Raw genomic sequence first — 140,995 nt, forward strand, 5'->3', positions numbered from 1 at the left:
TATTTTGCGAACCTGCCGCCCTCACTGCTTCGCTCTCCTCCTGTCCCTCATTTTGGTCCTGGACCGACCCTGCTTCACTCTCCCCTACCGGACCCCAGCCGTCTTGATCCGCCATAGCGCGACTTGCAAAATTCGAGTTTCGTAAAACAAAACAAATTTCGGCCGCTCCAAATTTTGACCAAATTTTTTTTTTCCTCTATTCGTTTTTTTTTTTTTTCAAAATTTGGTCGGGCCTCGAATCTCACTCCCGACACCAATTGTTACAGATACGACTTTGATGGTATGGTGGGCCGAGCGGGATGGCCGCCGTATCCGTACAAGTTACCCCGATTGCACCCGGGGTTGACTAATCGCGCTATGCTAGACCAATGAAGGAAAAAGAAGACACCCGGCTGGGTTATAATGACACAATACGACACCAACGTTTCGATTCTCAAGTATATTCGTACGGAAAAAGGTTAGATTACAGGGGCTAGAGGTATATTACAGGAAGACGAAGACAGGCACTTAGACACACTCTTATATTAACCCCGGACAGACGACAGACACACGGGACAAAATGCTGACTCACACGGGGGTTGATGAAAAGGAAAGGCAGGTCGCGATGGCTCAAGGTGCACTCTTGGCTCAAGGCAGAATCGACTCGGTCCGGTCCAGAGATGCGGGGAGGTATCGTCGCGCTGGGGGTGGCGGTGGCTTCTCTCTCCAGTCTCCAAGCTGAGGCGCATCTGACTCAGCGCTCGCAGGTGGCTTTCCTTCTCCAGTCTCCAAGCTGAGGCGCATCTGACTCAGCGCTCGCAGGTGGCTTTCCTTCTCCAGTCTCCAAGCTGAGGCGCATCTGACGTCTGACGTCACATCCGGCGCGGGGCCGCGTATATCCGGCGGGGAGTGACACGCCCTCGGCTCGTTAGCTCCGCCTCGTGGAATCGGCACGTTGCTTCTCATTGGGTGCGTGCGGGGGGTTTACCAGGCTCCGCCCTTGATGAGGAGCTGACAAGGAGCCCCTTCGTGGTAACCCCGTGGAGCGCATGGTCTGGAGCTAATCGAGCCGGTGTGAGGACGCATCCTCCCCCGCTCCGCCGCCATCTCCTCTGTTGTTGTTGTAATTGTTGGGGAGGAAGATGGAAGGAGGTATGGGAAAGGTCCTAAACTCACTACTGATGCCATATAATCACATTCTGGTGCAACGAAGAGTCATAATTAATGGAGACGAGGCCTTAACTGACATAGAATAAGAATAACTAGGAAGATGTCCGAAAGTTGTCTACGTGTGGTGCGGTGGACCTGGGCACGACATTTAATGGGGGAATAAGGGGAAGGTCGGCTCTACTGATTGTTATTTACATGCAATGGGACTAGGGAATGGGGGATTGGGGAAAGTTGGGGAGTATTGGAGAAAATAGGGGAATATTTACAAGCGGATATGGAGGCCAAATTCCATATTCGCAACAATATATATATATATATATATATATATATATATGCATCCCCTTGTGCACACAACACGATTATCCCAAAAGGAAGGAAGGAAGGGCGTGGAAACAGAAGATGGACTGAGAACACAAACAGTTACAACAATTCAATGGCAAAAGGTGACTGGAACATAAAGCTGGCAGGGTGGCCTAGACTCTGGAGCTACGCACACTCACCTCTGAGCTGTCTCGCCTCGGTTTGAATCCCAACCCAGCTATAGACTGCCATCCTGGTGTTTGACAAGCAGGGCGATTCATTGATGTACTTGGATTGACGTTAAACTGGACGTTCCACCTGTCGGGCCGGCATTAGTTGGTGTACCTTAAAGATCCCGTGGTGTCTTTTTAGAAGAGTCGGTGAGTTATCGCCAGCACTCTGGAACAAATTAGAAACACCTAGTCTCATCTACAGGGGGGCACTGCATCAGAGGCACAGATGCAACCATGCGGACAGAATTCGGAATTTAATCCAAGTCCAATATGCATTCACCTGACTTCTGTACTGCTTGGAATGTAACATGTTACTATCAATGCCAGCAACTGTCTCCGATATAAAAGTGGTGGGGGAGGAGCAACAATGGCGGATCATTTTGACAAAAAAAAAAAATCAGGTTTGGATCAAGGTATCCTGTAAAACAATCTAGACAGGACGTAAAACCTCAAAAGGCCCTTATATAAAATGCAAGTGGTAACAAGTGTTTTTAACATAATTTGGGTATGCTGAATCCGAATCCGGTCGTTACCAAGCTGGCAAATGCTTTATAGTGGCTCAAAATCGCAATTCAAAATGGCCGCCAAATCCCACATATTTGATGTGTCAAATTTTGTTATTTCATGCTTTAGGTTAAAACTATGTTAGCAGAGTAGGTATTTGGTCTTTTGAAAACACTTTAGCATGGATAATTCAAACTAAGTTGATACCAAGCAAATACAAGCTGCTGGCACCCCGCCAGAGGACAAAATCCAAGATGGCCGCAGTAAAATTTGAAAAATGCATATATTTGGTTTCCCACTAACCACAGATATGTTATTGGTGTCTGAATGTAGTACTTAAGGTTTAGAGTTAAAACAACTCATTAATCACAATACTGACTATTTCTACAACAGCAAACATATTGGATGGTACCTGGAGTAGTGGTAGTTATACGGCCTCATTCATGTTATTGCTTTTCATAAGTTCTCTTTCAGATTATTGGAATCATTTTATGCTGGACGACAATCCGTGGACTTAGTTAAGGTGGTTAACATACTTAATCAGCGCAATGGCATTAGGTAAGATATACATGCTAACATATTGTTGTCTAAGCTACAGTTTAAATGTGTACACTCGGAGCGGCTTATTTAAGACTTAATTATAAGTATAGTATTATAACCTGTATATTTGAGAACATGCTTATTGGGTACGAGTGTTAACCATGGCTTATCTCTTTTCAGAAAAATGGACCCAGTGCTTAGTCTCGAGAGGCGATCTTCATCACCATCCCTGAGTCTCTGTAGCATTCGTCAGAAGGACGACAAGGATGTGCACCAGGCTGGGAAGCAGGGTTTGCTGACACTCCGAGATGCTGTAACCGCACGAAGTAAACTCAGAGATGATAGCAACAGAGATGTTATTGACAGACTCGAAGTTGTGCTTCAGTCAACAGATGCAGAGTCAGTTGTGTGGCATAGACATTGCTACGCACAATTTACTGACAAGGGAAAAATTCAGCGGTTGCACCAGCATCAGAAAACATCAGGATGTAGTATGGACACAGATGGAGAACTAGAACGGGCACTCGGTAGAGCGCATACCTTCGCCGCAGCTACTTTTGTTGCCAAAATAAAAGACTACAAGATCTGTGTAGCAAAGGACACATTGGACACAAATTGACCGCGCTATGGTAAAAAGACGATTTTGACCTTTTCATGACCTTGACCTTGACCTTTGACCCGATCGATTCCAAAATCTAATCAAATGGTTCCCGGATAATAACCTATCATCCCACCAAATTTCATGCGAATCGGTTGAATACTTTTTGAGTTATGCGAATAACATACACACACACACACAGACATACAAATAAATACACAGCGATCAAAACATAACCTTCCGCTTTTGCGAAGGTAACAAGCATCGAGCAGCAAAGAAACATGCATCTCTTCCAGATCAACACATATATTGCGAGGATCTGTCCTGGGTACTGACTGGGACAAATGCTTATTCTGTCAAACTGTGCATATAAAGCATAGACTTGTATCTGTAACACCACAGAAAATGAGTGCGCAGATAATCGAGGCGGCACAGTTTGATAAAGTGTTACGTATTCGAGTTGCATGTGTCAACGATCTGATTGCGTCAGAAGGCAAATACCACCTTCAATGCTATGTGAACCTTACGAGGTCCACACAAGCTATTCAAAGCATTAGGCACAGAACTGATCTAGCCATGGCGTGGCTATGTTCAGAGCTGCAAGTCTCAGCTCAGAAAGGACATGTATTGGAACTACATGATGTTTTCAATCGGTACTGCTGCCTGACCAAGGATGCAAACATTGAGATTCCACCATCGTTTCTCAGCCGCAGGGCTTCTTTCACAGAAAAGCTAAAACATCATTTGACGGAGATCTACGAGTTCATCCCTATGCTAGATAGGGCACTCTCGGGAAACAAAACGCTTCTCGTTCCCACAAAATATCGCCATATTCCCATTTCACAGATGGAAGATCAAGACAACGACGAACTATTCACGCCAGTCCATCAACCTGGAGATGACATTTTCCTTTCATTAGTCCACGTAGCCCTTAAGATTAGAGGAGACCTCGTGTCACAGCCAGGCCACAAAGGATTCAACGTCAGTGAAGATGATGCAGCTGCATGTATACCAGATTCCCTATATATGTTCCTTCGTCTTCTGTTTGAAGGCCAGTCAGCTCTTGATGGTGACACTGATGAAAATGACGACGAAGTACTTGAGGCAAAAGTTCGGTCAAACGTCCTAAACATTGCACTAGATATTGTATTTGCAGTCAGCCATGGGAAAAAGTGGACCCCAAAGCACATTGGACTTGGAAGTACATTGCACCAGGCAACGAGGTCCAAACATTTGGTGCAACTGTTTAATAGTGCAGGTCATGTCCTCAGCTACGATTCCATCCTACAAGTGGACAATGCTCTGGCAGAGCATACCATCCAGAACATGGATACTGAAAATGGTGCAGTCATTCCCCCTAATTTGACACCGGGAAAATTTGTACATTTTTCCGCAGATAACATTGACATCAATGATTCATCGATGGATGGAAAGAACACGTTCCATGCCACTCAGATGGCTGTGTGGCAACGAGGTCCTGCTCCAGACTTCAACTTCCATGATCTTGTACCATCGAAGCATAAATCACTTTCAGTGCCAGATGCCATGAATAACATAATAGAAGCCAATGTCAGGGAAACACAACGTACACCAGCGTTTACTGCAGAAATCCAGCCAGAATGGTACACCGAAGTTGAACATGAAAACGCATCAGCGCAACTGGCGCGAGCTACAAATATGTCTTTCTTCATGAAACGGCAAAATGAAAATCCACAGTTGGGATGGACGCAACACAATCAGTTTTACAGCACGACGGATCCAGAAATGACAACGATTGGCTACTTACCAATTATTCAAGCCCTGGCGCATGAGCTTGACACTCTTACTACGGTCATAAAACGCTGCATGCACATCAGCTCAAAGCTAGGTCAAAAGTATGTAGTACTCACGGTAGATCAAGCATTGTATTGCAAATTACTGGAGTTGAAATCTGCGATACCGGAGTTCAAGGAAGTTCTCATCCCTCGCCTTGGTGGTCTTCATATCTCCTTGAACTTTCTCAAAGCTATTGGCCAGCACATGCAGTCGTCGGGGTTAGCAGATATCTGGTCCGAGAGTGGAATTATGGGACCGTCCACCACAGAACACTGTATGGCAGGAAAGTCATATTCGAGAGGAATGCGAGCTCACAAACTAACATTGCAGGCACTTTGGCAAGTGCTTCGACCACAACTTACAAGCTACCTTGAGGAGCATGACGAGCAGCTGAAAAATGAACTGTACAATGCGTCAGATTCGATTGATGATCTTACCGCAATCATTGGATTTTGATTGGATTTTGTCCTCTGGCGGGGTGCCAGCAGCTTGTATTTGCTTGGTATCAACTTAGTTTGAATTATCCATGCTGAAAGTGTTTTCAAAAGACCAAATACCTACTCTGCTAACATCGTTTTAACCTAAAGCATGAAATAACAAAATTTGACACATCAAATATGTGGGATTTGGCGGCCATTTTGAATTGCGATTTTGAGCCACTATAAAGCATTTGCCAGCTTGGTAACAACCGGATTCGGATTCAGCATACCCAAATTATGTTAAAAACACTTGTTACCAACTTTTAACAAGAAAAGCCTCAAGGAGTTACAAATGCTGACTTTTCCTCCTGTCTAATCTTCATACAGTTAAATTGCTACAGTCTTCAAATTAACAATTTATCCTCAACGGCTGTTCATCAATATTTCAGGACATCTATTTAAAGCTGAAGCACAGCTGTCTTGACAAAGGCCATGACTAATTGTGTCGGCACAGAGGGACATGGGGGACTCTTTTGTATTAATTTGAGAATATGGGATGGGGGCTGGAGGGAGGAGGTCAATGTATCCTCGCATTGTGAAAAAACACAAGGACATCACCATTCTTCGAATTGCACATGGCTAAATAAACAAGAGGGAGAATTGCTTTGCAATACATGTCCCCTACCAGTCCCAACTAATGTCCTTGTTCCAAGCAAAATGGACATAACCGTGAAAAATTGGGGAAATGCCCTGAAACTCAAACGTGTTCTGTAACTTATCATAATAAAGCCATGTACCAAGTTTCAATTGAATATCTTAGAGGGTATGGGGAAAAAGAGCAGAAAACCACAAGTGGGACAGATGGACAGTAAACGTATAGTCCCCTCCGGGTAGGATAGGGGACTAATAACCAGTAGGCCATAGGGCATGCAGTATAAATGCGCTTAATTTTCAATTTTCGTGCAACAACGATGGGGGCAACTTAAAACTTTATTGGGTTTGTAGGAAACTAGGGCATGCCCGTACTATATATATGCCCGTACTATATATATATCTAAAATTATATCCCCCCCCTCTATTTACATGAAATGGTTTGGTCCATTCGCAACGCCAAAGCGAACGGCGAACGGCTTGCGAGTACGGTGACAATCCCCCCCCTCTATTTACATGAAATGGTTTGGTCCATTCGCAACGACCACAGAACCCCCCCCCTCTATTTACATGAAATGGTTTGGCCCATTCGCAACGCCAAAGCGAACGGCGAACGGCTAAATCGCCATAGCTCGGTAACTACTTGTCCGATTAATTTCAAACCTTGAAAAGGCACATCCTCGGGTCCCCAGCAATATACCTGGCAAGTTTCAAGTATATCGGACCGGTAGTTGTCGAGAAACAGCGGTCACAGACATACAAACAAACAAACAAACGTACAAACAAACATACACACAGAGATTAGTGGAATTATAGATAGATGTGTCACCGATTAGGAATATCCATGTCCCCACGCACAAGGGGTGCTCAGAAATTTATAACGAGCAGTTGATGAAAATGCATATTAACAATTGGTACATGAAGTGTATGATGGCTTCCTGGCTACGGTTTAATCTTAACAAAGTCAAGATTTCTTTATTTTGAATTAATCTTTTTTTCACCGTTTCTTCACTGAATACAATGAAAGCATTCATGTAGCCACTCTGAATGGGTGTCAACGGCTTACTCAGGAACCTTGTGTAGGCTCTGTGACAGTCACGATGCTACTGCAACTCACGGGCTACCAAATCTTCACCCTGTATCTGGTGTAGCAGTGCAGTGTCTTCCTTTTGCTTTGCAGCTTCCAGGAGCTGCCCACCACAAATAAGCTCACATTTGACTAACCCCTCAATATAACTTTTACCAGTTATACGATTACGTTTGTACTTGTTTGACTGGCAAATTATGCACTCCTCTGGAAACATGTGACGTTTTCTCCACTCTCGTTGGCTGCCCTTGCCATCTGAACGAAGCACACGCTTTTGGCTTGGCTGTCCTCCATGTAAGTCACTTGATTGGTTATACAGTACGTTCATGTCTGTTCTTGTATTTGCATTGATGAAATGATAGAAGATGCAAAGACAACCAAAGAGAATGCAATTAGATTGCTTATTTATTTAAAATGTAACATTACAATATTAGATAATAGATATTGTGTTGTAAAATTTTATCTCCAAACACCTCTTTTGTAGCCAGAATATAGTATAAATGCCTTTTATTAGACAGGCATTTAGAAAGTCAACATTTTCCATAACTTTCTGGAAAACTGGATGAAATTAGATGAACTGGACTTTATGTTGTGTAATATCTCCCAACAAATCTTTTCATTCTCTCCTTTGCTTACAATACAAGCCAGCATGCTATAGGAGGGGCGGACATAAGTAATTTTTGCGCATTTGTGAGAGAGGGACCAGCGATGCCGGTTAAAACAACAGTATTTCCATGTTTGTTTACGTAGGATTTCTTTGTAAGCAAGCGAATATTTCCTCACTTTTTTTTTCTGTGAAATTTATACTTACAATATCATAAAAGTATAATATATAGCCTCACTATAGAGGCTACAAAGATATATGAGGTGAATTTGAAGGAAACACACATGGAAGGCTGTTGTATGCACCTGCTTCGCTGATCCCCAGTTAACAGATTTGCAAAAGTTCCTGTAGTCTATGTCCGCCCCCTCCAATAATGGCTTTAAGTTTAATATCAAATCATTGACATTTATAATTCCCTGAATAACCATGATTCCAAAATTACAGTAAAATTGTACTACTACAACAAGTTTAACATGATACAAAGTCACTAACTTAGTCTTCCACCAAATAATCATCATCATTCACATGTCCAATCTAACGCTACATAAGTTAATTTTAAAGTCATTCTCAATGCATGGTGCATGAGTTTACACATACCTTGTCCTTGAGAAGTAGATTTCTTTGCAAATGACTTCTCTTTTCTTCTGATTTTCCTGATATCACAGAAGCGCTTATAGCAATTGTAGTGGTAGCCAATGTTACTCGACGGCGAGGGCTGAGCCGCAATGCATGTAGCAGTATCGTTAAAATGAATACCAAGCTTTGTCGCAATCTCGGTAACTATATCACTCTCTTTGCAGTCGTAATTCACCCATTTGCTAGCGAAATCGACAAATCGTTTCCACGATTCATTATTGAACACGATGAAGTTACTTTTTGTTGTAGAATATACGTGCATAACGCAAAATTTTGAAGAAAATGTACGATCCGCTGTAGAACTGCATTCCGTGGGCGCCGCCATCTTTGGTTCACAGTGCAATGGCACGGCGACCGTGATTGGATTATTCTGGGAAACTACGTCATAAATTTCACCGAGCGTCAAATACGGTGACGCTGATTGGCTTATTTCATCACGTCCATCGACTGGTCAGCAAAACTTAATGTGACATTATTTACCGAAATTATTCGATTTTTACGCTTTTATGAGCAATTTTGAGGATTGCGGACACACATTTTCTGAATGCTCATAATATTTTTGGAATTATTGATCAAGAATAAAGTTGCCCCCAGTAATGTTGCATGAAACAGATACGGATGTATTGTGGTCCACAGAGGTGTAGTGCAGCTGGAGCGCACCAGAGCAGCGCTTCGGCACGTCAATCCATTGGAGATGAAGCTTAGGGGCAACAGTAAAAAAAAAAAAAAACCTGTTAGTGTCTTGTCAGGGAAGTATAGTAGCATTTTTGTGGCGTCGCCCATAGGGAAATGCTGTCTGGAATAGTGTTTGTCTGTCTGGTGTATGTCTGTCTGTTTGCTCCTCACAAACGTCCACCAATCAGAGCTGAGGATCTGATCACATGACAGGTGACCGTGTTTAGTAACCATTGAACCACCTTTAGAGGCCATTTTCCCCGCAGAGTGGGGGTTGGCCTTTTTCAGGCACCTTGGTCCCCTTTTTGAAGCAATGTTTTATGGCCGGATGCCCTTCCTGCCGCCAACCCTGTTAGTCGCCTCTTGCGACACACAGGGAATTACCAGTGAACTGGTACTCAATTTGCCGACCTCAGAAGGATGAGAGGCTGAGTCAACCCCCCTGGCGTTAATTCAGCGATCGACCGGGATCCCAAGCCGGCACCCTAACCGCTAAGCCAACACCAGGCTTCATAATCAAATATCCACCATTACAGTTGTATTACATTACAGTTGTTGTATATTACAGTTGCATATTTTACTAAGGAAATATAATAACCTTCTGTGGAACATTGTGGGGTCCCAGCGGGTGTTGTAAGGTAGGCAGGAGGTTTCACAAATTCCTCAATACAATTATGATTTTGAAATGTGATCGACACGGACATTGCTTCAGAATCCTGAAGTCAACAGATGATAACGGTTCGCTGGTTTGATAATATCTCAATACAATTGCGATTTAACATTATATTTTGATATATTCGTAGCATAGTATCAATTTGTGATTTAAATGATGCTGTTTGGAATGAAAATATAGAGAACGTGCTGTCAATGCGTGACGTTTGACTGAAGGTGGCACAGGAATGTGAAATCTATTGGTTCATCGTTTGCCATTCGCCGTTTTTTTACCCAAGTCATTCACGAACCGGCTGTCCATGCCTGAAGGGAAAACAATTTAATACTTACATCATTTGCTAACTGATATCCCCACCCAGGTCATAAAATATGCTCTTCAACGAAAGTATCAAACAAACCCGGCTATGCAACTGTAGACTATCGGACTAGTTTTATCGTGTGTCAGCGTTTGTCTTTAAAAAAAAAAAAGGAAAAAAAAGGATGTACTGTATATTATATATATATATATATATATATATATATATATATATATATATATATATATATATATATATATATATATATATATACTTTTTTAAAAATGGAATAAAAAAACATATTATAAGTTTATTAAACTATAATTTTATATTATAGTTTACAAAAAAAATATTATAAGAAAAATATGTACAGATATACTGTGGTGTCCATAGATTCAGTAAACAGCAACAGGAACGATAATCAAGAGGCTTTCTTTATTCGGCATTCTCTCCCTTCTGCGCATGCGCACCCTTCCTCCATTCACCCCCCATCACGTGGTTCCCCGAACCAACAGACACAGCAACTGCCCCCCTCTTTAAATCTCACAACAAATAGGTAGTTAATCATTAAGATCACTGTACTCGTCTGTCATATAAACCAGAAAACACAATCACATCAAGCCGTTCATCATTTCATGAACCAACCTACAATTAACTCAGTTTCACAAATGTTAGATTGGAGGGGTCAAAAAAACAAATTTCTCATCCATCCAGTTGGTAGGCAAATATACAGACTCAGCATTGTTCAATTAGTCTTCGCGTTTTCTTCCTTTCTCGCACCGGAAATCTTCTGGACTCGCCAACCCGATGAGGTAGTTGACCAGATGATGGGGAAGGCACGGGTTCATCCACAACCGGTTCTGGGTTCCCAAATTGATGAACCCGTGGAGAAAAAAAATCGAGTCATCAAAATGCTGATCGGGAAGAGCAGCTCGTTCAACAGGTGGTGTAATTGGAATAGACATTTCCTGACACCCTCTCCCAACAAGACTAGTTGGAGACAAGGGTCCAGAAAGCGAGACTGGGAAATGGTTAGGGTCCTCCATTTCACCACCGCGTTGTAAACATGAAGGGGTGGTAACATTCCGGGGGCGTAGTTTTTGTTTTTTTTTAATACAGGATCGAGGCTCGCGAAAGAGCTAACATTTATCACACAAAAAAAAATCAAACATACACACAAAACATATAATAAGGGTAGCGGTAGACAAGATGGGGAGAAAAGGGGAAACACACAAACACAACATTTGAGAGCAGGGACATCAGGAGATCTGTGGGAGGGAGAGGGCTTGGTAGTGGGGGTCAAAATATGGTTGAACCCCAAAAACATTGATACAAAAGGTTTTTCAATGGATTCTGGTACCATTGGGCATGCTAAATAACATACTAAAAATCTAGTAACATCTGACTTCCGGAAAGGGGTCATTTTCAGGATGGCGTCCAAGATGGCAGCCGGGAGCTTAAAATGGCCATATCTAAATTATTATTCAACCTAGAAAGGTGTTTTTGGTGTCTAACCCTCGGTTTTAGGGCCCAAGGAATCCATTTGAATCAATAAAATTACCATCAGTTCATTATTTATTGACAAGTCCAAGATGGCATCCCAAGGTGACATCCTGATCCACTAAAATGGCTCTGTCGAATAGTAGTCAACCTAGAGAGATATTTTCAGTGTGTATACCTAGGTTTAAGGCACCCAGGAAATCATCAAAATTACTTAAATAAGCACAAAGTAATCAGGTAATCCAGTAAGCCAGGTTTACCAGCCCATTCGGCATTTGTTGTCTTATACAGTTAGTCGCTATTCATCGTTATCCTCCGACTCACCAGCTAATGAACCAAGTGTGTGTTTCAGATTGGAGATAAGAGTGTAATGTGTCTACACCACTGCCACCTGTGACTCCAGTCCACAGTATTCAGTGATCATTACAGACAAAGGTTTGTACAAAGCTTGAGAGGTTATGGCAAGGGACAGACTATTTTATATTGGGGAGGGGGGGGGGGGGGGACTGAAAAATCTGACAAACTATTTCTTTTCAGCTCAAAAGGAATAAGTATATTATTTGGTACATGTATGCATAAACAAAATCCATATTTTAAAGACATTTCCAAAAGAAATGTACACAACTTTTCCCAGCTATAGCCTGGGAGGGGGGGGGGGGGGGGGGGAGGGCTCTTGTAGACGATATGTACTACCATGTACTACTGCCTGTGGACCGTGCCAACTTGAAGAATGTGACAATCCACATAACAAGTTTCTTCCAGAGGAGTCGGAGGATGACGATGAATAGCGACGAACTGTATAAGACAACAAATGCCTAATGGGCTGGTAAACCTGGCTTACTGGATTACCTGATTACTTTGTGCTTATTTAAGTAATTTTGATGATTTCCTGGGTGCCTTAAACCGAGGTATACACACTGAAAATATCTCTCTAGGTTGACTACTATTCGACAGAGTAATTTTAGTGGATCAGGATGTCACCTTGGGATGCCATCTTGGACTTGTCAATAAATAATGAACTGATGGTAATTTTATTGATTCAATTGGATTCCTTGGGCCCTAAAACCTTGGGTTAGACACCAAAACCACCTTTCTAGATTGAATAATAATTGAGATATGGCCATTTTAAGCTCCCGGCGGCCATCTTGGACGCCATCTTGAAAATGACCCCTTTCCGGAAGTCAGATGTTAGTAGATTTTTAGTATGTTATTTCGCATGCCCAATGGTACCAGAATCCATTGAAAGACCTTTTGTATCAATTTTTTGGGGGTTAGGTGAGTTTTTTTCGTATACTGACCCTACTATGGGGGGAGGAGGCATGGGAAGGGGGGGGGGGGGGGAGGAGGAGGCGTGGGAAGGGGGGGGGGAGGAGGAGGCGTGGGAAAGGGGGAGGAGGGTGGGAGAAGTATAAAACACAAGGACACTGCAAGGACTTCCAGGAAGGAAGTTGGTATTTCAAAAAAGAGAATCTGGGGTGAAATTAGCGGGGGTAGAAAAGATCAAGGTTTTGGATGGGGGAAGATAAGAGATGGTGGGGAACAGCTGTTTTAAAGACCTGGAGGGAGGAGTGGGATTAAAGAGAGTGAGGGAGTTTGTTCCAGAGGTGGGAGAAAAGAGGAATGAAGGTGAGCAGAGAGTCTTGATTTTGGCAGTTTAACCATAAGAGGGTTGCAGGCAGATCTTGTGCGACCTGTAGGAATATTTGGGGGACAGAGCCCAGAGAGAGCTGGGAGAGCAAGGCCGGACAGGAGTCGGTAGAAGACAGAAAGACCACCAACCTGCCTGTGGTGAGTAAGTGAAAGGCCCTCGGAGTTAGCTTCATCGCGGGAGATTCCAATGATTCTGAAAGCTTTGGTTTCAACAGCGTGAAGACGAGCTAAGTGTGAGGCAGGAGCACCGGCCCAGAGGGGAGAACATTATTCCCTTGAGCTGCGGATGAAAGCCTTGTATGTGGTGAGGAGCTCAGGTGTGCCAAGGAAGGACTTCGCACGACGGAGGATGCCCAGTCGGCGACTGGCTTTGGAGGCCAGATTTAAAATGTGGGTTTCCCAGGAAAGATCATGGCAGATAGTGAGACCCAAAAGGTTGAGTGACAGAACTTCTTGGAGAGGATTATTCAGAAAGTGGCTGGGAGGGTTGTCCAGTCGGTCTTTTCAGAGAGACATAGTAAGAGTGTGAGATTTGTCAGGATTGAAAGACATGTTCCACTTGTTTGACCAGTCTGTGATTTTGTCCAGGTCTGCAGAGAGTGAGGAGGCTGCAGACTGCCGATCTGAGGGATGAGGAATGGAGCGGCAGAGAGTGGAGTCATCAGCAAAGAGATAGAGGGGATTTTCAAGAGAGTCAGAGACATCATTGATGAAGACCAGAAAAGGCACAGGGCCCAGAACACTGTCTTGGGGAACTCCAGCCTGAACAGGAAGGGGAGATGAGAGAAACCCCATTCAGGGCCACACGTTGACTATGACGAGAGAGGAAGTCCGCAAGCCATGAAGTCCGCATGCGTGGAGATTTCCATGGATACCATAGGAGAGTTTGGTGAGCAGAGCGGGGTGCCAGACTGTATCGAAGGCATGTGATATGTCAAGGGAGACAGCTCTAATTTCCTGTTTGGCATTGAGGACCTCCATCCATTGTTGAGACAGCAGAAGCAGTATGTCCAGAGTTGAGTGACCTGGTCTGAAACCAAATGGATGATCAGAGATCAAGCCATTTGAGAAGAGGAAAGATTTGATATCCGAAGCAATGATGGATTCCATGACTTTGCTGATAATTGGGAGAAGGCTGATTGGTCTGTAGTTGCAAGGATCTGTTTTTGCCCCTTTTTTGTGTTAAGCGGTGATGTTGGCTGATTTCCAAGCTGATGGCAGATGACCTTGAGCAAAAGAGAGGGTGAAAAGAACAGAGAGAGGGAGTGAAAGAGCGGCAGAGCAGGATTTTAGGACCCGTGGGCTGATGCCGTCAGGTCCAGTTGCAGAATCAGAGTCGAGGGTTGACAGAAACTTTTCCACCTTGTCAGGAGGAAAGGACGCAGAGTCCAGGAGCAGCTGGGTACGACTGGGTAAGGTGGGGACAGAGAGAGATGGGTTTGGGACACAAGATGTAGAGGCAAACACAGAGTTGAGGCATTCGGCTTTGTCAGGTGCGGTGTCAACTGTGTAGCCATTTGAGGTAAGGGAGGGGATGGAGGGGGAACAAACACCAGAAACGGATTTGACCAGACGCCACCAGGATTTGGAGGAAGGAGACAGGTTTGAGAGTTCATTCTTGAGTGTGCTTCCTGGCACTCCTGAGGGTCGACACACACTTGTTCCGAGCTTGGTGGAAGGAACTGAGATTGCCTTCAGTTGGATTAGCCTTCCAAGAGGCAAAGGCAAGTTGTTTCAGGGCAACTGCCTCACGACAAGATTCAGTGTACCATGGACGGGAGGAAGGGTAAGACAACTGAAGACGAGATGGGATAAATCTGTGCATGAGAGAGCAGTTTGCTTTGGAAGAATTCCCAGGAAGAATTGATGTCAGAGGCAGTGGAGATGGGAGACCAGTCCAGGTGATTGATGGCTGCTTGAAGACCGTCCCAGTCGGCCTGAGTGAAATGCCAGACTCGGCGACGCTGAGGAGGCTCTCTGAGAATGGCCAGAGAGATGTCCACTTTAACAAGCACATGATCAGAAGAACCGATTGGGGCAGAAGAAGAGCAGCAGACATTAGCAGGGAAGTTTGTCAGGCTGCCTGAAAGAAGCAGGGAAGTTTGCCATAACCAATATAAGAACTCGGACGACTGCGGCTCCGGGGACACTCCTGTGACATTTAATCTAAGACATGTAGACTCGGATGGTGCGTATATGTAGAAAACCTAGGCTTGCTTGCATTGATTGATATTACTGAACTTTCCTTACGATTCCGTGACCCTGATATATATATTGCATGATTGTATTTCTACAGGATGTTGCCAGAGATCGACTTGTCATTAAACCTACCCAAAGGACAATGTCATGGGACTGATTGATTTCCACTACAATTAATGACAATTCTTCTCGCTGTCCTTTCGAGAACAAGAGGCGAACGTGGACGACATGGCGGGACACCGTATGATTCAGGTGCCGCAATTTGCAGCCGACGCTCAGGCCGCGGATGCGAGCGCGGAACTGACACATTGGCTGAAAACTTTGGACAATCAATTCAAAGCCCAAGAAAAACGCAGTCTCTGATGAAACGAAATTAGAGGTGCTACAAACAAAGGTGCATCATAACGTTTACAGGGCGATCGAACAGTGCGAGACGTTTGATGCAGCCGTGACAGAGCTGAAACGAATCTACATCAAGAAACGAAGCGTGGTTTATTCTCGGCATCTGCTCGCGGTACGAAAGCAACAGCCCACGGAGACTCTGGACCAATTCGCGCAAGAACTCCGGCGTCTGATGACCGAGAGCGCACTGGCGGTTCGTACACATGAACAAGTTTGTGATGATCTTGTACGCGATTCTTTCATCGTGGGAATCAAATCAACAGTCGTGAGACAACGGCTTCTGGAAGAAGCAGACTTGACGCTCGCTGAAGCCCTTTGGCTGACTCACATCTATACCCAAGCGAGAGAACAATCCGATGCGTATGACCACTCATACGTCACTGCGGGAACATCTCGGCAAGCTCGACCGGAGAGAGCAACCGCCGCGGACGCGGATGCAGCCACGGCATCGCTGCCGAAATCGGAGACCCCAGCCGCTCCCGAGGAGGACCCTGATCCGGGCTTGACAGCTGCAGCAGCTGCCGGACCAAAGCCCGGACGTAACGCTACGTGCTATTTTTGCGGGAACTGACAACACCCCAGGACGGTATGCCCGGCTCGTGAAGCGGTATGTCATTTGTGCACGAAGACAGGGCATTTTGCAAAGGTTTGCCGAAAGGCGATGCGGGGCAAACTAACTCGCTCAACAATGAATGTGCTTATCGCCGGGCCAGCAGGCCGAGCAAGGAGCAGGGTGCCTCGCCCGACTTTGATGAGAAACGCACCTCCTCGTGGGCCCCTGGCTGTGCGCTCGACCTTGGTGAGGACCAACGCGCCGACTAAACAGGTGGGGCACACGCGACAGAACGTGGCGCGACCGTCCTTGGCCGGCATTCTTCCGCGCCCCTGCCAACTGTCCGATTCGGCCACCCGAACGGCTAATGTTGGCTTTGAAACTCCGCGCGGGACACGAGCGCCATCCGAAGGCTGCTCGTACGAACTACAAGCTCCTGCTAAAGCATGGAAACCTCGAGCTGGCTTCCAAACTCCGCATGTGACACGAGCGCCCTCCGGAGGCTGCTCGTACGAACTGCGAGCTACTGCGGCATGGAAAACTTTGGATGGAATTGGATCCACACGTGAAGCGCAACCATCCCGCATGGATGGCTCGATACCTACGGGACCACCTGGCCTGGCCCGGGCTATTATCCCACTTATGATCGAAGGGATTTTTGCAAGTGCTTTAGTTGACACTGGGTCTACTGATAGTTATGTTGATTATCGGTTGGTGCAAAAACATGGATGGCCGATCCTTGGGACCAGACGTCGGATCTTTATGGCCTCTCAAGGGCTTAGGCTCAGCACAAAAGGGGAATGTCGATTGAAGCTCGTGATAAAGGGACGAATGTTTCCGGACGTGCATCTCATGGTCTTACCAGCCTTAAGTGCAGACGTACTGCTAGGACATGATTTTCTTAAGCGACATGGACGGTTGGAAATGGAATTTGGTGGCACTGATACGCTTGCTGTGTGTGCTCTTGCAGGGATGGAAATTGAGCCGCTGTCGCTGTTCCCCAATATGACCACGGACTGCACACCTGTAGCGGTTAAATCGCGACGCTACTCACGAGCTGACGCGCAATTCATTGCGGAGGAAACGGCCCAGCTATTAAAGGAAGGTATCATAGAACCCAGCCGGTCGCCATGGCGGGCCCAAGTCCTGGTGGTACGAAGTGAAGCGCATCGCAAACGCATGGTAATCGACTATTCGCAGACGATTAATCGATTTACACAGCTGGACGCCTACCCCCTTCCGGGGATGGACTCCCTGGTTCATCAGGTGGCCCAGTACTCGGTCTATAGCACTCTCGATCTGCGTAGTGCGTATCATCAAATCCCCATCTCCGAGGCCGACCGTATCGGCGTTTGAATCGCGTTTGAATACCGCGTTTGAATCGGGTCAAAGGTTATACCAGTTCACTCGGCTACCTTTTGGGGTCACGAACAGGGTTCTCGTGTTTTCAGAGGGCTATGGACGACCTCATCGCTAAGGATAACTTGACCAACGTCTTTGTATATCTGGACAATCTTATGGTTTGCGGGCATGACCAGGAACATCATGATGCAAATCTGAGGCGCTTCCTCGAGGTCGTGCAGAGGTATCGCTTAACTATGAATGAGGCTAAATGTCGATACTCCGCACGCACGATAGATCTTCTGGGGTACACAGTGACCCACGGCTCGGTTGCTCCGGATAAGGAGCGTCTGCGACCCTTGCTCGACATGGCCAGGCCCTGCGATCGTGCGTCGCTGAAGCGTGCGCTCGGGCTGTTCGCCCATTACTCGAAGTGGGTGCAAAATTTATCCGCGAAACTTCACCCACTTGTGGACTGCGAAGCGTTCCCCATGAGCCTTGAGGCCAAGGCTGCTTTTCAGGGTCTTAAGTCCGACATCGCTGGGGCCGCTGTGGCGACGATTGATGATACCAAATCGTTCGTTTTGGAAAGTGATGCCTCGGATCATGCGATAGCAGCGACTCTCTCCCAGGGGGGGCGCCCGGTGGCTTTCTTTTCGCAAACTCTTACCTCCGCTGAACGGCGACATTCGCCTGTCGAAAAGGAAGCGTACGCGATTGTCGAGTCAATTAGGCGTTGGCGTCCCTATTTGCTCGGACGATGCTTCCAAATCATCACGGACCAACAGAGCGTTGCGTTTATGTACGACACTCCGCATGCCCAACACATTAAACAACAACAACAACATGCATTTTAAGGCCATTTTCCCTGCAAGAGCGGGGGTTAGCCTTGCGGTCCCCATGACAATCTTCTCCATTTTGCCCTATTTTCTGCATCTCTCCTTGTTAACCCCCTTGCCCGCATGTCTTCTTCCACCATCTTTAGCCAAGTCTTTCTCGGTCTTCCCCGTCCTCTACTTCCTTCTACATTCATTTCCATCACTCTTCTCAACCAGTCACTTTCATCCTTCCTCAACACATGACCAAACCATCTCAACCTGTTCCTCTTCACAGCATCAATCACAGGCTCTATTCCCATCATCTTTCGCAATTCATCATTTGTCTTCCTCTCTCTCAGCGACACTCCGCACATCCACTGAACCATTCGCATTTCCAACCTTTCCAGCCTACGTTGCTGCTCTACATTCATGACCCATGTCTCGCTCCCATAAATCATAACACTTCTCACACATGCAGCATACACCTTTCCCTTCAGCTTCAACGACACTCCTCTCCTCATCAGCACGCCACTCAGTTCCCGAAACTTCTTCCATGCACATCTCACTCTAGCAACCGTTGCCGAGTCTGATCCACCTTCTCCATTCAGCATGTCTCCGAGATAGCAAAATGTTTTCACACCTTCCAGATTCACGCCGTCTCCAAGATCCAACTCAACATTTCCTCCATCTGCAGCTCCCTCTGTGCACACCTTACATTTGAATGTAGCTGCCACACTGGTTAATGACCCTCTCAGACCACTACATTTTTGATGAACCCACTCAGCGCACATTGTACATTGAATGGAGTTCACTCCGACACCCTTCCTGCACACAGCACATGGCCACTTCCCAGTTCTTTCCACCTCACCACATGCTTTACCACTTGCCATCACCTTCGTTTTTCTGATATTCACCTTCAGACCTTTTGTCTCCATACTTTCCTTCCACTTGTTCATCTTTTCCTTCAGTCCATCCATACTTTCTGCAATCAACACCAGATCATCTGCATACAACAACTCCCACGGTAAACCCTCCTTTACGGTCTGAGCCAGCACCTCCATCACAGCTACAAATAGTAGTGGACTTAGTACCGACCCCTGATGCACTCCCACCTTCACCTCAAACTCACCACTGTTCACGTCCTTCGTCCTTACAGCTGTGCGCGCTCTTTTGTACATTGCCATCACAACTCTGATCAACCATTCCTCCACTTCTAACTTCCTCAATGCCCATGTCACTACTTCACGTGGAACCCTATCGAATGCTTTCTCCAGATCAACAAACCCAAGAAACAACTTCTTCCTCTTCTCCATGTACTTCTCCTGCAACTGCCTCACAATAAAGAGCGCGTCTGTCGTTCCTCTTCCTGGCATAAATCCAAACTGCATTTCGTCGTTCTTCACCTTCTTCCTTATCCTCCTCTCCAACACCCTTTCCAATACCTTCATTCCATGCTCCAATAACTTTATCGCTCGGTACGAGCCACACTCCAGAGGGTCACCTTTCCCCTTGTATAGAGGGACAAGGGGACTCAGTTCCCAATCCACTGGAATGCGGCCTTCTTTCACCACCAGATTACAGATCTCTGTCATTCTCTTCACACCCCAACTTCCTGCTGCCTTCAACATATCTCCCACAACTCCCGTCGGCCCTCCCGCTTTTCTACTCTTCATTGCTATTATCGCTTCCTCAACTTCCTTCTCAGTTATCTTCTCTGCCGGTCCTAAAACTGGGTTACTCTCTATGTTGCCATCCCATTCATTCTCTGTATTCAACAGCATTTCCATATATCTTCCTTTAATTCCATCTTTCCATGTTCCTTTAATTCCATCTGGGTCCACAACAATTTGTCCCACTTCATCCTTCAAGCAACTCGCCCCCATCACATCACACCTCTCTTTCGCTATCTGCTTTGCAATCCTGAATACCGCTCTCTGACCCTCTTCCGAATCCAAGCGTTCTCCGAACATTTTCCTACATGTCTCCTGCGCCTTTGCTACCTCTTTCTTTGCAGCCTTCTTGGCTGCCTTATAACTTTCATGCTCTGCTTTTTCTGCTCTCGTACCCTTCGCCTTTTGCCACTCCTTGAACTTCTTCCTCTTCTCGTCAATCCTCTTTCCAACTTCATCATCCCACCACCATGTTTCCGAGTGCCTCGGTGGTCCTTTTGTCCATCCACATACCTCACCAACGGCCCCCAACAGACTATCTTTCATTGACATCCAACCACTTTCAAGCTCAACCACATCATCCTCGACCCGACTCGGCCTCTCTTTTAATGCCTCCCTTACTGTCACCTCTTTCAACCTCCACACCTTCATTCTCGGTTGGTATTTCACCCGCCGAGCTCTCCTCGCACCTTTCACCCTTATGTCGCAGACAACCAAGTGGTGCTGTGAAACAGCCTCCTCCCCCGGGATCACCTTTGTGTCCCGAAGGTGCCCCCTATCTCGCCTACGCACCATCAGGTAGTCAACAGTTGTCGTCGACCCACCTGACGTGTATGTAACAAGCTTATTATCCCCTTTCTGGAACTGAGTATTACAAATCAACAAATCAGCTCCATCAGCAAACTCCAAAATCCTTTCACCTTCTCCATTTCTCACACTATATCCGTAACACCCATGAACTCCCTCAAAACCGTCCATACTCCTTCCCACATGTCCATTTAGGTCTCCTCCTACCACAACAACCTCCTCATCTTTCACGTTTTCCATCAGCTTCTCTATCGCACACCAGAACTTGTCCTTCTCTTCATCGCTCCGACCAACCTGCGGAGCATATCCCGAGATGATGTTCACCAAGAGCTTTCCAATCATCATTTTCACCATCATCAACCTATCACTCACTCTGGTCACACTCACCATACTGTCTACAAACTCCACAGAAAACAGGACACCAACATAATTCATGCCCTCCAGGCACCCTTGCCACACAAACTTGTATTTCTGTCCCTGCCTACCCTTCACCATTCTCACACCACTTCCCTTCCATCTCGTCTCTTGCACACAACATATGTCCACTCTTCTTCTGACCAATACTTCCACCACTTCTCCTGATCTCCCTGTCATTGTCCCTACATTCCACGTCCCAAACCTCAGAAACCGATCTCCACTTCGGGCTGTACCCTGCCCATATGTAGTTGTAATTGTCATGGTTCTCTTTTTGAAGCAATGTTTTTATGGCCGGATGCCCTTCCTGACGCCAACCCTCTTAGTCGCCTCTTACGACACGCAGGGATACGGTGTACCTATTCTCTCCAGGGCACACACACGGCCCAACGCATTAAGAATGAGAAAATCACTCGCTGGCGCATCAAACTCGCCGATTTCTGCTACACGATCAAATATCGCCCGGGGAGGGATAACCTGGTGGCCGACGCATTATCGCGGCCAGCAACGTGTGTGGGCCTCGTATCTTTGGAGGGTCTGCGCGCTTTGCACGACACTATGTGCCATCCGGGGGTGGCGCGTTTCGCTCATTTTGTGCGATGTCGTAATCTGCCATACTCGGTTGAGGACATTCGCCAGGTCTGTCGCGACTGTACTGTATGTGCTGAACTTAAGCCGCGTTTTTATAACCCTCCCATGGGGACGCTGGTCAGAGCTCCTAGGCCGTGGGAGCGATTGGCGATGGATTTCAAAGGGCCACTGCCGGTATCGAGTAACTCTCGTTACCTGCTCACTATCGTTGATGAGTACTCGCGATTCCCTTTCGCTTTCACGGATATGACGGATATGACGCTTTCACTTTGTGTGCGGATATGACGGCCGCCACGGTTATATGCTGTCTGCAGAACTTGTTTTCTATGTTCGGGAATCCGGCCTATGTGCATTCCGATCGAGGTGCGGTGTTCCTGTCCCAGGAAGTGAGGAGCTTCTTACTTCAGCATAATGTCGCTTCTAGCTATACCACCCCGTATACACCGCAGGCGAATGGGCAGGTCGAACGTTTCAACGGGATCATATGGAGGGCCGTCACGCTAAGCCTGCGGTCCCTCGGCCGGGCCCTAGATAAATGGGCTTGGTCGTTATCTGCGGCTCTGAACTCAATCAGGGCTTTACTGTGTACGGCCACCAACCAGACTCCTCACGAACGAATGTTTCACCACCCAAGGAGCTTGGGGAGTATCCGATCGTTACCTAGTTGGCTTGCTGAGCCGGGACCGGCCTACCTCAAACGCGCGGTTCGCACTAGCAAGTATGACCCACTAGTGGATAAGGTGCAGGTACTCCAGGCTAATCCCGAGCATGCTCGCGTGATGATGGCTGATGGACGCGAGTCCACGGTCTCCGTACGCCACCTGGCCCCTTGCGGGGCCATCGACCCTTGCGGGGATATCGACGAACCAATTTACGAGTCTATGGACTCTTCCGTGGCTCTACCTATGGAGCATCTGCTGGCCCTCCCGACGCAAAACGCACCCCTGCCTGTAGGTACAGTGGTGCCCCCACCGTCGCCTGCCTCAGGCAGCTACTCCGATGCGGGGGACTCCGGGCTTGGGGATGTAGTACCTGGTAGTTTCCGGACCCGTGCCGGCAGGGAAATTCACCGCCCCGATCGCTACGGATGGGCCGACTGACATGGACTGACACCGCTACACTACTAATGCTGCTGCGTGCTTGGTTCCTGCCTAGCGGGAGGGTAGTTCTAACGGCGGGGAGAATGTAATGAAAATGTACAAGTCGAACCCAGGTGTGATGCTCTCGCTTACCACTGAGAGGCGTCTATAAGAACTCGGACGACTGCGGCTCCGGGGACACTCCTGTGACATTTAATCTAAGACATGTAGACTCGGATGGTGCGTATACGAGGTGTGTTCAAAAAGTATGCGACCTTAATTTGTTGTGCGTAAACAAATGAAGCTAGGGAGGCGTTGATTGGTGCACGTATGTAGGCGATCCTAATGCGCACGCGTGAATTTTTTCCCACCTGCAGAAGCTGTCATTCGACGGCAGACCGCCGATGAGTGAGGAAGTGTAAGTGAGCGCCGTCGGATTTTCGTTTTTGACAAAATGACGGAAAAACCTGAACAACACTACTGCATCAAATTTTGTGTAACGCTTGGTGATTCCCAAGTGGAAACGATCCGCAAGATTCAACAGGCCTTCGGGGACGAAGCAATGAGCACCACACAGATAAAGGAGTGGTACAACCGCTTCAAAGATGGCCGCACATCAGTGGAGAGTGAAGCACGTTCGGGTAGGCCCTCAACATCCCGAAATGAGATCGTCATTGACCAATTGAGGACCCTGGTGATGCAGGATCGTCGAATCACGATCAGAGAACTTGCAGACGAGGTGGGCGTCAGCATTGGATCCGTTCATTCCATTATGAATGAGGATTTGGGCTTCAGGAGAATCTCAGCAAAGTTCGTACCAAAGCTGCTAACGATTGAGCAGAAGCAACTCCGTTTGGAGATCGCACAGGACATGCTGGAGACTGTGAACAGCGATCCCAGCTTCCTCAACACAGTGATCACTGGCGATGAGTCCTGGGTTTATGGGTACGACCCAGAAACCAAGTTGCAGTCATCACAATGGAAGCATCCAACATCCCCGAGGCCAAAAAAAGCAAGGCAGGTCCGCAGCAATGTCAAAGTCATGCTGACCGTCTTCTTCGACTCCAGTGGCGTGGTTCATCACGAGTACGCACCACACGGCACAACCATCACCAAGGAGTATTACCAAGAGGTTCTGCGTCGCCTTCGTGACGCTGTGCAACGCAAACGGCCGGACCTGTGGGCAGCAGGCAATTGGCAGCTCCATCACGATAACGCACCCGCCCATTCTTCACATTTGATACAGAGTTTCTTGGCCAAACACAACACACCTGTGCTTCGTCAGGCTCCCTACTCTCCCGACATGGCTCCGTGTGACTTCTGGCTTTTCTCCAAGCTGAAAATGCCCCTGAAAGGGACCAGATTTCAGTCCAGAGAAGACATCATGCGGAATGCGACGGACCAGCTGCGCGCCATCTCAAAAGAGGCGTTCCAGCGCTGCTTCCGACAGTGGCAGAACCGTTGGGAGAAGTGTGTGGCAGCCCAAGGGGACTACTTTGAAGGAGATTAGTGTAAGTTTTTTGTATCTGGATACGAGTATTTTTTATGAACAAAGGTCGGATACTTTTTGAACACACCTCGTATGTAGAAAACCTAGGCTTGCTTGCATTGATTGATATTACTGAACTTTCCTTACGATTCCGTGATCCTGATATATATATTGCATGATTGTATTTCTACAGGATATTGCCAGAGATCGAATTGTCATTAAACCTACCCAAAGGACAATGTCGTGGGACTGATTGATTTCCACTACGCTTCTCAGCCATTTCCTCAGCCACAGCCACAGCCAAAGCTTGTTCGAATGTTCTGTCCTCGGAAAGTAACTTTTTCCTGGTGGACTGGCTGTGTACACCTCCAACAAACTGGTCACGTAAAGCACGTGGGAGGTGGTTTTCGAAATTACAAGTGACGGCCAAACGTTTGAGCTTGTTTGCATAGTCCGTGACATTCTGGTTTTCACTCTGGTTTGTCTGGTGAAAACGATACGTTTCTGCCACTTCTAATACTCGCGGCTTGAAATGATTTCGTAGCATTTTTCACACAACTGCTCGTACGTTTTAGCAGAAGGTATTTCCGGGAGACACAAGTCTTTCAAAGTAGTGTAAGTACTCTTACCGATCAATGAGATCATAGTAGCCACCTTCTTCCTGTCGGCCGCTTGGATCACGGCAGCAATGGCGCCCACCTCGACTTGCCCGATGTCGTTCGCTATGAAATAGGCTTCCAAGCATTCTTTGTATGCTTCAAAATCGTCGCCCTCAAAAGTCTCCAATGAACCTACCACCGTCATTGTTCGCCAGGAACGTTTACCTCGTCGCCAGTTGTAGTGTCCGTAGATTCATTAAACAGCAACAGGAACAGGAACAGAAACAGGAACGATATAATCAAGAGGCTTTCTTAATTCGGCATTCTCTCCCTTCTGCGCATGCGCACCCTTCCTCCATTAACCCTCCATCACGTGGTTCCCCGTCCCCTGAACCAACAGACACAGCATATACATCACATGGACATCATCACGTCACCACATGGACAATGGAGGCTGTTCCCAACATATTTTCCAGTATCCCAATAATTTCCGGTATCCCTGACAGCGTACGTTAAAGCAAACTCATTTTTATCTCTGGTTTGTTATTCTAGTTGTCTTTATTGGTTTCTAATCTACAAAATATATAGAAAATGAAAATTGTTTGTGCTTTAATTTTGCCGAATGGACCAGCAATGCAATTCGTTTCTGGACAAACATGGCGGTTTGCTATTTTTTCTTCAGGACTTAAATACAAAGTTTTGTTGAAAAACGGTGGTTAAAGACTACATTGATGTGACCTTTTCTGCAGGGATTCTTAAGATTAAGTGGGTGTGAGTGTTATGATTTTGTTTATCATGGTAAAATGTGCATATTTCATTTATCACTCATTTCTGGGGAACTCGAATGGTTCGTCATGTTAAAACTTGATGTGTTGGTGGATTTCACCATTCACCGATGACGTCATCGTTATCACCCTTTCTACCCCATGGGGAGTTCATTACATATGCCAAGTTTTAAAAAATTTCGTTGAGCGGTTTCAGAGAAAATGATGTCCAAATGTTTCCCTGTAATCCAAGAATGTGATTTCAAATTTTGGGTCATGGCCAAAAACGTTTGGGAACCGCTGCTCTAGGGTCTCGGCCATCCTGCCAGTCTGTTTTGAGAGCTTCCAATCACATAAAAATTAATTATTTACAGTGCAGGAGATAAGTCGAAGGTCGTTTCCAAAGTGGGAGAAGTGGGGTTGATAGCAGAGAAAGCAAGGGCAGGAATAATTGGGAGAAGGAAGAAAATTGAGAGGAGACCGAGACGGTAGAGTGAAAAATATTGCTATTTTTGAATAGATTGTGCTCGTACATGGGCATTGCTTGAAATATGTAAATAACTGCATGTCAATGTTTCTTGTCTAAATATATATATATAATTTCATAATCGGATCCTACATGTCCAAACTCATCGTTTTATCGTCTTCACAAATAAACAACACCAAAACGATTTGGAAATGACAACGTGTATTTAATACAACAACATCACAGTGTCATACAGGAAATAGTTTCAACATCGAGGCAAACAGAACCTTCATCAATGAAATTGATGACCTAACTTCATAACTTGTTGAAGCAATAAAATGGTATGAGTCTGATGAACTGTGAGTATCACAAAGGTAGGATTGCTTAAGTTGCCAAAGCAAAATGTTAAAATGATCGAAAATAGAGTTGGGGGGCCTTTGAAATCAGGTCCTGGCCTGTTGACTTGTGGGTGTGTCGCCTCATCGCCAGGAAGTTCCGACAACGTGGTATCCAAGCAACTGTTAACAAAGGCGATGATGAATGTGTTTGTCTAATTAAAACTTGCTCAGAATAACATTGACACGCACACTGTGACATTTGCACACTCAAACAAGCCCTACGAAGGCTACATCACTAACATTCTGACAAGCACATGGGGCATGAATAAAAGGAGAGCACATTTTGCATCATGTGCACCAGCAGCAGAATGTTCCTGATAAACCTATGGAATGTGCTTATCCCAGCTGAATAAGGCCCTCATTGTATACTGGTAAGAACTAAAGAATATGAAAAATGATACAAATGGAGCGGAGTAAGGAAAAGGGCAGGGAGGCGGGGGGAAGTGGAAGGAGGGAAGGGGTAGAGAAGGGAAAGAGACACAAAGCGAGGGAATAATTATAGAAGGCAAAATTAAATGGAAAACGAGCAAATAGGGTGGAGAGGAGCGAGAGGGGGGGGGGGGGGGGGAGAGGGGACACACAGCTGTGGCCTGTCTGGGATCTCTGCAAAGCACTAGAGTCTCCATGTGTTCCAGTTTGGGAATCACGAACCCCGAGCCATGAGACGTTGCTTGTAAAGTCCGGCAAGAACCTTCGCGGCGCTACACACCATAAGACGACGAGAGAGACCGGTTAGAGACACGTGCCAATCTGTGCGTGTCGTGTGTGGCAGTGATCTCTCGAGAACTTCACCCACTGTTGTGGCCAAACCCGACCAGCGAAGTCCGTAGTTTGGTGGCGTCTCACCTTGGGCCTTCGTTCGGACCACAGGAAAACGAATAGGATTAGTGGAGCTAATCAATACCAAATGCAGAGCTATGGTTCATGGGACCAAAAGCACACGAGGTTGATAAGCACCTGTTGTACGAAGTGCAAAGGCAGGGGAGTGGCCTGTGTAAAAACCTCCAGCTGCAGCCCCAGCGATGGATCTTCCAGCACGAGGCACCCAATGTCAAACCACCTGCGCACACAGTAATTAACTGGTCAATTAATTGCCTGTTGATTTATATCAATGATCAAAGCCAAAAAAGAAACCGCAGCAAGCCAACAAGTCGTATTACGAGTTCCCCCACAATGGCAACTTCCCACTTCCGAGTAACCAGTAACGGAGGTTGAGAAGGCATGCTTTGCTCCCAAAATGCTTCCGCCATGGCGATTCAGGCATGACCGACTTGCTTACACATTCTATCGCATTCATGAGAATCCCGGATATCTCCCGAGCATTCCATTTGGTGAAGGAACTGTATGCCAATGAGACAAATGATTGCAGACTGCCAAGGAATGCTGGCTACAGACAACTTGAAATTCCAATTTTTTTTGGTACATGTTGTTTTTTGTACACCATACTTGTACTTGAACAATATGTATTCACATTGTACACAGGACGGCACGTCTGAAACATCTTGAAATCAATAATACTGTTATTATTATTACCTCCACCACCGAAGGTGGACAGAGAATATGTTTTCACCCTTGTTTATCTGTCTGTGTGTGAGGAAGAGACTTGGTGGACAGGTTGGGTGTGTGACGAGGACAAATCGATGCCATTTTGGTGAAGATCCGGGTCCAGATACTGGAATTTTAAAAGTGATTCTTCACCATTGTTAGATGGGGCCAAAAACGATTATATAGCATGATATTGCAAAACGCTAATGACACATTGGGACGAAACTTTGCGGACGAGTTGGGTAGGTGACAAGAACAAGCCAATTAGATTTAGATTACGGTCCGGATGCAGATCCGGCCTATCAGTGGGATATAAAACAAATTGTTCAGCCTTGCAGAGGTATAAAGCTAGGCAATCTACCGAGTGCTGTTCTAATTATTATTATTATTCTTATGAGTTCCCTTTCAAGGAACTCCAATGCAGAATGAGGCCATTAGCCCATCAAGCTTGCACATTAGTTGCCAACATGTGGTTGTTTGTTCACGCTCTATCCTTATTTAAATGCTGAACGTCAAAAGCAAGGAAGGTGCATGTACCATTTGTAGTCTTTGGTACGACTCATCCGGGGGTTGAACCACCGAGCTCCCAGACTCAGAGCGGACACCCTAATCATTTCACCACCGTGTTTGGTTTGAGGGTTGGCAGTTCCGACGGCAGTTCCACAAACATGGAACCCTCTTCAGAAATGCGCTGCAACAGTTTAGAGAGGAAGGTAACCACTGGGACTTGGAATGCCTACCTCTCAGGTGGTAGAGGTGGCATCTTACTGACCAAGAGGGGGCCACGCATTTCCAGGAGAGGCCAAGACCCCCACATAACCCACATAAGCTGTTTACCATAGGGGTTGGTTTGGACGCCTCCAGAAGAGTCTCTATATATTCCAATGAAACGTGTTGGGGGGTGTTAGCGTAGGAAAGGAGAAAATACCTGTCAGGCAAGAGTTCTGCAATGAAGCTCTCGATGGAGACGGCGACCTGCTTCTCGTGGATGACCCCTGACCTCCGCAGAGACGCAATCCGCTCTTGTGCGCCCTTTTGGGTGTTCCGGATTTTCAATCAGCATCGTGTAATTATGAAGATGTCGAGCATCAGAATCACATTCAAACTTAAGCATTTACACAAATACGACAATAAACTACCCAAACAAATCAGGCAATCAGCAAACACTTGAAACCAAGTCTGTTGTGCAACTTGAACGAATGTTCAGGGGATGATGGGGGATTATGAAATGGAGCATCCAATGAAATAATTAAACTTTGTAAACGCATTAAAGGTTGGTCAATGTTTCTAGAAATCATTTTCTCAATTACTTACCAATCATTTATTCCAAACTGGTGATAAATGGGAAAGTAAATTCTGTGTTATTTAAAAGTTTAGGCCTGTGTGTATGCATAATAATGCATCTGACTACTTCAAATTGTTCAAAGAAAGAGTGGCCCCAAAGGTGTGCTAAATGGGCATCAATCAAAACCTCATTTATAAATATAAACTTCCGTCGTCCCACTGAAAAAGTATGCAGAAAATAAAAATAAAACTACCTTGAGCCCTGCGGCGTAGCCGACAGGCTGCGGAGCGATGTTGGACTCTGCCAGTTCCCCGTTGACGGTAGCACATCCAAACACCTCTTGGAACGCGTCGCGCACAGCACATACCTTCACCTCCTTATTGGACGTCACGACGACGTCCACATCACCTCCGGAGCCTGCCAAGCGCAAAATAAAAACAACAAAAGATCATAAAAACATTTACTGCTTGCACCATATATGTTGGTCTGGAAAAACGTCATTTCTTGATTAATGCAGAGATCATGACTTGTATGAATGTTCCATGAACAATGGACAACAGAATATCAAAAGCACCAAAATAGTGAGTCGTGCATCTAAAAATTGATCCCTTCCATCGGTACTCCAATTAGGTTTCAAATTCCTGCCTATAACGACTGCAGAGTTTCAGATGGATAACAGCAGCACAGGTTGGCTGTTTTACCCTAATTGGCAAATTCATAAAATAATCCACTCTTGCGATCCAATATCAACCAATTTCAGAAAGGGGAAATAAAGTAGGAAAAAGCAGCCAAAAAGAAAATGGGATTGAAAAAAACAGAAGCACCCACTCCCTTCAGGGGCATTGGCAAATAGTCTCCCTACTCCCCTCCCTGCTCCCCCCCCCCACCCCCTCCCCCGACCACCCCAGAAAATTTGGTGGAGATCGGGTGATAATCACAAGTCGTCGGGTGGAGGTAGGCAGGGGAGAAAAGCAGGGGGGAGACTATTTGCCAATGTGTTCCAAGCAATGGATACATTATCACCTGTCTCATCCAACATTATTCTGTGTGAGGTGAATCATTGTAACCTGGGGGCTGTTTTGCCAATCTATGCAGTTATGCAAATTATGCAAACATGGAAATAATATATTAGGCCCGTGTTTCGGTTCCATTTGTGATTCGTACAAGTCTCTTATTTGACCAGGAATCGGAAATTCGGATCATAACGTTGCGCACTTTTTACCCAAGTACAGTAATGTCAAAAACTGAAAACTGTGAAACCTAATATTCGATACATCAATAGTGGAGAGCGCCATTCTTTTTGGTCATCTTTCCTGGCACAGCAACCTCAGGAAAGTTTGTCTAGTTTGTACGGTCTGGCACCCCGCCCTGCTCACCAAACTCTCCTCGCATGGTATCCATGGAAACCTCTACGCATGGTTTGCAGACTTCCTTTCTGGTCGCAGTCAACGTGTGGCCCTGAATGGAATTCTCTCCTCTCCCATTCCTGTTCAGGCTGGAGTTCCTCAAAGCAGTGTTCTGGGCCCTGTGCTTTTTCTGGTCTTCATCAATGATCTCTCTAACTCTCTGGAAAATCCTCTCTATCTCTTTACTGATGACTCCACTCTCTGCCGCTCCATATCCCAACCCTCAGATAGGCAGGCAGCAGCCTCTTCACTCTCTGCAGACCTGGACAAAATCACAGACTGGTCAAACAAGTGGAACATGTCTTTCAATCCTGACAAATCTCAAACTCTCACTTTGTCTCTCCGAAAAGACCGTCTGGACAACCCTTCCATCTACTTTCTCAACAATCCTCTCGAACAAATTCTGTCACTCAAGCTTTTGGGTCTCACTATCTGCCATGATCTTTCCTGGGAAAACTACATTTCCAAGCTGCCCTCCAAAGCCAGTCGCCGACTGGGCATCCTCCGTCGTGTGAAGTCCTTTCTGGACACTTCTGAGCTCAACACATACAAAGCTTTCATCCGAAGCTCAATGGAATACTGCTCTCCCCTCTGGGCTGGTGCTCTTGCCTCACACCTAGCTCGGCTTCACGCGGTTGAAACCAAAGCATTCAGAATCATTGGAATCTCCCGCGATGAAGCTGATTCTGAGGGCCTTTCTCTCTCTCACCGCAGGCAGGTTGGTGGTCTTTCTGTCTTCTACCGACTCCTCTCTGGCCTTGCTCCCCCAGCTCTGTCTGTGCTCTGTCCCCCAAATATTCCTGCAGGACGCAGAGGATCTGCCAGCAACCCTCTTATGGTTGAACTGCCAAAATCAAGACTCTCTGCTCACCTTCACTCATCTTTTCTCCCACCTCTGGAACAAACTCCCACCCTGTCTTCAATCCCTCTCCTCCCTTCAGGTCTTTAAAACAGCTGTTCACCACCATCTCTTATCCCCATAAAAAACATTGATCTTTTCTATCCCCGTTAAAACACCCCAAATCTGCCTCTTTAAATCCCCAACTTCTTTCCTGAAATTCCTAGAAGTGTTCATTTGCTTTAAACCGTGTACCCCTCCCTCCTCCCACATTTCTCCCCCTTCCACAGATCTACCGATGTCCCCGTTCTCTTCTTTTGTTGTGCTTGTGTGCTTCCCTCTCTCCCCCTCGTCTCCCGCTCCCTTCATTGCATGTTTTATGTGCCTGTGCATGTTTTCATGTTCAATGTGTTAGCTCTTACATGAGCTTCGATTCTGTATACAAAAAAAAAAAAAAAAAAGTTGATTTGGTAAAAGTACATAGATTGAGGAACCAGGCAGGAAGGGTACTTTATCAGCAATTTGTTTGGAAAAAATTTGCACACAGAGAATCTTGGAAAAAAAGGTATACGAGTGTAATGGCTGATGGCAATCATCCTATACCACCAATATGAACATTGGATGCGAATTGGGAAGGGATTACAGTCACTCAGATGTAGGATAAAATTGGTTAATTAATTAATTTGTACCTTACTCAAATGGAGTTTTCAATAATTCTTGTTGGTAGAAGTTTATGAGGGGCTAAAACTTCCTGTATATTCAGTTAGCAATCTCTTCCCTCTCTTTCCTTTTATACGCTCTCAATTATCAGTGTAGTTGTTGCCTTCGAATGATCCCATACCAAGTATGATGCACAATGCACATGCCAAAATGTAAAATGTGGAAGTAATTTGATTAGGTTAGCTTCTCGGGCTTTAGCACGGGTGGACAGGATTTTACTGCATGTAGATTTATTGGAACGTAATTGGGCTGTCAGGATGGCCTAGAAGTACGTACATGCGCCTGAGCTGTTTGACTCCCGATGCAGCTACAAACTGTCATCCCGGTGTTTCACAGGCAGGGCGATTCATCAATGTGTGTGCCGTCCTTCGGATGGATGTTAAACTGGGAGTCCTGTCTGCCAGCATTAGTTGGTGGACGATAAAGACGCCACGGTGTCCTTCGCGAAGAGTAGGCGAGCTATTGTCATCACCATGAACAAATAACAACATTCCTACCCTAACCAGCAGAGGGCATTACATCAGTGGCACAGCCAGGCCCAGCAATGGTGCTACCCCGCACCCTTGTGGGGCATTTTAAAGAAGAAGTGATATTATTATTTTGTGTTAAAATAACCATATCTATTTTTTGGTCTCTGATATGTAAAATTTTGATTACATTGTTTTGCATTTTATGTACAGTTTTCTATTTTTAAATTGTATGGAGAGCAATGTAACCAAGTAGAATTTTCATTATTGGATTAATAAATATTTGAATCGATCTGAATCTGTAACAAATAAATAGGGTGATGAACATTCCAAATGCAGGTGAGGATAAGCTTCAACTCGACCACCGCACACGTCCTCACGTATGTATGGCGCCATTCCGGGATCCAGCGTGGTAATCATGCTTTCCACGGAGTGCTTTGTCTTATCCAGGACAGACTTCACCAAAGGTTTCTCTGCAACGCCCTGCCCCATAAAACAAAACAACATATACACTCAAGACTAACCCCATCAGCAAAGATCTACAATGACAAGAGTAAAAGACATAAAATAAAAGAAATACTTCATTGGAAAAATTTACACGTATTAGTTATAAAAAACAAATGGAATGCTTCCTTACATTACCCAAAAGATCAAGGATAAATGAGAACAAGCAGAAAATGAATGAATGAATGAATGAATGAGTTTGGTATTCCCATTTGAGTGCTTGCATCTTAATGATGTGGTCCCAGATTTGGATCCTGAACAGTGTGTTGATTTTTCAACAGCCTGCCAATACTACGTTTGCCACAAGTTATTTACTTATTTATTAACACCACAGGGGTGGGGGTGGGGGGGACTGTGGTAATAGCAGTAAAAAAAAAGACATAGGGAAGGGACTGCTCGATCGTGGGCCAAATGTTGTAGATGGCTTGACAAAGTAGGATCGCTAATCAGTCAGCCAGTCTTGGCTTGGACACGATCCAGAATACTTGGACTGAGTGAGGAGCACCGCTCCAGATATGGGAGCAGTATTCCATCAGATGTCCAACTTGGGCCTTGTAGAGGGTGAGCAGCTGATGAGGGTTGAAGTCGTTTGTGAGCTTTGAGGAGGAAACCAAGCTTATTGGAGGCAGATTTGATGATATTGAGGATGTGAAGCCACAGGATGGCCTAGACTCTAGAGGTATGCACACTCACCTCTAAGGTTGCAAGCCTGGGTTTAATTCACAACCCAGCTATAAACTAGCAGCCCGGTGTTTCACAAGCAGGGTGATTCATCAATGTGTGTTCCATCCCTCAAATGGACATTAAGCGGGCATCCCGTCTGCTGGCATTCATTGGCGGATTAAAATTCCCACAGTGTCCTTCACGAAGCGTAGGCGAGTTAGCTAACTACAAAGCAAAGGCACAGGTGACCACAAGTTTGAATCCTGTGCACAGTATTGATTTGCATGAGCGCACGCACGCTTTTGCAGTCAGGACCAGACATTGATTTTGGCCTTGTTCATGTAATGTGTGTACAACCTCCTCCATGAGTGATAGGATGCTATAGGTTCCAGAACAAAACCAGAAAGGCACTCGGTAGAGTGCATACCTCCACCACACCCTGGAACAAAATAGAGTCGGCTTCAAATTTTGTCTTGTCACCTCAAAATGTTGGCATAAATCGTCCACAATTTTTTTAGATATCATGCTATATATCGTTTTTGGCACCATCTTCAATGGTTAAGAAACACTTCATAGATAAAAAAAATTCTTGAATCCGTATCTTCACCAAAATGGAATAAATTTGTCCTCGTCACACACCCAATAAAGAAAGGAAAAAAAAGAATCCACCCAATCTGTCCATCAAATGTCATCCGAATCTGTCCACAACCTTTTGAGATATCCTGAATACAAACAGAAAAACAAACAGACAGGGGTGAAAACATAACTTCTGTCTACTTCTGGTGGCTTTGGTAACAAGGAACAAAATATCATTAAATTTGAAGATTAGATGGCTCATGCTTAAATGCTAGATTGTACTTAGAGTCAAGATGAAAAGGATGCAATTACACTGTGGCATGCTATGATCTATGTGTGATCCCGGTGTGTACCCTGGTTAGAATAGGTACACCGTATCCCTGCGTGTCGTAAGAGGTGACAAAGAGGGATGGCGTCAGGAAGGGCATCTGGTCTTAAAAACATTGCCTCAAAAAGAGAACCACGACAATTACAACTACATATGGGCAGGGTACATACAGCCCGAAGTGGAGATCGGTTTCTGAGGTTTGGGACATGGAATGTAGGGACAATGACAGGGAGATCAGGAGAAGTGGTGGAACTGTTGGTCAGAAGAAGAGTGGACATATGTTGTGTGCAAGAGACGAGATGGAAGGGAAGTGGTGTGAGACTGGTGAAGGGTAGGCAGGGACAGAAATACAAGTGAGTGTGGCAATGGTGCCTGGAGGGTGTGAATGGTGTTGGTGTCCTGTTTTCTGAGGAGTTTGTAGACAGTGTGGTGAGTGTGACTAGAGTGAGTGATAGGTTGATGATGGTGAAAATGATGATGGGAAAGCTCTTGGTGAACGTCATCTCGGGATATGCTCCGCAGGTTGGTCGGAGCGATGAAGAGAAGGACAGGTTCTGGTGTGCGATAGAGAAGCTGATGGAAAACATGAAAGATGAGGAAGTTGTTGTGGTAGGAGGAGACCTAAATGGACATGTGGGAAGGAGTATGGACGGTTTTGAGGGAGTTCATGGGGGTTACGGATATGGTGTGAGAAATGGAGAAGGTGAAGGGATTTTGGAGTTTGTTGATGGAGCTGATTTGTTGATTTGTAATACTCAGTTCCAGAAAGGGGATAATAAGCTTGTTACATACACGTCAGGTGGGTCGACGACAACCGTTGACTACCTGATGGTGCGTAGGCGAGATAGGGGCCAACTCTGGGACACAAAGGTGATCCCGGGGGAGGAGGCTGTTTCACAGCACCACTTGGTTGTCTGCGACATAAGGGTGAAAGAAGTGAGGAGAGCTCGGCGGGTGAAGTACCAACCGAGAATTAAGGTGTGGAGGTTGAAAGAGGTGACAGTAAGGGAGGCATTAAAAGAGAGGCTGAGTAGGGAAGAGGATGATGTGGTTGAGCTTGAACGTGGTTGGACGTCAATGAAAGCTAGTCTGTTGGGAGCCGTTGGTGAGGTATGTGGATTGGCAAAAGGACCACCGAGGCACTCGGAAACATGGTGGTGGGATGATGAAGTTGGAAAGAGGATTGACGAGAAGAGGAAGAAGTTCAAGGAGTGGCAGAAGGCGAAGGGTATGGGAGCAGAAAGCTATAAGGCAGCCAAAAAGGCTGCAAAGAAAGAGGTAGCAAAGGCGCAGGAGGCATGGAGGAAAATGTTCGGAGAACGCTTGGATTCGGAAGAGGGTCAGAGAGCGGTATTCAGGATTGCAAAGCAGATAGCGAAAGAGAGATGTGATGTGATGGGGGTGAGTTGCTTGAAGGATGAAGTGGGACAAATATTTGAGGACCCAGATGTTTTTATTTTTATTTTTTTGTATACAAGATCGAGGCTCATGAAAGAGCTCACATTAATCACACAGAAAGACAAACCGACACATAAAACATATAACATGGGGAGTGGTAGACAAGATGGGGCGAGAGGGGGAGGAACAAAAACACAACATCTGAGAGCAGGGACATCGAGAGATCTGTGGGAGGGAGAGGGCTTTGGGGGTGGGGGGAGGCATGGGAAGGGGGGGTGGGAGAGGTATAAAACGTATGGACACTGCCGGGACTTCCAGGAAAGAAGTTGGAATTTCAAACAAGGTGGATCTGGGGTGAATTAGTGGGGGTAGAAAAGATCAAGGTTTTGGATGGGGAAAGATAAGAGATGGTGGTGAACAGCTGTTTTAAAGACCTGGAGGGAGGAGTGGGATTGAAGGGAGTGTGGGAGTTTGTTCCAGAGGCAGGAGAAAAGAGGAATGAAAGAGTGAAGGTGAGCAGAGAGCCGAGATTTCGGCAGTTTAACCATCAGAGGGTTGCTGGCAGATCTTGTGCGACCTGGAAGAATATTTGGGGGACAAAGCACAGAGAGAGCTGGGGTAGCAAGGCCGGAGAGGAGTCGGTATAAGACAGAAAGACCACCTACCTGTCTGGAGTGAGTGAGTGAAAGCTGGAAGGTGTGAATTAAAGGAAGATGGAAAAGATATATGGAAATGCTGTTGAATACAGAGAATGAATGGGATGGCAACATCGAGAGTAACCCAGTTTTAGGACCGGCAGAGAAGATAACTGAGAAGGAAGTTGAGGAAGCGATAAAAGCAATACAACAACAACAACAGGCATTTTAAAGGCCATTTTCCCTGCAAGAGTAGGGGTTAGCCTTGGGGTCCCCATGACAATCTTCTCCATTTTGCCCTATTTTCTGCATCTCCCCTTGTTAACCCCCTTGCCCACATTTCTTCTTCCACCATCTTTAGCCAAGTTTTTCTCGGTCTTCCCCGTCCTCTACTTCCTTCCACATTAATTTCCATCACTCTCCTCAACCAGTCACTTTCATCCTTCCTCAACTCATGACCAAACCATCTCAAACTGTTTCTCTTCACAGCATCCATCACAGGCTCTATTCCCATCATCTTTCGCAATTCATCATTTGGCTTCCTCTCTCTCAACGATACTCCACACATTCACCGAACCATTCGCATTTCCACCCTTTCCAGCCTTCTTTGCTGCTCTACGTTCATTACCCACGTCTCGCTCCCATAAATCATAACACTTCTCACACATGCAGCATACACCTTTCCCTTCAGCTTCAACGACACTCCCTTCCTCGTCAGCACGCCACTCAGTTCCCGAAACTTTTTCCATGCACATCTCACTCTAGCAACCGTTGCCGAGTCTGATCCACCTTCTCCATTCAGCATGTCTCCTAGGTACCAAAATGTTTTCACACCTTCCAGCTTCACGCCGTCTCCAAGATCCAACTCAACATTTCCTCCATCTGCAGCTCCCTCTGTGCACACCTTACACTTGAATGTAGCTGCCACACTGGTTAATGACCCTCTCAAACCACTACATTTTTGATGAACCCACTCAGCGCACATTGTACATTGAATTGAGTTCACTCCGACACCACATAGCACATGGCCACTTCCCAGTTCTTTCCACCTCACCACATGCTTTACCACTTGCCATCACCTTTGTTTTTACGATATTCACCTTCAGACCTTTCGTCTCCATACATTCCTTCCACTTGTTCATCTTCTCCTTCAGTCCATCCATACTTACTGCAATCAACACCAGATCATCTGCATAAAACAACTCCCACGGTAAACCCTCCTTTACGTTCCGAGCCAGCACCATCACAGCTACAAATAGTAGTGGACTTAGTACCGACCCCTGATGCACTCCCACCTTCACCTCAAACTCACCACGGTTCCCGTCCTTCGTCCTTACAGCTGTGCGCGCTCTTTTGTACATTGCCATCACGACTCTGATCAACCATTCCTCCACTCCTAACTTCCTCAATGCCCATGTCACTACTTCACGTGGAACCCCATCGAATGCTTTCTCCAGATCAACAAACCCAAGAAGCAACTTCTTCCTCTTCTCCATGTACTTCTCCTGCAACTGCCTCACAATAAAAAGTGCGTCTGTCATTCCTCTTCCTGGCATAAATCCAAACTGCATTTCATCAATCTTCACTTTCTTCCTTATCCTCCTCTCCAACACCCTTTCCAATACCTTCATTTCATGCTCCAATAACTTTATCGCTCGATACGAGCCACAGTCCAGGGGGTCACCTTTCCCCTTGTATAGAGGGACGAGGGTACTCAATTCCCAATCCACTGGAATGCGGCCTTCTTGCACCACCAGATTTCAGATCTCTGTCATTCTCTTCACACCCCAATTTCCCGCTGCCTTCAACATATCTCCCACAACTCCCGTCGGCCCTCCCGCTTTTCTACTCTTCATTGCTTTTATCGCTTCCTCAACTTCCTTCTCGGTTATCTTCTCTGCCGGTCCTAAAACTGGGTTACTCTCTATGTTGCCATCCCGTTCATTCTCTGCATTCAACAGTATTTCCATGTATCTCTTCCATCTTCCTTTAATTCCATCTGGGTCCACAACGATTTGTCCCACTTCATCCTTCAAGCAACTCACCCCCATCACATCAGACCTCTCTTTCGCTATCTGCTTTGCAATCCTGCATACCGCTCTCTGACCCTCTTCCAAATCCAAGCGTTCTCCGAACATTTTCCTACATGCCTCCTGCGCCTTTGCTACCTCTTTCTTTGCAGCCTTCTTGGCTGCCTTATAACTTTCATGCTCTTCCTTTTCTGCCCCCGTACCCTTCGCCTTCTGCCACTCCTTGAACTTCTTCCTCTTCTCGTCAATCTTCTTTCCAACTTCATCATCCCACCACCATGTTTCCGAGTGCCTCGGTGGTCCTTTTGTCCATCCACATACCTCACCAACGGCTCACAACAGACTATCTTTCATTGACATCCAACCACTTTCAAGCTCAACCACATCATCCTCTACCATACTCAGCCTCTCTTTTAATGCCTCCCTTACTGTCACCTATTTCAACCTCCACACCTTCATTCTCGGTTGATACTTCACCTGCCGAGCTCTCCTCGCACCTTTCACCCTTATGTCGCAGACAACCAAGTAGTGCTGTGAAACAGCCTCCTCCCCCGGGATCACCTTTGTGTCCCGGAGGTGCCCCCTATCTCACCTACGCACCATCAGGTAGTCAACGGTTGTCGTCGACCCACCTGACGTGTATGTAGCGATAAAAGCAATGAAGAGTAGAAAAGCGGGAGGGCCGACGGGAGTTGTGGGAGATATGTTGAAGGCAGCAGGAAATTGGGGTGTGAAGAGAATGACACACAACACAACAACATGCATTTTAAAGGCCATTTTCCCTGCTAGAGCGGGGGTTAGCCTAATGTGAAGAGAATGACAGAGATCTGTAATCTGGTGGTGAAAGAAGGACGCATTCCAGTGGATTGGGAACTGAGTACCCTCGTCCCTCTATACAAGGGGAAAGGTGAACCTCTGGACTGTGGCTCGTACCGAGCGATAAAGTTATTGGAGCATGGAATGAAGGTATTGGAAAGGGTGTTGGAGAGGAGAATAATGAAGAAGGTGAAGATCGACGAAATGCAGTTTGGATTTATGCCAGGAAGAGGAACGACAGACGCACTCTTTATTGTGAGGCAGTTGCAGGAGAAGTACATGGAGAAGAGGAAGAAGTTGTTTCTTGGGTTTGTTGATCTGGAGAAAGCATTCGATAGACAGGGTTCCACGCGAAGTATTGACATGGGCATTGAGGAAGTTATAAGTAGAGGAATGGTTGATCAGAGTCGTGATGGCAATGTACAAAAGAGCGCGCACAGCTGTAAGGAAGAAGGACGGGAACAGTGGTGAGTTTGAGGTGAAGGTGGGAGTGCATCACGGGTCGGTACTAAGTCCACTACTATTTGTAGCTGTGATGGAGGTGCTGGCTCAGAACGTAAAGGAGGGTTTACCGTGGGAGTTGTTGTATGCAGATGATCTGGTGTTGATTGCGGAAAGTATGGATGGACTGAAGGAAAAGATGAACAAGTGGAAGGAATGTATGGAGACAAAAGGTCTGAAGGTGAATATCGGAAAGACGAGGGTGATGGCAAGTGGTAAAGCATGTGGTGAGGTGGAAAGAACTGGGAAGTGGCCGTGTGCTGTGTGCAGGAAGGGTGTCGGAGTGAATTCCATTCAATGTACAATGTGCGCTGAGTGGGTTCATCAAAAATGTAGTGGTCTGAGAGGGTCATTAACCAGTGTGGCAGCTACATTCAAATGTTAGGTGTGCACAGAGGGAGCTGCAGATGGAGGAAATGTTGAGCTGGATCTTGGAGACGGCGTGAAGCTGGAAGGTGTGAAAACATTTTGCTACCTCGGAGACGAGCTGAATGGAGAAGGTGGATCAGACTCGGCAACGGTTGCTGGAGTGAGATGTGCATGGAAGAAGTTTCGGGAACTGAGTGGCGTACTGATGAGGAGGGGAGTGTCGTTGAAGCTGAAGGGAAAGGTGTATGCTGCATGTGTGAGAAGTGTTATGATTTATCGGAGCGACGCATGGGTCATGAATGTAGAGCAGCAATGAAGGCTGGAAAGGGTGGAAATGCGAATGGTTCGGTGGATGTGTGGAGTATCGTTGAGAGAGAGGAAGACAAATGATGAATTGCGAAAGATGATGGGAATAGAGCCTGTGATTGATGCTGTGAAGAGGAACAGGTTGAGATGGTTTGGTCATGTGTAGAGGAAGGATGAAAGTGACTGGTTGAGAAGAGTGATGGAAATTAATGTAGAAGGAAGTAGAGGACGGGGAAGACCGAGAAAGACTTGGCTAAAGATGGTGGAAGAAGAAATGTGGGCAAGGGGGTTAACAAGGAGAGATGTAGAAAATAGGGCAAAATGGAGAAGATTGTCATGGGGACCGCAACACTAACCCCTGCTCTAGCAGGGAAAATGGCCTTAAAATGCATGTTGTTGTGTGTGTTGTATGCTATGATCTATGTCATGAGAGCACATCAAATACAAGGCAATGTACAGGTAGGTAGTGGACAAAAAACGGAAACACCAACGTAAAGCCACTTAACAGGCTGTTGGGTTACAAGGTGCGGCCAGTACGGCCTGTATGTGCCGTGGCAGAGAATCCACAAGTGTCTGGAATTCTACAAGAAATTGGGTCGTGGGGGTCCACAAGAAAGTCAATCAACTCACACCTGTTTGATGGAGGTGGAAAATGCTGTCTCAGTCTCAGTCGTCGCTCCAGAATTTTTATCGAGGACTCTAAGCATGCTGGGATGTTATTTGCTTCATAAACACATGGGTCACACCTGTGTGGAATCCATTGCTTGGTATCCCTCACATACCCAGGATGGTGTTTCCATATTTTTTGTCCACGACGTAATAGAACTTGGTGAAAAAGCAGATCAGACGTCCATCTTGACTACACAACAATGCACCTTTGCATACTTGCCTTAAAGAAACCCCAAAGGCTGCTCTGTCCCATGCCAGTATGTGGCGAATGACTTCCGCAAAGGTCCTCAGGTTCCTCTGGAAAGGTGATTGCAGAACCAGGCAGCGAAGCATTTATAGAGGTCGGGCCAGAGACATGGCCTGGTGTAGCACAGTGCACCGTGCTGGTGGCGACAGGAACTGCACAGCACGAGCGGTGATAAAAATAAAGCTCATTGGTTACAACCACAGGAAATATTGTTTAAACTTTTTATATATTTGCATAATTTTCCCAAGGAGGTTGACTAGAAGGATATCCTTAAAGGTATGCACACTCACTCACACATGAGCTACCTAGCTTGGGTTGGAATCGCCAACCAGCTATAAACTGTCACCCAGGTGTTTCACATGCAAGCCAAGACATCAATGTTTGGGCCATCCGTCAAAGGGATGTTAAGACAGAGGATCTCTCTGCTAGCATTGGTCATAAGTGGACATTAAAGATGCCACAGTGTGTGTGTGTTTGCAAAGAGCTGGTGAGTTATCGCCAGCAGCCTGAACAAATTACTAATTTCTGCCCTGATTGACTGGTGGAAAAAAAACAATGGCAAACGACCCAGCACTACATTTGCCCAAAGACTGCTTCGGTAGCACTGACACTCTATCAAGAGTATGGGACATTTGATAGAATTAATTATATCAGCCTGATATTTATTATATTACAAGTATGGTGAGGGGTTGTGGAAGATGGGGATTGGGGTAAATTGTGAAAGTGGAATAATGAGAAGGTATCCGGCTTCGGTTCCGGTTCTTCTGGTTCCTCGGGCGAGTGAAGCGTACTTCGAGCTCTCCACGGCATCGAAGTTTAAGTGTTTTCCCATTCTTGTCTTTGTCAAATTTCCACTGGTTATTTTGCTGTGAACGTGTTATTGTGTGTTTCTGGTTGGTATTGGTTTGTAATTCGTACAAACTTGTGTGTAGTTAATCGTTTTCTGGGTCGTACCTCGTGCGCGGCCTGGTAACTTGGGGCTTCCCTCCCCCCGTCGGTGTTTTGTCGATTTGGGTTCTTTCCTTCACTGCATTGCTTGTTTCTTTTATTTTATTTTCTCCCACTCACCTCACCTCCCCAGACAAAGAATTCTATATTGATTCTTTCTCTCCTCCCGGACACGTTGCTTGTTCGCTCTCCTCCTCGTCTCGACTTGTGCCCCGCCCCCTGTATCTCGTTTTTCTTCCGCCTCTGCTCCTTCTTTCTCAAATCCACGTTCTCGCTTGGATACTTTTCCCAGATTGTTTTTCATGGTTTTCATGGTTCTGTTTGGATATTGTTGGAATATGTTTAAACCGCAGCCGTGATGCTGACGCCGCCCCTCCCCTCCCCCCACCCCAAATTTCCATGTTTTAAACGTTTCCCAGTGTGTACCCTGGTCAGAATAGGTACACCGTATCCCTGCGTGTCGTAAGAGACGACTAAGAGGGTTGGCGTCAGGAAGGGCATCCGGCCATAAAAAAAAACATTGCCTCAAAAAGAGAACCATGACAATGACAACTACATATGGGCAGGGTACAGCCCGAAGTGGAGATCGGTTTCTGAGGTTTGGGACATGGAATGTAGGGACAATGACAGGGAGATCAGGAGATGTGGTGGAAGTATTGGTCAGAAGAAGAGTGGACATATGTTGTGTGCAAGAGACGAGATGGAAGGGAAGTGGTGTGAGAATGGTGAAGGGTAGGCAGGGACAGAAATACAAGTCTGTGTGGCAAGGGTGCCCGGAGGGCGTGAATGGTGTTGGTGTCCTGTTTTCTGAGGAGTTTGAAGACAGTGTGGTGAGTGTGACTAGAGTGAGTGATAGGTTGATGATGGTGAAAATGATGATTGGAAAGCTCTTGTTGAACGTCATCTCGGGATATGCTCCGCAGGTTGGTCGGAGCGATGAAGAGAAGGACAAGTTCTGGTGTGCGATAGAGAAGCTGATGGAAAACATGAAAGATGAGTAAGTTGTTGTGGTGGGAGGAGACCTGAATGGACATGTGGGAAGGAGTATGGATGGTTTTGAGGGAGTTCATGGGGGTTACGGATATGGTGTGAGAAATGGAGAAGGTGAAAGGATTTTGGAGTTTGCTGATGGAGCTGATTTGTTGATTTGTAATACTCAGTTCCAGAAAGAGGATAATAAGCTTGTTACATACACGTCAGGTGCATCGACGACAACCGTTGACTACCTGATGGTGTGTAGGCGAGATAGGGGGCACCTCCGGGACACAAAGGTGATCCCGGGGGAAGAGGCTGTTTCACAGCACCACTTGGTTGTCTGCGACATAAGGGTGAAAGGTGCGAGGAGAGCGCGGCGGGTGAAGTAACAACCAAGAATGAAGGTGTGGAGGTTGAAAGAGGTGACAGTAAGGGAGGCATTAAAAGAGAGGCTGAGTAGGGTAGAGGATGATGTGGTTGAGCTTGAAAGTGGTTGGATGTCAATGAAAGCTAGTCTGTTGGGAGCCATTGGTGAGGTATGTGGATGGACAAAAGGACCACCGAGGCACTCGGAAACATGGTGGTGGGATGATGAAGTTGGAAAGAGGATTGACGAGAAGAGGAAGAAGTTCAAGGAGTGGCAGAAGGCGAAGGGTACGGGAGCAGAAACAGCAGAGCATGAAAGTTATAAGGCAGCCAGGAAGGCTGCAAAGAAAGAGGTAGCAAAGGCGCAGGAGGCATGTAGGAAAATGTTCAGAGAACGCTTGGATTTGGAAGAGGGTCAGAGAGCGGTATTCAGGATTGCAAAGCACATAGCGAAAGAGAGGTGTGATGTGATGGGGGTGAGTTGCTTGAAGGATGAAGTGGGACAAATCGTTGTCGACCCAGATGGAATTAAAGGAAGATGGAAAAGATATATGGAAATGCTGTTGAATACAGAGAATGAATGGGATGGCAACATAGAGAGTAACCCAGTTTTAGGACCGGCAGAGAAGATAACTGAGAAGGAAGTTGAGGAAGCGATAAAAGCAATAAAAAAAAATAAAAAACCACCTTTAGAGGCCATTTTTCCCCGCAAGCGGGGGTTGGCCTTTTTCGGGAACTGTGGTTGTTGTTGTTTTTCGGTCCCCTTTTTGAAGCAATGTTTTACGGCCGGATGCCCTTCCTGACGCCAACCCTTTTTGCCGCCTTTAACGACAAGCAGGGAATTACCAGTGAACTGGTACTCAATTTGCCGACCTCGGAAGGATGACAGGCTGAGTCAACCCCCCTGGCGTTAATTCAGCAATTGACCGGGATTCAAACCCAGGATCCTAGGATCCTAAGCCGGCACCCGAGCCGCTAGCCCAACACCAGGGTTCTTCGATGATAGCGATAAAAGCGATAAAAGCAATGAAGAGTGGAAAAGCGGGAGGGCCGACGGGAGTTGTGGGAGATATGTTGAAGGCAGCAGGAAGTTGGGGTGTGAAGAGAATGACAGAGATCTGTAATCTGGTGGTGAAAGAAGGCCGCATTCCAGTGGCTTGGGAACTGAGTACCCTCGTCCCTCTATACAAGGGGAAAGGTGACCCTCCGGAGTGTGGCTTGTACCGAGCGATATAGTTATTGGAGCATGGAATGAAGGTATTGGAAAGGGTGTTGGAGAGGAGGATAAGGAGGAAAGTGAAGATCGACGAAATGCAGTTTGGATTTATGCCAGGAAGAGGAACGACAGATGCGCTTTTCATTGTGAGGCAGTTGCAGGAGAAGTACATGGAGAAGAGGAAGAAGTTGTTTTTTGGGTTTGTTGATCTGGAGAAAGCATTCGATAGGGTTCCACGCAAAGTATTGACATGGGCATTGAGGAAGTTAGGAGTGGAGGAATGGTTGATCAGAGTAGTGATGGCAATGTACAAAAGAGCTGCACAGCTGCACGTGATGTCAGCACAGCTCGGCACAGCTGTAAGGATGAAGGACGGGAACAGTGGTGAGTTTGAGGTGAAGGTGGGAGTGCATCAGGGGTCGGTACTAAGTCCACTACTATACTGAAACGCAAAAGAAACTTACCACCTTTGAAACCTTTAAATATCAACAATAACACTGCGTGTAGTAAATGTGTGAACTTATTTGTGGACAATAGTGTCCTCACTGTCAGACAAAACGGTCACGGATGGTCACTTGAACCTTCAATGGTCACTTCATAGCACAGCTGTTGATCAGCCGTTTTGACTGTCAGTGATTAGCCAAGGGGTACGGGATGATTTTAATGAGCTGCACGTGATGTCTTGATATTGGCTTTAAAAAGGCCAGTGCAAAATGGGCATTTCAATCAACATGCCACGATTGTCAAGGGATCAACGGCAGCGTGCCCTGGGCATGCTGCAAGGCGGACTGAGCTACCGTGAGGTGGCACGTCGCCTTGGCTGTTCACACCAGAGGATATCGGCCTTGACTCATTGCTTGACTCATCGCTGAAACAGAACCTTGACTCATCGCTGAAAGCGACCTCGTTCCACTGCGCCAAGGTCCACCGCTGATGCTGCTGGCACCATCTCTGTCGGTTGCGGCGATGGGCAGCCGTCATCACGGGCCCTCTGTATGGTCTTCTGGCAGTCAGACCATAGTCATGCAGTCGTCTTCGTGCAGTATCATTGGAGATCCGTGGGTTTGCACGCCCCGGAGTTTCTGCCGCAGTGCGGGATGCTGGACGGAATCGATCCCGCAGGTGACTTCGGACCATCTGCCTGTCCTGCCTTGCAGTGGTGACTCTTGGCCTCCCTGATCGAGGTCTGTCATCTGCAGAGTTGGGGAGGGTGTCTCTGTCCACCAGGGCCGATATTGTCTGGTGTGAACAGCCAAGGCGACGTGCCACCTCACGGTAGCTCAGTCCGCCTTGCAGCATGCCCAGGGCACGCTGCCGTTGATCCCTTGACAATCGTGGCATGTTGATTGAAATGCCCATTTTGCACTGGCCTTTTTAAAGCCAATATCAAGACATCACGTGCAGCTCAATAAAATCATCCCGTACCCCTTGGCTAATCACTGACAGTCAAAATGGCTGTTCAACAGCTGTGCTGTGAAGTGACCATTGAAGGTTCAAGTGACCATCCGTGACCGTTTTGTCTGACAGTGAGGACACTATTGTCCACAAATAAGTTCACACATTTACTACACGCAGTGTTATTGTTGATATTTAAAGGTTTCAAAGGTGGTAAGTTTCTTTTGCGTTTCAGTATATTTGTAGCTGTGATGGAGGTGCTGGCTCAGAACGTAAAGGAGGGTTTACCGTGGGAGTTGTTGTATGCAGATGATCTGGTGTTGATTGCGGAAAGTATGGATGGACTGAAGGAAAAGATGAATAAGTGGAAGGAATGTATGGAGACAAAAGGTCTGAAGGTGAATATCGGAAAGACGAAGGTGATGGCAAGTGGTAAAGCATGTGGTGAGGTGGAAAGAACTGGGAAGTGGCCGTGTGCTGTGTGCAGGAAGGGTGTCGGAGTGAACTCCATTCAATGTACAATGTGCGCTGAGTGGGTTCATAAAAAATGTAGTGGTCTGAGAGGGTCATTTACCAGTGTGGCAGCTACATTCAAATGTAAGGTGTGCACAGAGGGAGCTGCAGATGGAGGAAATGTTGAGTTGGATCTTGGAGACGGCGTGAAGCTGGAAGGTGTGAAAACATTTTGCTACCTCGGAGACATGCTGAATGGAGAAGGTGGATCAGACTCGGCAACGGTTGCTCGAGTGAGATGTGCATGGAAGAAGTTTCGGGAACTGAGTGGCGTGCTGATGAGGAGGAGAGTGTCGCTGAAGCTGAAGGGAAAGGTGTATGCTGCATGTGTGAGAAGTGTTATGATTTATGGGAGCGAGACATGGGTAATGAACGTAGAGCAGCAACGAAGGCTGGAAAGGGTGGAAATGCGAATGGTTCGATGGATGTGCGGAGTATCGTTGAGAGAGAGGAAGACAAATGATGAATTGCGAAAGATGATGGGAATATTGCCTGTGATTGATGCTGTGAAGAGGAACAGGTTGAGATGGTTTGGTCATGTGTTGAGGAAGGATGAAAGTGACTGGTTGAGAAGAGTGATGGAAATTAATGTAGAAGGAAGTAGAGGACGGGGAAGACCGAGAAAGACTTGGCTAAAGATGGTGGAAGAAGAAATGCGGGCAAGGGGGTTAACAAGGAGAGATGCAGAAAATAGGGCAAAATGGAGAAGATTGTCATGGGGACCGCAAGGCTAACCCCCCGCTCTAGCAGGGAAAATGGCCTTAAAATGCATGTTGTTGTTGTTGTTGTTGAAGAATGAGAAGGGGAAGGAAGGGGAAGCATACCGGGAAGGTTAGGAGAGGAAAATTAGTAAAAAGTGAGGGAATGGGCATGTATTTGGCATATGGTTGGGTGGTTGGAGAGTGGGGAGGGATGATGTTCCAAGAGAATGGCCTTTGAATACACAATAAGGAAACAGCTCCATCATGCTCGCCAATAAAATGTTCTATTAAGGGATGGGGAACATACTGGCATTGGAAAAGGGTTGAAAAAGAGCCTGTGAGGATTTTATCATCACAGCAAAAGAATATAAAAAAGTTCTTCACTTAGTTCTGCTCTTGAAATGTATGACATCATTAAAAAAAATTTTTTATCATTGTCATCATCAAAATCCCACATGCTTTAGAAATATCAATTGTACCAGGTGCATTCAATCCAGTTCCAGGCCCCATGGTCGGGATGTAAGGTGTTTGGGGTGCGCGCCCTGCATGACCCCTCGTGATGTCATAGTTGGCAACGCCGTGGGTATAACCTCCAATTGGAGGCCGCACAGGAGATGCAGAAGCGACAGCTGCCGGGGGTGGAGTGCCTCGAATCAGCGGGCTGAAAGCAGTGGACTGCAGGGCTGGTGTAGCTACAGTTAGGGGAAAAGATAATTCGAGAGGATGCAGGTGGAGATGAAGGCCTAAAACACCAAAGGAATTTAAAACAAAAATAACATTTGATGCTTTAACGCATCTACCTCAACATTGCTCCTTCACCTTTAGTGGCCCTAACTGTGAGAAAATTTATTTTGATATATCTCGGAATTAGAGGAGAAAAACATAATTTAAGAATAAGAATAAAAGCTTTAATGCAGTAAAACAGAAAAAAAAATTCCCAAAAAAATTCCCCAAAACAATTCCTGGATCTGGAATAATATCCTGAGCTACACCAAAAACTAATCAATTCTTCCTTATCCCAAGGGCAATCATCCCACCAACGTTCATCCAAATGCGTTCAGAACTTTTCCAGATATCTTGTTCACGAACACAAGAACATACACACACACACACACACACACACACACACACACACACAAACACACACACACACACACACACACACACACACACACACACACACACACACACACACACACACACACACGATCGAATGCATTACTCCCTGGTGGGAGTAATAAAACATTAGAACATGGTAATCTTAGGAAGGGTGTAAACTTGCTAGGAAAATCTGCCCCATTGTGAGTGATTCAGAAACAACACTTCAAGTTTACACTCTTCCTTGCAATATAGTCAGCGTAGGAACTGTTCTGATGTGTTCAGAAGTGTGTGAGACACTTGCTCTTGCGCTTGTTGTGGAATTGTTTTCCCGTTGGAGGAACCAGCTGTAATCACCCATCATGTTTGGGTTGAACCGGCCTTGATACCTAGTTTCCATGACCTAAATGTCTTGGTGGAACCTTTCGCTATGCTCATCGCTTACCTCACCCAGATTAGGTGCGAAGAAATCAAGATGAGAATGCAAGAAGTGCATTTTAAGAGACATCCTACAGCCTACATCCGACACTGATAGGTATTTAGAATGTTGTCCACTAATTCAGCATACTGTTCAGCTCTATGGTTCTCAAGAAAGTTCTGCACAACCAACACAAATGCTTCCCATGCTGCAAACTCAAGTGGGTTCAGTTTATTTTTGAACTCGGGATCACACATCAGTTCTCGGATCTGGGGCCCAACGAAAATGCCTGCTTTGAGTTTAGCATCAGTTTTCTGTGCGCCAAACTTCTCTCTGAGATATTGGAAGCCATTACCGTCGTGATCCAATGCCTTTACAAAGTTTTTCATAAGGCCAAGTTTGATGGGAAGTGGTGGAAGGTAGATTTTTTTTCTGGGTCTACCATGGCGTATGATGCACATTGTACCTGCCAACTTTGTGTTCATGCCTTTCAGGCCGGTCTTTTACAACATAATGATTGCTGTCATCACGGCTGTTCCATAGGCACATGAAGCACATGTATTCTGTGTACCCCAGCTGCAGTCCTAGGAGAAGAGAAATCACTTTTAGATCACCGCAAATGTTCCACTTATGATCTGAGTAATTAACCACTTTTAGAAGGATTTACATGGACCCTTACGTCTCCTTCATGCCGACAGCACGAGCTACAGGAACAGAAGGTTTTTTGTTACCATTGTGCAACAAAACAGCTTTGAGGATCACTTTGCTGGAGTCTATGAAGAGTCTCCATTCATCAGACACATGTTTGTTTCCGAGTTCATGCATTAGGCCATTAACATCAGCAAAGAAACAAACATCATTTTCTATCTTAAAAAAGGCAGCTAAGTTTGTGTGGCGGTCAAGGACGTGGGATATTTTGGTTCCTTCCTCGAGGAGATTCCATTGCCGTAGTCTGGAGCCCAACACTTCAGCCTTCTCCTTTGACAATGACAGGTCTCTCACCAGATCGATTAATTCCTCTTGATTTAGCAAGTGTGGCTTCTTTTCGTCAGACTCGGGTTCGTACAGTTCATCAATATCACCCATAGCATCGTCAGAGTTGTCCTCGCTTTAATCTGCAGCAGCTTCTGGTGAAACTGGCACAGGAGAATCCAAGTCATGGGGGACCAGCTTCAGAGCAGACTTACAATCTGGATATACAATTTTTGACTTGTTTTTCGTTGAGAACCCAGCAATATTTGTCATACAAAAGTAGCGGTCAGTGATGATTTGTTGGCTCATGCCATATCATTGGCACAGCAAAAGGCATTCCCTTCCTTTTGCCACTCAACCACTGCGGAAGCCCTGAGTTACACACAGTGCAGCAAACATGAGGTGCCCAGCTCTTGTCTTGGTCTCCAACTTTACATTCAAAATAATATTTGTAAGCAGCTTTCTCCATCTTGGTAAGGTTCTTGCGCTGGCTACATGGAGTGTATTTCCCACAGATATAACAAAAGTTATCAGGGCGATTCACCCAGCCTCACCTATTCATGATGCCTGTAGTAACATATGCCTAACCTAAAAATATACAGAAAAATATATTAAGTTATAACCTGAAAATATATAGATTAGTAAGGGAAACATATGAAAATCTGTTAACTAAATTGTTACCAAAAAATTTCTTCACCAATATGTTTGTAAAGGTGTGTAATAACATGTGTTAAAATGTTGAAGGTCAACTCCCGTGGGAAACCCAGAAAAAAAGCTATTGAATTCGGGTACCGAAAAATTATTTTCGAGAATTTTTTTTTTTTTTAATCGGCCCTTAAGTAACTTATGAGGGGTCAAATAAGGGTTTTTCATGATTCTGAGTTGATTGTTAACATTTATATTTCACCACAGACACTCCTTTGTGGAAAAATAATTTCTAAATATATCTCATTTTCTACTTTGCAGGACATGGAGTCTAGCAATATGGATGAAGACGTTACTCCACCCGTGCTCAATTGCTTCATCTGTGCACGCTCGGATACACCAGCTGAAAGGCTCATACAGGCAACTCCAAAGGGATACTCAACTTTATTGAAACAAGCAGAAACTGTCGAAAATGTTACTGTTGTGGAACGTATGAAGGAGGCTCAAAAGGAAGGAAAACTGAGGTACCACCAGAAGTGTAAAAATGATCTGTACAACAACTTTGTTGCAACCACCAAGAAGTCAGCTCAAGCATCAAAGGCAGAGAAAGAGTCATCAAAGTTGAAGAGAAGACGCACTACTTGTGAGTTCAGTTCATCAACTGGCTGCAGTTCTAGAAGATCACAGTCAGTTGACCTCCTGTATAAGGATGTATGCATTCTTTGCAACCAACCAGCCCAGCTCTACAAAAATAATCCAGCACAAGCTAGAAAGAAATACAGAGTGCCAGATAATTTGACTGCAGATACACTGAAGGCAAGCTTGCTGAAGACAGCACGGAGTCGCGGGGATGACTGGGGCACTGAAGTCACTGGACGCCTGGAAGGGATCAACGACTTGGTAGCAGAAGAAACACTGTACCATTTGCGATGCAAACTTATGTTTGCGAGAGGTGACAGTTTGTCCAAGACTGATGAGGAAGGAAAAAGGAAGAGAGGACAGAGGAGTATTGATGAGGAGCGAGAGGCAGTTTTTATTGAATTCTGCGAATGGTTAGACTCAGAATTAGAGCATGGGGTAATGAACATGGACCAAGTCCATGAAAAGCTGCAGGAGTTTGATCAGTCACCAGAGAAGAGCCTTTCTTATTCAAAGCATTCCGTTTTAACTCCGTTTAACTCCGTTAATTAACTCCGTTTCCGGTGACATAGTCATAATTTCGGTCTTCGAGGCCGGCCGATAGGCAAAGTGTGACCAGAAGGGACGAGGTTCTCCTGACCACGTGGCCCTCGACTTGGTGGGGTTTGTCCGCACAATATGGGCGCTTCCAGGATGAACTTTAGCCGGGGAGCGTTTGGGCGCCCCGGTCTGATACTGCCGCCCACGCGCATAACAACTTGTGAGTGCACGTGGGTCCCGGCGGTCCCACTGGCCTAGCGCTACCATGTTTAGACAGCGAACTCCGTCCCCGGGCACCACGTCTGACTCTCTTATTCAGTGAGACATGGCGACGTGGGCACGGTAGGACACCCGCGGAGCCCCGGCGGACCGGGGACGCGCGAGCCTACGCGTCAGCGTGCTACGGTGGAATCAACGGCTTCAGCCACGGCCGGGCCGATACTCGGCCCGGTCGCCCCGGAAATGAACTGGTTCGACGCCCACGCTAGAGAGGTCGCGGGCGACTGAGATGTATTAACCAATTAATTAATTAATTTGAGACGTCCGATTCCTAGTGTTTGGAAGTTTGGAAGAGCTTGACCCTAGCCTTCCCCTTGCGAGGGCAAGGAGGAACTTAACGCTTGACACTTAAGCTTAGTTTGAAGTACACCCTGACCAGCGCTCACGGTGGGACGGCAAGGCAACCAGAAGGGACGAGGTTCTCCTGACCACGTGGCCCTCGATCTGGGAAGCGAGAGGCGTTCCGTTAGTGGACGCGCCCCTCGCGCCCGACTTTAGCTTTAGCTTTAGCTCTAGCTCTTTCACGAGCCTCGATTCAGTATACAAAAAACAAAAACAAAAAAAAAAAACATTGGCTAAAAATAAAACTTCTAGAGAAATACGAAGACACCTTGTATTTCACAACACAGGAAAGAAGGGCAGATGTACTCTGTCTCAAAGATGGCACCGACAATATTCTGCGAGGGCATCATGCTAATCTTGACCATGGAGATGAGAAGACTCAGATCATAAAGACGGCACTCAAGTTCATATCCAATGATATTGCCTTGATTGATTTAGGTCCAAAGTCATACCCCACCACACACAGTATGACTGACATCGATAGTCAGCTGACACTTGTTCCTGCAAGCCTTCAGATGTTCTTGAGACCGATTGTCAAGACAGACGAAAGAGTTGCTGTTTGGGGGCAGAATTTTATTAAGGCCTGTCGACCTCGGTCTGGAGTATTGCCACACCAAATGGGGCTTGCCATACAACTTGATCATAGATTTGGGTCAAAATGGATGCTCAACAAGTTCCACCGGCTGGGATACACTGAGTCTTACACGGAGACACAAAACTACAAATACTGCTTCCTTAATAGTAGGAGTGGAGATGATGTTCCAGATACTTCTGGCACTCTTGACACCATTGTGGAAGAAACCGATGAACAGATCAATGATGAGGTTGCGGTTGATGCTGCGCTTGAGGATCAATCAGTGATGACAGCCAAAGTGCCAGCCAGTGAAAGTGAATTGTCAAGTAATGATCAGGTGGTCTTTATGGAGGTTGGGGAAACAAACAATGCAGTCACTCAGTTTGTTGGAGACGATATAGATTTAAACATTGTCTCTATTCACGGAAACACTCCCTTTCACTCAATGGGTTGGATCGAAGTCACCTCTCCGGCACCACCTTTGCCAGATCCTCTCCGGCACCACCTTCTCCGACATCTTCCTTGACACAGAAGCCACCAAGGAAACAGTGATTCAGGCTGGTACTGCGATTTTCAAGTACATTTACCATGGACGAGATACTACATTGGGTGAAATTCGGTACAACATGTTCTCAAGGAAGGCAGCGGCAGGAGTGATCAAACCAGAGACTCTACCTCCAACAGAGGGTGCAGCTGCACAACATTCACTCCGTGCCTACCTGCAGACCCGGGACTGGATCCTTCTACAGAGCATGTCTCTGAACCCCAGTGACTATGGATGGACAATAGGTGTGCATGGGTATGAGCCAGTTCCAACACTGGACCCCACGGCTCCTGAGGAGCTATTGCAGTTCACGAGCTGTAATTGTCATGGAGATTGCAGCAACCGGCGATGCAGCTGCAAGAAGAATGGGGTCACGTGCATCTCGGCCTGTGGAGTCTGTAATGGCATTACATGCAGAAACTGCAGTCATGATGTTGTTGAGTCTGAAGAAGACATAGACAATGACTGTTGAAACTTCTGACATTGTGAATGAGAAATAACTCTTGAGTATTATATATGTATGTGAAATAAAAGCTACTTTGTGTGTAAATGTAAAAGTGAAAATATAAATGTTAACAATCAACTCAGAATCATGAAAAACCCTTATTTGACCCCTCATAAGTTACTTAAGGGCCGATTAAAAAAAAAAAAATTCTCGAAAATAATTTTTCGGTACCCGAATTCAACAGCTTTTTTTCTGGGTTTCCCACAGGAGTTGAACTTCAACATTTTAACACATGTTATTACACACCTTTACAAACATATTGGTGAAGAAATTTTTTGGTAACAATTTAGTTAACAGATTTGTGAAATATCTCATAAAATGCCCTTACTAGATACTATTAGCATGGTATGCATTCCAAACTTTATACATTCTTAAAATGTATACATTGCATTTAAACAGTTTAGTATCAAGTTATTAACTCTTCTCAGCACGGAAGCGGCATGCAAAATTATAATGCCGCGTGGAAAGTTTTACTTAAAAATTCATAGCTTGGTCAGTTTTCATCCATATTTAATAATTTAAAGTGCATTCTAAAGCTCGTTTTATGAGAAATAATATTCTACAACAGTTGTATTGCTATAATTGAAACAAAAAATACAAAAAATAATTTCTGAGCAGTTGATCACTCAAAATCACCCACCAGGGCAAGCTACTATAATTGGATCATATGTATAACTCAAAATCCTGACGTGCTGAGAATATTCTGACTTCAGATTCAGAATTAGCATACTTGATTTAGTCTACAACATATGTTTCTACCCCAGTAGCAAAATCTTTGTTGTCCAGTGTAATTGGTGGTTGAATTCAGTGACCAGATATGCAAATCCTTTTCAAATTTCAAGTCAATGGGATGAAAATTGAGGATTTTAGAAATTTGACAAAGTTGGTGACCTTTGGCCTATGTTGACCTATTAACCTTTTGACCCCAAAAACAATAGGCTTCTTGCTTATGACCAACTCTACCATTTGGTGAAGTTTTGTGAAGTTGAAAATTGTGACCTGTAGGTGACTGACATACAGACACAGACAGACAAACAGACAGAATAACGCACAAGACAAAGCAATATACTTTTAAAATCTCCGATTTTTGCAAGTAATAATGCACTGGGAAAACTCAATTACGCTTAAAGCAGGTTCAAAACCCCAAAGACATGTGTCTTGTACCAAGTCAAATAGACATGTTATGAAGACGATACAAAATGGCAATAATTTGAATTGGAAATATTTGTTTGCTTTGCTGACATGACAGATGGAGCATGGCTCAGCTTGCCAAATATTCACATCGTGCTACAAGACCTATAGCAATACAAACAATTTGAATAAAACGACTAGTTTAAGTATACAGGCCAATGAGAGTATTTTGTACAAGTTACAACACAGTGAGCATTGGAAAAGGGTATTTTACATTCATAGTCTACAGATGAGGTACTGCGGTACACTCCTAAACGTGACAGCACTTCATCGCGGTTGGTACACAATGGTACATGCTGCATCCTTGCTTCACATTCAGCATTTACAAAGGATATATCACGGACAAACTACTATAGGGTGCAACCAGCTACCTGTGAAGGCCGGAGCAGCTGCCCGGGCATAGTTGGTTATGGGTGGTCCAGGCAGAGAAGCATGCATCGGTGACATGGTCAGTGAAGATGCTATCGGAGGTGGGTCTTGTGTGATATTGGTGGGTAGAGGCCTGGGGCTAGCTGTAGAGAAATGCACAGCAGCAGCTGTTTTGCAAGGGCAGACACTACAATGCAAATACAAAGCATATGCATTTATTTTATACTAGTGCATTGTGGTTGCATCTCTGCAAGCAGATAGATAAATCACTTAAATGAACTGAAGAGCTCAAAGAACACTTTACCACACATAGTCTAGTGAAAAGGGACATGGGAAGGTTCTTTTAAGCTCTTGCTCTGCATTTCCAAGCACAATCTATATTTCTTACACACCACCATTTTGTCTGAATCTCGATATTCCTTAACACTAAGAGCGCGAGCAACACATTTGATTGGTCGAGATGGCGTAAAATGGCGTACATTTTGTCCAAGTACAGTCCTGCTAAACTGGAGGTTTTTGGAAGTAGAAACAAGATGATGTATGTGGTATAATGTTCTAGTATACAAGTCAACTGAAATAAAATAAAGGGCTGTAGGAAAAAAAAGAAGATTTTGAAATAAGTTTACCGCTGTTGACGCAGGATGGTTTACACCACCTTATTTAACACGTTACATTAATTATTTGTGCGTGCTGTTTGTGTCCTTTATGACGTCTTTACAATAATAATATAATAATAATGCATTTATTTTATATAGCGCTTTTCAGGAAGCCCAAAGACGCTTTGACAGAGTGCAAAACATAATGCATAGCAAAACATAAAAACAATTGCAAAAAAGAAGAATCAATAGGGAAATATTCAAAGCACAAAGGAGGGAGAAGGAGAGGAGATAGTCAGGGGTTAGATGCTGTGGGTTAAATGTTGAATGCAGTGTTGAACAGGTGGGTCTTGAGTGATGTTTTGAATGTGGTGAGTGAGGAGGAGTCTCTGATGGTATGAGGTAGCGAGTTCCAGAGGGTGGGAGCAGCGATGGAGAAGGCCCTGTCCCTACAGGTCGCATTCCTACAGGTCGCACAATATCTGCCAGCAACCCTCTTATGTTTAAACTGCCAAAAACAAAACTCTCTGCAAACATTCACTCCTTCATTCCTCTTTTCTCCCGCCTCTGGAACAAACTCCCACACTCTCTTCAATCCCACTCCTCCCGCCAGGTCTTTAAAACAGCTGTTCACCAGGAAGATTCCTGTTTGGAATGATTTTCAATTTTATTTGACTGCCAGACAGGCAGACAGACTAAAACAATGACATTACTCCTCTGTGTGCATGCGTAACCGGAACGACATTCCGTACAATTTGCCAAATTCAGAGTCAAAGTACTGCTAAACTGCAAATTTGTGTTCCGATTTGTTTGTGTTCCGATTCATGTTCTACAGTGTTTAAAATATAAAATTCAATTGAAATGAAGTTGTTCCCTGATCATAAACCGACGTCTGCAGACAGACAAAGGCACCCAATTGCCGAATCCTGCTTATCGCTTCACACGTGTGGGGTAATGAGTGAGCAGTATGAGCACTTTATTTATTCACAGTACAACCTTTGCCCCCTCTCCTGGCTGAGCAAACAAGACTCCATTAGCAGACTTTTGCCATTTTTCCATTGAATAAAATAAATAATTTTGGCGGCAATGTCAGAAGCATGTGAATTTAACATGCTATGCACACAAGTAAGAAAATATTGAGGTGGAGAGAGATTTCAAGAGTGTGGTTTCCCCCCTTTCACCCTGCTCACCAAGTCCTCATTAGATTCGGGAATATTTCGGTTACATAAGATTTCATTTTCAGTCGAACAAATGAAACAGAACAACAATAAGACATTAAAAAGCCATGTCATAATCCATGCCATATTATCGGTTGTTTACGCAAACGTGGAAATTTGCGTAAACACAGTAATTTCTCATGCCTGGTATCACAGCTATTCGATGATTATAATTCACCCCCAAATCTGGCCTGATTTTGACAAATATTTTTTACCACTTGCATTTTATTTGCTAGTAGTTTTCATTAGATTGCAGCAATCACATTTTTCTTTAAACTGTTCCGCTTACAGTAGGGACTGGCAACAATTACTACTTACTACAAACTACTACTATTACTACTACTACTACTACTACTACTACTACTACTACTACTACAGGCCTTATTATTCCCACATTTTTGTGGGATTGGCTTGTTTTTGTTGGCCCAAGTGTGCCGTCCACCAGGTGTTTTTGGCCAAAGTCTTCACAAAAAAACTAACCACGCCTGTATTTGACTGCAGTTGATTTGAGCAGGAAATTTTTATTAGTCCCCTACCGGTGTACACCGGAGGGGACTATAGGTTTGCACTCCGTCCGTCAGTCCATCACGCAAAGAACAGTTTTCCGGACTTTTTTTTCTAAACTCTTAATGCTAATGATTTCAAAGTTGGTACATGGTTTCCTCATGATAAGTTACAGATCAAGTTCAAACTTCACGACGTTTCGATTATTTTTGACAAAGTTATGGCACTTTGAACTTTGGTAATTTCCCCAACAGTTTTCCGGATGACAGACTGCCGGTAGGGGACATGTATTGCAGCGCAATACTCAGAATGTTTGTTTATTACCTTCGCAAAAGCGGAAGGTTATGTTTTGATCGCTGTGTATTTATTTGTATGTCTGTGTGTGTGTATGTTAATCGCATAACTCAAAAAGTATTCAACCGAATTGCATGAAATTTGGTGGGATGATTGGTTATTATACGGGACACATTTGATTAGATTTTGGGAAACAGATTTGCTCAAATTCTGACTATTTTTAACTCGATCGTATTTCACTCAAAGTTATGAGCGACTGAAGAAGAAGATGTCCATCCAGGACGTCATCACTATAACGCGATCTCCCGCGATCATTTCAACCTCAAAAAAAATTATAATTGCAGATTTGACAATAGATGAGGCATATTAACAAACGAATGAAACAGATTTGCTCAAATTCTGACTATTTTTAACTCGATCGTATTTCACTCAAAGTTATGCGCGACTGAAGAAGAAGATGTCCATCCAGGACGTCATCACTATAACGCGATCTCCCGCGATCATTTCAACCTCAAAAAAAATTATAATTGCAGATTTGACAATAGATGAGGCATATTAACAAACGAATGAAACAGATTTGCTCAAATTCTGACTATTTTTAACTCGATCGTATTTCACTCAAAGTTATGAGCGACTGAAGAAGAGGATGTCCATCCAAGACGTCATCACTATAACGCGATCTCCCGCAATCATTTCAACCTCAAATGAAATTCAAATTGCAGATTTGTCAATCGGGGAGGCATATTAACAGACGAATGAAACAGATTTGCTCAAATTCTGATTTTTAAAAATCGATCGCATTTCACATAAAGTTTCACATCGCATACACTCCCATGCCAAGTACAGAACAGTAGCTGCGGCGAAGGTATGCGCTCTACCGAGTGCCCGGATTCTAGTTCAGGATGTTGTCGATAACTTGCCTCTCGTCATCTGAACTGGATTTTCAGATGTCGTCTGGATGCCTGCCTGAAATTAATGAATGGACAGTAAACATCCCATGGTGCATATCAAACTAAGCATTCTGAGTATTGCGGTGCAATACATGTCCCCTACCGGCAGTCTGTCGTCTGGAAAACTGTTGGGGAAATTACCAAAGTTCAAAGTGCCATAACTTTGTCAAAAATGATCGAAACGTCGTGAAGTTCGAACTTGATCTGTAACTTATCATGAGGAAACCATGTGCCAAGTTTGAAATCATTAGCATTAAGAGTTTAGGAAAAAAGTCCGGAAAACTGTTCTTTGTGTGACGGACTGACAGACGGAGGGACGGAGTGCAAACCTATAGTTCCCTCCGGTGTACACCGGGAGGGGACTAATAAAGGAGACCACCGTGCACTCGTGTTCTGGCCAAATTCCAGTTACCTGCCTTAGTTTCACTTTTAACGAGAGGGGCTGCTGGCTGCGATGCCTGTCGAAACATCACGTTTCTTACTGCTTTCAAGACATACCAATGATAGTTAATACAGTAGTTATACACAAGGTACAGGTGGATAGGTGGACAGGAAATAAAATTAAAACTAGAAAATAGAATTTGCCGTGAATGCATCAATGGATATGCCTCTGCCCGTGTTAGATGTCAACCCACTGTTACGTTTGATATTGATTAAAGGTAACATGAGAGAGAGTGCAAGAGAGAAAATAGATAAATAGAATAGAGAAAAAAAATCAGATGCTTCTAACTCAATTTATGATCAGCAAAATGATTTTCAAAGGGCACACAACCTTTGACCTGTTGAACCCAAACTTTAATCAGTTAATCTTTGTATCCCAAGACATACTTGTGGAAAGTTTGGTTGAAATCCCTTCTGTGGTTCACAAGTTATTGTGGTAACAAAGACTTTCAATTAAAGGTCACATGGCATGACCTTTGACCTTTTGAGCCCAAAATCGAATCAGTACATCTTCATAGGACAGTACATACTTGTACCAAGTTTGGTCAAAATCCCTTCAGCGGTTCACAAGTTATTGCAGTAACGAAAATTCACTACGACGCACAGCTGGACGGACAATCCAAAAACCTAATACCTCCAGCGCCTACAGCTGCAGAAGCATAAAATTGACAAGAGGAAAATCAAAATTAGTTTGACTGGTCGATTGTGTGTGATCCCCTTTTTATTTTTGAAAAGGAAATTTCATTTTTATTATTTATTTTTGTATGCAAAATCTTAAGCTCATGGAAGGCCGAGGGGATAGAGGGCAAAAAAGGCAACATACGGACAGTGGGGCAGGTGGGCAAAAAAGCAAAGCAATTAGGAGATAAGAGGGAAAGGGTGGGTTAGGATGCGTTAATGGGGATATATTGCAGGTAGCAATGGGGAAGTGATATGAGATGGTGGTGTGCTGCCAAATCGAGGTTCTAGAGGGAACAGTAGAATTGAGCAGCCTCAGCAAGGGATTTGACAAAAACATGAGAATAGAGGAACAAAACAGTGGAGGTGTACAGTCGACCATGGATCTTGGAAGTTTAACCAATGGTAGGTTACTGGAAGACCGCATGCTTCGGTCGGTGGGCTGAGAGAACAGAGGAAGCAAAACCAGAGGAAAGGACATTTAAAAAAAAAAAAAAACAGAGGCCACAAACCTGGCTGCGATGCGATGCAATGCAATGTGAGGACAGCATGCCTTGTGTTTCTGCCTCATCGCAAAAGATGCTAATAATATTGAGAGCTTCAGATTTTACAGAATCCAGGATAGATGTGATACTGGGGCCCAGGAACATAGGGGAGGGTGGTATTCCAATGAGTTCCAGGCAAAGGCCATGTGGGTTGTGAGTAGTTCTGATTTTTAAAGGAAAGACTAAACAATACAAGAGGTTTCCCAGTCTGTAGTTGGATTTGGAGGCCAACTTTGTGATATGGTCATCCTATGACAAGTAATAGTTGATGCTATGGCCGAGAGATTCAAAAGACTGAACCTCTTCCAGTTCCTCACCATTAAATTGGGTAGGTTTGTTTGGCGATCCTCGGAGCTTCCGGAGCTGAAAGAAACCTTCCTTTTATCAGACCAGTATCTAATCAATATCAGATCAGCAGATAAGGACATGGCTGCTGCTACTAGTCAGTGGGATGGGGATATTGTACGACACAATGTGGGGTCATCTGCGGCAGACAGGAAGCCTGTTTAACGTACATCCAAGGGACGGCACACACATTGATGAATCAACCTGCCTGTGGAACACTGGGTTGACAGGTTATAGCTGGGTCCGGATTCAAACCTAGGCTAGACAGCTTAGAGGCGAGTGTGCATACCTCTAGGCCATCCTGCCAACTCAAAAGGTCATTTAATGCATATTATGATCAAGATCCCAAAATGCTGTCTCTGGGCACTCCAGCCTCCACCGGGAGTGTGAGCACCTGATGAGATTCCATTGATAGCAACACTTTCACTGCGTCAGTGGAAGAAGTCAGAAATCTAGGAACAAAGACAGCTTTGTATGCCACAGGCAGAGAGAGCTTGGCAAACAGGGCAGGATGCCAGACTGTGTCAATGCCCAAGGTATGTCCAGCGAGATGTACCTGAACTCATTTGATATTTAGAGCCTCCAACCATTGCTGAGAGAGAAGTAGCAGCAAGTCCAGAGGTGAGTAATGAGGACAGAATCCAAACTGATGGACAGAGATCAGGCTGCTTGAAAAGAAGATAGAGTTGACGTGAGCAGTAATGATGGATTGCATAATTTTGCATATAATTTGAAGCCAGCTTACCCATCTATAGTTGAGAAAATCTGTTTTTGCACCAGTCAGTGACGTTTTTGGACTTGCAGGTAGATAGGGTGCATCCAAAAGAGGTCAGGCTGAAGAGCGCACACAAAGAAGCCTTTTCTAAAGAGGGAAATAAATTAATTTATTGGAAAATATATACATATAACTTTAATGCTACTTGATATAAATGTGTTTTTTTTATGTGTATCAAAGTATTCCTCTCTCATACCTGTCACACATAGTAATCCGTGTGTCGGAAGAGAGGCTATTGCAATCGGACTGTATCAGTCCGCTCGTCTGCACGCAGATCTCTTTTTATTATAAGTCGATCATATTCTCAGATCTACGGTAATGTAGATTCTCGGTCAAGGCTATACATTACTGTACTGTACTGCCTTATTACGTCTTCACCCTGTTTGTCTATCTATCTGTCTGTCTGTGTGAAGGGTATCTCAAAAAGTTACAGACAGATTCAGACGAAACTTGGTGGAGAGGTTGTGTGTGAGGCAAGGACGAATTGATTGGAATTTGGTGAAGATCCGGATCCATATAATATAATTCCTTAAGTTATTTTTCACCACTGAGATATAAAGCCAAAAACTATTTATAACACGATACCTCAAAATGTTGTAGACGGATTCGGACGAAACATGCTGGATGAGTTGGGTAGATAACAAGAAAAAATCCATTAGATTTTTGTTAAGCTCTGGATGCAGATTCAACCTATCAGTGGAATACAAAATGTAATCTGTTCAGCCTAGTGCAGGTATGCACTCTACCGAATGCCATGTGATAACGATAACAAAAAGTTCTGGTTCGTAGAAGATGTTTTCTTTTCAATAATCAAAACTGACTACAAAGCACATCCAAAAGTGTTCAACAGCAAGACTATCAAGTTAGCGATGATCCTTGTCGAACCGTGTTCAGCAACAACAAGGAGTACGTAACTAGAATGGGCACTCGGTAGCGCACATACCTCCACCAGGCTGAACAGTTTAAGGTTTGTATCCCACCCATAGGCAGGATCTGGATCCGGACCATTCGTCCTTGCCTCACAACAAAATCTCGTTGGCTTATTACGACCCAACTCATCCACCTTGTTTTATCATGAACTTGTCAATAACCTTTTGACATACCGTGCTAAATATCGTATTTGGCCCTATCACTCAATGGTGAAATCACTTTTAAAATTCCAGTATCTGGATTCACATCTTCACCAAAATCTAATCATTCCATCCTTGTCACATACCCAACCTCTCCACCAAATTTCGGGCGAATCCGTCCACAACGTTTTGAGATATCCTACACACAGACAGACAGACAAACTGGGGTGAAAACATAAACTCGTTCCACCTTCGGCGACGGAGGTAACACCAAGGAAATTAGATGCAGGAGGAGGCCATTCGGCCCATCCTGCCTGCGCCACACAAACACCAGATTAAATTAATCTGTCAAAACGACTTAATCTAATTTCGGGAATGTGGGGAGGAGTGGGGATGAGAAATGCTCATGAATATCACAGCGGGGCTGAAATAAAAAAAATTTTAAATGGGGAAATACTATTTTTTTTTTCCCTGCACTCGCGAAGAAAAGTGAGGTTAAGCGATCGGTTGCATACGCATGTACGTACGCACGTATGTCATATGTGTCGACATTTTAAAAATTTATTTTCTCGAAAACTGTTGGTCCGATTGACATGAAACTTTCACCATAGCATGGTGAAACTCGTGTTGATTTTTTTACTCATAATTATGACATCAAAAGTCACATGGTATGGGTGTTTAGGAGAAACCAAAAAAATTTGGACCTCTATCTCTGAAACCGCTCCATGGAAAAATTGAAATGTGGCTCATTGTAATGAATTCCACATGGGCAATAAATGCTGTTAATGATGACGTCATCGGTGCCTTAATTATGACGTCATAATTCAACAGGGACAACATTTAGTCGATCATTTTGAAATTTATTGAGCATGATATACGCAGCAATTATATTGGAAAATGTAAATGTATGATGCCATTGGTCACATGTTCTGGCAGCCATATTCGATCAAAGAAAAAACCCTTCAAAAACAGAAGAGTTGGTTCACACCAAGTCGACTGCATGGGGTAAGTATTCTATGAATACCATGAAGTTAAAAAATATTAATTTGGGGAGGGGAAGAGTGGGTATTAGGGTGAAGAATATACACCACCAACCACACACTATCCCTTGACGAGACCCTCTCACAGACATCACACTCAGCACAGATGCAAATAATCATCCATCCGTACTCAAACTACCTACAAGTCCTGCCAATATCCATACCCCTATATCTCCAATGCTTCCAGGTACCTGTCCAATTCCAATTTCAATGTATCTACTATTTTTGCTGCCACAACCTTTCTATGGAGACCATTACATGCATTAACTACTGTGAGTGAAAGACCCTTACCTGAGTACCGTCTTACCTCTCCTCTTCTTTGCTCTCAGGCTATGGCCCTTGATCCTATCACTGTCTACTGTGCTGAATAATTATTTTGCACTTATTTTGTCCATACCCTTCATTATCCAAAACATCTCTTATAATATCCCCTCGTAACCACCTCCTTTCTAATGCACAAAGCCCTGTCTCCTTCAGCCGCTCTCATAGCCTAGTCTAGCTAGGCCTGGAATCAATATCGTAGCCCTGCACCGAACCCTCTCTATGGCAGCTATGTCCTTCCTGAGCGGTGATGACCACAACTGCACACAATATTACAGATAGGGCCTCCCCAAATTCCTATATAATGTTAAAACCACCATTTGTATTTACGAGTATAATTAATCTCTCACCGAAGACAACCTCAAACCCGACTAGCTATGGCTGCTTGGCTTTACCCCCCGTATATATAACCAGCCCCAGATCCTTCGCGTGTGACACACTCCAAGATTACCCCTTGGATCATGCAATCCCTATTTTCATTATTCTTGCCCATCCAGAGCACCTTATACTTGTTTATGTTAAACTACATCTGCCAATATTTTACTCAATCGAGGCAAGTATCAATACTATCCTGAACCTGATCACTACCCCCTCTGATAACCACCTCTCCACTGCACTAAGCTTTGTGCCATCTGTAAATTTACTGTGAAGATCCACCCTTCACCCCACTGTCCAAATCCTTGATGTAAATAATCTATATTATAATAGCCGTAGATGATTCTGTCTGTCTGTCTGTCTGTCTATCTGTTGGGTGTCTGTCCGGGGTGTGGCTTACTCGGTTTGCAGAGTAGCTCCACCCATAGCTCCACCCATTCTGGGAGTGGCTATAAACAAATATCCACCATTTTATTAACTCGCATAGCTTTGAGTCCTGTTTTGTAGGCCCGTGGTGTCTTGCTCTCCCCCAGTTTTATTTCAAATCAAATTCGATAAATCATTTCATTTTTCACAGTCGCTAACATAGTTTTAGACTCGGTTGAAAAAAAACGGGAAGAAAATCCGATGAAAGTTGCCGTTTATAGAACGAAATGAATTCTCAAAGGCCTGTAACTTCAAGGCCATTGAGTCTCTCTCACGCCTTTATCTCCAATCTAACTCACCATATGATTTCATTTTTATCGATGGTTTTACTTTTAGACTCGGTGTCAGCAATAATTGAGAACAATCCACACACGCGGGAAAATGCAGAGATATATTTTTTAAAATCGCGTCATGGTGTATCATACACCGCCCAACATGACACCGCCGGCAATGTGTCGATATATATTAAAAATTCGCTTTTGCTTTTCCGTTATGATATATTACTATTTCGTTTGATGATAGTCGTCACAAAAACGTCAACAATGATGCCGACATATATTTCTTCGTTTTTATTTCATTCAACATATTAGCCGGAAGTAAAATATGTTTCAGGAAATTACCGAGAGATATTTCTTCGTTTTTTTTATTAGTTATGTGCGCATACACTTTAAATAGGTTTATTTGAAATCTTTAATTTTCCACAATATAATTTACTTGCCATTTATCATTTGATGATTACGAGACAAATTCCTCTTGAGGATCGTGACAATTCATGCGTTGCGTGGAAACTTCCATTTCCAAAATGAATGAGACGATCGATGAAGAACGACTCGGTGTCACCAACGCGGGAAAATGCAGAGATATATTTTTTAAAATACACCATATCACCGCACAACACCGCCCAACAGCCAACAAGTATCATACACCGCCCAACAGCCAACGAGTATCATACACCGCCCAACATGACACAGACAGCAACATGTCGACATTATCGCTTTTTCTTTAAACCGAGTGAACCGAGCCGAACCGAATACACCGCGTGAATTCACCGAGCGAATTTCAGCCAATTCCACCTATTTCTTCGTTTTTATTTTATTCGTTACCAGCAGAAGTACCCAGCGTTGCCGGGCGGGGGAGGGGGGAAGGGCACGTACACTTTAAACATGTATATACATGTGGGATGTGGGATATATACATGTGGGACATGTGTACGTGTGTGTACGTGTGTACGTGTGTGTGCGCGTGAATATGTGTGTGTGTGTATATATGTGTGTGTATGTGTATGTAGGCTAACCCCCGCTCTAGCAGGGAAAATGGCCTTAAAATGCATGTTGTTGTTGTATGTGTATATACATGTCTGTGTGTGTTTGTGTGTATATGTGTCTGTACGTGTGTGTGTGTGTGTGTGTGTGTGTGTGTGTGTGTGTGTGTGTGTGTGTGTGTGTGTGTGGAGATGTATGGAGATGTATATATGTGTATATATGTGTATATGTGGATACATATGTGTATACATATTTGCATATGTGCATATGTGTATATGTGTCTGTACGTGTGTGTGTGTGTGTGTGTGTGTGTGTGTGTCGATGTACGTGTGTGTGTATGTGTATATGTGTGTGGGTGTATATGTGTGTGTGTGTGTATATGTAAACATGGGCCGGTGTGTGTGTAAAGTGTGAGGAGGTATTGGAGAGGAAAATGCAGAGATATATTTTTTTAAATCGCGCCATGATGATAAACGAAAATACACCGCCTAAAATAACAGTCGACATATATTTAAAATTCGCCATACACATCCATGCGGGAATCCCACGGGCATGGATGTGTGTGACATTTCGACATATTGAGTTACATGCTGCGCCTGCACATTCAGTTATATAAGATGGTTACTGGCAATTGATCACATCCACAAATGATGTAATCCACACAATTTATGTACTTTACATAACGTTAATAGGAATACATGCCCGTGTAGATGGGAAATACAGTTTGTTTGAAATAAATCACAAATATCAGAAGAAAGTTTTTTAAACCATTTTATATAACTGAATGTGCAGGTGCAGCATCGAACTCAATATGTCGAAATGTCACACACATCCATGCCCGTGGGATTCCCACGGGTGACCCCGCTAGTGAATAATAATGGTCCTAGTACTGACCCTTAACCCCACTACTTACATCCTCCCACTCACAGACACTCTGTGCTTCCCATCACTAAGGCAGTTTCTAATCCAGTTAGTTACCTACCCAGGCACTCCACAAGCCTCCACACCCTCCTCGACCACCCCCCACGTCACACCCTCCTCGACCACCCCCCACGGCACACCCGCCTCGACCACCCCCCACGTCACACCCTCCTCGACCACCCCCCACGTCACACCCTCCCCGACCACCCCCCACGTCACACCCTCCTCGACCACCCCCCACCCTCCTCGACCACCCCCCACGTCACAACCTCCTCGACCACCCCCCACGTCACACCCTCCTCGACCACCCCCCACGTCACACCCTCCTCGACCACCCCCCACGTCACACCCTCCTCGACCACCCCCCACGTCACACCCTCCTCGACCACCCCCCACGTCACACCCTCCTCGACCACCCCCCACGTCACACCTTGGCTGACAACCTCCTGTGGGGTACCTTATGCTTATCAAATGCTTTCTTAAGATACACATTACCAGGTCCAGTGCCATTCCCTCTCCACCCAATCAAAAACTGCTTCATCGAGCTCCAGTAGATTTGTTAATCAAGACCTGAGGTCTTTTTTTTCTTATAATTTCTCAGGTTGTTATGAAAGGCATCGCCATACCGAGACTCACTGAAACCGCCAGAGATGCTGCAGGAGAGTCGGAGGGGGGAGTTCCGGGAGGAGTCGACTCAACACCACTTTCTTCCATCATCGTGACGATCTCTGAGCAAAGACACCGATCCACATAAATTAAAACCCACGCATACCTCACGACCATCATCATGACCCCCGGTCGTCACCATGTCGAACATCAACACTAGAGACCCCAGGTATACGATAGCTTTGTGGCCTACCACACGGTAGGTGTTGCACCTTCCAGGGCCAACCCCGGCTTGAGTACACCGGCACTTCCTGCAGGAGCGAGAGCTGGTCCGACGCAACTCCACAGATCAACGTGGCAAGTTCCACACGACAAACCGGACGCCACGTCGACGAGACGCGCCGAAGACGTCATGACGTAGCGCTGCCCGGGTGGTGTGAAAATTATTATTTTTCCCTCGCAAACCTCCACAGGGACCGGAAGGAGGTTTTGTTATTTTTGTTATTTAATATTGCAAGTGTTATCAATGTTATTGATTATTATGTCATCGACACTTAGGCCTATATGGTATATATATATATATGTATATATATATATATAACTTTGGAAGGTCCTGCACATCATCCTTTGGTTAATTGGTACATGTACGGACGACATGAATAAAACAACAATAACTCTCAGCCAGGATATGCTTTTCCACTTCCGAGATCCCAGGTCATGGCGGACACATGGAGAAGGAGCCAACGATACGAGAAAATCGACTTTTTGGGGGAGGGACAGGTGGGTTTTGTATGTTGATGTGAAGGTAGTTAATTGCTGCAACTGTCAATGATTGCTCGGTCGTCATCACGTGATTGTTATTGTATCAGAAAGGCTGATTGAGTTGTGATTGTCTTTTCTTTATGCACATTTATTACACAGCCTGGATCCAATCCTCGTACGGGACATTCTCAACTACGTTCACCCTCTCAAACTCGTGACGAGAGTCACCCCTGACTAACAAACACCTCCCAACAGCCACCCCTCCCAACGACCACCCCTTTTCCCTAAGCTCCTCCCATTACTCCCCCGTCCACCCTCAACTCTTCCTCACCCCTCCCTGACCAACTCCCATACGGCATACCCCTCCTTAGCGACCACCTTACACCGCCTCTCTTCAGCTCCCCCAAAGCCTCCCACCCGACCTTCCCGACACATCGCCCCCTCCTCGACCTCCCCAATGTCCCCCCCTTCCTGACTGCCTCACGTCTCCCCCTTCTAAATCCCCCCGCCTCCTCCCCCCACGTCACACCCTCCTCGACCACCCCCCACGTCACACCCTCCTCGACCACCCCCCCCCACGTCACACCCTCCTCGACCACCCCCCCCACGTCACACCCTCCTCGACCACCCCCATGTCACATCCTCCTCGACCACCCCCCACGTCACATCCTCCTCGACCACCCCCCACGTCACACCCTCCTCGACCACCCCCCACGTCACACCCTCCTCGACCACCCCCCACGTCACACCCTCCTCGACCACCCCCCACGTCACACCCTCCTCGACCACCCCCCACGTCACACCCTCCTCGACCACCCCCCACGTCACACCCTCCTCGACCACCCCCCACGTCACACCCTCCTCGACCACCCCCCACGTCACACCCTCCTCGACCACCCCCCACGTCACACCCTCCTCGACCACCCCCCACGTCGCATCCTCGACCACCCCCCACGTCGCACCCTCCTCGAACACCCCCCACGTCACACCCTCCTCGACCACCCCCCACGTCACACCCCCCTCGACCACCCCCCACGTCACACCCCCCTCGACCACCCCCCACGTCACACCCTCCTCGACCACCCCCCACGTCACACCCTCCTCGACCACCCCCCACGTCACACCCTCCTCGACCACCCCCCACGTCACACCCTCCTCGACCACCCCCCACGTCACACCCTCCTCGACCACCCCCCACGTCACACCCTCCTCGACCACCCCCCACGTCACACCCTCCTCGACCACCCCCCACGTCACACCCTCCTCGACCACCCCCCACGTCACACCCTCCTCGACAACCCCCCACGTCACACCCTCCTCGACCACCCCCCACGTCACACCCTCCTCGACCACCCCCCACGTCACACCCTCCTCGACCACCCCCCACGTCACACCCTCCCCGACCACCCCCCACGTCGCACCCTCCCCGACAACCCCCCACGTCGCACCCTCCCCGACAACCCCCCACGTCGCACCCTCCCCGACAACCCCCCACGTCGCACCCTCCTCGACCACCCCCCACGTCGCACCCTCCTCGACCACCCCCCACGTCGCACCCTCCTCGACCACCCCCCACGTCGCACCCTCCTCGACCACCCCCCACGTCGCACCCTCCTCGACCACCCCCCACGTCGCACCCTCCTCGACCACCCCCCACGTCGCACCCTCCTCGACCACCCCCCACGTCGCACCCTCCTCGACCACCCCCCACGTCGCACCCTCCTCGACCACCCCCCACGTCGCACCCTCCTCGACCACCCCCCACGTCACACCCTCCTCGACCACCCCCCACGTCACAACTTCTCTTCGATCCCTCCCCTCCTCAACATATTGCCCCTCCTCGACCCCCCCCCCCCACCAACATGTTGCTCTCCCCGACTGCCTCCCCCCCCAGCCCCCCCCCCCAAAAAAATGTTTTGTACTCCTCGATCCCCGTCCCCCTCACATTGTTCCTCCTCGACAGCCTCGTCACCCCCACACGTCGTCCCTCCTCGACTCCTCCCCCACATGTCGTCCTTCTCAGCTCACCAACCCCACACGTCGTCGTCGTCCCTCTGCTCCGCAAACCCACACGTCGTCGTCCCTCTGCTCCGCAAGCCCACACGTCGTCGTCCCTCTGCTCCGCAAGCCCACACGTCGTCGTCCCTCTGCTCCGCAAACCCACACGTCGTCGTCCCTCTGCTCCACAAGCCCACACGTCGTCGTCCCTCTGCTCCGCAAGCCCACACGTCGTCGTCGTCCCTCTGCTCCGCAAGCCCACACGTCGTCGTCCCTCTGCTCCGCAAGCCCACACGTCGTCGTCCCTCTGCTCCGCAAGCCCACACGTCGTCGTCCCTCTGCTCCGCAAGCCCACACGTCGTCGTCCCTCTGCTCCGCAAGCCCACACGTCGTCGTCCCTCTGCTCCGCAAGCCCACACGTCGTCGTCCCTCTGCTCCGCAAGCCCACACGTCGTCGTCCCTCTGCTCCGCAAGCCCACACGTCGTCGTCCCTCTGCTCCGCAAGCCCACACGTCGTCGTCCCTCTGCTCCGCAAGCCCACACGTCGTCGTCCCTCTGCTCCGCAAGCCCACACGTCGTCGTCCCTCTGCTCCGCAAGCCCACACGTCGTCGTCCCTCTGCTCCGCAAGCCCACACGTCGTCGTCCCTCTGCTCCGCAAGCCCACACGTCGTCGTCCCTCTGCTCCGCAAGCCCACACGTCGTCGTCCCTCTGCTCCGCAAGCCCACACGTCGTCGTCCCTCTGCTCCGCAAGCCCACACGTCGTCGTCCCTCTGCTCCGCAAGCCCACACGTCGTCGTCCCTCTGCTCCGCAAGCCCACACGTCGTCGTCCCTCTGCTCCGCAAGCCCACACGTCGTCGTCCCTCTGCTCCGCAAGCCCACACGTCGTCGTCCCTCTGCTCCGCAAGCCCACACGTCGTCGTCCCTCTGCTCCGCAAGCCCACACGTCGTCGTCCCTCTGCTCCGCAAGCCCACACGTCGTCGTCCCTCTGCTCCGCAAGCCCACACGTCGTCGTCCCTCTGCTCCGCAAGCCCACACGTCGTCGTCCCTCTGCTCCGCAAGCCCACACGTCGTCGTCCCTCTGCTCCGCAAGCCCACACGTCGTCGTCCCTCTGCTCCGCAAGCCCACACGTCGTCGTCCCTCTGCTCCGCAAGCCCACACGTCGTCGTCCCTCTGCTCCGCAAGCCCACACGTCGTCGTCCCTCTGCTCCGCAAGCCCACACGTCGTCGTCCCTCTGCTCCGCAAGCCCACACGTCGTCGTCCCTCTGCTCCGCAAGCCCACACGTCGTCGTCCCTCTGCTCCGCAAGCCCACACGTCGTCGTCCCTCTGCTCCGCAAGCCCACACGTCGTCGTCCCTCTGCTCCGCAAGCCCACACGTCGTCGTCCCTCTGCTCCGCAAGCCCACACGTCGTCGTCCCTCTGCTCCGCAAGCCCACACGTCGTCGTCCCTCTGCTCCGCAAGCCCACACGTCGTCGTCCCTCTGCTCCGCAAGCCCACACGTCGTCGTCCCTCTGCTCCGCAAGCCCACACGTCGTCGTCCCTCTGCTCCGCAAGCCCACACGTCGTCGTCCCTCTGCTCCGCAAGCCCACACGTCGTCGTCCCTCTGCTCCGCAAGCCCACACTGCGTCGTCCCTCTGCTCCGCAACCCACACGTCGTCGTCCCTCTGCTCCGCAACCCACACGTCGTCGTCCCTCTGCTCCGCAACCCACACGTCGTCGTCCCTCTGCTCCGCAACCCACACGTCGTCGTCCCTCTGCTCCGCAACCCACACGTCGTCTTCCCTCTGCTCCGCAACCCACACGTCGTCGTCCCTCTGCTCCGCAAGCCCACACGTCGTCGTCCCTCTGCTCCGCAAGCCCACACTGCGTCGTCCCTCTGCTCCGCAACCCACACGTCGTCGTCCCTCTGCTCCGCAACCCACACGTCGTCTTCCCTCTGCTCCGCAACCCACACGTCGTCTTCCCTCTGCTCCGCAAGCCCACACGTCGTCGTCCCTCTGCTCCGCAAGCCCACACGTCGTCGTCCCTCTGCTCCGCAACCCACACGTCGTCGTCCCTCTGCTCCGCAACCCACACGTCGTCGTCCCTCTGCTCCGCAACCCACACGTCGTCGTCCCTCTGCTCCGCAACCCACACGTCGTCGTCCCTCTGCTCCGCAACCCACACGTCGTCGTCCCTCTGCTCCGCAACCCACACGTCGTCTCACTCTGCTCCGCAACCCACACGTCGTCGTCCCTCTGCTCCGCAAGCCCACACGTCGTCGTCCCTCTGCTCCGCAAGCCCACACGTCGTCGTCCCTCTGCTCCGCAAGCCCACACGTCGTCGTCCCTCTGCTCCGCAAGCCCACACGTCGTCGTCCCTCTGCTCCGCAAGCCCACACGTCGTCGTCCCTCTGCTCCGCAAGCCCACACTTCCAACTCGCTTTGCTTTTTGGTCGTGCTACCCTCCACCCTTCTCCTAAATCTTATTACTGTCCTTTTAAATCTTATTCCCCCATCTCAACACTTAACTAAACTAAGCCATTGATCTCTCCCATCCCTCCCATGCCTCCCCTCCTCTAGCTCATCCCTGTCATCTTCTGAATGTTATTCTTCCCTCCTTTGGTTTATCTCCCTCTCCCATTTCCCTTTCAGTTTGCTACTGTCTACAAAGCTCGAGATAAAGTCGATGACAAGATCGTTGCCATAAAGAAGGTAACTCTTACTGATATTTAATAAAAAATATTTCAAGTTGTTTTGTATGTTTGAAACGGTATCATTGAACAAGACTAGAACAGCACTTGGTAGAGCGCACACTTCCGCAGGCTGAACAGTTTACCTTTTGTATCCCACTCATTTGGACCTGAACCAAAATCTAATCGGCTTGTTCTTGTCACCGAACCAACTCATCCACCAACATTTATTCTAAATCATCCACAACTTTTAGAGATATCCTGCGATATATTGTTTTTGGCCCTATCATGGTGAAGAATCACTTTTAAAAAACGATTGGATCCAGATCCGGATTCGAATCTTCACCAAAATTGGATCAACTCTTCACCAAGTTTCGTCTGAATCCACCCACAACTTTTTGAGATATGGTGCTGTGTATCGTTTTTAGCCATTCTCCATCAATGGTGAAGAATCACTTAAAACCTTTCATATCCAGATTAGGATCTGGATCTTCACCAAAATCTGATCATTCCGTCCGTATCATACACCAACATCTTCACCAAATTTCGTCTGAATCCATCCACAACTGTGAGATATCCCAGTCAGAAACAGACAAGTAGACAAGTATATAGGGGTGAAAACATAATCTCTGTCCACCTTTAGGAGGTAATTGCTTAATTTTTATATTTTCCCCCCTCCACCCCAATTTTCAATTTTTCAAGTTATTTTATTTCCACCTTTTTTTCCAAATTTTTTTTTTTTCAATTATTTGACTTATTTAAAATGCAATTTTCACATTTCAATTTTTACTGATTCAATTTTTAATTTATTTAAATTTCCAATATATTTTTTTCAATTTTCAAATATATTACTGTCTTAAAAAAAGAATTAGGTTCTTTAATTTTTTATTTATTTAAATTTCAAATTTTTTTTTCAATTCTCAAATGTAGTACTGTATTAAAAAATAATTCAATTCTTTAATTTGAAATTTATTTATATTTCGATTTTATTTTTCAAATATAGTACTGTATTAAAAAATAATTCAATTCTTTCATTTTTAATTTATTAAAATTTCAAATATTTTTTTTTTCCAATTTTCAAATACTAGGGCATGCCCGTACTATATATAAGCTAGGACGTGCCCGTACGTGGGTGCCCGTTCCTTGCCAAAAAAAAAAAAAAAAAAAATTTGTGTAGGGGTGTGTGTGTGTAAACATCCTAGGGCGTGCCCGTACGTGGGTGCAAAAAAACATGCGTGCAAACAACAACAACAAAAAAAAACTTTGAAACCACGTGGCAGTAACGACCACAGAACCCCCCCCCCCCTCTATTTACATGAATGGTTTGGTCCATCCGCAACGACCACAGAACCCCCCCCCTCTATTTACATGCAATGGTTTGGTCCATTCGCAACGCCAAAGCGAACGGCGAACGGCTAAATCGCCATAGCTCGGTAAGTACTTGTCCGATTAATTTCAAACCTTGAAAAGGCACATCCTCGGGTCCCCAGCAATATACCTGGCAAGTTTAAAGTATATCGGACCCGTGGTTGTCGAGAAACAGCGGTCACAGACAAACAAACGTACAAACGTACAAACAAACAAACACACAGAGATTACTGGAATTATAGATAGACTAGGGCATGCCCGTACTATATATATATATCTAAAATTATATCCCCCCCCCTCTATTTACATGAAATGGTTTGGTCCAAAGCGAACGGCTTGCGAGTGGTGACAATCCCCCCCCTCTATTTACATGCAATGGTTCGGTCCAAAGCGAACGGCTTCCGGAGTTTGGTAAAGAAATCGCCATCGCGTACACAAACGCGCAGGAAAGCGAATGAATCGCAAATTCGTTTTTATTAGTTTTAAAACATCGTTTAACGCCAACATAGCGCCAACATAGTTTGCAAACGTGAAATAAATGAATACGCTCTCAAATGTGCCATCCGAGGCAGAGTGTGTCCTCCACGTTCGGCACACGCGATCGTTCGCTGCTCTCTGATTGGTTGAATCGTTTTTTGGACATAGCTCGGTAAGTAATTGTCCGATTAATATGAAACCTTGAAAAGGCACATCCTCGGGTCCCCAGCAATATACCTGGCAAGTTTCAAGTATATCGGACCGGTAGTTGTCGAGAAACAGCGGTCACAGACAAACAAACGTACAGACGTACAGACAGACAGACAGAGATTACTGGAATTATAGATAGATAGTACTGTATTAAAAAAATAATTCCATTCTTTAATTTAAAATTTATTTAAATGTAAAAAAAAATTTTTTTCAATTTTTAAATATAGTACTAAAGCGCGGCGTTACGCGCGCTGCTTGTGAGCAAGGAGGAAGCGGACAAGCGGTAACATATAAACGTCTTTATTGTAAGAGCACACTAACACTCAATTGCTCCGGGCTGGTCGCCCGGTGTATATCATGAGGCCACGCCTACCCCTCGGGCGTGGCCACCGCCCACTTGGTGCGTGGAATGATGTCACCACGCCAGTGGGCTTTTGTGTCCGCCACACGCGCCCCCCCAGAATTCCCGCGCACCTGGAGGGCCAGTTTGCGGGGCAGACGAATGACCCGGCCGAAGCGCCCCCTGGCGATCGGCGGCGTCCGGGGTGCAGGGATGCCAGGTGGGATGCCCCTGGCTGCCCCTGGGATGGGTGCAGGACCGGGGGGCGGCGGGGCTGGGCGGTGCCGGGGGTCCGCCCGCAGGAGGGCGGCCCCGACGTGGGGGTCGGGCCACTGGCGGTGGATGGTCCACATCGAGGTGGGCCGGCTTGAGGCGGTCTACCGAAACGCGGTCAGGAGTACCGCCGATGTCCAGGGTGAAGTGCTTCGCCCCGGTCTCCAGCACGCGGAAAGGCCCGTCGTACGGGGGCCGCAGTGGTGTCCGATGGGCATCGTGGCGAACGAAGACGTACTCCGCCGTGCGAAGCTCCGGGGCGACGTGCGTCGGTGGGTGCCCGTGGCATGCCGTTGGCACCGGGGTGAACCTCTGGGCGGTCTCTTGCAGAGCGGAGCGCTGCTGTGCCGCGGACCATGGTGCCGTGGAGTCGGGGAGGAACTCGCCCGGCACCCGCAGCGGTTGCCCGAAGACCAACTCCGCCGCGGATGCGCGCAGGTCCTCCTTGGGCGCCGTCCGGAGGCCTAGCAGGACCCAGGGGAGCCTGTCGACCCAGCCGCCGTCGCGGAGGGTGGCCCGGAGCGCGGCCTTCAATGAGCGGTGAAATCGCTCACACAGGCCGTTAGCCTGGGTCCCGGCCAACGCGAGGCGAACCTGCGCTGGAAGTTGACGCCGGAAAAGCGCCCGGAATAGCGAACCGGGGGCTCCGTCGCCCAACAGTGACAGCATATGGTCCATTCGGACCGACGGGCGCGTCTCACCGAGCTCGGGGAGATCCAGGAGGCGGTCGGCCCGTGCGTCGTCCGTAAGGCCGAACGTGGCTAGGAGTAGCCGCTTGAGTGCCTCGTACCTGTGGCCGTCCGGTGGGTGGCGAAGGACGGACACAACTCGAGCGGCCGTGCCGGGCCCGAGGGAGGCGACGACATGGCAGTAGCGCAGGTCGTCGTTGGTGAGGCGCCGAAGCTGAAATTGGGCTTCGGCTTGAACGAACCAGACTTCGGCCTGGGCCTCCCAAAATTCGGGAAGTTTAATCGCCATTGCCTTGTCGTTGGCCATTGCAATGGCGTCGTGTTCGGAAGGATCGCTACGGCAGATCCAACGTCGAGGGTCACCAGTAAAGCGCGGCGTTACGCGCGCTGCTTGTGAGCAAGGAGGAAGCGGACAAGCGGTAACATATAAACGTCTTTATTGTAAGAGCACACTGTAACACTCAATTGCTCCGGGCTGGTCGCCCGGTGTATATCATGAGGCCACGCCTACCCCTCGGGCGTGGCCACCGCCCACTTAGTGCGTGGAATGATGTCACCACGCCAGTGGGCTTTTGTGTCCGCCACAGTACTGTATTAAAAAAATAATTCAATTCTTTCATTTTAAATTCATTTAAATTTCAATTCTTTATTTTTTTTAGTGTAAAGCTCGTGGTAGAGCCTACACGTGTAGCACCAGGTATTGCACTTGTTCGGCAGTAACAAATTTGTAACAGTGCCTCTTTATGCAAGTTTCAGGTCATGGAAGAGTGAGGTCACAAGGCAACGTACTGCTGACAGTGGGCCACTGCCTGGTCATAGTTGGACAAAACAAGCAAGGGAATGAACGAACAGGAATAAGCAGGGAGGATGGCAGGAAAGGTCGAAACCTGAAAGTATAAATGTTGGGCTAAGTATAGTTAATGAGGATCGAGATTATTGTAGGGTAGGGATGGGGGTTGACATGAGACGATGGTATTCTTCCAATTTGAAATCCTGGAGGGAAGAGTACGATATAATTTCCTTGGTGAGGGCAGTTCCACAAATGGGATAGAAAGAGGAACAAAGGAATGCAGGAGGCCAGTAAGCCTGGATTTTGGAAGTTATATCCAGGAGAGGGTTCTGAGGAAAAGGTGTGGTGTGCATCCTGGAGGAGATGGGGAGGCACAGAGAACTGACCAGAGGGAGGAGTATGTTGCGAGAGTGCCAGCCTCGACTTGTCAGTTTATTTATTTATTTTCATACCTGGCTTAAGGCTCGCAATATAGCTGGCACACTCACTCACTCACTCACACACTTGCACTCACACGGACATACTGACGTGACAAACATAACACAGCTACTAAACTTGTTGGAAGTGTCGTCATTTTCCGAGATACTCTGGGTGCCAGCGATGGCGCTGCTTTTCTCACTGTACCTAGCGGGGCATTTCCTCAGGAGGAATTCTTCCTCCTTGAATGTCAACCGATGGGGATTGTCCATGCTCTATCCTTTTCAAGCAAGGAAACAGCACGTACCAGTTATAAAGTCTTTGTTATGACGTTAACCGGTCCAAACCTGATGGTGTTTTTTAGGAGACACCTTGTCCTTATGGGATGGCCGTTAGCTTCCTATGGGAGCTCATCTGCCCTTTGCCAGGTGTTGTTTTTGGTCCTGGCAGGGTGTAACAGTCATCCTCCACACTAGCAAAGCCAGTGAGGGGTGTTGGTTTAGTCACCGACATCCCGACCATGCGGCAGGTAGCACTGGGTTACGTGTTACCAGTGGCAGTCCCAAAGACTGACCTGACATTAGTAGTTGGCAGTAGTTCTGATTTATTAAGGAGTAACGTAGGATGCCCCAACTGTAGCTGGCTTCAGAGGTCAGCTTTGCTGTTTGGTCAACCCAGGAGAGGTTGTGTGTGATATTGAGTCCGAGTAGTGAAAGAGACTGAACCACTTCCGGTAGCTTAGCATGGAAATATCATGATAGGTGAGTTTGTTTAATGATCCTTCGGTACTGACGGTGTGAGACCTGCTTATTTTCCAGGATTTAAAGACTTGTTCCATTTGTCAGACCAGTATCTAATCGATTCCAAAGCCTGGTGTTGGCTTAATGGTCAAGGTAGCTGGCTTAAGATCTTAGGGTCTTGAGTTTGGGCCCCTGACTGACTGTTAAATGTCACCAGGTGGGTTGATTCAGCTTGTCAACCTTCTGAGGTCGGCAAAATGAGTACGAGTTTACTGGAAACGGGGCAGTGCATCAGCGGCACAGCCGCGTTCCCAGTAGTGATTCAATCAGCAGCCACAGGCTGCAGACAAAATAATAAAAAATCAATTCCAGATCAGCATAGAATGACACAGCTGTCTTCTGCCTGTCAGTGGGATAGGGCTACTATATACTCATATGGCACAATATGCAATGATTTCCAAAAAGGAAGAGGGTATCTCATGGCATCAGTGGGGTTGTTGTTGTCGAAGAACAAGATTAGGAATTAGTCCCAAGACACCTGCCTTGGGGAATTCCAGCCTCCATTCTGAGATGAGAGCAGAGGGTTATATCGATAGGAACACTGCTCGAGGTGAAGAAGTCAAAATGCCAGATATGGAGGTGGCGTTATATGCCACAGGCAGAGAGCTTGGCAGGTATATCGGCATACCAAACTGTTGAAATCCCGAGGGATGTCCAGAGGAAGCAAGATGCTTGACCTTTTAAGGTTTTGTTTTTGTTTTTCTTCTCCCTCCTTTCCCCATTAGATAAGGCTTGTTATGTTCATATGTTAGGTGTAACAGGTGTTTAGTAAACATGTTGTGGTCCTGAGTTAATGGCAAGTATTGAGGTACAATTCTGACATGTGTGTGTCCCAACACTATGCGTGACTTTTAGCAATGGCAGAACATTAACTAGTACTCAGGATCACTATCTCAGAATGTTTTAAAGATATTCCAAAAATGTAGTTTTTTTGTTTTGTTTTCAGCCCTATCCTTAGGTAATATGTCAAAGGGTCATGTAATAAATTCACAACTATATTTGCTATTTGACAAATTTAATTACAATGAATGCTTCAAAGTATTGGGTTTTCACTATCCAAAGCCTCATCCAGACTGGCATTCATAACTGGCAAACTGGGAATGTCAGCTATAATTGACTGACAGGTATGGACGATATGGACACCACTGTCAGTCTATTTGAATGAAGGTTGTAACGATAGTTTGAGTTTAAACCTCCGTCGGTCAAGTCCGTCATTTACAGAAGAGAGCCAATGGGAGCGGAGCATCTGCCAAAAACTAAAGTAGCTTTGAGCCATGCAGCCAGTGTAATTTAATATCCTGTATGTAGAAGTTAAAAAATTTTGGGAAGCAGGGGTGGGAGGGCAGATGAATGTAAGAGGGTGTGTTCCACTTTGTTTGGCTGAATGAATGAATATGAATGAATGATCGTTTTAAGGCCATTTTCCCCGCTAGAGCGGGGGTTAGCCTTGCGGGCCCCATGACAATCATGGTTCCCTGTTTGAGGCAATGTTTTTATGGCCGGATGCCCTTCCTGACGCCAACCCTTGGTCACGCTCTTAGGATGCGCAGGGATACGGTGTACCTATTCTAAACCGGGGTACACACCGTGATCATTCATCCCAGCAAGCTGGTACTCAATTTGCCGACCTCGGAAGGATGACAGGCTGAGTCAACCCCCCTGGCGTTAATTCAGCGATCGACCGGGATTCGAACCGAGGATCCCAAGCCGGCACCCTAACCACTAAGCCAACACCAGGCTTTGGCTATTGTACAATAAAATGCGTGCAAAAGGAAAATAATTGTAATGGAAATGCAAATCTGTCAGGTGTACCCTGAGTTCAGACACTTGGAGGATTGCCAAAATAATGTTATTAAAACGTTACATTGTATTCCAGGTAAATTTTGTTTATTCAGAACTGTTATTCAATTTTAAATGCAAGATTTGATCAAATTATGTAACTAATATGTTTTTGCAGTTAGGCTTGTGGTCTTTCTAGTTTTTGTTTTTTAAGTAAATGCTGCCAGTCGACAATAAATATGTGTAAGCCAAACTAGACTAAGTGATGGTACGGTTTGAGCTTCCGCTCTGAATCTGGTCGGTCGCTAGTTCGATTTCCATACTGGCCGAGTCATACCAAAAACTTCAAAAGGTGGTATTTACTACTTCCTCGTTTTACGCACAGCATTTGGAGGATAGAGCACTGAAAAGCCCTTGGGAATGGAGCTGGGGATATTTCTCCCTAAAAATGCTCGAATGACCATGGGTAGAAAGATGCTGCCAGTAGATGGCGCCGCCGGCGTAGTCGTTATCTGAAGGTGCGTGCGTACGTGCACGTGCATGCGTCGGTGTCAGACGGCTCTTTCATGAACTTTATAAGCTGGAAAAAAATAATAGGAGTAAACCTACCGTCAAATTTGGTTTCCCCATTTCACCAATCCACACAACTCTTGGCTGTCTCGCCTAGGTTTGAATATCGACTCAGCTACAGTCATCCCAGTGTGTCATGGGAAAGGTGATTCATCAATGTGTGTTCCGTCCTTCGGATGGACGTTAAACTGGGCGTCCTGTCTGCTGGCATTAGTTGATGGACGTGAAAGACCCCACGGTCGCCGGGTCGGTAAAGCCCCAGTCCCACTGTGGCGATTTTTTTTAGCGAACCACAACTATCTGGCATTCGTGGAGAAAATCGCTTTGGACGTTCTGATTCTTTTTAGTTCGTTCTTGTTCTGTTAAACTTTCCTTGCGCATCGTGCAGATCGTCTCGATTCGCGGAGGCGCTACGACAGTTTTGAAATGTTCAAAACTGTCGTCGCGCCGCAACGATTTAAGCACATTTGCCCATTGTCGTTGTGTATTCGCGTGTAATCCTTCCTCTTCTTTGCAATCGTTTGTGACTCTCACCACTTCGTTGTTAAGATCGGCGCTTTCCGTTGTGGTTCTGGTTCAATTTCTGCCGCGAGAAGAGACAGAACGGTGGTAGGACGACCTGACTCGATGCGCAATGAGGAAGAACGACGGTCGTTGGTAATCGCAGAAAGCAGAGAAGATTAAGAACGAACAGCTATGCGACAAAGCAACGAGGAGTTACAACGGCTGTATGAGATGAAGAAAGAATACAGAACGACTATGACGATGTAGAACGGTATATAACGATGCAAGTAGACCCAGCATGATTTTGGGTACGAGAGGTATATAAGAAGGGACCGATTCTCCTCGGTCAGTTTCCAGAGTAGCTCACATCACTGTGGTTCATCACTATGTGGTTCTTAAAGTCACTGTGCCTTCTGTGGGTTGTCATCCTCACCCCTCTTCAGAGACTACAACTAGCACACGACCTCCTGCAGGTTATTAGTTACATGAAATTATTAAAAATAATATATAACATCATGCTAGCCCAGTACTTTTGTATCGTTGACAGCTAGGTCTTTCATACAGTATCATTCACTCTACCTACATATTTGTTGCAAGTCCAGTTACAGAATGTTCAGAACAACCATGGTGTCGCCCACCTGGTCCAACGTGGAAGGAAATGTTCTCAAGGTCTGGTGATGCGCCATGGAAATGCGCGGTATTTATAACCTCCGAACAATTCGTACTGCATTGTTCTGACACGTTCCAGTTCTTTCCAGTTCGTTCTAGTTCATTGCACTTCCGTTCTCCGTCTACCTGTTCGTTGCGTTTCGTAACACGTCGTTGTGCGTCTTCGCCTACTTCGTGTTACTTCGGCTCACACGTCGCACTGCCTCGTTCTAGTTCTTTCTGCGTCGAGTTTATTCTACTACATTCGTTGCTAATCGAGTTGATTCGCAAATATTGTCCTGTTGATTCGTTCCTCAACCAGATCTGGCAATCCCGGTGGCATTTTTTGAAATTATTCGTGGCCTAAATCGTTGTAACAATTTTGTAGTTTCCTTGTGGTTCGCTTTAAAAAATCGCCACCAGTGGGACTGGGGCTTAACAGATGCAAGCTATTGCATCCTGAACAAATGACAAATTCCTGCCATAACTATTGCTATTGCTGGGAAGGCAACTGCAAACCACCCAGCATAACCCTTGCCATGAAACTGCTTCAGCAGTACTGGACCTGCCTTCGGGCAGAACACCAGAATATGAAATACAGTACATTGACATCCCGACTTGGTTTTCCTTTTGCAAACATTTAGTTGATGAGATAACTTGCGCTAAACTCGTTGTTTGGCTCTCCTAGTCTTACCGCCATGCCACATTCCAACAAGTGTAGGAAATAAATAAATAAAGGACAACCGCCGGCATATATAACCAAGTTGTGCTGCATAGGCAAATCCACAACAAAGAGGTAGGAAAATAAAGGCCAAATCATACAATAATTTTTCATACATTTAAAAACATAGATTTTCTCCAAAATTTCGTATTGGCAGCAAAGCATCAAATAATACAACATACCTTTTATGAAAGGTGATGGGTGGAGCTAACTTATCTAACCGAGCCGCTGCTCTCATATGTTATATGCAGGACAAGGACATTGGGAGACATCATGAATTACATGGACTCTCAAAGGCAATGGACAAATCAACACAGTCTATGGGAATTGAACTTGGGATCCCAGAATGACGAGGCGGGTGCTCACATGGATTGAAGTACACATTGGGGATTCCAGCCAGTCGTATTGTTTTGGATAATTGCATTGTGCTCCACAAGTGGTTGTCTAGCAATTCTGACTATGCCATTCAAATGGTGCTGTTTGTTGCAGATAAAACTTGGACACAGGGCAGAAGCCAAGGATGGTAAGTGGTAAACAGGAAGTTAAACAAAATGTTATGCATCTTTTTTGCGGTTTTTAAAGGTGGACGAAGGTTATGTTCACCCCTGTCTGTCTGTCTATGTCTCTATGAGAAGGATATCTCAAAAAGTTGTGGAGGGATTTGGACGAAATTTGGTGGAGAGGTTGGGTATGTGACGCGGGCGAAATGTTTAGATTTTGGTTAAGATCCGGATCTAGATCTGGAGCCGAGATTTCTTAGTGTTTCTTCACCAGTGAGAGATATGGCAACAGATGATATATAGCACGATATCTCAAAAAGTTGTGTTTGGATTCAGATGAAACTTGGTGGGCAGGTTGGGTGTGTGACAAGGAAGAAGCCTTTCAATTTTGGTGAAGATTCGAATCCAGATCCAGATCAGATAAAAAAAATTTCAGTAATTCTTCACCATTGAGTACAACAACAACAACAACATGCATTTTAAGGCCATTTTCCCTGCTAGAGTGGGGGTTAGCCTTGCGGTCCCCATGACAATCTTCTCCAGTTTGCCCTATTTTCTGCATCTCTCCTTGTTAACACCCTTGCCCGCATTTCTTCTTCCACCATCTTTAGCCAAGTCTTTCTCGGTCTTCCCCATCCTCTACTTCCTTCTGCATTCATTTCCAACACTCTTCTCAACCAGTCACTTTCATCCTTCATCAACACATGACCAAACCATCTCGACCTGTTCCTCTTCACAGCATCAATCACAGGCTCTATTCCCATCATCTTTCGCAATTCATCATTTGCCTTCCTCTCTCTCAACGATACTCCGCACATCCACCGAACCATTTGCATTTCCACCCTTTCCAGCCTTCGTTGCTGCTCTACGTTCATTACCCATGTCTCGCTCCCATAAATCATAACATTTCTCACACATGCAGCATACACCTTTCCCTTCAGCTTCAACGACGCTCCCCTCCTCATCAGCACGCCACTCAGTTCCTGAAACTTCTTCCATGCACATCTCACTCGAGCAACCGTTGCCGAGTCTGATCCACCTTCTCCATTCAGCATGTCTCCGAGGAAGTAAAATGTTTTCACACCTTCCAGCTTCACAGCGTCTCCAAGATCCAACTCAACATTTCCTCCATCTGCAGCTCCCTCTGTGCACACCTTACATTTGAATGTAGCTGCCACACTGGTTAATGACCCTCTCAGACCACTACATTTTTGATGAACCCACTCAGCGCACATTGTACATTGAATGGAGTTCACTCCGACACCCTTCCTGCACACAGCACATGGCCACTTCCCAGTTCTTTACACCTCACCACATGCTTTACCACTTGCCATCACCTTCGTCTTTCCGATATTCACCTTCAGACCTTTTGTCTCCATACATTCCTGCCGCTTGTTCATCTTTTCCTTCAGTCCATCCATACTTTCTGCAATCAATACCAGATCATCTGCATACAACAACTCCCACGGTAAACCCTCCTTTACGTTCCGAGCCAGCACCTCCATCACAGCTACAAATAGTAGTGGACTTGGTCCCCTGATGCACTCCCACCTTCACCTCAAACTCACCACTGTTCCCGTCCTCCATCCTTACAGCTGTTCGCGCTCTTTTGTACATTGCCATCACTACTCTGATCAACCATTCCTCCACTCCTAACTTCCTCAATGCCCATGTCAATACTTCGCGTGGAACCCTATCGAATGCTTTCTCCAGATCAACAAACCCAAGAAACAACTTCTTCCTCTTCTCCATGTACTTCTGCAACTGCCTCACAATAAAGAGCGTGTCTGTCGTTTCTCTTCCTGGCATAAATCCAAACTATATTTCGTCGATCTTCACCTTCTACCTTATCCTCCTCTCCAACACCCTTTCCAATACCTTCATTCCATGCCCCAATAACTTTATCGCTCGGTACGAGCCACACTCAAGAGGGTCACCTTTCCCCTTGTATAGAGGGACTAGGGTACTCGGTTCCCAATCCACTGGAATGCGGCCTTCTTTCACCACCAGATTACAGATCTCTGTCATTCTCTTCACACCCCCAACTTCCTGCTGCCTTCAACATATCTCCCACAACTCCCGTCGGCCCTCCCGCTTTTCTACTCTTCATTGCTTTTATCACTTTATTTTATTTTATTTTACTTTATTACACTTTATTTTATTGCCCAAATTTGAGACCCTGGTGTTGGGCTAGCGGCTAGGGTGCCGGCTTAGGATCCTAGGATCCTGGGTTCGAATCCCGGTCGATCGCTGAATTAACGCCAGGGGGGTTGACTCAGCCTGTCATTCTTCCGAGGTCGGCAAATTGAGTACCAGTTCACTGGTAATTCCCTGTTTGTCGTTAAAGGCGGCAAAAAGGGTTGGCGTTAGGAAGGGCATCCGGCCGTAAAACATTGCTTCAAAAATGGAACCAAAAAACAACAACAACCACGGTTCCCGAAAAAGGCCAACCCCTGCTTTGCGGGGAAAAATGGCCTCTAAAGGTGGTTATTTTTTTTTAAGATATATATATTTTATTGCCCAATTTCTGTAACGGAGTCCTCAAGGATCTCCTGGTCTCGGTAACCTCCGAATCCCGAGAGGAACCCCGGCAGAAAAATATGTTACCCTGTATTGAAAAGCAATCGTGAAACCACACCAATGATTATAAAAACAAACTTGTATTATAAATCACGCACAGGTATAACGGTACAACACATGGCCATTAAGAGTGCACTCTATATATCTCTTATATAAAGTGAGGTCACTCACGGCATGGCCAGCGAGTGCAACGACACTCCTCAATGTCTCTATGACTTTTCCCAAGGCGAATGGGATTCGCTCCAGCGGTTGATGGAACGAAATCCGGTCGAAGCCCGAATCTCGCTCTCCAGTCGATCTCCGAAGTGTGTACAGTGGGCAAGGGTGCTCTTCCCGCCATACTGTACAACGGCGCCCTCCAGAGGTACACCGTCACCGCTCCCTCAGCAAACCGCAACGTACTTGGAGACGAAGCGGTCGCACCCACCCATCCCCGACAGACGGTAGGATGTTGGGGTGAAGATGACACGAAGCAAACCTTCACAGGTGTCCGACGCACGGGGTTCAAGATGGCCGACGGCTCTGGCTTGAGCCGATGCAACGAGGCGAGGGTTCGTCGGAATCTCAGCGCCCCAAATCTGTCTACGCAGATTTCTCCACTCCAGCGAATATTCTTATCGCCGGATGTCCCTTCCAGGAACTCAAAATCCCCTCGTGGCTGTCGGTAAACCTTGCTCATTACGGAGCGCTGACGTCACGCGTCCTCTCCGACTTTGCTCGCGCTGCATCTTCCTCTTCACCTCATTGTCTTCTCGTTCGGTTTCCTGTATCATTTTAAGTTACCCTTTTTAACTTTTAATAACTGTTCATAAACAATAAACCTTGGGAAGACAATAATAGTACATAGAATCCGAAATCTTTCAAGTAGAGGAACACCACAATAACGGAAGTTACAAATCCGTAACACTTCCCCCCCTCAAGAAAGAAAGTTTGAACACAGCGAAAACTTTCTTTGCATGCAAACGTTTTAAAAACAAAAGTAAATTCACAATCCAAATCATCAATTCCCATGGGCAACAATTATCAACATCTCCAAAAATAAAGCAACAAAATTTCACACAACCCACAAAGATTTCCAAAGTTAATTCACTCTGGACAAAGCATCAGCAACGACATTGTCCCTGCCCTTTACGTGCTCAATTTCCAAGTTGAACCCCTGCAAAGGGGTTCTTGTGTGCTTCCCACGCGGGGTGGTTATACCACGGATACGACCATCAAACTCCTAAAAGCCTCGTAGACAAGAGCTGAGTGCCGGCCGATACAAATACAAAGAACATCATATTATTTCTTTTTTCATTCCCTTGTGTTGTATACGATACTCAATCTCAGCGCGGGAAGGTTCAACTCGACCCACGTCGGTCTTCCTTTCATCGTCATCGGCTAAACAAGCGAGGAAAGGACAAGACGAGGCTTCCTGAGGCTCGTTTGCACGACGTGCTTGAGGCCTCCTTTCCTGCATCCTGAGGATCGTTTGCATGACGTGCTTGAAGCCTCCTTTCCTGCTTCCTGAGGCTCGTTTGCACGCCGTCCTTGAGGCCTCCTTTCCTGCTTCCTGAGGATCGTTTGCATGATGTGCTTGAGGCCTCCTTTCCTGCTTCCTGAGGCTTGTTTGCAAGACGTGCTTGAGGCCTCCTTTCTTGCTTCCTGAGGCTCGTTTGCACAACGTGCTTGAGGCCTCCTTTCCTGCTTCCTGAGGCTCGTTTGCACGACGTGCTTGAGGCCTCCTTTCCTGCTTCCTGAGGATCGTTTGCATGATGTGCTTGAGGCCTCCTTTCCTGCTTCCTGTGGCTTGTTTGCACGACGTGCTTGAGGCCTCCTTTCTTGCTTCCTGAGGCTCGTTTGCACAACGTGCTTGAGGCCTCCTTTCCTGCTTCCTGAGGCTCATTTGCACGACGTGCTTGAGGCCTCCTTTGCTGCTTCCTGAGGCTCATTTGCATGATGTGCTTGAGGGCTCCGAGTGCTTCTGCTCACTGAGGATATCACCTTCGAAAGTGTTGCGTTTACATTCTGTATGCCTGGCCATCTTAGCTGCTTAACGTGCAGTGTAAACGAACCTTTTCTTTGTTATCAATGGTGATCTCAAGCTTGTGGAGGAGCTTGTATGTGTAATGTATTTGGGAGGACGATTCGGCCATCCTTGTGCTTTTACATGAATTACAATGACTTGGACCAGTGTGTACGGTGTGTACCCTGGTTAGAATAGGTACACCGTATCCCTGCGTGTCATAAGAGACGACTAAGAGGGTTGGCGTCAGGAAGGGCATCCGACCATAAAAACATTGCCTCAAAAAGAGAACCATGACAATTACAACTACATATGGGCAGGATACAGCCCGAAGTGGAGATCGGTTTCTGAGGTTTGGGACATGGAATGTAGGGATAATGACAGGGAGATCAGGAGAAGTGGTGGAAGTATTGATCAGAAGAAGAGTGGACATATGTTGTGTGCAAGAGACGAGATGGAAGGGATGTGGTGTGAGAATGGTGAAGGGTAGGCAGGGGCATAAATACAAGTTTGTGTGGCAAGGGTGCCCGGAGGGCGTGAATGGTGTTGGTGTCCTGTTTTCTGAGGAGTTTGTAGACAGTGTGGTGAGTGTGACTAGAGTGAGTGATAGGTTGTTGATGGTGAAAATGATGATTGGAAAGCTCTTGGTGAACGTCATCTCGGGATATGCTCCGCAGGTTGGTCGGAGCGATGAAGAGAAGGACAAGTTCTGGTGTGAGATAGAGAAGCTGATGGAAAACGTGAAAGATGAGGAAGTTGTTGTGGTAGGAGGAGACCTAAATGGACATGTGGGAAGGATTATGGACAGTTTTGAGGGAGTTCATGGGGGTTACGGATATGGTGTTAGAAATGGAGAAGGTGAAAGGATTTTGGAGTTTGCTGATGGGGCTGATTTGTTGATTTGTAATACTCAGTTCCAGAAAGGGGGTAATAAGCTTGTTACATACACGTCAGGTGGGTCGACGACAACCGTTGACTACCTGATGGTGCGTAGGCGAGAGAGGGGGCACCTCCGGGACACAAAGGTGATCCCGGGGGAGGAGGCTGTTTCACAGCACCACTTGGTTGTCTGCGACATAAGGGTGAAAGGTGCGAGGAGAGCTCGGCGGGTGAAGTACCAACCGAGAATGAAGGTGTGGAGGTTGAAAGAGGTGACAGTAAGGGAGGCATTAAAAGAGAGGCTGAGTAGGGTTGAGGATGATGTGGTTGAGCTTGAAAGTGGTTAGATGTCAATGAAAGATAGTCTGTTAGGAGCCGTTGGTGAGGTATGTGGATGGACAAAAGGACCACCAAGGCACTCGGAAACATGGTGGTGGGATGATGAAGTTGGAAAGAGGATTGACGAGAAGAGGAAGAAGTTCAAGGAGTGGCAGAAGGCGAAGGGTACGGGAGCAGAAAAAGCAGAGCATGAAAGTTATAAGGCAGCCAAGAAGGCTGCAAAGAAAGAGGCAGCAAAGGCGCAGGAGGCATGTAGGAAAATGTTCGGAGAACGCTTGGATTCGGAAGAGGGTCAGAGAGCGGTATTCAGGATTGCAAAGCAGATAGCGAAAGAGAGGTGTGATGTGATGGGGGTGAGTTGCTTGAAGGATGAAGTGGGACAAATCGTTGTGGACCCAGATGGAATTAAAGGAAGATGGAAAAGATATATGGAAATGCTGTTGAATACAGAGAATGAATGGGATGGCAACATAGAGAGTAACCCAGTTTTAGGACCGGCAGAGAAGATAACTGAGAAGGAAGTTGAGGAAGCGATGAGAGCAATGAAAAGTAGAAAAGCAGGAGGGCCGACGGGAGTTGTGGGAGATATGTTGTAGGCAGCAGGAAGTTGGGGTGTGAAGAGAATGGCAGAGACGTGTGATCTGGTGGTGAAAGAAGGTCGCATTCCCATGGATTGGGAACTGAGTACCCTCATCCCTCTATACAAGGGGAAAGGTGACCCTCTGGAGTGTGGCTCGTACCGAGCGATAAAGTTATTGGAGCATGGAATGAAGGTATTGGAAAGGGTGTTGGAGAGGAGGATAAGGAAGAAGGTGAAGATCGACGAAATGCAGTTTGGCTTCATGCCAGGAAGAGGAACGACAGACGCGCTCTTTATTGAGGCAGTTGCAGGAGAAGTGCACGGAGAAGAGGAAGAAGTTGTTTCTTGGGTTTGTTGATCTGGAGAAAGCATTCGATAGGGTTCCACGCGAAGTATTGACATGGGCATTGAGGAAGTTAGAAGTGGAGGAATGGTTGATCAGAGTTGTGATGGCAATGTACAAAAGAGCGCGCACAGCTGTAAGGACGAAGGACGGGAGCAGTGGTGAGTTTGAGGTGAAGGTGGGAGTTCATCAGGGGTCGGAACTAAGTCCGCTACTATTTGTAGCGGTGCTGCCTCAGAACGGTGCGGATGTAGCGGTGTGGATGGAGGTGCTGCCTCAGAACGTAAAGGAGGGTTTACCGTGGGAGTTGTTGTATGCAGATGATCTGGTGTTAATTGCGGAAAGTATGGATGGACTGAAGGAAAAGTTGAACAAGTGGAAGGAATGTATGGAGACAAAAGGTCTGAAGGTGAATATAGGAAAGACGAAGGTGATGGCAAGTGGTAAAGCATGTGGTGAGGTGGAAAGAACTGGGAAGTGGCCATGTGCTGTGTGCAGGAAGGGTGTTGGAGTGAACTCCATTCAATGTACAATGTGCGCTGAGTGGGTTCATCAAAAATGTAGTGGTCTGAGAGGGTCATTAACCAGTGTGGCAGCTACATTTGAATGTAAGGTGTGCACAGAGGGAGCTGCAAATGGAGGAAATGTTGAGTTGGATCTTGGAGACGGCGTGAAGCTGGAAGGTGTGAAAACATCTTGCTACCTCGGACACATGCTGAATGGAGAAGGTGGATCAGACTCGGCAACGGTTGCTAGAGTGAGATGTGCATGTAAGAAGTTTCGGGAACTGAGTGGCGTGCCGATGAGGAGGGGAGTGTCGTTGAAGCTGAAGGGAAAGGTGTATGCTGCATGTGTGAGAAGTGTTATGATTTATGGGAGCAAGACATGGGTCATGAATGTAGAGCAGCAACGAAGGCTGGAAAGGGTGGAAATGCGAATGGTTTGGTGGATGTGCGGAGTATCGTTGAGAGAGAGAAAGACAAATGATGAATTGCGAAAGATGATGGGAATAGAGCCTGTGATTGATGCTGTGAAGAGGAACAGGTTGAGATGGTTTGGTCATGTGTTGAGGAAGGATGAAAGTGAATGGTTGAAAAGAGTGATGGAAATGAATGTAGAAGGAAGTAGAGGACGGGGAAGACCGAGAAAGACTTGGCTAAAGATAGTGGAAGAAGAAATGCGGGCAAGGGGGTTAACAAGGAGAGATGCAGGAAATAGGGCAAAATGGAGAAGATTGTCATGGGGACCGCAAGGGTAACCCCCGCTCTCGCAGGGAAAATGGCCTTAAAATGCATGTTGATGTTGTATTGCTTTTATCGCTTCCTCAACTTCCTTCTCAGTTATCTTCTCTGCCGGTCCTAAAACTGGGTTACTCTCGATGTTGCCATCCCATTCATTCTCTGTATTCAACAGCATTTCCATATATCTTTTCCATCTTCCTTTAATTCCATCTGGGTCCACAACGATTTGTCCCACTTCATCCTTCAAGCAACTCACCCCCATCACATCACACCTCTCTTTCGCTATCTGCTTTGCAATCCTGAATACCGCTCTCTGACCCTCTTCCGAATCCAAGCGTTCTCCGAACATTTTCCTACATGCCTCCTGCGCCTTTGCTACTTCTTTCTTTGCAGCCTTCTTGGCTGCCTTATAACTTTCATGCTCTGCTTTTTCTGCTCCCGTTCCCTTCGCCTTCTGCCACTCCTTGATCTTCTTCCTCTTCTCGTCCATCCTCTTTCCAATTTCATCATCCCACCATCACCTCTTTCAACCTCCACACCTTCATTCTCGGTTGGGACTTCACCCGCCGAGCTCTCCTCGTACCTTTCACCCTTATGTCGCAGACAACCAAGTGGTGCTGTGAAACAGCCTCCTCCCCCGGGATCACCTTTGTGTCCCGGAGGTGCCCCCAATCTCGCCTACGCACCATCAGGTAGTCAACGGTTGTCATCGACCCACCTGACGTGTATGTAACAAGCTTATTATCCTCTTTCTGGAACTGAGTATTACAAATCAACAAATTAGCTCCATCAGCAAACTCCAAAATCCTTTCACCTTCTCCATTTCTCACACCATATCCGTAACCCCCATGAACTCCCTCAAAACCGTCCATACTCCTTCCCACATGTCCATTTAGGTCTCCTCCTACCACAACAACTTCCTCATCTTTCACGTTTTCCATCAGCTTCTCTATCGCACACCAGAACCTGTCCTCTTCATCGGTCCGACCAACCTGCGGAGCATATCCCAAGATGACGTTCACCAAGAGCTTTCAAATCATCATTTTCACCATCATCAACCTATCACTCACTCTAGTCACACTCACCACACTGTCTGCAAACTCCTCAGAAAACAGGACACCAACACCATTCACGCCCTCCGGGCACCCTTGCCACACAAACTTGTATTTCTGTCCCTGCCTACCCTTCACCATTCTCACACCACTTCCCTTCCATCTCGTCTCTTGCACACAACATATGTCCACTCTTCTTCTGACCAACACTTCCACCACTTCTCCTGATCTCCCTGTCATTGTCACTACATTCCATGTCCCAAACCTCAGAAACCGTTCTCCACTTCGGGCTGTACCCTGCCCACATGTAGTTGTAATTGTCATGGTTCTGTTTTTGAGGCAATGTTTTTATGGCCGGATGCCCTTCCTGACGCCAACCCTCTTCGTCGCCTCTTACGACAACCAGGGATACGGTGTACCTATTCTAAACCAGGGTACACACCGGGAAACGTTTAAAACATGGAAATCACCATGTGAATACATTGAAACATTCTTCACCATTGAGTGATATAGCTAAAACCGATATATGGCACGATATCACAAAGTTGTGGATAGATTGGGACGAAAGTTGGTGGATGGGTTGGGTGTGTGACAAGGACGAATCTATTCAATTTTGGTGAAGATCTGAATCCAGATTCGGATATGAGAGCTTTAAAAATGATGTTAAATGATTCTTCATCATTGAGTGATCTGGCCAAAAACGATAAATAACATGATATTTCAAAAAGTTGTGGATGACTTGAGACAAAACTTGGTGTATGAGTTGGGTAAGCATCAAGAACAATCCAATTGGATTTTGATTTGGGTTCGTATCCAAATCTGACCTGTCAGTGGGATACCAAAAATAAGCTTTTCAACCTGGCAGAGATATGCTCTCTACCGAGTGCCGTTATAGTTTTTTTTTTTTACGTGATTCTTCACCATTGAGTGATGGGGTTAAAACGATTGTGGAGTGGTGTGGTGTGGAGAGTAAACTCCCATCCTTTGGGTCGCAGGTGGCGGATAGCAAAACGGCCTCCAGATATGGAGGTTAGCTGTGAATACACAATAAGCAGTCCCCGACCAAACACGGGTTGCCCTTTGGCAAGGCATAGTACCCGGATGCCACCCGAACCAGGGTCACGGTGAAGACATTGGGAGGCAGGATGTTAGATGGTGGATGAAGCAAATTCGAACAGTCTTGGTTCATTCCACTTAGTGGCAAGGCGATACAAACAGTTACTGCTGATTGTTTCGGTGAGGCACAAATGCCCTGAAATAGGGTACTGCTCACACTCGTATGGACTGGCGACCGCGAGTGTAAATACTAGCTACCGAAAGAAAAACATGACACGAACAATTTTAAAACATTCATCCCACATCGCTCGTCGCGTGGGCAAACAAGGAGCGCGTCCTGCTAATGAGGCTCAGGTTGCAGTCGAAAAATCAGCTACTGAGCTTTACACTACACTAAATACAAAAAACAAATCAAGACTGATGAAAGGAAAGAAAGACGTAGACAGTGAGTATCAAAAAAAAGGTAATCCGAATTCAACGGGTTAATATGCAAAGGTTATTAATTTTGACAATTTACATGTGGATTACCAATTAAGAGGAGATCCTCAGCTTTCCATTGATACCTTCCATGCATCATTGCTGTCACACATGACCGAGTACATGTTCATTGAAAAATGACAAGTTCAAATCGCATTTTTACAAGTTTGGCTAATCGATGCAAGTCAGGATAATTGGTGCAAAATGAAGGTCAGATGTGAACTTTTCTCAGGAATGATTGGCCTTTATGCACCCACACCTTCAACATGTCCACCTCTCCTTTCAACACAAAGCTCACAGCAGTGAACTGCTCGTCTCACCATAGCCGGGTCATTGCGCAAAGCATCCACTTCATGTCGAATACGGCCCTGCAATTCGTCAAGATCATGGGGAGGAGTTACGAACACCTTGTTCTTTAAATGTCCCCAAAGGAAATAATCACATGATGTGAGGTCAGGTGATCTTGGCAGCCATTCCACTGCATGGTTGAGGGCAATGACTCGGTCTCCAAAGAGTTCCCTCGGTCGATCTCGGACAGCGATAAGACGATGTGCTGGGGCACCGTCTTGGGCCCACCAGAGATATCTGAAGACACCATGAAACTGTCGCTCAAAGTTCTTCTCCAGCTGCGGTAAAACTTCATCATTGATCATCTGCAGATACAAGAACATTATGGGTATTTACCTTGCCGTCCATGGCGAAAGCAGCTTTGTCGCCGATAACGAGATACCGCATGAAATTGACATCTGCTTTGCAACGTGCTATCAACCATCCGGCAAGCACCAGCCTCCTGGCAAAATCCCCTGGCGTAAGTTGATGCCGGATTTGAATCCGATATGGATGTTGTGTTACGTGTTCCTCCCCGACCTCCTGGTCTCGGTATACCTCCGAACCCCGAGAGGAGCCATGGCAGAAAAATATGTTATTCCGTGTCAAAACCAATATTGAAACCGCACCAATGGTTATCAACCAACAAATAATATATTAAACAAGTACAGATACATTCAAAGTACACCGCCCCGGTGCCAAATAATTAAATATTCGACAGCGCGGCATTGCCGGGGCGCCTCTGGCGCCCGGCAATACCGCAGTGGAGCTCATAGAGGCTGCATTGGGAGGGAGAGGTGTGCACTAATTGATTGATTAATTGTATAATTAAAATCAATAAAAGATTATCACAAAATATTTTCGTAATCAATTGGCTAATAGCATAACGAAACCACTAGTGCTTCATCCAAAGACGTATCTTTTAGAAATTTAATTAAATAAGTCATTAATAAAAAAATAATTAATTAATTGATTACTCAATAAATAATTAAGCGATTAAATGATTAATCAATAAATCAAAAATATCCTTGATCGCCACATCACTTGGTCACTGTCATGTCCAAATATTAGCTTCCCAGCTCAAAAGGTGCCTGAGATATTGGCCAAATGAGAAAGAAAATAAATAAATAATTAATAATGAAAATAAATAAATAATCATCATTTAAAAATTCAATTATTAATCAATTCGGTCACAGAACACACAAACCACCACCATTTCATCATAATCTGTAACTGAATTTTTTTATTTTGTTTTAGTAATGAATCGAATAATTAATTAATTAATCGATTAATTGATTAATTGATTTATCAATAAATCAAAAATATCCTTGATAGCCACATCACTTGGTCACTCATGTCCAAATATTAGCTTCCAAGCTCAAAAGGTGCCTGAGATATTGGCCAAATGAGAAAGAAAATAAATAAATGATTAATAATGAAAATAAATAAATAATAATCATAAAAAAATTAAATTATTAATCAATTCGGTCAGAGAACACACAAACCACCATCATTTCATCAGAATCTGTAACTTTAAAAAAAAAAATTTTTTTGTCATTAATCGAATAATTAAATAATTAATCGATTAATTGATTAATTAATAAATCAAAAATAGCCTTTGCAGCCAAATCACTTGGTCATTGGCATGTCCATTTTTCAGCTTCCTAACTCAAAAGGTGCCTGAGTTAATGGTACGAAGAGAAAGGAAATTTAATTAATTAAATAAGTACTTAATTAATCGCTAATAATTAAATAACTCCTCAATTAATTGATTAATCAAAAAACAAAAAATAACGTTTTTGACAAAGGGCTTGCTCACTACTGTGCCGAAATTTCAGCTTCCTAGCTCAAAGGATGGCTGAGATATCGCCCGGACAAACAAACAAGAAAGCAAGAAAACAACCAAGAAAACAAACAACCAGAGTGAAAACGGAGTACTCTCTTTCAGCGTGCGTCACTGCCGAGCCCCCTTCGGTGCCCGGCAATGACGATTTGCAATGCCTGGAGGTGGCATAGGAAAGGAGCGGTGTACAAAATCACACAGGAATAACGATACAACAATGATAGCCCTGGTGTTGGCTTAGCGGTTAGGGTGCCGGCTTGGGATCCTAGGGTCCTGGGTTCGAATCCCGGTCGATCGCTGAATTAATGCCAGGGGGGTTGACTCAGCCTCTCATCCTTCCGAGGTCGGCAAATTGAGTACCAGCTTGCTGGGATGAATGATGCCGGTGTGTACCCCAGTTTAGAATAGGTACACTGTATCCCTGCACATCGTAAGAGGCGACCAAGGGTTGGCGCCAGGAAGGGCATCCGGCCATAAAAACATTGCCTCAAACAGGGAACCATGATTGTCATGGGGCCCTCAAGGCTAACCCCCGCTCTAGCGGGGAAAATGGCCTTAAAACGATCATTCATTCATTCATTCATTCAATTATAGCAATCAACAATACAATCAATATATCTTCAGATGGTACCATCTGCTAAAGTAACATAATTCACTGCGCTCCCAGTGAATGGAAAAGGACACTCAATGTCTTTATAACTCAAAGGTGATCCCGGCGAAGAGGCGACGAGGCGAGTAATGAGGTGTAGGCAGAGCAAACCCACAGCAAACTGGCGGCGAAAAGGGAAATCCCAAAGGCGCGAACCAGACGTGCACATTTACAGTTCAATCAGCGATCCGCAGCGTAATCTTCGTACGCCGCTTTGTGCACACACATCCCCGGCAGATGACCGGATGGTGAGAAACGTTGACGCGTAGCAAACCTTTTTCAGTGAACGACGTGCGAGGTTCAAAATGCCCGACGTCTCTTACGTGAGTCGAAGCGACCTGGCGGGGGATTCTTCGAAACCTCAACGCCTATACCTGACTACGCAGGTTTCTCAATCCGACAGCGATAACACCGATCGCAGGAAATTCCTTTCAAGGACTCGACCACGCTCGCTACGGAGCTTCGAGACACGCGTCTTCTCCGACTTTTCTCCTCACGCCTTCTTCTTCTTCTCTATCTCCTCGTCTTCCGGTTCTCGATCCGGCTTCCTGTCTCTTTTTTACCATGAGCGCTTTTAACCACAATAACCATTTCCCTTAAACAACAATAACCATAATACCTGGAATCAGAAATGTCTCAAGTGGATGAAAACCACAACCACGGAAGTGCCGAATCCGTAACAGTTGGAGGTCCAGTCTTGTGATTCGGTTGAATGTTGCCGAAGGCAATCCCGTCCCATTTCGTCTTGCGCTGGTATCCCTAGGATGCTCCAAAACTTGCTGCCTTACTGCTGCAATGTTCATTTCCGATCGGCCAGTGCGCCTCCTACCAGAATTCCCCTTGTTGCGGTTGAGGCTAGTGCCATGCTCTTGGTATTTTCTAACATTCGCCCAGATGGTTTTGGCTGCTGGAGGCTCCCGTTCTGGGAAACGTTCCCTGAACGCATCACGAGTTCGCTGCAAACTTCCAGTTTGGTGAAAGGTTGTAACCACGAAGGTCTGCTGTTCAGTCGTAAGTTGAACCATCTTTTCAATGACTCAGACTGTCTCTAAACCCATACACTGTAGGCCCATCTTAAATACCCATCTTAAATACCCATCTTAAACAAAGGATGACGCAACTGACGATTACCGGACCAGCTTAACAATTTTACATAATCAACTTGGCAGTCGACAAGTAATGCGTCCATTTCAAACTGTCTTGCACCGATTAGCCAAACTTGTAAAAATGCGATTTGAACTTGTCATTTTCAATGAACATGTACTCGGTCATGTGTGACAGCAATGATGCATGAAAGGCATCAATGGAAAGCTGAGGATCTCCTTATAATTGGTAAACCACATGTAAATTGTCAAACTAAATAACCTTTGCATATTAACCCCTTGAATTCGGATTACCTTTTTTTGATACGCACTGTATATTGCTACCTTAAATGTGCAAACACTTTTAAAAGTATCAAAAACACCAGAACTAATATCCTCAGCTGAAGCAACAAAACAAGACATCATCTGCCTACAAGAACATCGATTTATACATGATGACATGCTGATAAAACAAGAACATGAACATTGGCAAAAAATTGGACACTAATAACTTCTTCTGTCTGGAAAAATAGCGTGAATGCATCTATTGGTGGAGTAGGTATGCTTGTTAGTCCCCACGCATACAAAGCTCTCAATAAAGTCGAAAAGATATCATCGAGAATTATGATAGCTACTTTTAATGGAAACCCTCAAACAACAGTAATTAGTTGTTATAGTCCCACAAATGTACACGATGAAGTAGAAGTTGAGAGATTCTATCAAGACCTATCATCAGTAACCAGACAGGTACCAAAACATCACACGTTAACTCTTGGAGGGGATTTTAATGCACAACTCGGATCATCAGAAGGCTTTAAATTTTCATATCATGTTCGCACTGACAGAAATGGCACAATGTTAAAAAAAAATTCTTAAAAGAGAATAACCTTTTATGCGCAAATACCACTTTCCAGAAAAGACCAGGACAGCTATGGACACATTCAGCACCAAATGGAACAAAAGCACAACTTGACTTCATTATTGTTAATCGGAAATGGAAAAACAGTGTCAGAAATTGCAGAGCATTCAACTCTTTTATAAGCGTAGGATCAGACCATCGCATTGTATCTGCAAGGAGCCGCTTGAGCCTTCGAGCAAATAAAATGAAATCAAAAAGTAAACCACTTTATGACTGGTCTTGTCTCAAAAAGAACACACAGATTAGTGTCGACTTTTCACTTTGTTTGAAAAATAGATTTGCTGCTCTTCAAGAACAAAATACAACAAACTCGCCGAATAAAACATTTGCCAATTTTGAGACAGCCTGCAGAGAGTCTGCTTCTGGTACCATTCCTTTGGAACCAAAGAGGAAAAGTCGGATCCCATGGGAAACAGAGGAAATATGCCAGAAACGCAAAGAGCTACACAAAATGTCAGAAATTAAAAACTCTGCACCTTCAATGGAAAACATCAGGAATTACAACGAAGCACGAACTGCACTTACCGATTCTTATGAGAGAGAGCAGATTGACTATCTCCAGAGAAAAATTGATATGATAAATAATGGTATAAAATGGTGGGGGGTGCACAGGCGTGATACCTGCCATTAGGCCTAGCACGCCCACGTGCACAGGCGTGATAGGCCTAATGGCCGCGTTTTGTGTTGAAATTCCTTGTAAAATTTTCGCTGTTTTGATTATTCATGTTCAACAAGTAAGACTGTCATGGATTCCTATTGTGTGGGTGTGTGTTTTCTGTTTACCAAGGTGTTAACAGGACTGCATTGAGGGAGATAAAGCTGTTACAAGAGCTATGCCATCCAAACATCATTGGTGTAAGTAATGTAAATACATTGTTGTGGGAATGTCTTCTGTGGGATAATTTTGTATCATATGACGATAGTTATTTCCCTTATTGCATGTATTAGCATAAGCATGAGGTAAAAAGTCAAGTGAGGATATACGTCATGTGTATAGAGATTGGTATTACATTCCCACATGTGTCTAAAACCCCTTTTCTTTAACTTGATCCGTTTTAAATATCCCTTTTGAACTATCCGACAGGCCATCAGCACAATTCTAGGTGGGAAAAGCCACCATTATGCCGTCGCCAACGTCACTTCCCAGGATACTCTAGGTACCAGTGACGTCATAACAATGGCGCTGCTTTTCTCACCATACTCAGCGGGGCATTTCCTCAATTTCATCAAGAGGAATTTCCTCTTCCCCATGGATGCCAAATGATGGGGATTGTCTGTGCTCCATCCTTTTCAAGCGAGGAAGCAGCACGTACCATTTTAAAAGTCTTTGGTATGACTTGAACCAGTCCAAACCAGTTTGGTGTTTTTTAGGAGACTCTATCTCCTTACTGGATCGCCGTTGGCTCCCTACGAGAGCTCATTCGCCATTTTGCCAAGTGTTGTTTTTGGTCCTGGCAGGGTGTCACAGTCACCCTCCCCACTAGCAAAGACAGTGAGGGGTATCGGTTTAGTCGCCAACAACCCGACCATGTGGCAGTTAGCACTGGGTTACATGATGTTACCAGTGGCAGTCCCAAAAGACTGACCTGACTGTTTATAAGCTTTAACATGTTACTTTTGATTAATGGCTTTTGCTACTTGTCTTGAATCCTATCATGATGAGTGCTTCCTTCATTATGTTGTGAGTTCAGGGTGGAAATTGCACCCAATGTACGACTACGTTGTGCCACACACAACTCTATCCATGATGAACTTAGGATGCCCGATGTATCTTCCAGCAGAATCCCTTTAAAATTTTGTGAGCGTTCATCACCAATATCTCAGGTTGACCAATATCTCAATGTTGTCTCCAACAGTATCAGAAACCAAATGAGAAACAATACAGTTGAAGAAGATGGGATCTTTATAGTATGAAAAATCATGTAGATGGTAGATGTCGGAGAGTTCAGAGGAGCAAACTTGAGTCCCACTACATGTAATTGCCACAACGACTGACTTCTGTCTTCTGTGTCGGTTATTGTACGTTGCACAAGTTGTTTCTATTTCCCTTGCCTTTTCCAGCTTTTGGATGCTTTTGGTCACAAATCGAATATCAGCCTCGTGTTTGACTTCATGGAAACCGATTTGGAGGTGAAGGTTCTCAAATCGCTGTTTCTGCTCCTCTAGTCCCCGCGTGCAGCATTTTCACCACTGATGATGCTGTTCGTTTTTGTTTAAACAGGTTATCATAAGGGATACGAGCATCATTTTGAAACCGGCAAATATCAAAGCCTACATTCTGATGACTCTTCAAGGACTGGAATACCTTCACATGCATTGGATATTACACAGGGTATGTGAGAGGAGGGGTGGAACCAACTAAAAATATAAATAAAGATTACCCAAAGCACAATATATTTTTCAAAGAAATTTAAATCAATATCTCCTAATATTATCCCGGTGTGTACCCCAATTTAGAATAGGTGCACCCATATCCCTGTGCATCGTAAGAGGCGACTAAGGGTTGGCGTCAGGAAGGGCATCCGGCCATAAAAACATTGCCTCAAAAAGGGAACCATGATTGTCATGGGGCCCGCAAGGCTAACCCCCACTCTAGCGGGGAAAAACGGCATTAAAACGATCATTCATTCATTCATTCATATTTCCTAATATCGCTTGCATGTTGAATAACTCGTAAATATGTTTTTTTTCCCAGGATATGAAGCCAAATAACCTCCTTCTGGATGACAGTGGGATATTGAAGCTGGCTGACTTTGGCCTTGCAAAATCCTTCGGCAGTCCCAGCCGAGTGTATACGCACCAGGTGGTTACCAGGTGCGCAATTACCCTATTTATATTTTGTGAAGCAGTCTTTTGTTTTCTTCTTTTTTTTCTTCTTTTTTTAAGGAACTACTGGTGGTATGTTTTGATAGACACATGGTAGACTAGGCAATAGAGTTGTACCCTGTTCCTACTACAACCCATTTTGTTTGGAGTGTTACTGCCATTGTAGATAATCTAATCCACTCAGCAGGTTTTTTTTGTCTTTCAATGATGAGATATTTTATTAAAATGAAAAATGTGAATAAAACCAGAAATGTATAACAGGTTTTTTTCTTGGGGAATAACTGAATACAAAACTTGCTAATTGTGCTTCGTTTTTCATTCTGACTTGACGCTACATATTTATTGATTTGCACTTGGAGAGGAGGATGATTATGGGGGAGAATGTGTATGCTTTGAGCACAACTGCCATTTCTAATGAGTACCAAGATGCTTGTAGATGTTGGAGACTGAAACTGGCATGGGTCACGATATGGCTTATTTCGCAAAGGGCAAGGCGAAGCATGCCAGATCGTTTTGACAACAGAACAAGCTATTAAACAGGGTGTAAAGTCTCAAATCCATTAAGATAAGTGATCTGGTTTATTGGTTGTGATATTCTGCATGCGTATTGTTTGTTTTTTTTTCATTTCATTTTTGCAGGTGGTACCGTGCCCCAGAACTGCTCTTTGGAGCCAAGATGTATGGTGTCGGTGTGGATATGTGGGCTGTGGGATGCATCCTTTCAGAGCTTCTACTCAGAGTAATCAAGATGACATTTTTCCACACTGTTCACTATATTCTTCTATTCCAACCCCAACCCTTTCATCTTTGGCTAAAAGGCATCCAACCCAAACCATGCTCTCATTGACAAATAGCACTTGTGTAGGTGAAACTATTAACCATCGTTTCTATATCTGTAAAACAGATCTTAGACATGTATGGGTGAGCACATGAGGCAATGAGGATAGGCAATGCGTTTCAAAGACTAAAGTGAAGATGAAACGATATACTCGGGGAGATTATTACACAAAAAGGAGAATAAGGGTACAAATTAATACAGGTGGGCAACCATTCTGAACTTGGGGAGGGTGAGCAGGTAAGTGTTTCATATGACCTGGGATGGATAGGATAGGATAAGATATGAAGAATTCTCCTTTTTCTCAAGCAGTGTCTAGTATGACTCCATCCTTTAGGAGGAAAGGAATGGAAGGGGAATGTGTACCAGAGACGGACCTAACCAGCTCCCACCAGACTGTGGAGGATGGAGAGAATCTAGAGAATTTGGATCATATGCAAGCCTGGTGTTGGGCCCTGGTTCTTCGTCGGACTGAGCTATGCAGAGAGACTGCAGTTTGTCATCAGTGGTGTTTGCCTTCCAAGAGGGGAATGCAAATTATCTTCCAGGAGAATGCAAGTTGCAATTGTTGTGATGGTCTCACCACATACATCAATGACACCAGAGTTGAGATGATGACCAAAAAAGTTGAACGTGGAATTGGATGACCTTGTGAAGAAGAAATTAGTCCATTTAAGTAGAAATTCCAGGAGCAGTTGATGTTAGGGTCTGATGTGATGATGGATCGTTATTGACTGGAGAGAGCAGATTTTGGGCCAAACCAATTCGCTTTAATCAGATTGTCAGTCACTTCTGTGCCTTGGTGGTTCTCTAATAACTGGTTCTCTAACACATGGTCAGAAGAGCCCAGAGTAGCTGAGGAAAAAAGTTTGACATGACAAAGTCCTGTAATTGATGGTTGCCAGTTGGAGAGATGTTTATTGGAAAAGAAACGCACTAAGTGCAGTTGTTTCATGTAATGGCTTATCTACTTGGCCATGTAGACTTGCTCTGATGGTGGATAGCATCATCAAGGAAGTCGGCCACCCGTCAATGCTAAATAACAAGAATGGGATGCATTATTGTACAGGTTGAGTCAGTTTAGCAGCAGGAGTTGAGACAAAAAAATTGGATATAACTTTTATTTCGTCAATTAAGTGAGGTGACTGGGAAAAGGACTCATTTTAATCAATGGAATTCTAAATACACTAAGGAAAAAAAGAAGGGTAATCAGGAAGAAGGTGTAGCACTAGCTCCAAGTAAAAATGTGGTACGATGCCTCAAACGTTAGGAATGTATAGATGAAAGATTAACGTGTGATGCGCAGTGAACAGTGATGTCGTAAATCATTTATTATACAAGCCTATGCTCCAACTGAGACCTCTAATAAATGGAATACAATATTCATTTAATCACTGAATCGCTAAAATGGTATGATATGCGTACTTCCATTAATGGGTGATTTTAATACTGAAGTAGGGATGGATATAATATCGTGGGGAGGAGTTTTGGGAAGTTTTGGAATTGGAACGAAGAATGACAATGTTGAACTTGTTAAACATTCCAAATTCACAATCTCTTTATTGCAAACGTATTACAGTAATTCTTTGTTTTATGTGGAGGTTACATTCCTGGAACACCCCACGTAAACCAAATTCACATAAAATAAGACCAGGGGTTTATGGGAAAAATGGGCTTATGTTGTGGGCTCAGACCTCTCACCTCTAAACCTCATGTCCTGGAGCGGTTTATGAGAGTCACCCTCGCTCGCACGCGGCGTAAAATAAAACATTTCTCGCCAAGCTCATTTTATTTTTGGGCACTGTTTTATTTTGAGTAACAAACGACATCTTGAGACACAAAAACGACAATAACAAACAACTCAATCACGAGCAACAAACGCCACTTTTGTGCGAATTAAAAATAAATTATGGCATTAACCATGTTAATTAATAAAATACGTAATGATAAATAAAAACTTCCTGGCTTGTATAATAATAATGATGTGGTGATTTCTGCATCAAAGACATCACTTTCCTTGACTTTTTTGCACTTTACACCACTAACAACGGTTTTCATTTTGGGAGCCATGATTAAAAATCACAACTAAGAACCAAAAATAAAGGAATTTATAACGACTCCATGGAACACAGTGTAGAGTGAGAGTGAGAGTAACTGCTGTAGCACACACTGCGTTGCGTGCCTCTTACCTTTTTCAATTACCACCCGCAACATGCTGAGTGCACACCACGAAGAGCTGCACCGGTAGAAAAAATACCACATAAAAGCGAGACTGGACCCACGTAAAAATAGTATGGTATGCAGAAAATGATGTGTAAATAAAACCCCTCATAAAACGAGGGTTTATTGTACAAAACAAGAATGACTGCACTGTGCTCCCAACCTGCAACAAAATCCGAACCTGCAATGGGCCGATTGGGAAATGTGCATTTAATGTGCTATTAAATGATTAACTCGGCACCTCTCATCCATGTCAGCCTCTGCTACGGTTATATAAAAATGAGCTGATTCTTCACATGGTCACGGATCGTTTAACCCCAATTTGGGGCCGTTCAAAAATTACGTCGCACTATTTTTTAGGGAGGTGTGTGTACCATGCGTGCTGACAGAATTTAATAAACCTTACGAATAGTTTTTATTTGACATTGATTAGATTTATTGGGGTTCCTCATCGTGAGTAACATTCATCCCAAACAAAGCTAATGGAAATCTGACACAGCAAACCCGGACAGTGTATAATCAGCAGAGGCCTACAGGCCTGATGTCTTTGGCCCACCAGAAAACCAAGATGGCGGCCATATTATTTTCTCTGGGTACCATGGTGGGTGGAGTTGAGCGACAAATGTGAGTGGGATCCGGCAGCTGACCGACCAATGAGTTGACATTTAAAAAAATCGACCCCCAACAAGAATCACAACAACAACAACAACGCGGAGCTCTTGTAGACCTGTGGCAAGTTGCAGTAAAAACGTACAGGAACAAAAGCATGGACTTCACCAGATAGAATGTCACATAATGTATTTGATTTTTATTATCACCAATAGTAGATGGAGGACATCGATTATGAGACACAAGAGCACATCAATGATGTAATATACCAACTGATCACAGATTAGTTATTTCCAAAATTAAAGGTGAAGCCGAAAGCACCAAATAGGAACACACAAAATGCTAAAATGTAATCTGTGGAAACTAACCGTTGAAAGATAGACAAATAAATAGGAAATAAAATGGGGTGGGAAATTTGAAATGCTATTACTGATGTCAAGGAACTATGACTTTAACTGAAACTATAACTGAAATGTAAAAATAAGTTTTGAGATTGAAATAGAAAAAGAGGTAGCAAACTGTAGATAAATAAAATATCTGGCAGGCTAAGTGAGAAACAAAAGAAACTGAGGTTGAAGGTTGAACACTTCATTAGATAGTTGATAGATGAGCTGAAAAAATTTAATAAATGATTACAATAAGGTTTTTGAAAGGAAATAAATACATTTTGGGACAAGAAAGCAAAATAAATGAAGTCCAAAAAATATCTCTCAAAAGTCCATTGATAACCATTTTAATAAAAAAAGTCCATTGTCCATAATTGTAAAATAAATTATTGTAAAATAAATTATTGTAAAATAAATTATAAATATAGTAAATAAATAAATAAAGTAAAATAAATATAGGAAATTAAAAATAAATATAGTAAAATAAATAAAGTAAAAAATTGTAAAAAAAATAATTCATTCATTCATTTTACAAAGTCCATTATAAAAAAAAAAAGTCCTTTGATAACTATAACCGAGTTTATGTTGTAAAGGCTGAAATGGAAATGTGTTTGTGCAAATGCTGTGGGAGACAGTAACATACCTCCCTGAAATCATAATAGGAGAAGAGTCTTTGGTGATAATCCTGACAAAAATGTTTAATGATGAATGGCAGAAAGAAGAGGTTCCAGAAGGTTGGGAATAAAGCCAAAGTAGTAACAATATACATAGGAAGTAGATAAGAATGCAAAAACTATCATTGAATAAGCTTGCTATCTTTTCCAAGCAATGGATTCTTGAGATTTTGCTGAACAGGATCAGGCTGACAATAAAGTGCAGGCCATTTTTAGAAAAGGACAATCAATTGTTTGGACAGACGTGAACAAAGAGGTGCGGACACATAAATATTTACAAAAAAACACCAGAAATACAAGTACAGGCAACAATAAAATGACAAGACAAAACGACTCCGGACATTATCGTTATCTTTTGGGATAGAGCCGCACAACGTCCGACGAAGAATGAGAAACGGATTATCGAGATTCAAACACCTCGTTTAATATTCCACTTTGAGCGAGATCACCTGTCCGTATTTGTTGAAATTTATATTTTTCGGTTTTGACAGAATAAAAATTTAGCATTTATAATTGGCAATGACTGGCTGGATAACTCGGAGGTATACGCACTCACCTCTGAGCTGTCTAGCCTGGGTTTGAATCCTGACGATGATATAAACTGTCACCCAGGTGTTTCACAGGCAGGCCGATTCATCAATGTGTGTGCCATCCCGAGGTTGGACGACAAACTGGAAGTCCCGTCTCCTGGCATTAGTTGGTGGACGTCAAAGAAACGACTATGTCCTTCGCAAAGAGTTGGCGAGATATCACCGGCATCCTGGACAAATGATAAATTCCTGCCAGGATGGACTGCTGGGAACCAACTGTAAACCACCCAGCGTAATCCATACCAAGAAACTGCGTTGGCAGTACCGACGCTCAGGAGAGAGTATGGTACAGGATTTTGATGATTTGATGTACTGTTCTCCTTGCAGAGCGTTGGTGCTGATGAAGCAGTTTCTTGGCCAAGGGTTGTACCCGACTGTCTTTACCATTTCCAGCGTTGTTTGTCTGTGCTCTATCCTTCGAAATGCTAAGTGTCAAGCAAGGAAGCAGCACGAACCATTTTAAAAGTATTTGGTATGACTCGGCCAGGGTTTGAACCATCTACCTCCCAGATTCGCAGCGGACGCTCTAACCCATTACCCCAGCGAGTATGGCACAAGAAGGATAATGTAATTGTCCCAGTTTTTTCACATATTACGGACACTTTTCACAAACATGTTGTTGCTCCAGCACTATGGACTGGAACTGTCTGCTGATGATATCATTGCCTTCAGGATACACAAGTTTAGCATACCACTGTGTCATCATATCACCCCTTATCCGCTTTGATCTGCTGCCCCCATTTAGCAGTAACAGGCTTAACAAATGATTCTGTAATGGAGTTAAAGTTTATTTCACTGAATGACTCGTCAACATATTTTGATTACGATTAAAAAAAAAATCTGTATTGCAATCTTCCTTTATATTAAGTTGGATGAGACAATATATCATTACAGACAAGAAATTCTGTGATCATATATTTTCTCCTAAAAATGGGATTGCTCCACCTAAAGTTCCATTCTCTCTTCTTTTTTTTCTTTTTTTTCCCTAAAATTCCTCTTTACTCCCACCTCTGGAACAAACTCCCTCACTCTCTTCAATCCCACTCCTCCCTCCAGGTCTTTAAAACAGCTGTTCACCACCAGGAAGAAGAAGGCATCTTCCCCCATCCAAAACCTTGATCTTTTCTACCCCCGTTAATTCACCCCAGATCCACTTTTTTGAAATACCGACTTCTTTCCTGGAAGTCCTGGCTGTGTCCATGTGTTTTATACCTCTCCCACCCCCACCTTCCCATGTCTCCTCCCCCCAAGCCCTCTCCCTCCCACAGATCTCCCGATGTCACTGTTCTATGCTGTTGTACTTGTGTGCTTCCCTCTCTCTCTCCATCTTGTCTCCCGCTCCCTTTATTGTATGTTTTGTGTTTCCGTTTTTTTTTTTGTGTGAATAATGTTAGCTCTTACATGAGCCTCGATCTTGTATGCTTCCAAAAAAAAAAAAATCTTTAGTTTTCAATAAAATGTGTTGCACCGTATATTGTATTTAGAAGGCTTCCTTCACTCTACCGTTAATGTGGAGTTCTTTAGCCATAACTTTGCGGTGATTATTTTGTGCCCACTTACCTCCCACTCCCTACCCATCCCCTCCTCCTCACTTCAGACACCTTTTCTCCCTGGTGATTCTGACCTTGATCAGCTTTTCAAGATATTTGAAGCACTCGGTACCCCGGTGGAAGAAGAATGGCCGGTAAGTGCTCACGTCGATTGCAACGCCATCAGTCGTTTATCCTGCATCATGACCGGGATGTAAAATCCTCTATAACTTGTTTCCTGTATATCCAGGACATGACCAATCTAGCAGATTATGTGGCTTTCAAGCCACAGTCGGGCACACCGCTCGAGAACATATTCACAGCTGCTGGTGATGACTTATTGGAACTGCTCAAAGGCCTTTTCAACTTCAACCCCAACTCCCGCATTACAGCCACGCAGGTGCACCACAATGTGGCTTCTTGTTGATTCATTTGCAGGGCTGAACCGGACCCTGTAACTGGATAGTTGGAATCGTTTCGGTCGGTTTGTCTAGATGGAATTTATTTGAGAATCAGTAACCCAGGTGGCTTGTACACCCCAATGGCTCAATAGTCTGATTTGCATCGACATCAAATACTTAATATCTATAAATAACTATCTGAACTACCCTGCACTGCCCTGGGTGGTTCGAGGGAGCGGGAAGGGGTGGATGCGGGGTGGGGGGGAATGAGGGGGGAGAGAGTGGCTGCGGGGGGGGAGGGTGGTGGTGGTAGGAGAGGGAAGGGACTGTGTGTGTGTGTGTGTGTGTGTGTGTGTGTGTGTGTGTGTGTGTGTGTGTGTGTGTGTGTGTGTGTGTGTGTGTGTGTGTGTATTGGGGGTTGGGGGTTGGGGAGGCTTTGACCAGCCCCTCCGTTTTGGTGTTGGGGGAGAAGACATAGTCTCCAAAACACAGGCATCATTAACAATTTTTCATTTCTGGTTATGGTGTCTTAGTGTATGCGGTTATGTTGCAATTAACAGGGGAGTGAAACTTTCATATAGAATCTTGAAACTGGTACTTATTGACTTCTTTAGATCACATAGGACTCAAAACCACCTGTTTCCAATTTTTTCCAGCATGGATACGCACTAAATCCAAGATGGCGGCCATTTAACACGATAATCGCTTAATCGCCAACTATTTTGGACATTTGTAATGGATATAGTTGTCCAGTATATCGTTTTATAGGTTTTTTTGGTCACTGAATTCATTGAAGTACTTATATCATCAATAACACAAAGCATAAAGTGAATAATCATCCAATATGAGGTATAATTGGCGCCATATGGCATGGCACACCCATATAAATACCCAATGAACGGTACACAAATATTTGGGTTATAATAATGATTATGTATATTTGTTTTTCAGCAAAATAAATCTGTCCTGATCGTTCTATGGAAGACTGCATGGCTTGAGCCATAATAATGTAACCACAGGAATGGATGCATGGGTGCAATCTGCCATGAAATCAGAGTTGACCAGCTTATGAAGTGTCCATTTCTAAACATGTATTTTCTTTTCTACTTGCAGGTAAATAATGGCATCCGAAGCGGAACCTCTGGAGAAAAGGGCACGTACCGAACTAAATTTCAAGCTGTGCATCAAATGTCAAACTTCAAAAGAAGAACAATTAAAGGAACCCCCACAGTCCCAAAAGCAATCAACGTATGACAAATTTCTAACAGCGGTTCGTTTGAGAGCGCAGTTTGGAAACACTGACTTTATTGCACTCAACGAAAAAATTGGACAATTGACAGCACAAGATTTATGTGACAAACATGTTGTGTGGCACAGAACGTGCTATGCTATGAGCACAAATAAAGAACATATAATACGTGATGAAAAGCGCTACAACCGAGCGTGTGCAACATCCGATGTTACTCTCCTTAGTAGCCGAACCGTGGGGAGACCAACTGCTTCATCAACACTTAGTGCTACGGACGAAGAGCCAGTGTCAAAAAAGTACACCCGATCACAGTTAACTGCATATGACAAAACAGAATGTTTCTTCTGTCAAGGTAAAATACAAGGTCCCTTGCACGAATGTCAATCAGCAAATATTGGAAAGCAGATAAAGGACATAGTACACCACTCCAACAACCAAGAATGGAAGGTTAACTATGCCATTGTCCTATCTGACAATGATGCGCTGTCACGTGATATTGTCTACCACAAGAAGTGCATCACCGAACAGTGGCAGTTTCTAAAGCAGGGAAATGCTGCAGACAGTGGATCATGCCCTAAGACAGCTGACCGCTGCAACACAGATGCCAGTGGGCCGACAGTACACCACATCACGGCTGAAATTGAATTCTTTGCCGAAATACAAGATCGCATCAACGAGGGAGAATTTATTCCAATGGACGAAGCAGAAAAGCTATACTTATCGAAGATGGAACAATACAACATCCAGTATGTCACGAAGTTTTCTAACGCCAAGTCCGAGCGGAGGTGGCTACGACAAAATATCGAGGAAAATGTTAATCCCGTTCAGTTCACACCATCACCGAAGAAGCCTACACTGATACATTCCAAAGCTGCACAAAATGCTGCAGTTGATGAAGCTGTCAAGAACAACACATACGATGACATGAAGAAGTTATTTGAAGCATGCAGAGTCCTACGTAAATTGATCCAGGAAACAAAGAAAGACCCGTGGGTTTTCACCGGAACACTCGAAAATAGTGAGCATTGCGTAGTGCCACAGGAGCTCCACAGCATGGTGCTTTGGATCATGAAAGGTACAACTACAGTTAAAACTGAAGCTCGTGCACAAGAGTTTAATAGATCTGCGTCAATCCTCTCTCAGCAAATAGTACAAGCCCACAAATCTAATCGGCAACTCCTGTATGACCCAAAATCACCAGTGGCTGCGTCGTAATAATGGCATGGCTCTCGTGCAGGAGATGGTTGTTCGGAAGGATGGTATAAAGTGTTGCCGAGACCTGTCAGGCTGTTTCATTCGAAGTGTTGACAACAAGTCGCGAGGCTACAGTGACATATACTTATTATTCGATAACTACACTGTTACAAACTCCATGAAGGACAGAACGAGACAGCTCCGAACAGCAGGAAGAGCACAAGACAAGGGATACAAAATAGAAGATTCCACACCTATGAAAGACTTTAAGGTATTCCAAGGAACCAAGGAAACCAAAGCCAACCTCGTGCTATACCTTGCACAAAATCTGTCCAGCTGTGCAAACTGCCGATCACTACCCACACACACAAAGGTGTTATGTCTTCCCAATCAAACATGGTGAACATCACAAGTACACAGGAGGAAGCCGACACGTTACTGGTCATGTATGCAGTAGCAGTGAGTAGTTTGGGTAATACACCACATATATACTCCTCTGACACAGATGTGTTGGTGCTCGCTCTGCGCAGGGTCCCAGACCTCAACACAGAGAGTCTCATCATCATGGGCTCTGGTGATCGACGACGGAAGATTAAACTCAAACCTATCTACATGGCCATTGGCGCAGAACGTGCAGCAGCTTTGCCAGGATTCCACGCGCTCACTGGATGTGATACCACTGGCCACATCCAGGGAAAGGGAAAGCCTACTTGCTTCAAATCCTTCATGAAGGCTAGTGATGACGTAATCCATGCACTAGCTGGGCTTGGTGTTGGTGTGTATCCATCTCCGGAGGTGTTGGCTGGTTGTGAAAAGTTTGTGTGTCAGCTCTTCAAACCTGGTTATGAATCAGCTAAAGCACTCCGGTGGCATATGTTCAAGCAACTCAAGGGCAACCAGGGTGTAGAGAAACTACCTCCAACTCAAGGATCCATAACTGAACACATTCTGCGAGCACACTTCCAAGCTAACATTTGGGTGCAGGACACAGTAGCTGTTCCAAGTCTTCTAGATCCAGTATCGTTGGGATGGAAACAACTAGATGACGGACGTTGTGTTCCTGTGACGTCGAAAGTTCCACCGGTACCAGAGGCTGTCGTCGGCCTCGTGAAGTGTTCATGTATTGCCAGCAAATGCAGTGGACGGTGTTCTTGCAAGACCAATAATCTGTCATGCACAGAGCTTTGCAAGTGTGAAGGTGCTGAAGGATCATGCACTAATGTTGCAAATGAGGAGACAGAGAGTGATGATGATGATGACAGCGACAGTGATGACTAATAATGTGGCAGATAACTAGCATCCGGATACATGTATAATTGAGCATCCAATTTGATATGTGTATGAACACCATTTTGTTTTCCCCATGATTGTTAGATACATAACATGCCTAGGTAAATTTCCATAACACAAGTATGTTGATAAATGGTTTGATTTTTCTGTATATGGTGGCCACCATCTTGGACTTATTCTACGACATTAATGAAAACATTGAAAACTTCTTAAAGAAGTAACATACTTGGTAGAAAAGAATATATTGTAATCACAAAAATGTCCTTAGCTTATCATTATACATGTACGTAAATAAATGGTTCAGGTATAAAAATATCGTATTTTTTCGAAATTTGGTGGACGCCATCTTGGATGTTGTCAATGGATATGAATGAAAACATTGAAGACAGTCTATTTCATACAACCATATGTAGATACAAATATATTGTAATCAAAAGCATGTCCATAATAAGCTTATCATTGTGCATATATTGAATACGTTGGTTCAAATATAACGATTTATTGCTTTTTCGGTATATGCTGGCGGCCATCTTGAATTTTGCCACTGGACATAAATAAAAAAATTGGAAACGGGTTGTTTTGTGTTCAGTGTGATCATAGAAAGTAAAAAATCACAAGTTTGCAGATTCTATATGAACCGTTCACTAAATAACACAACGACCAACACTATCTTGTATTACATACACAAACCTTCAATTTATTCCATTCAGCCCATTCATAAGTAGACTTTTCTCAAAGCACTTGCCATGCTGGATGATGTCACAACATTCAGGTGAGCAATACTTTGGGCATCATACAGTTATAGGGTTGTTATTACTCCCCAACCGGTGTACACCGGAGGGGACTATAGGTTTGCACGCCGTCCCTCCGTCTGTCCGTCTGTCAGTCCGTCACGCAAAGAACAGCTTTCCGGACTTTTTTTCTAAACTCTTAATGCTAATGATTTCAAACTTGGTACATGGTTTCCTCATGATAAGTTACAGATCAAGTTCGAACTTCACGACGTTTCGATACACTTTGAACTTTGGTAATTTCCCCAACAGTTTTCCGGATGACAGACTGCCGGTAGGGGACATGTATTGCAGCGCAATACTTAGAATGCTTGTTCTTCTATGGTCCTCCCAACCTATCAAATCCCATACGAACCCATCACCTTGATGGGTATATCAGCTATTTAGTTAAACTTTGAGCTTTTTACAAGGTAAATCTTGCCTTAAAAATGTATTTATTTACTTAATTACTTACTTGCATACATGGGTACTCTTTCCTATTATTCTCATTGTTCTCTTTTCTTCACAGGCACTAAATATGTCATATTTCAGCAACAGGCCAGGGCCTACACCAGGCCCTCAGCTTCCACGTGCAAATTGTGCAGCAGAAGCAGCTAAGGAACAACATCTACATCTAACTGCTGGAATGAAAAGAAAGAGAAAGGAGGGTCTCGAAGATGGTATGTTTTCAATTCCTGCATGAAAAACAATTGATCGTCATTGTTGCTCTTAAAGGGTTTTCTTTTGACGTTGCTGTTATCGCCCTTTTTGTCACCAGCTGGCTTTGTGAAGAAGCTGGTTTTTTGAAGGCTTTTGGAAAGTATTCCGAAGACATCCTGTGATTTCATCAGCAGAACATTGTTTTGTATACGGAGAGCTTTGAAAGCATCAGCTGATGTGTACAAAGATAAGTGATTAAAATGAAGTCTAATGAATACCGAATGTAACATTTTAACTTGTTTCCGCCTTATGCTATAAGTGTCCTTTGTCGAACACAAGTTCTGGTTTACCTTTGTAATTTTGTTGTGCCATTCATAGAAAAGCATAACAACTTCGATGTTGTCTTTATGCCCTGTTTATTTTTTGTCATCGTCATCATTGTTGTTGCTTGGGTTTTGTATCTTTAAGAAAACACATATGTCACTTGGTTCATCTCCATAGATGGTTTGTTTTCCCCTTTTTTGGGCATGCATTAGATTGGGCGTCTATGCGTACTGCAATTTTCCATGTTGTAGTCTCCCAGTTGACTGACTACGTCGGACCCAACCTGGTTAACTGTCAGTACAAGCTGGCACGGTGTCTGGACAGAGTTGGCCCGGCTTGGTTAGCTGCCTGGATCGCCTCTCCTGAAAAGTAAAATGCCAATGCAAAGCCATACGCAAGCGGCCAATACTAATGCAAGAACGCAGAAAAAATTACCTGGATTCCAACACTTTTTCTTTTTTGAACTTTGTAAGCAAGCATTCTTTAGGTAACAAGAAGAAATCAAACTTCATGCTTAACTTGGTGATGTTAGTTATTTTTGTTTACTAGGCCGTACAATGTTTTGGAACTGTCTGAAACATTCCCGATTTAAAGCTAGTAAGCTTTCAGATCAGTCACTTGGTCTCAATAATATTCCATGCACTACTACTATAATTATGACTTTTGGTATAATCGATAATAAAGCAATTGATCAGCCAGGACCTTCCCAGAAAAATGGCCCAAATTATGAGTTTCTATACACTTTTCTATATTGTACAGTAAAATTCCACATATGTAAGTTTTGTTTAATCACCGTGTGCTGGTAGTTTGATATTTAACGGCATTAGCGTCATTATGTTTTGGCTAAGTGTCGATGCTCAATTCTTTTAATATCTGAAATGAACGAATCCCCCAATTCCCACCGACCTCCTCTCCTTCTGTGATACATAACTGACATTGTGTGATACTGATAACTTTTGTAATTCCCCTACTTTGTAGTGAATAAAATATTTATTTTCGCTTTTCATTTGACCAATAATGATTCATCGTCATCCATCATCATCATATATGCCATTTTCAGAAAAACAACCACCTTTTTTGTAATAAAACCACACCATGCTTTCTCCGTTAATAAAGACCTCTTTCCTCGTTCTGTAACGTCTTTCCTCCTTCCTCGTTAAAGACGGTATGACCTTTGTAACCCAACATGACATTTCAAAGAATAAATGATTGTGTGCATCCTTATTTATTTTTTTCCTTTTTTTTTTTTTCTCTCTTCCTTAATTTCCTCATTCATTCATTTATTTTCTTTCCTCCATATCTGTCCTCGGATTGTCCGAATTCTAACTCTGTTGGTCATTGTTGACACAATGCTTCTTTGTTTAAGCTCTGTTGTGAGCTTGGCCGATATTTTTTTTTTTTTTTTTTTTTTTTTTTTTTTTAAGCTCACCTGGAACGAAGTTCAGGGGAGCTTATGCGATGGCGCGTCGTCAGTCCATAAACATTTGAAACTTCTTTGAAACCGCTGATAGGATTGCCAATGATATTTGTTGTTTTGTGACTAAAGTTTGTTCACGCATTTAAAAAAAAATCTGCCCCTTTAGGGGGTCTATGGGTGGGGTGGGGGTGGGGGGGGGGGGGGGTTGCTTTCTTCTCAGAAACTACACACGCAATTCTGATGAAACTTCACTACAACCTTCATCACCCGGTGTGTACCAACGTTTGTTCGCGGAATTTAAAAAAATCTGCCCCTTTGGGGATCTATGGGGGGGGGGGCTGTTCTGTTCCCCCCAAATGGGCTGTTCCCCCCAAAACAGGTATTTGCTCTCTTCTCAGAAACTACACACAACCTTAGTCACCCCTGTTGTACCAGAGTTTGTTCCTGGTATTTGAGGAGGTACACGGGGTCGGAGGGGGGCGGGGGGGAGGTTGCCCCCCCCAAATAGGATTTTTTTTGTTTTTGTTTAAATTCTTGTGATTATGTTAGTATGATTCTACATGCTGTCATGTCTTCTAGCAAGCATTGAAATTGGTTTAAAATACCTTTAGTCAGTGCAATATACTGTTTATTCTACCAGATGAGCACCAGGGGTATTGCCATTTTGTTTTAATGTATATTACCAATGATGACTGATTTACAAAGCACTTGTCTTTGAAATTACAGTACAGTATTGTGTAGTGATATTGCATGAGGCTGTTAGGCCCATCACACTTATGCCACACATTGGGACTCCCAATTTACAGGTGCAGCTAGTGCTAATTATACATTTTATTTGTACTGGCACACAATTGCCTTCTTTTTTTGGTGGACGCTCTGGGATCTTTAATGTCCATAACATTGCAGACAGGATGGCGTCCCCATCCGAAGGACACCGTGCTCTGAGACGAAATGCTAAATACCACTTAAGGTGGCAAGGCATCGGAATGATAATCTTTAGTGAAGTTCATCTGTCGATGATCGAATCTCAATCATAACATCTCGATGCATCTATGAGTCAGTCATAGCGTCTCATAACCAGCACATTATCACCTCATAGAATTGCCCCTTAGGTTGAAATTTGCAAATATTTCCAAGGACGAAATCAGAACAACTTTTCACAGCATTATCTCGCAGAACACCTTACAAAAATGTTCTCCACAGTCTATCCAAACGATTCCGAGTAAAAATAGAAGATGCCCCAAGCATTCCCTCCCCCACCCATTACCAATCTTCACAATCCTCTGCTTGTATTGTCACTCTAAGACTAATAGTGTTGTCACACTTTATTGATTTGTGGAAGTCGGGATTACAAATGAAGCTTCAAGTCAAAGGTTAAAACCTAGCAATCCTGGCAATTTTGATGGAAAGATTATGAAAGGCTGATGTTATCTTGTGGACTGACTTACACAAACAGCTGGGATATAAATGTTGGCAAGATGAGGCAATTTTAGCGCATCAACTGAACCAACGAGAAGAACGAGCATTAACAATTCAGGTCGTTGTGGGGTTCATAGATTACAGTACATCAGAGAATTAACAATCGATGTTAAAATAGATCTTTGTGGTGTCTTGCACACGTGTGGACACAAAGACCGATTACAATATAGTCTCTGTGGTCTAGACGGAACCAGGTAAGACCAACGATAGGTTCCACAATTTCCCATCAATTGAAGTTACAAAGGTGAAAAACCCAGTTGTATGGTATTTTTAACATTAACTCTATGTTATCTTGTACATCTAATTTGGTAGTTTCAATTGTGTAGTTATGAAAGTTGAATGTTAGAAAATAATTTTGAGCATATACACCATCGTGCTCACAAGGTGTACCATCATCATCCTTTGCTGTCCCTCAATGCTAGTATTTCTTCACTCGAGGCAGGCATTTATTTATCTTACTATAATTCACCAAATGTCCGTCCGTCTGTCTGTCTGTCCGTCCGTTCCCAGGTACCGCAAAAACAGCTGAACCGACCGCAACGAAATTTTGGGTGGGTAATCCTGGGACCCCCTGGAGTAAAATAGGCTATATTGTTTTCCAATTTCAGCTTTGGTCTCCAGCATTTTCAGGTTTGGACTCCCACCTAATGTTATCGTTCGGGTACCGCAAAAACGGCTGCACCGATCACAACGATACACCTCCATGCTCGGGTGACCCCACTAGTTTGTTTAATTTTTACCTTTGACATTTTTGTGGGTATGGTTTTACACTTAAAACATGTTAACGAACCACCAGGAAAATGCTGCTCATCATTCATTTTGCCCAGGTGTTCTCTTTGACTTGTTCCCAACCATCACTTTTAAGATTATTATTTGGCCATGTAAAACAACATATTGCACTCGGTGGGCTATGGCGATTGCATCATTAATATGTTAAGAAAACAAAGACTACAATTGTTTAAAACAATTTTACCAAAAAAAAACAGTTGGTAGCATTTATTCCTGTCGTTATTGTATAGCCCCAGACAGTTCTCTCGAACAAGCCCATGGCACGGAGACAGCCTATCGATTTTGCAGGACTGAGTCTGAGCACTGGACCACGCAGGCAGGTTGGTGGTCTTTTCGTCTTCTACCGACTCCTCTCTGGCCTTGCCCCCCCAGCTCTCTCTGGGCTCTGTCCCGCAAATATTCCTACAGGTCGCACAAGATCTGCCTGCAACCCTCTTATGGTTAAACTGCCAAAATCAAGACTCTCTGCTCACCTTCACTCCTTCATTCCTCTTTTCTCCAGCCTCTGGAACAAACTCCCTCACTCTCTTCAATCCCACTCCACCCTCCAGGTCTTTAAAACAGCTGTTCACCACCATCTCTTATCTTCCCCCATCCAAAACCTTGATCTTTCTATCCCCGATAATTTCACCCCAATTCCACTTTTTGAAATACCAACTTCTGTCCTGGAAGTCCTTGGTGTCCTTGTGTTTTATACTTCTCCCCCCCCCTTTCCCACGCCTCCTCCCCCCAAGCCCTCTCCCTCCCACACATCTCCCTGCTCTTAAATGTTGTGTGCTCTCAAGTGTTTGCGTGCTTCCCATTCTCTTGTCTTCCGCTCCCTCTTTTTATATATTTTGTTTGTCTGGTTGATTTGTTTGTGAAGTAAATGTCAGCTCTTTCACGAGCCTCGATTCAGTATACAAAAAAAACAAACAAAAAAACATCCAAGATGGTGTACCTCCTCTTTCACGAAGTCAGGACCAGGACAGAGTTAGAATTAGAGAGATGAGAGGGAAAGGGCCATTGGACAGAGGAGGCGAAAAATATATATTTTGCGTCACGTGTGAGCACAGTGCGGTCATTCTTGTTATTGTTGGACCTCGACATTCATGGTCCCAACATTTGTGAACCCCATATATATTTGTGGTTGAAAAATGCGACCTGCTTCAACATCCGTGACCCTGTGCTTCACGTATTCATGTTTTTTTTTTTTTGTGGGATTTTGATTTCCCCTTACGAATCATGAACTGCTGGGAACCTGTCCCTCATTTTCCCATTGAAACAATGCCCTGACATTCGCGGATTTGACATTTGCGCCATTTTTCGGGAACATATCCCCTGTGAATGTCGGGGTTCTACAGCATACAAGATTTTATTTGATTATGGAAGATTTTTCTTGGATATTTGTTCCCATGCCACCGAAGGTGGATGGAGGTTATGGTTTCACCCTTGTTTGTCTGTCTATGAGCAGGATATCTCAAAAAATTATGGACGGATTTGGTTGAAACTTGGTGGATAGGGTGGGTGTGACAATGCCAAATTCATGAGATTTTGGTAAAGATCCGAATACTAAAATTTAATTTTTTTAAAGTGATTTTTCATGAGTGAGAGATAGGGACAAAACTGTTTATAACATAGTATCTCAAAACGTTGTGGATGGATTTGGACAAAACTTGGATGAGTAGGTTAGGTGACAAGATCAGGGCTGATTGGATGTAGGTTCAGGTCCGGATGCAGATCCGGCGTATCAGTGGGATGCAAAACGTGGACTGTTCGTGGAGGATATCGAACGGATCAGGATGTAACCACACAAAAGGAACAGAAGAAAGACAGGGGGGGGAAACAGACAAACAGCAGGGTTGAAGGACATAATAGAGGGCGATTTGGAGAAATAAGGGATGTAGAGAAGAATAAGGGTTAGGAAAGGACACATGCGGTGGACAAGATGGATACAGAAGCAAATTCAAGGAAACTCTCAGTTGGCTGTGTGACGATTGCTATTCCCGCCAGGGAGTAATGCATTCGATCGTATCCGTTCCGTGTATGTGTTTGTGTGTTTGTGAACAAGATATCTGGAAAAGTTCTGAACGGATTTGGATGAAAGTTGTTGGGATGATTGCCCTTGGGATAAGGAAGCATTCATTAGTTTTTCGTGAAGCTCAGGATATTATTCCGGATCCAGGAATTTTTTACCATTGGAAGATAGGGCTCCAACTTGACCCACGGCGGGAGTATGCGCTCTACCGAGTGGCGTTCTAGTTTTTCATGTAAGCAGTCTGGAAATCACCTGTGCAAAGTTATTCCAAAGTTGTTCATGACTTTCCTTATTCAGTTGGCGGGTAGCCAGTGCATGGTTTTAGTCTTCAGAGGTGGTAGCCTAGACCTAGATAATCCTTGGTGCACGTTTTTGTAATGTTTCTATCATATATACCTGCTGTTGTGTCAAGGAGGAATGCCATACTGGAGAGCAACACTCCAATGTAGGTTTGATGTCAGATGTGGGCACCTTGACCAGATCTCTCAATCTATAGGAAGTCTTCAGAAAAACTTCTTGCACTCAGGTTGTGCTTTAATATACAAAGGGCCCTGACAGGTCATCGCCACCATACTAGGCAGGAAGTCATTTGTAAATTTCGACTTGGTTGAAGTTTTTGTTAATCAGAAGTTTCATCACCATTTGCCATTCCACATTCTGTGTTTGCTCTTTTGCCTTAGACACAAAAAATAAACAAAAACTAAAAATCGACATCATCCTCCATTGGTGGTTGCTGCAACCAAGCTTCATGTGAAAACCAAAATGATATGACATAATCATTATGAGGAACCTGATCAGCGTGATGAAGGCCAGTTGCTTCCTGTTGGATGGCATAGTATATGTAATCGATCGAATTACACACCAACACGTAGCGAGGCCTTTGCGTGCCCTGGCACCTGGCCACCTCCCAATATATCCAGAGCGATAACAGAACCAAGTAACTTTCTTGTGATTGGTCCTGCTTGGGGGAGTGCTGTAGGGGTGTGACAGGGGGGAAAACCTCCACCAAACCTCCCAGATTGACCCAACACCGAAAATAGGGATGAAATTTAAATGCGCAGCAACTTGGGTGATGGTCTTACTTTGTGGGGACAACAATGGCAAGTCATCACATCGAAGACCAATTGGCCCAGTTAACATAATGGGGCAGGGAATGAACAGCTTGATGTAGGATTCTCGTACACTTCCTGAATATGTAGGATTCTCATACCCATGCACAGCACCACCGGAACCTCTACCGTGTCCTGCAGATTAATAATCGCTTTTGCAGATGTTGAACTGTCATGGTAGATTGCATTATGACCGGCTACTTCATCATTTCGAAGTAGTCGTTATTCTGAATAGATCAAAACTTTTTAACAGATAATATCGACACCTTCTTGATGACCAACTTCTGGCTTTGATATTTCTAAACACCTTTTTAAGGAGAAGAGGCTTCATTACAAAGCCAGATATTTTCTTCAGTTTAAAAACTGATGAATTCCATTTTTTTTTTGGCCGCCATATTTGCCATGAGCAGCTTTGTAGCTTGATTGTTGTTTCGTTGTTCAAGTATGTAACCATTGAACTCTTTCTCCCTTAGATTGTTCAATCCCTTTATTGCTGTGTTTAGCTTGGGTTCCCTTCTTATCTATCTTAATGCCTGTTTTCCCTTCCTCTCTTTTCACCCCTTTATTGTGCTGAGCTTGTATATACACCATGTTCACCCCCTGTCTTCCTTCCATGTTATGTACGTGTGTGTGTGTGTGTGTGTGTGTGTGTGTGTGTGCGCGTGTGTATGTATATATATAATATATATATATATATATATATATATATATATATATATATATATATATATATATATATACACACTACATGGCCAAAAGTATGTGGACACCCGAACATCACACCCATCTACCCTGTTAACATCATACCTATCTACCCTGGTGACATTATGCCTATCTACCCTGGTGACATCACGCCCTCTCTACCCTGGTGACATCACGCCTCTCTACCCTGGTGACATCACACCTATCTACCGTGTTAACATCATGCCTATCTACCCTGTTAACATCACGCCTATCTACCCTGGTGACATCACGACCTATCTACCCTGGGGACATCACGCCTCTCTACCCTGGTGACATCACACCTATCTACCCTGTTAACATCATGCCTATCTACCCTGTTAACATCACGCCTATCTATCCTGGTGACATTACGCCTATCTACCCTGGTGACATCACGACCTATCTACCCTGGTGACATCACGCCTCTCTACACTGGTGACATCACGCCTCTCTACACTGGTGACATCACGCCTATCTATCCTGGTGACATTACGCCTATCTACCCTGGTGACATCACGCCTCTCTACCCTGGTGACATCACACCTATCTACCCTGTTAACATCATGCCTATCTACCCTGTTAACATCACGCCTATCTACCCTGGTGACATCACACCTATCTACCCTGTTAACATCATGCCTATCTACCCTGTTAACATCATGCCTATCTATCCTGTTAACATCGTGCCTATCTACCCTGGTGACATCACGACCTATCTACCCTGGGGACATCACGCCTCTCTACCCTGGTGACATCACACCTATCTACCCTGTTAACATCATGCCTATCTACCCTGTTAACATCACGCCTATCTACCCTGGTGACATTACGCCTATCTACCCTGGTGACATCACGACCTATCTACCCTGGTGACATCACGACCTATCTACCCTGGTGACATGCCTCTCTACACTGGTGACATGCCTATCTACCCTGGTGACATTACGCCTATCTACCCTGGTGACATTACGCCTATCTACCCTGGTGACATTACGCCTATCTACCCTGGTGACATTACGCCTTTCTACCCTGGTGACATTACGCCTATCTACCCTGGTGACATTATGCCTAGCTACCCTGGTGACATTACGCCTATCTACCCTGGTGACATCACGCCTATCTACCCTGGTGACATTACGCCTATCTACCCTGGTGACCTCACGACCTTTCTACTTTGTGGACATCATGTTTATCCCCTCAATTAACCCTGTGACCTCCCTCAAGATTCTCGGATGTATATTATCTGGTTCCAGAGCTTTATCTTCCATGCTGTTAATTCACTTCCTCTTCTCTTATCTAGTACATTTCTAAAACATAGGGACAATACCCCCGGCGCTCACCTGGTAGAGTAAACAGTATATTGCACTGAATGAATGAATGAATGTTAACAATGTTATTTGTTAATGTTAATGTGAATATAAACAGTATATTGCACTGACTAAAGGTATTTCAAACCAATGTAAATGGTTGCTAGAAGACAGGGAAGCATGTAGAATCATACTAACGTAATCACAAGATTTTAAACAAACGAACAAAAAATACCTATTTTGGGGAGCAATCCTCCCCCTCCCCCAATCCCGTGTACCTCCCCAGACCCCAATTTTTTTATTACCTTGAACAAACTTCGGTACATCATGGGTGGTGAAGGTTGTGGTGAAGTTTCATCGAAATAGTGTGTGTAGTTTCAGAGAAGAAAGCGAATACCTATTTTTGGATGTCAAACCTGGACCCACTTTGACCCCCAGTAAACAACCTTAGACCCCGATTTTTTATTTATTGCCGTGAACAAACTTTAGTCACAACACAACAAATATAATTTCTGCCAAATTTGGTCGCAATCCCATCAGCGGTTTCGGAGAAGAAGTTTCAAGTGTTTACGGACGGACTGATGGATGGATGGACAATGCGCCATCGCATAAGCTCCGCTGAACGTCGTTCCAGGTGAGCTAAAAACAAGGGTGAACAATTGTTCATTCCAAACTGAATTCTTGTTTACGAGTGAGGCAATCATCACCCATCTCTTTCTGTTTATGAACCAATGGGATTGACCCACTAAACCTATCATAAGCCTTGAGGGAGAAATGAAAGAATGAATGGTTGTGAGTGATAACTTTCCATTATAATCCAGGCTCGTGATGATAGTTGTTCTCTGTCTTTATATCCACTATTTGTTAAATATACCTGTTTTCCATACCTCTGTTTATGTTATAGTTTTTGACGAATGTATGGGCTGTAGTTGTTATATAAACAACACATCCATTCTTCAGAAATAAGTTAGTGAAGGAGCTGTGCTCCCACGTAATCGGAAGAATGGACGCGACAAAAAGCTGGAATTCGTCCGAGTTTCTTTATTGTCACAAAACAACTCGGGTACTCTGAAAAGCCCGTTTATCGGGCAGCAGTATATATACACACATTATCCCGGAGCGTTTGCCCGGGAAAGGCGAGAGGGGGTGTGGCCGGGCGTCCTGGCCGCGGCCTGGCAATTCGAGGGTGGGCATGCGCGTCCTGGACGCAGCCTGGCAAGTCGAGAGCGGGCGTCCCGGCCGAGGCCTGGCAAGTCGAGCGCGGGCCTGCCCGGGCGTCCTGGACAAGCCCGGCATGGTGATCGCTCCGCGTCCTTGGTAGGTGCAAGGCGATTGTGTAAACCCAGCGGTAGCCGCTACACACGCCCCCCCAGAATCGACTTGCACCGGCAGGGTCAATTTGAGGGGGTCCTGATGACCCGGCCGAAGCGACCCCTGGCGGGTCGTGGGGGGGGGGGGCGGGGGGGGTCCGGTGTGGTGGTGGGCGGTCGAATGGGGGGCACCGTGGAGGGGGGCGGCCTCTCCGCGGCGGAAGGGCCAAACGTGGCGGTTGGTCGATGTCCACGTGCGCCGGCTTGAGGCGGTCCACCGCAATCCGGTCCGACCTGCCGCCGATGTCGATGATGAACGACTTGTCGTCCCGTCGCAGGACCCGGAAGGGCCCGTCATACGGCGGCCGGAGTGGCCCCCGATGTGCGTCATGACGCACAAAAACGTACTCCGCTGTGCGAAGCGCTGGGGGGACGTAGGACTGGGGGTCACCGTGGTGGGATGTTGGCACGGGGGCAAACCGTCGGGCGGCCTCCTGGAGGTCCAAGCGCTGGTGAGCTGCGGACCAGGGACTGGTAACGTCGGGCACGAATTCGCCCGGGACGCGTAGCGCCTGGCCGTAGACAAGCTCGGCGGTGGATGCCCGGAGGTCCTCCTTGAGGGCCGTGCGGAGGCCCAAAAGGACCCACGGCAGCCGGTCGGCCCAACCGCCGTCTTGAAGGCCGGCCATGAGCGCGGCCTTCATGGAGCGGTGGAATCGCTCGCACAACCCGTTGGCTTGGGGGTGGTAGGCCGTGGTACGGTGGAGCTTGACCCCCAGGTTGCGGGCGACCGCGCCCCACAGCTCGGAGGTGAACTGCGGTCCGCGGTCCGACGAGATGTGCGCCGAAGAGGGCGACCCAGGTGGCGATGAAAGCCTGCGCCACATCGGCGGTGGTGGTGGAGACGAGGGGAACGGCCTCCGGCCACCTGGTGGTCCTGTCCACCATGGTGAGCAGGTGTGTGAACCCCCGTGATAGGGGGAGGGGGCCCACCAGATCCACGTTGACGTGGTCGAAACGTCGTTCGGGCACGGTGAAAGGTGCCAGCGGGGCCTGGGTGTGTCGGTGGACCTTGGCCTGTTGGCAGGCTGTGCAGGTGCTGGTCCAATCGCGGACGTCCCGTCGAAGGCCGTGCCAGACGAATCGCGCCGACACCAGCTTCTGGGAAGCTTTCCGGCCCGGGTGGGAAAGGCCGTGGAGGGAGGCGAAGATGCGGCGTTGCCAGGTAACGGGCACGATGGGGCGAGGCTGGCCTTGGGAGACGTCGCAGAGCAGGACAGTGTCCGCGAAGGGGATGTCGGCCAGGCGGAGGCCCGTGTCCGCCGCCCGGAGGGCTTGCACCGTGGTGTCGGTGGTTTGGTCTGCCGCCATAAGCGCGAAGTCCACGCCGAGGTGGACCGCGTTCGCGCTGGCCCGAGAAAGACAGTCGGCCACGGCGTTGTTTTTGCCGGCGACGTGCCGGATGTCCGTGGTAAACTCCGACACGGCGGAGAGGTGGCGCTGTTGGCGGGCCGACCACGGCTCCGTGACCTTGGCCATTGCGTAAACCAACGGCTTGTGGTCGACGAACGCCGTGAAGGGTCAGCCCTCCAGGAGGTGGCGGAAATGGCGAACGGCCAGGTGTAGACCGAGGAGCTCACGGTCAAACGTGCTATATTTGAGCTCGTTCGGCCGGAGCTGCCGGCTGAAAAAAGCGAGTGGCTGCCAAACCCCGTTCACCCATTGCTCATGTACGGCACCCACCGCGTAGTCTGAGGCAGCCGTGGTGAGGGCGATGGGAGCATTGAGCACCGGGTGAGCGAGCAGTGTTGCGTCGGCGAGGGCCCGCTTTGAGCTTTGGAAGGCCGCGTCCATTGCTGCGGACCAGACGACGTCGTGCTTGGCCGGCTTGCCCCGGAGGGCTTTGTAGAGGGGCCGCATGAGTTGAGCAGCGCGGGGCACGAAGCGGTGATAGAAATTCACCATTCCCAGGAATTCCTGCAGGGCCTTTAGGAGCGGGGACGCGGAAACGTGGTGATGGCCTCGACCTTGGTCGGCAGCGGCACGGCCCCGTTCTTGGTGATGTGGTGGCCCAAAAAATCAACGGCCGTCATGCCGAAGTGGCATTTGGCCGGGTTGACGATGAGGCCGTGCTCGCTGAGGTGCCCGAACAGTGTTCGGAGGTGGAGGAGGTGCTCGGCCCGGGACGTGCTGGCGACGAGGTTGTCGTCCAGGTAAACGAAGAGGAACGGCAGGTCACGCAGCACGCCATCCATCAAGCGCTGGAACGCCTGAGCCGCGTTCTTGAGGCCAAACGGCATCCGTAGGAATTCGAATAAGCCGAACGACGTGATGACGGCCGTTTTAGGGACGTCGGCCGCCCTGACAGGTACCTGGTGATATCCCCGTATGAGATCGATTTTTGAAAAAATGACCCGTCCTGCCAGACGGGCGGAGAAGTCTTGGATGTGCGGGATCGGATACCTGTCGGGGGTGGTAGCGTCGTTAAGGCGGCGGTAGTCGCCACATGGGCGCCAGCCGCCCCCTGGTTTTGGGACGATGTGTAGTGGCGAAGCCCACGCGCTATCGGAGCGCCGCACGATGCCGTGGTGTTCCAAAGCGTCGAACTCGGCTTTGGCCACGGCGAGCTTGGTTGGGTCGAGGCGGCGGGCTCTGGCGTAGACCGGCGGGCCCGTGGTTGGTATGTGGTGCTCGATCCCATGTCGTACTGCGACGGCCGAAAACGTCGGCCGCGTGAGGGCCGGGAACTCCGTGAGCAGGCGAGCAAACTCATTCGCCGCCGGGAGGGCGCATGCCAGCTCGGTCGGAGCGGAGCTGCTCAATGTGCATACCAGGGAGCTGAAGGTCTCGGCGTTGATGAGGCAACGCCGTTGGACGTCCACCAGCAGTCCGTGTGCGCAGAGGAAGTCGGCGCCTAGCAGAGCCATGGGCACGCTGGCTGTTACAAAAGTCCAAGTAAAGCGTTGGCCGCCGAAGCAGAGGGTGATGTTGCGCGGGCCGAAGGTGCGGATGGCCGATCCGTTGGCCGCAACCAAGGAGGGGCCGCAAACCACGGACTGCCTGTCCTGATCGGAGGCGGGTATGACGCTCAGTTGGGCGCCGGTGTCGCACAGGAAGCGCCGTCCGGACGCTTTGTCCGTGATGAACAGTAAGTTGCCTGTGTGGCCGGCGCTCATGGCTGGTAAAGAACGCCGGCCCGGCCGTTTCCCGGCCTGCCGAAGGTGCACGGGGGTCGGCATGTCCGGGCCTTCTGTCCGAACCTGGCATGATAGTAACACCACGCTCGGTCCGGTGGAGGCCCCGGTCGTCGTCCTGGAGGTGGTCGGCTCGGCTTTGCGGCCGCCAATTGCGTCGGCAGTTCGGTCGTCGACTGTGCCGGGTGCTCGGGCGCCATGGGTGTTGCGTCGGACGGCGGTGGGCCCCAGGTCGCTGCTGCAATGCGTTGGCGTGCCGCGGAGGTCTTGTCGGCTTCCCTGGCGAGGGCGCGGGGATCCGTGATCGTCGTGCTCGCCAGGGCAAGGCGTACCGGGCTAGGCAGCTGACGGAGGAATAGCTCCCGGAACAGGAATGCCAGAGAGTGCTCGCCGAGCAGCGAAAGCATGTAGTCCATTCGCTCGGACGGGCGCGTGTCGCCGAGCTCGGGCAGGTCGAGCAGGCGCCGTGCGCGTTCCGCCGATGGGAGGGCGAAAGCGTTGAGGAGGAGCTTTTTAATCGCGCCGTATTTGTCAGCGGCTGGCGGGCTCTCGAGGAGGCTCAGGGCGCGGGCCGCGGTGGCTGAACCGAGCGCTGCTACCACATGGTGGAAGCGGGTGTCGTCGGCCGTGATGCCTCGCAGGGCGAACAGGGAGTCCGCCTGGGCGAACCAAACCGCCGCGTGAGCCTCCCAGAAGGTAGGCAGTTTAAGGGCAACTGCCGTGTCCACGTCGGTATGTCACCAATGAAGGAGCTGTGCTCCCACGTAATCGGAAGAATGGACGCGACAAAAAGCTGGAATTCGTCCGAGTTTCTTTATTGTCACAAAACAACTCGGGTACTCTGAAAAGCCCGTTTATCGGGCAGCAATATATATACACACATTATCCCGGAGCGTTTGCCCGGGAAAGGTGAGAGGGGGCGTGGCCGGGCGTCCCGGACGCGGCCTGGCAAGTCGAGAGCGGGCGTGGCCGGGCGTGCCCGGGCATGCCCGGGCGTCCTGGCCGAGGCCTGGCAAGTTGAGCGCGGGCCTGCCCGGGCGTCCTGGACGAGCCCGGCATGGTGATCGCTCTGCGTCCTTGGTAGGTGCAAGGCGATTGTGTAAACCCAGCGGTAGCCGCTACACAAGGACATTTTTTTAGACGAAATACAGAGGATGTGTTTGAATGGTTGGGATGGTTAATGGAAGGGAAAGGTTGAAGATGTTCCACATGAATGCCAGTAGCTTGAATGGAAAGATGGAAGATCTGGAATCTAGGATGGATGGCGAGGGTTATGACATAGTTACACCGCGCACTCAAATCAAAAAGTGGGGTTAAGCAATTGGGTCATTTCCGTCTGTCTTGTCAGTTTACTAGAAAGAGCACCAATCCCAAGTGATGGGAAAAGCGAGCAAAGTATCCCCCTCCTCTCTCTCTCTCCCCCACTATCCCTCACTCTCTCTCTCCCCCACTCTCTTTCTCCCCCACTCTCTTTCTCCCCCACTCTCTCTCTCTCTCCCCCACTCTCTCCCTCACCCTCTCTCCCTCTCCCTCACTCTCTCTCCCCCACTCTCTCTCTCCCCCACTCTCTCTCTCCCCCACTCTCTCTCTCCCCCACTCTCTCTCTCCCCCACTCTCTCTCTTCCCCACTCTCTCTCTCTCCCCCACTCTCTCTCTCTCCCCCCACTCTCTCTCTCCCCCACTCTCTTTCTCCCGCACTCTTTCTCCCGCACTCTTTCTCCCGCACTCTTTCTCCCCCACTCTTTCTCCCCCACTCTTTCTCCCCCACTATCTCCCTCCCCCACTCTCTCTCTCCACCACTCTCTCTCTCCCCCACTCTCTCTCTCCACCACTCTCTCTCTCCCACTCTCTCTCTCTCCCACTCTCTCTCTCCCCCACTCTCTCTATCTCCCCCACTCTCTCTCTCCCCCACTCTCTCTCTCTCCCCCACTCTCTCTCTCCCCCACTCTCTCTCTCTCCCCCACTATCTCCCTCCCCCACTCTCTCTCTCCACCACTCTCTCTCTCCCCCACTCTCTCTCTCCACCACTCTCTCTCTCTCCCACTCTCTCTCTCCCCCCACTCTCTCTCTCCCCCACTCTCTCTCCCCCCCACTCTCTCTCTCCACCACTCTCTCTCTCCCCCACTCTCTCTCTCCCCCACTCTCTCTCTCCCCCACTCTCTCTCTCTCCCCACTTTCTCTCTCCCCCACTCTCTCTCTCCCCCACTCTCTCTCTCCCTCACTCTCTCTCTCCCCCACTCTCTCTCTCCTCCACTCTCTCTCTCTCCCCCACTCTCTTTCTCCCCCACTCTTTTCCCTCCCCCACTATCTCCCTCCCCTCACATCCCACTCCCTCTCCCTCACCCTCCCCTCTCTTACTTATATTTGATATCTCATGTACCATTCTCGTGAGAGCGTCTGTGCTGCCAAAGGAGCTTTTAGAGCAAGCGTTACACTGGGTGGTTTACCATTGCCTTCCCAGCAGTAGTTCAGGTACGAATTTGAAATTTGTTCAGGGTGCCGGCGATAGCTCGCCCAATCTTCGTGAAGGACAACGCAGGGATCATTAACGTCCACCAAGTAATGTCGGAAGACAGGAAGCCATTTTAATGTCCATGGAAGGGACGGCACACATTGATGATTTACCCAGTCCGTGAAACACCAGGATGATAGTTTATAGCTGGGTCGGGGTGTCAGCATACCTTAGATTGTTGATCTGTCTTGTTGTCAGCATACTGTAGCGACCCATGGGTCCCCCAAAGCTCGAGACCAGCAACATAATCTCCTTGCCCCAGCCGGTGACGTAACCGGCGGACAAACCGCGGCGCCGAGGTTATAATTGCTTGCACCTGTCGGTCACATGACCACCAAAGCGTGCCTCGCCTGAGAGGCGTGGCTTTGGTTCTGACGTATGCTTTTTGGCTTGGATTATATGTATGCGAACCCGATAAACGGGTTTTCAGAGTTCCCGAGTTGATTATACATTAAACATCTTCTCGGACGAGTTTGTGTCTTGTCCGTCACTTCGTCCGTCTCAAGCAGGAGCACTGCTCCTTCACTGGTGACCCCGAGTTTACGACACGCGATGGACACGGCAGTGTCCCTCAAATTGCCCACTTTCTGGGAAGCACATGCTGCCGTCTGGTTCGCTCAGGCGGACTCCCAGTTCGCCCTGCGTGGCATTACGGAGGACACCACTAAATACCATTACGTGGTCGCCGCGCTCGGCTCCGTGACCGCCGCCCGCTGCCTGAGCCTCCTCCAGAGCCCGCCCGCTGACGGCAAGTACGACGCCATCAAGGCACTTCTTCTGGGTGCTTTCGCCCTCTCCCGGCTGAACGCGCACGACGCCTGCTCGACTTTCCTGAGCTCGGCGATACGCGCCCGTCCGAACGTATGGACTACATGCTCGCGTTGCTCGGCGAGCACCCCTCGGATTTCCTTTTCCGAGAGCTTTTTCTCCGCCAGCTCCCGGCCCAGGTACGGGTCGCCCTGGCAAGCACGACCATCGCGAACCCCCGCGACCTCGCCAGGGAGGCCGACAAGATCTATTCGGCGAGCCAGCTCGTCGGGGTGGCTGCCGGGAGCCCGTTCGCCACCCAGTCGGCGCCCGTGGCGCAGTTTCCCGCCCGACGCCCGCGACGCAGCTTCCTTCCCGGAGGCCGCCGGGCCGGCGCGACTGGCAGCGGCGACGCCGCGTCGCCCGGTCCTGACGCGTTGACCAGAGCTCCTGCCAGACCCGGCCTGGTGTTATTTCCACGCCAGGTTCGGGCAGCGGGCCCGATCATGTCGACCCCCGTGCACGTTCGGCAAGTCGGGAAACGGTCGGGCCGGCGCTCACTACCAGCCATGAGCGCCGGCCATTCCGGAAGCCTGCTATTCATCGCGGACCAAGCGTCAGGGCGGCGTTTTCTCTGCGACACCGGCGCCCAGCTGAGCGTCATTCCCGCTTCGGCTGAGGACAGGCGGGCCGCCATTTGCGGCCCCTCCTTAATCGCGGCCAATGGCTCCGCCAACCGCACCTTCGGCCCACGCACCGCCACCCTCCGCTTCGGCAGCCAGCTCTTTCGCTGGGAGTTCGTGACGGCGGACGTCACCATGGCTTTGCTCGGTGCCGATTTCCTTTGCGCCCATGGGCTGCTGGTCGACGTTAAACGCCGGCGTCTCGTCAACGCCGAAACTTTCAGCTCGCTGGCGTGCGCCTTGAGCCGTTCCGCGCCCACCGAGCTTTCCTGCGTCCTCCCGTTGGCAGACGACTTCGCGCGTCTCCTCGCGGAGTTCCCGGCCCTCATGCGACCGACGTTTTCGGCCGTCGCGGTGCGTCACGGCATCGAGCATCATATTCCCACTACGGGCCCGCCGGTGTACGCCCGAGCTCGCCGTCTCGACCCAGCCAAACTCGCCGTCGCCAAGGCCGAGTTCGCCGTGCTGGAGCGCCTCGGCATCGTGCGGCGCTCCGACAGCGCCTGGGCCTCGCCGCTGCACATCGTCCCGAAGCCGGGGTGCGGATGGCGGCCATGCGGCGACTACCGCCGCCTCAACGACACCACTACCCCCGACAGGTACCCCGTCCCGCACATCCAGGATTTTTCCACCCGGTTGGCGGGGCGGACCATTTTTTCAAAAGTGGACCTGATTCGGGGGTACCACCAGGAGCCCGTCCGCCCGGCCGACATCCCAAAGACGGCCGTTATTACACCCTTCGGCCTCTTCGAATTCCTCCGGATGCCCTTCGGCCTCAAAAACACGGCACAGGCGTTCCACCGCCTGATGGACAGCGTGCTGCGCGACTTGCCGTTCCTCTTTACCTACCTGGACGACATCCTCGTCGCCAGCACGTCCAGAGCCGAGCACCTCTTCCACCTCCGGACGCTGTTCGGCCGCCTCAGCGAGCACGGCTTGATCGTCAACCCGGCCAAATGTCACTTTGGTGCGGCGACGATCGACATTTTGGGCCACCGCATCACCCGGAACGGCGCCGTGCCGCTACCGGCCAAAGTCGAGGCCATCGCCGCTTTCCCGCGCCCCCGCTCCGTCAAGGCGCTGCAGGAGTTCCTCGGGATGGTGAACTTTTATCACCGCTTCGTGCCCCGAGCTGCGCAACTCATGCGGCCCTTGTACACTGCCCTCCGTGGCCAGCCAGCGAAGCGTGACGTCGTCTGGTCCACGGACATGGACGCTGCTTTCACCGGCGCGAAACGGGCCCTCGCCAACGCCACGCTGCTGGCCCACCCGGTACCCCATGCTCCCATCGCCCTCACCACGGACGCCTCCGACTACGCCGTGGGCGCGGTTCATGAACAATGGGTAAACGGGGCCTGGCAGCCGCTCGCGTTCTTCAGCCGGCAACTCCTGCCCAACGAGTTGAAGTACAGCACTTTCGACCGCGAGCTCCTCGGGCTGTACCTGGCCGTCCGCCATTTTCGCCACCTCCTGGAGGGCCGCCCGTTCACGGCCTTTGTCGACCACAAGCCATTGATTTTCGCCATGGCCAAGGTCACGGAGCCGTGGTCGGCCCGCCAGCAGCGCCACCTCTCCGCCGTGTCGGAATACACCACGGACATCCGGCACGTCGCCAGAAAGGACAACGCCGTGGCCGACTGCCTTTCTCGAGCCGGCGCCACCTCGGTGTCGATTTCGCCCTGATGGCGACGGACCAGGCCACCGACGGCACGGTGCAGGCGCTCCGGGTGGCGGACACGGGCCTCCGCTTGGCTGACGTCCCCGTCGCGGACACGGTCCTGCTTTGTGACGTCTCCCAAGGCCGACCTCGCCCCGTTGTGCCGGTCACCTGGCGGCTTCGCATTTTTGCTTCACTCCACGGCCTCTCTCACCCGGGCCGGAAGGCGTCCCAGAGGCTGGTGTCGGCACGTTTCGTCTGGCACGGGTTGCGACGGGACGTCCGCGACTGGGCCAACGCCTGCACACCCTGCCAGCGGGCCAAGGTCCACCGTCACACCCAGGCTCCGCTGGCTCCTTTCACCGTGCCCGAGCGACGTTTTGACCACGTCCACGTGCACCTGGTGGGTCCCCTTCCCCCATCGCAGGGGTTCACCCACCTGCTTACCATGGTGGACAGGACCACCAGGTGGCCGGAGGCCGTGCCCCTCGCCTCCACCACCACCGCCGACGTGGCCCAGGCGTTCGTCGCCACCTGGGTCGCGCGTTTCGGCGCACCGGCGGACATCTCGTCGGACCGCGGCCCACAGTTCACGTCCGAACTGTGGGGCGCGGTCGCCCGCACGTTGGGCGTTACCCTGCACCGCACCACGGCCTACCGCCCCCAGGCCAACGGGTTGTGCGAGCGGTTCCACCGCTCCATGAAGGCCGCACTCATGGCCGGCCTCCAGGACGACGGCTGGGCCGACCAGCTCCCGTGGGTCCTTTTGGGCCTCCGCACGGCTCCAAAGGAGGACCTCCAGGCGTCCACCGCCGAGCTGGTGTACGGCCAGGCCCTCCGCGTCCCGGGCGAGTTCGTGCCCGACGCCACCAGCCCCTGGTCCGCCGCGCGCCAGCGCATGGACTTCCAGGAGGCCGCGCAACGTTTCACCCCGGTGCCCACGTCCCGCCACGGCGACCCCCAATCCTATGTCCCCCCCAGCACTCCGCACGGCGGAGTACGTCTTTGTGCGCCACGACGCGCACCGGGGGCCGCTCCGGCCACCATACGACGGACCCTTCCGGGTCCTACGACGGGACAACAAGTCCTTCGTCGTCAGCATCAGCGGCCGGGCGGACCGGATTTCGGTGGACCGCCTCAAGCCGGCCCACATGGACGTCGGCCAGCCGCCACGGCTGGCTCTCCCACCGCGGCGCGGCCGCTCCCCGTCCACTGCACCCGCCACCCTCCACTACACCGGACCCCCCCCCCCCCCGACCAGCCAGGGGTCGTTTCGGTCGGGTCATCCGGACCCCCCTCAGGTTGACCTTCCTGGACCAAGTCGATTCTGGGGGGGCGTGTGTAGCGACCCATGGGTCCCCTAAGCTCGAGACCAGCAACATAATCTCCTTGCCCCAGCCGGTGACGTAACCGGCGGACAAACCGCGGCGCCGAGGTTATAATTGCTTGCACCTGTCGGTCACATGACCACCAAAGCGTGCCTCGCCTGAGAGGCGTGGCTTTCGTTCTGACGTATGCTTTTTGGCTTGGATTATATGTATGCAAACCCGATAAACGGGTTTTCAGAGTTCCCGAGTTGATTTATACATTAAACATCTTCTCGGACGAGTTTGTGTCATGTCCGTCACTTCGTCCGTCTCAAGCAGGAGCACTGCTCCTTCAATACCTTAGATTGTTGATTTGTCTTGTTGTCAGCATAACTTAGCTTGTTGATCTGTCTTGTTGTCAGCATACCTTAGCTTGTTGATTTGTCTTGTTGTAAGCATACCTTAGATCAGGGGTCGACAAGTAAGTTTGGCCTCGGGCCAATTTTTTTCTGAGCCACGAGGTGGCGGGCCAGAACATAATTAATGGCTAATTTAAGAAATTGATTGATAAAAAAGATTCACTGGAACTTGCAGTTACAGACTGCCTTATAAGACACGCATGTGTGGGAGATGCAAAGATTGGATTTCCATATTGTAAATAATAAATGTGTATCATTTTAATTTTGAGGACTGACTGCTTCTCTGTTACGCACGACACTTCATCACCTGGACTGACCATTTAGCAGAGCCAGCTTATTCTAATAATTGTTTGGCATACTTTTACCCTCAGTATTATTCACTGTAAAATGTGTGTTAATTTAATTCTGAGAGTGAACAAATGGACCCTATCGGATCCATTTGTTCACTCTCAGAGTTAAATTAACACTCGGATTTTACTGTGTTCATTGGCCTCAGTGACCCCGCTCCTCCCACACGTACAACGTAGCATTATTATTGTTTTGATTGTTTGCACACTGAGGGTACGCTATTACGTTGTCTGCAGCCTACTTGAGTGTGAAGTTAGCTAAACATTTAACCTGGTAGCTAGCAAAAGAAAAATGTGTCAGGACTTCTGTCTGATCGCTTTTATATGTGTTCGTTGTTCTGTCTGGTGAGGTGTGTGTGTGAGTGTGGTGTGACCACGTGTGTTTGTTTATGTTTCTGTCACCATGTGCATCTTGGCCCCGCCTAACTCTGTTTCTCCTGTCATTGCAGGTTGGCTACTCCCACATTCCTTTCAATCTCCCCCGTGCATTCCATGTCCAATCACACGTCTGTCTCTCATTTGTTAATTGTTTGGTCTCAGCTATTTATGCGCCCTCATTCTGTCTGTTCCTTGCCAGATCGTGCCTGTGTTTCTACCGAGCCGTTCCAGCGTTTTTTCCCATATTGATTCTCCTGTTAATAACCCGTACCTGTTTTCCGACTACGTTTCTGCTTGCTCTGCTACATTACCTGTGCCAGTGTTTGACCCTGTTTGTCCCTGGATTACGTTTGCTTGCCGTCTGGATTTCCGAACTCTGCCTGTCTCTGGATTATTCTATTGCCTACTGATTTGGACCCCGTTTGCTGGCGATAGAACTTTGACTGTGCCCCGGCTCTGAGTTTTGGATTATGGATTTACATTTACTGCTGTGATTTTCTGTTTGTTTATTGATTTATTGACTTCCTTGAATTTTTCCTGACAAAATGTCGTTATCCAAAAGTCTAAAGAGGAAAGTTGACAGTGAAAACAGGACATTCAAAGAAGAATGGAAAGAGAGCTATGTGTTCATCCTACCTAGTTTCGTCAACGCTAAGCCGTTGTGTCTTATCTGCAACGAAGTTGTCGCTGCTTGCAAGGAATATAACATTAAACGGCACCACGAGACGAAGCATGGCACCTTCAAAGTGGCTTTTCCGCTCCAGTCAGAGGCACGAAAGCGCAAAATTGATGCACTGACAGAAAGCTATGCGCACAGCAGCAGGATACTAGTGCAAGGCCTCACATCCCAACAGAAAGTGACAAGTGCGTCCCTAAAGGCGTCTTGGGTGCTCGCACAGCACAACAGGCCGTTCACTGATGCAGAGGTTTTCAAGGAGGTTATGGTGACAGTTTTGGAGGAACTGACAACCAACAAGTCGATGGATGGTATCATTGCCTCAGTGAAACAGGTGCCCCTCTCTGCGAGGTCCGCTACCCGCCGCATAGAGGCACTGTCGGATGCTGTGCAGGGAGTTATTATCGAGGGTCTCAGTCAGGCCAATTACTTTTCCCTGGCCATTGACGAGAGCACTGACAACACAGATGTAGCCCAGTTGTGCGTCTTTGTTAGATATTTTGATGGAAAAGTGTTCAGGGAAGAGCTGCTGTCTCTTATCCCATTAGAAGGGCACGCCACTGGGGACATTATATTTACTAAACTGGAAGAGTTGTTTCGGCTTCATTCATTGGCATTTGAGAAGATTAACCTAATCGTGACAGATGGGGCTCCTGCTGTGGTGGGAAAGCGCAGAGGTCTGGTGAGCAGGTTGAAGGAGCTCGCCCCCCAAATGCATGGGCTGCATTGCCTCATCCACCAGAGTGTCCTTTGCGCTGGACTCAGTGGTGAGCTAAAGGAAGTTATGGATAAAGTGATGCGTGTCATTAATTTTGTCAGGGGTACATCAAGCACCCAGCATTGCCTTTTCCGACAACTTGTGGCTGAGTCAGAAGAGGCCAACCACGATGACCTGCTGCTACATAATTACGTGCGCTGGTTGAGCGAAGGTAAAGCGTTTGAGCGCTTCTGTGCGCTACTGGATGAGGTCAAGGCGTTCTTTAGATTGAGCAAGATTAGGGCAGCAGCTGACCACCTTGCCCTTTTGGGAGACGAAAAGTTCATGTCCAATGTTGCCTTTTTAGCGGATATATTTGGCCACCTAAACAAGCTTAACCTACAGCTACAGGGGAGAGGCAAAACCATAGTCTACATGGTTGAAAAGCTCGAATCATTCACGAGGAAGCTGGAGTTGTTAGTCAGACATATCAACTGGCAGGCTCCTACATTTCAGTACACTAAAAACACAGGCACCGGGACAAGTGGCAGAGTTGATGGTGGACTTCATCAAGCAGCTACAGGTCAACTTCACTTCGAGGTTTGAGGACTACTCTATCCTAAAGGACATCATTGCCTTTGTACGTGACCCTCTCACAGTCCGACCATGTGGAGACTTCTCGTCCCTGGCGGAAAAAATTATATCCTCTTTGGATGAGGCTGCATTACAAATGGAGTTAATTGATTTCCAAACAACCTCCCTGGTCAGCGATGCGCTCAGAAGTGCGGAGTCAGTGAGTGCCTTTTGGGTGGCATCCTCAGAGGAGTAAAGCATGATCAAGAGACTCGCATTTTATGTGCTTACAATGTTCCCTTCCACCCGTACATGCGAGTCGTCCTTTTCATCAATGAATGCGATAAAGACGCACGAGAGGAATCGATTGACGAATAAAAACCTGGAGAACTGTCTGCGGATCAAAGTGACGTCTATATCACCAGACATCCAAAAAATCGTGACCGATGGAAGATGCCAGTTTTCACATTAAGTGAGTTGTCGTTGTGTTGTGTATTTAATAACCAAGTTGTATTTTGAATTTAGTTAATGAATGGCTCATTCTAATTCGTATCCCTAATGTTTGAATTTTATATCCTAAAAGTTTTTCGTATAAAATTCGTATCCTAAAAATAAAGTTTGAATGATTAACTGAACTGGTGTTATTTTGTTCATACCACACACCGCATGTCGGCTATTTCAGCACCAGGCGCTGTCCACATCCTACTTAATGACTCCACTATGAGGGGTTCAGCGTAACAGTGCAGCCCGCTGCCTGCTTCGTGATTGTCTGTGCCTGTCATTCGTATAATAAGCATTTTTCAGGTGGGGGTAGAATCTCTATTTGGACATATATAGCCTATATGTGGGACTGTCCAATATTGTAAAAAAATAAAATAATAATAATATATATATATATATTTTTTTTTTTCAGATTATCAAAATAATATTATTGCTGGTGGGCCAGTTCTGGCCTGCGGGCTGCCTGTTGCCGACCTATGCCTTAGATTGTTGATTTGTCTTGTTGTCAGAATACCTTAGATTGTTGATTTGTCTTGTCAGAATCCCTTAGATTGTTTCATCATCTACCCCCCACAAACGTAACATTATATTGTTTTATCAAGGTTGCTTTGGAGTTATTTTCCAGATTTCTCAGCTTGACTTGTAGTTTTGCCACAAGGAGTTCATGATCTGTCTCACAATCTGTGCAATTGGCAGAGTATTGGCAGATTGCATCGCACTTCTCCATCTTCTGTTGATTGGAATATAGTCAATCTGATTCTTTGTTGCCCATGAGGTGAAGTCCATGTGTACAGTTTGCGCTTAGATTGTTTGAGCCATGTGTTTGAAATTATGAGCTCATTCTCCACACAGAACTCCAATATTCGATTCCCTGGCTCATTTTGGATACCAAGTCCATGCTTTCCTTCAATCCCTGATGCTCCTGCTTCTCCAATTTTTGCATCTCATCTCCTTTAGGCATCTGTTCTACAAGTTCCTGCAACTTTCCATAAAACTCTTCCACATTTTCTTCATCTGCAGCAGAAGTTTGAGCATATATCTGAATGATGGTGTTGTTCACTGGTTGTCCTTTCAATGTTGGACCCTGCCATCTTCTTTTTGCAAATCACTGCAACTCCATTTCTTTTCCACGTTTCGTGGCCAGTAAAGAACACATTGTAATCTACAGATTGAAACTGCCCCAAACCAGTCCATCTCAGTTCACTTATCCCAAAAAATTCAGTTATTGTTCTCTCTATCTTCAATACATCAAATTTCCCCTGATTCATTGACTTTACATTCCACGTTTCAATTTATATTCCATTCAACCATCCAACCTTAGGAGCTTATACTTCCGGTTCATTGGGGTCAGTTGTGCGTCCTTTGTCTCCTGTGGTTTCATCAAAGATAAGTTCTCCTGATCGTTTTTCTCGAATTTCTACTGTTTATTTTGCTGTGTATGTGTTTACTGTGTGCTTCTTGTTACCCTCGCCAGAGGAGAGGGTATTGCATTTGAGTCCGTCCGTTTGTTACTTGCCGGAAAAGATTCCGGCAAGTATGTTGATCGGTTGGTTTGTCTGTTTGTCTGTCTGTCTTTGTCTGTTTGCAGTACTATGTCTACACCGTTGCACGTAGAATCGCCAAACTTTGCACACGTATTTGTCTTGCCCTGGAATAGACTGTGCCCAATTGATGACGTCATCGGTCACGTGGTTCGGCCGCCATCTTGGAAAAACCGAAAAATTTTGCACCTCTATATCCGAAAGTGCTGAACAGAAAAGATTGAGACATGGCTCATTGTAAAGAATTCTCCATGGGGAATAAAATATGTTAATGATGACGTCATTGGTCACATGGTTCGGCCGCCATATTTGTCCTAAATTGCCGATAAAAAAGTACATTCC

At 46.6% G+C, this 140,995-nt stretch overlaps 2 protein-coding genes across 7 annotated transcripts; one reads left to right on the forward strand and one right to left on the reverse strand.

The window, feature by feature from the left end:
- Window positions 1–26,726: 26,726 nt before the first annotated feature.
- PRRC1 (proline rich coiled-coil 1) lies at window positions 26,727–69,279 on the reverse strand. Of its 4 annotated transcripts, none has more exons than XM_078781578.1 (10): window positions 69,072–69,279; window positions 68,839–68,940; window positions 56,455–56,595; window positions 48,816–49,028; window positions 42,196–42,374; window positions 33,561–33,663; window positions 30,003–30,166; window positions 29,393–29,496; window positions 27,877–27,979; window positions 26,727–27,772 (listed from the first exon to the last, which is right to left on the reverse strand). In XM_078781578.1, exons 2-10 carry the CDS (start codon window positions 68,927–68,929, stop codon window positions 27,563–27,565), a joined length of 1,308 nt encoding a protein of 435 aa, XP_078637704.1. In that variant the 5' UTR covers window positions 68,930–68,940; window positions 69,072–69,279; the 3' UTR covers window positions 26,727–27,562. The 4 variants fall into 4 exon arrangements, with proteins under 4 accessions (XP_078637704.1, XP_067978261.1, XP_067978260.1 ...); XM_068122160.2 differs by having other exon boundaries at window positions 69,091–69,247; XM_068122159.2 differs by having other exon boundaries at window positions 48,816–49,079; window positions 69,091–69,247.
- Window positions 69,280–69,497: 218 nt separating this feature from the next.
- CDK7 (cyclin dependent kinase 7) lies at window positions 69,498–116,402 on the forward strand. Of its 3 annotated transcripts, XM_068122165.2 has the most exons (12): window positions 69,504–69,598; window positions 74,218–74,277; window positions 84,331–84,364; window positions 100,501–100,568; window positions 101,775–101,843; window positions 101,935–102,045; window positions 102,409–102,527; window positions 103,179–103,278; window positions 109,451–109,537; window positions 109,633–109,782; window positions 114,816–114,966; window positions 115,065–116,402. In XM_068122165.2, the coding sequence occupies exons 1-12, from the start codon at window positions 69,536–69,538 to the stop codon at window positions 115,091–115,093; spliced, it is 1,041 nt and encodes a 346-aa protein (XP_067978266.1). In that variant the 5' UTR covers window positions 69,504–69,535; the 3' UTR covers window positions 115,094–116,402. The 3 variants fall into 3 exon arrangements, with proteins under 3 accessions (XP_067978267.1, XP_067978266.1, XP_078637705.1); XM_068122166.2 differs by lacking the exon at window positions 84,331–84,364 and having other exon boundaries at window positions 69,498–69,598; XM_078781579.1 differs by lacking the exons at window positions 114,816–114,966; window positions 115,065–116,402 and adding an exon at window positions 110,897–114,091.
- Window positions 116,403–140,995: the final 24,593 nt, after the last annotated feature.

The sequence above is a fragment of the Myxine glutinosa genome, chromosome 7 (genome assembly GCF_964187855.1).
Source record: "Myxine glutinosa chromosome 7, kmMyxGlut1.1, whole genome shotgun sequence".
NCBI classification, from domain to species: domain Eukaryota; kingdom Metazoa; phylum Chordata; class Myxini; order Myxiniformes; family Myxinidae; genus Myxine; species Myxine glutinosa.

Excerpts from the sequence above, each read along its gene's own strand:
- PRRC1 (XM_068122159.2), bottom strand. The coding sequence starts at position 69,232 with ATGACGTCTTCGGCGCGTCTCGTCGACGTGGCGTCCGGTTTGTCGTGT. Across the intron at positions 30,167-33,560 it reads CGGAATGGCGCCATACATAC|GCTCCGGAGGTGATGTGGAC; the intron begins GTGAGGACGTGT and ends TGCGCTTGGCAG. Across the intron at positions 29,497-30,002 it reads GCTACGCCGCAGGGCTCAAG|GGCGCACAAGAGCGGATTGC; the intron begins GTAGTTTTATTT and ends AACACCCAAAAG.
- CDK7 (XM_068122165.2), top strand. The coding sequence starts at position 69,536 with ATGGCGGACACATGGAGAAGGAGCCAACGATACGAGAAAATCGACTTT. Across the intron at positions 74,278-84,330 it reads AGATCGTTGCCATAAAGAAG|ATAAAACTTGGACACAGGGC; the intron begins GTAACTCTTACT and ends TGTTTGTTGCAG. Across the intron at positions 100,569-101,774 it reads GCCATCCAAACATCATTGGT|CTTTTGGATGCTTTTGGTCA; the intron begins GTAAGTAATGTA and ends TGCCTTTTCCAG.